The 115,688-nt window shown below is 45.9% G+C and overlaps 2 protein-coding genes across 13 annotated transcripts; one reads left to right on the forward strand and one right to left on the reverse strand.

Annotated features, from left to right (window-relative positions):
- The first annotated feature begins 37,937 nt into the window (after positions 1-37,937).
- RASGEF1A (RasGEF domain family member 1A) lies at positions 37,938-47,296 on the forward strand. The gene is made up of 12 exons (XM_057734698.1): positions 37,938-38,264; positions 40,587-40,709; positions 42,512-42,649; positions 43,011-43,232; positions 43,817-43,891; positions 44,144-44,236; positions 44,698-44,800; positions 44,887-44,966; positions 45,659-45,850; positions 46,308-46,431; positions 46,843-46,915; positions 47,235-47,296. The coding sequence occupies exons 1-12, from the start codon at positions 38,034-38,036 to the stop codon at positions 47,257-47,259; spliced, it is 1,479 nt and encodes a 492-aa protein (XP_057590681.1). The 5' UTR covers positions 37,938-38,033; the 3' UTR covers positions 47,260-47,296.
- CSGALNACT2 (chondroitin sulfate N-acetylgalactosaminyltransferase 2) lies at positions 44,336-106,551 on the reverse strand. Of its 12 annotated transcripts, none has more exons than XM_057734696.1 (14): positions 106,408-106,551; positions 105,380-105,442; positions 84,262-84,428; positions 83,493-83,679; positions 81,096-81,312; positions 79,539-79,640; positions 76,116-76,294; positions 74,408-74,502; positions 63,302-63,383; positions 49,250-58,484; positions 48,404-48,569; positions 47,229-47,375; positions 46,401-46,965; positions 44,336-45,333 (listed from the first exon to the last, which is right to left on the reverse strand). In XM_057734696.1, the coding sequence occupies exons 4-10, from the start codon at positions 83,671-83,673 to the stop codon at positions 58,192-58,194; spliced, it is 1,149 nt and encodes a 382-aa protein (XP_057590679.1). In that variant the 5' UTR covers positions 83,674-83,679; positions 84,262-84,428; positions 105,380-105,442; positions 106,408-106,551; the 3' UTR covers positions 44,336-45,333; positions 46,401-46,965; positions 47,229-47,375; positions 48,404-48,569; positions 49,250-58,191. The 12 variants fall into 12 exon arrangements, with proteins under 12 accessions (XP_057590679.1, XP_057590674.1, XP_057590669.1 ...); XM_057734691.1 differs by having other exon boundaries at positions 49,250-49,407; positions 54,453-58,484; positions 83,493-84,428; XM_057734686.1 differs by having other exon boundaries at positions 49,250-50,640; positions 54,453-58,484; positions 83,493-84,428.
- Positions 106,552-115,688: the final 9,137 nt, after the last annotated feature.

Here is a 115,688-nt window from a genome sequence, read left to right on the forward strand (position 1 = left end):
AAATAGAGAAGCTCAAGCGTAGGAGACCATATGTTCTGCTCCGATTGAAACCTTTTCCCAAAGGTGGGATTCGAACATACCTGCATAAGGCCCAGCACACCTCCACCTGCTCAGCCCCCAGCTCCCCTGCCGGGTCAGGGTCTCACCGGGCCTAGGTCACTGCCCAAGGTGTGCAAGAGGTGGGTCCCCCAGTGCCTGTGCCCAAGAGATCACAGGACAAGCCTCCGCTCTCCCCCGCAAAGAGGGAGGCTTGTGGTGTCCTGTGACATGTGTCTTGGTGGCTGTGGCCTGGGCTGTGCATGTGAGCGGGTCCTGGGGACTCCTGCGGGGCTGGTGGGACTGAGCCTTGTGGAGGAGCCGCTCAGGAGGGAAGACCGGGCCAGCCCAGTATCTGGTGTCAGGTGCCTGGGCTTGGTACCGGGCTGAGGCTTGGCTATGAGCATTTACGTCCTGTTGAAATCCAGGGCCTGGGTCAGGTGGTCACAGTGAGGGCAGAGGCGGGAATGCGGCTCCAGAGGCTGAGGAAGGGGAAGAGGCCCAGGCTGAGGGGTATGCACGGAACCAGGAGAAATAAAGGTGGCAGATGCAGTCTGCTTTTTCTAGAAATGTGGATGAAAGAAGAAATTGGAAGGCAGCTAACAGGAGTTGGGGGTCAGGGAGACTGTGTCTGTGGGTCTGGAGAAGTGCTGAGCTGAGAGGAAGTGGAGACAGAGAGAGACTGAAGGGGAGAAGGGGATGGGAGGGAGAAGAGAACATGATTGCCACGGGGCTCCAAGGACCGGCCCACCTGATGGCTGGGGCTCCATCCAAAGAGGAGGATGAAGTGGGAGAGCAGACTGGGGGCCCCCAGGAACTGGGGGGGAAGGGAGCGCTCCAGAAGCATGAGGGGCGTTGGGAAGGAGCTTGGGAACTGGTCAAGGATTAGGGGAACCCAGTGAGACAGAAGTCCCTCCCTTCATTTGCCGGTAGCTCCAAATCCCAGGCCCATCACCCCACCAAGCCAGACTGGTACTGATTCTCTGCCCCCTCACCCCCACTAACACACACACTCATCAGGGGACCTCAGGTGTGAGTTCTCTGCCAGTCTCCTCTGAGAACTGGAGCCAGACGACCTTGTGGGTGGGAGTGGCTGACCCAGGCCCACCACACCTTCTCCGAGCATCCCTAGGAGGTCACTGCTGGGTCAGCCCTCAAGGGCTTAAAGCTGGCACCCAGTTGCACTGGGACTGCTCAGGGCCTCGAGAGGGGTGACAAACCCTGCACCTTCTGTTTCACACCTTCTGTTGGGGAAAGCCTCCCAGGTAGCTTGTGTCTCCCTTCCTCCCTGCCCTCTCCCAACACAGCCACTCAGTTGAGCGTCTGAGGAAGTCCCAGGGGTGTCTCTCACTGCAGGTCCCCACACTGGTCTTTCTGTGCCTTGAATGCACCAAGATCCCTTCATTCTTGGGGGCCTTTGCACTTGCTGTGCCCTGTGCCTGGCACACCCTTCCTGATACCTTTATCAGGACACTCCCACCCAGCCTCGCAGCCTCGGTTCCAGGCTCACTTCCCAAGGGAGGCAGCCTCTGACCCACAGGCTCTATGCAATCCCCTTTCTCATCGCCAGCTGTATTTTGTTCATGTGTTTACTTGTTTACCATTCTCCCCTCCCACGGCCCTGAAAGTAAACCCTGAGGGCAGGGGCCATGTCTCTGAGAACTTGGCACATAGTAAATGTTCAGTGACTTTTAAAAAATGAATAAGTGGATAGTCTAGCTAGGAATGCAAAATGCCACCCAATGTTTGAGGAGCCCACCAATGAGGAGCTGGAGGAGGGATGCAGATCCAGGGCCCTGGTCCCCTCTTCCTCCATTCCCTCCCCTGAGGCAGACATCACTAATGCAATGCGGCACATTGGACTTATGGAGCCCAGACAGGAGCTCTGATCCTCAGGGAGCCCTCTAGGGAGCCACTAGCTCTCCTGGTTGAGACTTTGCCTTCCAATGCAGGAGGTGCAGGTTCAATCCCGGGTTGGAAGCTAAGATCCCACATGCCTGGTGGCCAAAAACCAAAACATAAAAAAACACACAAAACCCAGAAGCAATATTGTAACAAATTCATAAAGACTTTAAAAGTGGTCCACATCCAAAAAAAAAAAAGGTGGTGGGAGGAAGACTAGAGTATAGGGTGTACATCGTGAGTGGGCTGGCAGTTCAAGGGTGAGGCCCCCGAGCATGCTCTAAGAGTCAGGAAGGCTTCATGGAGGAGGTGACAGGGTGGGCCTGAAAGGCACTGGGACAGAGGGTGAAGGAGGACAGTTTGGAGGGTGGGTGATAACTTAAGTCTTGGGAGTAAGAATCAAGTGGACATGTTCCTGAGATAGTAAAAACCAGCCACGTGGAGAGGAGGGTGCCTGACAGGCTGGTTCCCACAGCTTGTCCCTGCCTGGTACCAGCAGAGCCTTCTGGTCTGCCAGCTGGAGGGAGAAGCTAGCAGGACGTAAGGAGAGAAGCGATGAGCACTGCTGAGAACACACTAGAACATGTCCTCAGTGCATGAGATGGCACGGGGCCCTGTCCTGTGTCTGGAGGGTGTTGCTCCCATGCAGCCGCGCTGCCTGATGCAGCCTTTCCTGACACCCAACCAGCAGGGTCCTTAGGCTCCTCTGACCCTCCATGCTGCCCATCTGCCCTGGGCACGCTTCCTCCCTTGGTCCCACCCTGGCTGGTGTGAACAGGTCTCCCTTCTCTAGGAGCTGGTGAGGGTGCTTGAGGGCAGGCACCCCCTGGTGGGCTACTGCTGGGCCAGCCCTGCCTCCCACCAGGCATCCTTGGGAGGAGCACTGCAGCCTCGCATCCTGGCTTTAGCAAAAGAACATGTATTGCGTTATGCCGATGACAGAGTCCTTCGCCTTCATTGGAGAAAACTTGGGAAGCATTTGGTGAGGATAAACGGAGAGAAGAGAGCAAAAGAGGACATTGGAGAGCTGGCAAGTGGTGGGCAGGCACCTCGATGAACCTTTCAGAGTGTATGTGCCAGTCTGTGTTGTACCCACATACGCACACGTGCACATGGAGGCAGTAGGCTTGTGCACACACGTGTGTGCTTGCAAGATACACATGCACACTCGTGTGCAGAGTAGACATGCACATACACGCACACAGGCACACACACATGTGCCATGCACCAGAGTACGTGTGTGCAGGAACTGTTATGCTTTCAACCAGGCTGCCAAGGAGGGGCTGTTCTCCCGTGAGGTGCCTTGAGGGAACCTGTCTCTGCCATCCGCTTCTCCCCTTTCCCACCAGTGACCCTGACATGCACGCTAACACCCTGTGTTACACTGAAAGTTATTTTTGCAGATTGCAGGTGAAAATTGATGACTCAGGCTTTCGGTTGCCACGAAGCGATTTGTTCTTGTTGATGGGCCTTTCCTGCTTCTCCATTTGCACGCCTCTCTGCCTCTCCAGCTCTGAGGTGGAGGCTCTGCCGGGTGGCACAGAGACATTCACGTCTTGTCCTGATCCCACTCACCGGCCTGTTCCCCAGGCAGTCCTCCACTTGGGTGGGAGCTTTGCATGGGGAAGGATCTCCCTCCATCTTTCCCTTTACACCTCCTGCCTTCGCCACCCTCACGGATCCTCTCATTAGGCTCTTTATGGGCGCCTGGTTTACATCGTGACCTACTTCATTCCAGGTAGTGAGTCCCGGTTTGGGGGCGGGGACTGAGGCTCACAGAAGCTGTGACCTGGCCCAGGACTTTCTGCTAATGACATCAGAGCCCAGGGGCAGTTCCCGCAGAGTCCCGTGTGCTTCCTACTTCACCACCGCCCAGAGACCAACCACTGTCCTGGAGGGAGTGGCCTGTGGGGCCCCAAGGTCACAGGGCTGCCCAGCCTGAGGTCACAGGCCTTCTGGAGGATCCAGCCTCGGGATCTTCGTCCTTCCAGCTTTGGGACTCTGCAGGACCGAGAAGTCTCACCTCGGCCCTGACCTCCGTGTGACCCCTGCAGGGTCAACTTCCCCGAGGCAGGGCCTCCAAATGGGGAGATCTTGTTCTCTTGGCAAGAGGAATGTTCTTTGACGATGACCTGCACTGGAATGGACCAGGACCTTCAATGTCAGGGTTGCCTACTGGCCAAACGTTGGAGTCAGAGGAGTGGGAACTTTTGGGGTGCAGTGGCAGGTGGGGCCTTGCCACTCCAGTCCAGGGGGAGTCTGCCCAGGTGAGCAACCAGCTGCCTCTGCAGCTCCCGCTGCTGGCACTGGCCAGGGAGGCAGGTCTGGGCTTCCTCGGGGGAAGTGGGGTCTCCTCTTCCCACCTTTCCCCAGGAGGACGTTCTCTTTCCTCCTCTGCTCTCAGGACATAAATGCTGGTGGCTGGTCCCACACACAGACACGAAAACAGCCTCACTCCCGAAGCTGGACCGGCTAGGGAGTGTCGCCCGAAGGGAGGCCTTACTTGTGGGACATTATTTCTTTGAGAGCAGGAACCTGAGTGTGGCCTCTCTGAGGCCTCTGGGTGGGGCCATGGAAAGGGCTAGAGTGTGGCCTCAGGCAGCCCTCCTGGTACTTGCTCGCCTCCCACCCCCCAGTCCTGCCCACCCTCTGTGGGCACCAGGGCACCGGCCCAGGGGCTCCTGCAGGCCGCCCTGGGCCGATCGCTCCGCCTCTGCCTGGTGATCTCCGTGCAGGGGGCTCGGGTCCGTGCTCTGCCCACTGCTGCCAGCTGGGCTTGGTGGACACACAGTGTGAAGGGACAGCAGGATTCAGGGGAGCAAGGCCAGGGAGGGACACGGCTAGGAACTGCCCCCTGTTCACTGGGAGGACAGGACCCTGATGTGCTCATGCCCAGGCCGCCCCCCCTCCCTCCCTCCCTCCACCAAGGGACCTCACCTGGCTGAGGGAGGACCTTCCTCCCACCTGTGTTTCCTCCTTCTCCGGAAGGCTGCTGGCACCTAGCAGGGAGGGACTGCTTTCCTGATGCACCCAATTCTCCTTCCAAGGGCTGCTTCTCTAAGGTTAACACCTCCTGGTGCCCTTTCCCCCTCCTCACCCTCACTCCATGCACCAGGACTTCTGCATCCTCCCAGCCCTGCTCATCAGGACCACCTAGGTCCTTCCCTACCCTCCAGGACCCTCTGGGTCTGGCCAGGCCCCTGGAGGACTGTCCCCACCTAGCCCACCCTGCCCCTTGGTACCCCTGCCACACCCACTGGTCCCTGTGCCTGGTGGGGGAGGTGTGAGAGCTGGGACAGGGGAAGGGAGCTGTGTTGCAGGTACCACCCAAGCCTGTGGCCAGCCCAAGTCCCGTTTCTATCTGCTTTTCCCCAGCCTGTTCATGGGAGAGTGATGGCAGGGCCCGGGTGCGGTGAGCGGTCACTGTCCCAAGAGGTCTGTGCTGTTAGTCATGGTTAGTTACACACCCAGTTACACACATGCGGCAAGTTACACACCCGGGGCAGGCAGGCAGCTCTCCCGTAATCTGTTATCACGTCAGGACGAAGGGGAGGGCCACGTCAAGGGCAAGCAGAGGCTATGGGGAGGGGCTCACGGAGGGTCCTGCCCTGCTGGGGGCTGTTTATTTAGACAGAGCAGTAACCTTGGTGGTACGCGGGAGGCATCAGAACCGTTAGCTGTCCCCCCATTTGCCCTCCCCCACACCTTGTGCCCCGCTGGTACCTAAAACCATAGTGAATTGTTTCCTTCCAACATTATTCTCCAAAAGGGAGTGTTAGTCCGACAGGGTTAGGGAAATGCAGAGACTTATTTGTGTTCCTCCGTGGACATCATCGTGCCCAACTGGTCCAGGTGCCCAGGGACAGGCTCAGCAGCCGAGGAGAATCGGCGCTCCCGCCCTTCCCCAGGGTGTCGGGCACGCGTGCCGCGAAGCTCATGGGTTTGTGTGGGTGTGCTCGCTGCAGGGTGACCCGTGTCCACCCAGAGTGCTGACTGGCCTTCAGGCCACACCGTGTTCAGGCCGGTTCCTGTTGAGCACTGTTAGGAGGGCGTGGAGGAAACAGGAGAGGGCCTCTCAGTAGATGGCTGTTGAGTGCAGGCGGCCGGGCTGTGTCCCAGGGCAGGCGTAGAGCCCCTGGACAGCTCAAGCCCTGGGAACTAGAAACTGAGACGTTTCTAGGGCTCACCAAGTGCTTGATTCACTTCACTCTGTGTTTTGCCAGCCACTCTGTGAGCTGGGTGTCATGAACCCTGCTTTATACCCAGGAAATGATAACTCAGAGAGGTGCACACCTCGTCCATCACACGCAGAGTTGGAGCCGAAGCTCTGCCTGCGTGGCTGCCCTGCACAACTGCCCTGGGTGATAAGTGGCTGGTGGGGGTGGGGGGGTGGCCCCAGCTGGGCAGTGTGGGGAGGGGAGGCCATGCAGGAGGCAGAGCCTGACTGTCACCTGCTCCCTCGCCCTTAGTGCTCACCCCTGCATGGTCCCAAAGACACCATCAGACGTTCATCTGTGCCTACTGGCAGCCTGCCCCACGCCCTGCTCTGGAACCCTAGCTTCCGAGGTTTTAGCCTCTGCAGGGTTTTTGTGACGATGCTGGTGTGGGCACCCCCTGTGTGGGTACTTGGGTTCCTGTTTCCTCTGCTCTGCAAAATTGGTCACCCCACATTAGGCCACCTTCCTTCTTCTAAAACTAAAATCTTGCAGGCTGTACCTTTTTAAAGGAAGGAGCAGGTGTTTTTTTTTTTACCAGAGGGGTCTTTGGTCTTGGGGGGGTGAATGAGGAGAGGGAGGCAGAGACCCCCAATGTCCCTAAAATGCTCCTTTCCCCAATTTGGCTTCTCTGAGTTGTGACTCACAGCAGACTTGGAAGGGCCTTGGGGCTCAGACAGCTTTGCCTGCTCTGCTTGGGAAGTTATTTCTTTTTTTAAAACATAAATTGTTTTGAAGGGTAATGTACATGCCGCAAAGTCCGTGAGTCATAAATGTTGCAGCTCAGTGATTTTTCATGGGGTGAATGGATGGGTGCCCAGCACCCAGCCTCAGCCCCAGCAGCCCCCTTGGATCCTGACTAGGTGTTCTTCCGTGCCTGGTTTCTTTTGCTCCACGTGATGGTGTCCGCATGATGGTGGTTGAGACTGCTCCTTGTGTGTGGTTGTCTCCACTTGTTCTCACTGCTGTGGGGTGCTCCCTGAGTGACTATGCCTGCTCGCTGTGGAGGGCAGCTGGGTGGTTCCCAGTGTAGAACCATTATGAACAGTGCTGCTGTAAACACTTGTGGGTGGGTCTTTGGGTGTGAGTATGTGAGCATTTCTGGTGGGTCTATACCCAGGGAGGAGTTTCTGGGCCGGTATATGCTTGGCTTTCATAGGCGCTATCAGTCCATCTTCTCACGTGGCTTTAGCAGTTCAGCTTCCACGACCAGTGGCTGGGAGTTTCTGGTGTGCCACATCCTTGACAGCACTTGGAATTTTCTGCCTTTTCATTTTAGCCATCCTTGTGGGTGTAGAGCTGTATCATACTGTGGTGTTAATTTTCCTTCTGCTGATGACTAATGAAGTTGAATGCTTTTTCTTGTATTTATCACCTTTTGGGATATCCTTTTTGGTAAAGTACCTCTTCAAGTCTTTTGCCTATTTTTAAAAAGTTGGGTCTTCTTTTTTGATTTGTGTGAGTTCTTTACATATTTTGGGTATGAGGCCTGTACTGGATATATGCACCTATATCTACATCTGTACATGTATACACAGACATACATACACACACGTATCCATTCAACAGATAGATGTCAAGTGCCCCCATATGCGAATATGTCACAGTCACTGGGGCACAGCAGTGAACAAAGCAGACAAAGGCCCTGCATTCATGGAGCTCAAATTCTCCCTAGAGGAGGCTGACAAACAAGGAAGTAGAAAGAATCCGTCAGACTGAAGTAGCTATGAGAAGGAAAGTTCAGTGGGAGAGGAAGTGTAGGAGTGGAGGTTAACACTGTAACTATGTCACCGAGAAGGTGACGTGTCACTAAAGACCCAAGGAGGAGAGCCACGCAGATATGCAGGGCCTGCAGGGGCAGGGGTGAGTGGAAGGTGGGAGGTTTCAAATGGGGTCAGGCCAGTGGGGCCTGCAGGGCCACTAGGACCCTGGGTTTCATTACACTGAGGGTTCTGGGCAGAGGAGGGGCGGGACCTGACTCAGGTTTTAACAGGGTCAGTCCAGCTGCTGTGTTGAGGCAGGACGGGTGGAAGCAAGGACACTAATTAGGAGCTTGCAGCAGTGAGTCCAGCCTCCTGTCCCAGTTTCCTGTACGTCCCAGGTGTCTGTACTTGTGAGGATGTCCAGGGTCACTGTCATTCCGGTATCAGGCTTCCTTACTCGTTGCTCAGGGCGTCCTCTCATGCTCACAGGATGGATGCAGTGTTCCTGGCCTCATGGCCGGTGCCACATCTTTCCAGAAGCCCCCAGCACATGTCTGCTGGCCACACCACACCTGGTTCCTTCTCCACTTTCTAAAGCCAGCTCTGGCAAGGTCATTGCATTCCTGGGTCGTTCCCCACAAGCCCTCCCTGCAGGACCTTGCTCTCCATGCCCAGCACCACGCACAGCTTCAAGGCAGGGGAGCGCCCTGGCAGGGGTCAACCCTGGCATGCCCATCTCCCTGCCTCCTTGGGCACCAGGAAGGATGTGGATTTGGTCCAGGTACACACATGAATGCTGAGGTCACACCTGTGAGCAAAGGAGGGAGAGTGCCACCTGCATCTTTGAGGACATTCCCATTGCAAAGACTACAGGCAGAGGGTGCTCCTTCCTCCCCAGGAAGCAGCTACCTTATCGAGGTTCTTAGCAATGCTGATGAAATCTGTGATTGAGCAGGTATAGAAAAGTGAAGTGGGGCTGCACATCGGCTCAGCCACTTCTCTAGGCCATCACATCTAGGGAGGCAGAGGAGAAGGCTTGCTCTGGGTGCGGGTGGTGGCAGGGCTATTGACTACCCACATGGACTTCCTGAGAAAATCCTCTGGCTGCCTGAGGGCCCCGCTGTCCTGCAGGGCTGTGGGGTAGGGCTAAGGACTGCAGGGGTAGGTGCCTGGCAGGCTCCCTCAGAGCAAAACCCCTCACCCCTCTTGGTGTTGTGGCGCTGTCTGAAGGGGTAGGGTGGCGGGCCAGGCAGGCTCAGGACCACGGGCTCAGGCTGGTCCTGGTGCCGTAAGTCCCTGCAGAGGCCACTGTGAGCGTTGCATCCTCTGGCTGGCCTGAAATGAGATGCAGAAGCAGCAGGAGGAGGACAGTGTGAAAGCTGGGGGGTTTGATACGCCAGCGGTCTGCAGCCCTGGCCATTTCTGCTGCTGCTGTGCCCCTCTTCCCAACGGCCCACCCACAGGCGCTATAACAGTGCAGGTGCTGGGGCCGTGAGATCTGGGTTCCAGTCTTAGTAGAGAAAGTGGGGGTGGGGGCAAACCTCCAAGAGAAGGACAGCAGTTTCCAAACTCCTGCATCCTCTTGGATGAGACTGGTGAATGGACTCAGCGCAGCCCCTCATTCCTCAAGAGAGAAATAGCTGTCCACCAGCACTCAGCCTGAGGGCCAGTCTCGGTACAGGTAGAGAATAGGCAAAAGAGAAGGGGTGGCTGGGTGGAGAGATGGCTGTCTCATAAGGCTGGTGGGGGTGGGGGTGCTGTCCGAAGGGGGCGTCCTCGGACCTGCCTGCACACTCATGAGCTCGCCCAGATGCTGCCCCGCTCCCTCTCCCAACTCAGCCTTTGGGCCCTCCGGGTCTAGGTCTCCCAGAGAGGGCTCTCTTCCCTCAGTCCACCTTTCCCATTCAAATTCTCAGAGCCCGGGCTGGGGGCAACGCAGGAACGCGGTGGAGGGGAGGGTTCGCCACCTGACAGGCTTCTTTCTGAGCGCCCTGGCTCCCGGGGGCGGAATGACGCCTCGCTGTGCCGTGTGCCAGGCCCGCCCCACGCCGTGTCTTAGATTAGTCCTCCCACAAAAGCAGCTGCTGTGGCCCCTGTGTTCACTCAAGGAAACGGAAGGACAGAGAGTTCCGTGGGACGCTCGAGGCCAGCGCTGAGCGGAGTGAGAGCCCCGTGAGGGGAGGCATTCAAGCCAGACGCTGGCCAAGCACCTGCCGTAGCTCTAGTGGACCTCTACGATGAGGTGAGGTTGAGGAGGGGAAGAGAGGCTCGAGGGAGGAGGATACGGGGGTGCCGGGGCGGGGGGGGTCTCCGGGAGCCGGATCTCACTAACACGACCGCTCCCACCCCGCGCTAAGCACCGACCGGCACGCGCCCCTTCGCCTAGTGGCAGAGCCCGCCCGGAGCACCCAGCACCCGACACCCTGCCGTGGCCTCTGTACGGACGCCACGGCCCCCCTGCACTCCGGGCGCCCCCGATGCAAGCGCCAGGCCTGCGCTCCCGGCGCCCCAACCCCTGCGCCTTCCCCGGCCACCTCCCAGCAGCGCCCCGCCCCCCGGCCTTCCCCCGCCCCCTGCGCCACGCCCCACTCGCCCCCCTCGCCCCCCATCCCGGGTGCCCGCGGCCCCGCCCCTGGCCCTGCCCCACGGTTCCTCGGCCCCCTCCCTCGGCCGCGGCCAGACCCCCGGCGCGCCCCGGCCCCGCCCCGGGCGCCTGCTGCCCCTCGGCCCCGCCTCTGGCCCGGGCCCGCCCCGCGGGAGGAGGCGGCCGTGGGGAAGTCCGCGGGCGGGGCCGGGGGGTTGGAGCTGCCGGGCGAGTGCGGAGAGGAGCGGCTGCACGCGGGACGCCCGGGGCGCCGGGGCACGGCGCTGGGAGCAGGCAGCCAGGATGTTTCTGGAGCCCCAGGTAGGGCTGCGGCGCGTGGCAGGTGCGGGCGGCGGGTCGCGGAGGCGGTGACGTGGACGCGCTCGCAGGGTAACCTCTTGGTCGCAGTCAGACCGCGGGAGCCAGGGGTTCCTGCGCCGCCGAGCTGAGAAACGGTGCTGACCTCCGGACAAGGAGCGCAGCCATCCAGGGAACGTCTCTGGCCAGGCCGGAGGGAGCCTGCCCTTGGGAACCGTTCCCTCTGGGGGTCCCCACTGGGGCACCTGCTGTCAGATGGGCTTTGCCCAGGGCTCACTCAGAACGGATGGGCAGCCCAGGCTGCCACTGCCTTTCCTGGTACAGCCTGCGGACGCCAGTGATAGTCTATGGCTGAGCGACACCCGCACACCTGGTAGGGACCCCTGTGGGGCGAAGAGGGCCGGGGAGGCAGGAGACAGCAGCCCCAGCAGCAGGGCCGGCAGGAAGGTGGCTGCCTTGAGACTGGCACAGTCAGGCTTGGAAGAGCCAAGACGATAGTGGATCCTTTTCTGGACTTGAGGGTCGCAGAACCACCTGTTTGCCCTGGAGGACGTGCGGGGAGAGGAGGTCTGTGATGAGGTGGGCACGTGGGCGGTGTATATGTGTGTATATGTGATGTGGGGGCGAGAGTGAGAGTATGTGAAAATGTGGGCATGTTTATATATGGGGGGTGTGTGTGTGAGAGGGAAAGGCACATGGGGGGGCAGGGCTGTGCCTGTGTGGCCCACAGACACCTGTATATTTAAGGAGAGTGAGCCCCAGGCTCGAGCTTTGAGGGGGTGTGGGGCCCAGGGTGAGGGGCAGCTTCCTTTATACAGGAAGGGAGGCTGAGAACCCATCCTGGATTAATCCCGAGCGTGAGGCAGTGTTGCACTTCCACGGCTGTTTATTAAAACCCTTTCTTTGAGAGGATCAGGCAGTGTGATTCAGGTGCTGCTGCTCTAAGCCCTCTCAGCCTGGAGCTGATGAGTGTAGACCAGGGACCTCAGGCTCAGCGCAGATGGGGCACAGCTGGGCTGACCAGGCCTGGCTGTGCCCAAAACACAGGGTTCATTTGTTCCTTCGTTCTTTCACGTATTCAGCGCACATTTATTGAGCACCTGCTGTGTGCAGGCACCATAGATTCAGCAGGAAACCAAATACACCACAGTCCCTGTCCTCACGGCTCACTTTCCAGCAAGAAAGACAGGAAAGAAAAAAAAACCACAATCAATACATGAAATATGGACCGTTACATAGTGATAAGTGCTAAAGAGAAAAAGTAAAGCAGGAAAGAGGAATATGACATATCAAGGGTGCACCAGGCAGGACAGTTTAGGTTATCAGCAGTAACCAAACAACCCCCAAAGCCAGGGGCATATATCAACACGGTGTAAGTTTCATTTATCAGTGAGTCCATCATGGGTTGGCGGGGCTTTGCTTCAAGCCTTCGTCGCTCAAGGACCTGGGCTGAGTCCCGTGGCAGAGGGGGAGAGAAGCTGTTGCGCTAACATTTTTAATGCCCCAGTTCAGAGTGCCACACATCACTTCTACTCACTGCTCTTGAGCCATGTGAGGCACATGGCCCCACTCAGTCTCATTAGGACCAGTCATGACAGTTCTGCTCAGCCTGGCGAGCAGGGGTCCAACATGTTTGGTGCCCAGCACCTTGACCATCAGTGTGGGGCTGCTGCTGGTGCCTCGGGTCGGGCAGTCAGGGGAGGCCTCGGCCTGAGGAGCTGCTGGGGCAGAGAGCGGGAGATAAGTAGCAATGGGAGCGGAGAGGCGCAGCAGGGAAAGGCCAGGCAAGGCTTCAAAGAGGAAGCTGCCTGTGTGTTCCGGGAGCAGACTGGAGGCCGGGGTCAGGAGCAGAGCTGGTGAGGGTAAGCGGATAGTCTCGGCAGCACAGTGGCTCAGGGGCTCAGACCAGGGAGGTGGCAGTGGAAGAGGAGAGAAGGGCCCGTGTGGACACACTCTGAAGGTAAAGCAAGAGGCCTTGTTCATGGTGGCGATGTGGTGTAGAGATGGAGAGGAGACAGCCGACTCCAGGAAGGAGAGGCGGGAAATGATGCAGGTGAAGCACGTGGGGGCGGGGAGGGGTGGGACAGGTGGACACCCCCCCAGGGCGATGTCATCTGGCACTGGGTGGGCAGTATGGAGTTTGGGGAGGGTCTGGCCTGGGGTGCTAATTTGGAGCCCCAGTTTGCTCCATCCTGCAGGCCCTTGCCGCCTCCTGGCCACGCCGCCTACACCTGTAGGACAGCCTGCCCCAGGCACCACGCCCTCGTCTTGCTGGGCCTGCCTACTGCTGGGATGGGAGGAGCTTCGTGTGAGCTCCACCAGGGGAGGCAAGGTGAGGTGAGGGAGCCACAGCGTCTTGTGTCGACCTGGCTGCCGTCCAAGGTGCAGGAGCACTGGGGACAGTACAACCTGCAGGTCACATGCACACCAAGCACAGGGACCACAGTGGTGCAGCATCTTCGCGCGCGAGGCCATCTAGGAGCACCTCTTTGATGGGGAGAGTCACACATCGGTTTTGGGATGGCTAGGGTCTGACTCGAGAGATGGAGCTGAGGTACTTGTGGAAGCTGCCTGCACCCTCCATCCCTCTGGGCTCCTTGGGCCTCACCCCCTGGAGAGCTGCTGATGAGTGACCAGAAGAGGGCTGGTCTCTCAGGACTGTGGTGGCAGCCAGGACACCTGTTTTATCTCCCTGTTATTCCTTCTCCTAACCCACTGGAAACTCCTTGGTCATCCTTGGAAGTCCACCTCAAAATCACCTCCTCCACGATGCCCTCCTTGACTTCTCCCTATAGAGTTAGTCCCTCCACTCTTGTGCACCCTCAACACCCAGCACAGACCTCTAATCCCGAGTCGCCCACACTGCACTGTGGTGTTACTTCTGCCTCTACTGGCAGACACTGAGCTCCATGGGTTCTTCCATTTCCAAGTGTGTGGCACAGGTCAGCAGGACCTCAGGGATGTTTGTTGACTGAATAAGTGAGGGAAGGAAGAAACAGACACGAGGGCTGGTGTGGCCCATGGAAACTGCCTAGTTCTGCTTCCTTGTTCTACACATGGGGAAGCTGAGGCCTACAGGTGCTGCAACTTGCCTGAGTTCAGCCAGGGTGTCAGGGGTCACAGCTGGCCCCCTGAACAGCACGTCCACTGTGCCAGGTTCTGGGCAGGCTGGAGCCCTGTGGGTTCCATAACAAGGGGAGCCCAGAGGCAGACAGATTGGAGGGCCCTGGGTGATTGGTCAGGTGGGAGCATGTGGACAATGGCCCCGGGGTCTCCGGAGGAGAGCAGCCAGGGGCCTCCACTGTGGTTCTTCGCTTCTCTCTCTCCCCCTGGAGCCCTGCAGCCCCCAAGGGCTCTGGCTCTGTGGCCTCATGGTCGCCGGCCAGCGGTGTGGGGTTTCTCTGGCAAACCCACTGCCCTGTGTCTCAGCCTCCAGTGGAATAACCCCACCCTCACTGTCCCGCTCACACCCGCCCGCCTGGCTGGTGCCAAGCCCACGGCATTTCCCAAAGGTCAGTGTGGCTACTGCACGAGCAGAGCCGCCCCCTGCCCGTGGCGAGTGTGAGTCAGAGGACCTGGGAGCCAGCTCTCGGGTCTCCTTTAACCCTCACGAGGTCGCTGTTCCAGTGACACAGAGGAAGCTGAGGCTCTGAGGTGCAAGGCAGCACCACCAGCAGAGCAGGAGGAGCCGACACGTTCATTCTGGGGCTGGCCGACCCCAGAGCCTGGCCCCCCTGCGCACACTAGGGCCCTGTGCAACATCCTTAGAGGAGGGACCACAGGTTCCTAGAGGTGCCCAGCCCAGAGGGCAGAATGGTGCGGCATCAGGGGGCTGTGGACCAGGTGGCTGACCTGGATGATAGGGCAGGCCCACTGGGAATGACACATCCCCAGCCAGTGGCTGGGAGACCTGCAGAGCTGGGAGGCCCCAGGGCACGCGCGCGCGCGCGCGCGCGCCCACACACACACACACACACACACACACACACACACACACACACACACACACACACACACACACACACACACACGCAGGCACTGGCTCACAATACCCTCCTCCCTTCTGTCACTGGAGTGAAAGCACACACTCCACATGGACTGAGTCAGGGTGTCTTTGGGGAGGGGAATACTTGTCGCCAGGGGAGGTTGATAGGTAAGATATTTATGTTTAAAAAAATGTATGTTAGGTAATTAATTGGTAATTAAACTCTCTTATTGGTTTACATAGATTTTCAGTTGGGCTTTCTGGAAAACCCCAGAATGAGTTTAATTCATTTCTAATGTATCTTCTTAAAATGTTCTTATTGTGTTTTCTAAAAAGTACAAAGCAACTTTAAATAATAGCAGTTGTCCTTGGCTTGATCTTCATTTAATGAGAAGGACTCTAATGTTTTACTGTTAAGTCCGAAATTGGCCCTAAATTTCAAATAGATATTCTTCACCATGAAGTACACTTCATTCCTGCATTAATTGCCAAGAGTGTACACCAGGAATGGACATTCATTCGAGGCTTTCCTATATCTAACAAAATCATCAAATTCCTTTCCTACTTGGACCTATTAATGTGTTGACTTATTAGCTTTTGTGAGCTAAATCATCCTGTTTCTGGAATAAATCCCACTGGGTCAGGCTCGATTGTGCTTTGAAATGCTGCTGGGTTCATTCTGCTGATATGTTGCTTGGGGTATTTTTCATCTATATTCATAGGTAAGAATTTATATGTACTTTTCTATTAGGGGAGATATTTGTCACATTTATAAATCATGGTTATGTTAGCTTCATAAAATGAATAGGAAAGATTTTCAATATGAATTGTGTAGTTGAAATAGTTTAGATTTCATATAAAATTATCTCGTTCTCCAAGGCTTGAAATAATTCATTTTGGAAACTGGCTCAGCCAGGACTTGCTTTTATTTTTCCCTGAGGTTTAGTTGGCTGTCAACTTACTTAATTTGTACTAAGATTATTGGTCTTTTTGGGTTCGAAACATTTTTAGTCTATTTTGGTTATTTATATTTTCTAGGTAGTATCCCAGTTCAAAATGCTTTCAGACCTTTTAGTACAGATTTACATCATTTGTTCTTTTAAAGTTTCTTCTCCACATCTGTGGTTAGATTCCCTTTTTCATTCCTCTGTTTTTGCGTTTCTCCCTCTCTTCATTCCTTTCCTTCCTCCCAGCCTGCATCCATTCCTCCCTCTTTCCCTCTCTGCCAGCTTTCTTCCTTTCTTCCATCCTTTTGTTGATTCAAATTGCCAGAGGTTTATCTTTTTAATTTGTGTTTTCAAAAGAAAGTCAACGCTTGAATGTAATCAACAAGTTCTACTGTCTTTCCTTAAATCCACTGATGTTATTAGTAATTGCTTCCTCCAGTTTCTTTGCAGTATGTCTGTTTTGTTTAGAAGCTCTTTTTAGTTTTTTGAATCAAGTGCTTAGTTTGTTTTCATTTTCTCTTGTTTATTTAAAATATATTGAAGTCTATGAATTTTTCTCTGAGTACAGCTTTGGCCATATCGAATTTCATGAGGAGATTTCTCATAGGGTTATTTTTCCAATGTGTCTGTAATTGGAATTCTGATTGCTACTTGAACAAAACATGATTTAGGGACGTTTTTAATCAAGTGGGTGAATTTTTTTTGGTTCATCATTTATTAATATCCAGCTGTGTTTATTAATATCTAGACATATCATTCTATCACCTGTACATTTCTGTTTGGGGACTCTGTCGGGGTTTCATTGGTGATATAATGTGCGAACAATGTGGATGAGTACTCTCGGATAGAAGAATATGCCTTGCTGTTTTTAGGGCATGGTATTTCATGCATTTTTCTCTTTATGCTTCTGTCCCCACGTCTTGAGAGAATGCCCTGCAGTATTTTCATTCTTTTCTACCACTCGTCTCTTTGGGTCTGAATCACGTGTCAGGAATTGTAGAAAGTTCTCCTCATCTCTGGTCCATGAAGAGACGCTCCCTACACTGTGCTTGGGCACCAGGCCCATTTCCTGGGCACAGCAGGCCAGGAGTGTTCTCGGCAGTTTGCCTTTCACTTTCAACCCTTGGCAGAAAGAACCAGCCTGCAGGCAAGAGCCGAGGGCTGTTCCTGGCTCTGCCTTGCCAGACCATGTGGCCTCAGGCTGTCCTTAGCCTCCTGGGCTGCACCTCATCTGGACAATGGTCAGTAATGCCTTGGAGGGCACTGTGGGGATGTGTAGGGTGGCCAAGTAAGTGAAAACCCCCTGTGAATGTCACTCATTGGCAGGGAGGCTGCTGGGTTGTTTCGTGGAGGGCGTGGATCTGGCTGCCCAGCAAGGGGCCCCTTGGGAGCACATGCCCAGCTAGCCCTTGGACCCTGCCGCGACCCCACAATGCTGTGCTCAGTGGCCCTACCTTGCACACTGCAAGCAGGTGGCTCCTTCTGGGCCAGGCCCTGTCCATCTCGTGGGGACCCTGGCTGGCTCCACCTGCCTTTGCCTCACACCTCCTGAGCCTGCACTGGTGGTCCTGGGTTTCCTATCAGATTGTGGTGGTCACACATACCAGAGTTCAAATCCCTGCTTCTCCACTTTGGAGCTGTAAGGCCTAGAACTGATGACTTAACCCCTGGGGTTTAAGTTCCTTGTCTGGAAAATGGGATGCCCGCTGCCATGCCAGCAGCGTGTGCAGGGTGGCATGCGGGGAAGTGCACTGTCCTGGGGTAGGATGCAGGCAGCTGTGCTGCTGGTACTCCTGGGGGCCGGGTTCCAGACACCTGGTTGTCAGCCCCCAGGGCCAGGGGATACAGGGCATGTGGCAGGAAAGCTGCTTGTGTGCAGGGAGTGTGCACAGAGAGCGGGAGATGTTTCTGTTGCAGGATCGAGACACGTGTTCTGGTCCTGTTTCTGAGAGGCTGTGACCACTGGACAGGCTGTGGCTGTCCAGGCCCAGCAGGGAGCTAGGCGCCTGCTGCCCTCCACCTGGGGGTTGGCATACAGAAACCTCCAGCTCCTGCAGTGCAGCGGGATCCCAGGGGTGCCACTCTGGGTGTCTGCCAGGAGGATGACAATTCAAGCGAAGGAAATTGATTTTTATTTGTTTTTAAACACAAAGGAAAATCGTTGCTCAGCCTAATTAGATGTCATTTAAAAATAAAAGAACTGTACGTTCTTTTCCCCATACCCTGGCACCCTCAGGCAGCCTGGGGGGTGGAGTAGAGGCTGTTATTCACTCCTGGAAAAGCCTGAGTGTGGCTTGTACCCCTGCTCCCCTCCATTCCTAGAGGCCTAGCCTCCCTGCCTCCCAAGGACCCTCAGCTCTGACCCAGTCCCCTGTTGTCCTGCTCGCTCACAGCCCCCCTGCTGCTCCTTGGGGGTCCTGCCTGGCTCATGTGGCTGGTGCGGGGGAGCCTGGGTCAGATGCTGCCTCTTGGAACCTGGGGTCCTGATGGCTGGGACCTCTGGTGGCTGCCCCAGATGAGCAACAGTTTTAAGTGGATGCCCCATACAGAAAGGGGATCCCAGAGGCGCGATTGCAGTTGAGGTGGGGGTCTGCACCCTGCCACTCAGCCCACCCTCCTCTGTGATACCTTGCGGGAAACCCCAGAAATGACAGGCGTGCCTTCAAAGTTTATCTCAGTTTCCATACCCTCCTGTCTGAGGCTGTGCCCAGCTCAGCCTCCAGGAGTCTGAGAGTTACCCACCCACATGCAGGAGCGCACGGTGACCCCTGTGGAATCTGAGGCCAGAGGACGGGGAGGGAGGAAGGGGAGGTGCAGCAGCGCCCGGAGGGGCCCTGGCACCCTCCCCCTGCCCTGAGGGCCCTGAGTGGGAGGCCAGCGTGCCAGCAGCCCGCCCTGCGGGGAAAGGTCAGGGATTCTCTGAAATCCTACCTGCTCCTCCTTGGGCCTTTCAAGGCTCAATAATGGGATGGTTATTGGTGGACAATGACATTTTGTCCGTTGAGCAGCCACCAGAAGAAGCTGACTGGGCAGAAAGGGAGAAAAGGAGGAGAAAACCCGGACTTGGCAGAATCTGTATTTAGGAGTGTGAAGAGGAGATGGCCAGATTCCTTTAGTCAATTCAAATAGGATTTGATAATAGGAAGGAATTCAGAAGGGAAAAAAAAATGAATCATGCATCTGTAACAAAGCTTTAATTGTCAGCATCTCTCGGAGGCAGGGCCTTTGCGGAGAAGGCACCGAGGTGCTGCGTGGCTCTGGTTCCCATGGCAGCCACCTCCTGGCTGGAGTCTGGCCTGCAGCCCTCCACCAGGCTCCGGGACTGCCCTGGCCGGCCCAGAGGGTACACGGAGGTAAATGTGGCTCTTCCTCCCTGCATTTGCGAATACCATTTCTTGAAGCTTGGCTCGTATGAAAAAGTCACCCTTTGCCCTCCTGCCCCCAAGGCCCATCAGGCTGGGAGGATGGGCGCTGCAAGGTGCTCCTGTGGATTTCCCTGCTGGAAAGGCTACGGGGTACAGGAGTGAGCACTGAAGAGGTTGTGTCACCCCTACTGCTCCCCACCTGGGACAGAGAAGCCACCTCTAAGGCAGAGCCAGTTCTTTTATTTATTTAATTCCTTTATTTGGATGTGCTGCGAGGCTTGCAGGATCTTAGTTCCCTGACCAGGGATCGAACCTGTGCCCTTGGCAGTGAAAGCGCAGAGTCCTAACCACTGGACTGCCAGGGAAGTCCCCAGAGCCAATTCTGAGCCCCACAAGCCAGGATCCCACCTGGCATGGATCAGGAGAGGGGCAGCACCAGCCCCCATAACTGTGTCTAGGAAGGTGGTAAGGTCACCTGGAGGACAGGTGTCCCAAGTGCCTGTCAATGTCCTGCAGTTCTGACTGCACCAAAACCAGCAGGTACTAAAGATGTCCTGAGCATGGTGGCCTCAGGCCATGCTTACTACCATCTGTGAAGCTGCTGCTGGAGGTGCTGTTTTACAGGGGAGGGCGCTGGCTCCCAGCTCATGGTGTGGCCGGGCCTCACTGCCAGCCAGCTGGACTCCCAGCCCATGTGTGCCGCCAGATCCTGAGTATCTTCAGCATGCGGTCCCTGCAGATATGAATAGGGCTTCTGGAGCTTAAGAGAGACACATTTCAGCTCAAAGTTAGGAAGATCTGAAAGCTGGGGTTTGGGGAGGGGAAGAACAGCCCCCAGGAGGGAGCTTTCTGCGTTAGGAGTGTCAGAGTTCAGGCTGGCAGCGGCTCTCCTGACCCTCTTCTCTTCCTCTTCCAGAGCACGGATCTCCTTCTAACTCATATCACATCCATATCTGTGTGGTCACCGAGCATGCCAGCCACAGGGGGCTCAGTGGGGACAGAGACCCTGTTTTCTTCATTGGTAGATCTCCAATGTGTAGATGAGTCCTTGGTAACATTTGTGAGTGAATGAATGAAGGAATGGTCTGTTGGTGAAGGAGCAGGGCTTTGTGGAATATCCCGCCTGCTACCCCACCCTAGTGCAAGTGATATCAGAGAACAGGTAGCCCTGGAAGGGTGGTTGGATCCATTTTGCAGATGGGGCAGAAGGCCCAGCCTCAGCTGCCCCAAGGTCCCCAGCAGGGCTGGGCTCGCGTGTTGTGGGCCCTGGTCCAAGCAGCCAGCATGGGTCTCTCCCTGGTTGTGGCCTCTGAGTGCTGGTGGCGCTCCTGCCCTGCTCCCACCAAGGCTGGATTTGTCTGGAACTGGGATGACACCAGAGACGGCCCCATGAGGGCACTCTGAAATCTCTGCCAAAGGCTGCCCTCTTGGTTAAGTGACCTGCCAGGGTGGGGGCCAGGGCTGGCACCCAGCTCCCCGCAGGAGCACTTTCTCTCGCTCTCTCCTCCAGCCAACAGAGGGAGACTGGCAAGATGTGTAATTTTCAGTTGCTAATTGTGATGCCCTGCAGCTTGCTGAGCTAAAAATAGTCTCCATTTTGTTGAGTAGGTTAAAAAATAGAAGCCCATGTGCTGCCTCCGAGAGAAGCACCCCTCGCAAAGCCTGGCAGGAGCAGGGAGCTGACTGGTGCCCCTCCTCCACCTCACAGCAGATCCCTGGGGGCTCATGCAAGATGGGCCTGCAGGGCCGTTTTTGTCCCAGTTTTCCAGGAAGCTGGGATGCTTAACTTGGTATCCATGGATAAGCTTCTGGGAGCCTGTCGATCTCTGGAGTCATATGCAGAATGCCGCGGGAATGTGCACCCAACCATGTGCCCAGGGTGAGGGCTCAGCCTTCATCTGATGCTCAGGGGGTCATGCCCTGGCCGGGCACAATGGCAAGGAGAAATGACAGTCCCCAGAAGGAGCAGGCTAGTGGGGCAGGCAGGCCTAGGCAGACCTCACCGCCACCGGCCTGGGCACCCTTCTGCAAGCCCCGTGCACTTGGCATGGTACCTGAGAGACGGGCATCTCCACGCCACCCCCTGTGGGCTGGGGAGTTGCAATGAGACGAGATCTGTAACACCCAGCACGTGGCTGGGCTCCCAACTCCTGATGATAAACATCGAAAGTACAAAAGCTTAGTGAAAGAAAGCTTTGCCCTGCTTCTCCGCTTCTTAGAAATTTCCAGAATTGCAGACTCCTGGATTGGAAAGGGTCCTAAATTATGACTGTGCCCTGGGAACTCGCCCCAGACAGTTCCTCCTCTGTAGAGTTGAATGGAGGCCTGACATCGTTCCCGTCAAGCTGTGCAGGAGTCCGTCACCTCCCTGGGCTGTTGTCCCCACGCTCAGCCGGGGCAGAGCTGGCTGTGTCTGAGGCCACCCCGGGGTGGGGGCACTGCCTCCTCTTTCCCAGGATGTGCCCTGAGGGCAGAGTTGGTGTTGGGAGCAGGTAGCTGGGCATCAGAGGCCAGGACCCTGGAAAGCCCACGGGTGGGGTCCCTTGCAAGTGGCTCTTGAAGGATGAGGTCACTGCCCCACCTGCCACCCCAAGTCCCTTCCTGCCCTCCCCTCCCACCCCGTCTTCCTGCCCAGAGCTGGGGCAATGAGCCAGAGGCCCCCAGGCCCTGCTCCTTTGAGAGCAGGGACCCTCGGTCTCAAGGGCCGGGAGGCAAGAGGTGAGACAGGACCAGACCCCAGGCATGGGGACACCTCCATGAAGGTGTGCAGAGCTGCCCCAGACAGTTGTGAGCACGGACAACCCTGCACACGGATGCTGCAGTAATTGGGTATTTGTCTAGAGTCAGTGTCACTGACATTCCTTACCCAAGTATGTTTGAGTAGATCGTTTGTGACAGCTTCATCTGTGGGAGTCTTTTACGAGACCATTGGGCAGTGTCAGGCCTCCCCCAGGCCTTGTTGGGCCTCTCAGTACCGGAAGCAGGAAAAGCACTTGGGAAAGGCCTGTACGCAGGCCTGGACAAGTGTGCGAGTGGAGGACCTGAAGATGTGTGAGGGGTAGCCGTGTGCGCGTTGTGGGTGCACACGCTGGGCTCTGGCCGTCGTCATGAGGCCAGCAAGACCTGGCTCAGCAGCGTCTGGGCCTCTGTCACAGCTGTGGCTCCCAGGGGTCCTGTGTGATGGGAGTGGGGTCTGAAGGCCATCTTGGGCACAGCTGGGGTTTGTGAGTGGAAGGACTGTGCCCCAGGTCACAGAAGCCATCCTCACGCGCACGTGCGTGGCTGCTCCTCCCGGCGGGTGTCGGGCTTTTGCATGCGTGTGGCCAGGAGCAGATACCCTCCTCCGGATTTTGCTCCCTGATGGCGGGGTGCAGACTCCCCTCTGCTAGGGCCGCATTAGAAAGCACTGTAGCACTGAGCGGCACCCGATCTCTAGCTAAAGTCTCTTGAAGAGGGACTTCCGTGGCAGTCCAGTGGTTAAGACTCCTCGCTTCCGCTGCAGGGGGCACGGGTTTGATCCCTGTTTGGGGAACTAGGATCCCACAAGCTGTGTGGTGTGGCCAAAAAAAAAAAAAAAAAAAAAAAAAAAAGTCCCTTGAAGAGGCTGCAAAAGGGAATTTCATTCATAATCTCCGGCAGAAAGTTCCTAAAAACCCTCGTTTCCCACCTTTGCCAGCATTTCTCCCAGCAGTGGGGCTGCCTGAGATCTCTTATTCCCCCACTGTGCATCCCTCTCCCCCTGGGCCCTCAGTCCAGCAGTCCCTATGTCCCTGATGCTTTGGTGCAGTGTGTTCCTTAGAAGGTGTGCACATGCGTGTGTGTGTGTGTCTGTGTGCACTGCATGCAGGGAAGCTGCACATAAGAAGCTAAAGTTTTTGGCTAAGTCCCTAAAAGGGGCCTCCGACCTAAGTTGTGTGGACGAAGAGCTCCGGGCTGTACTCCCTAGGAAGCATCCCATGTTCATGCAGTCCTTGTCTGGGCTGAGTGGAACCCAGAGGATGGTGTTTATTTACTTACTTATTTATTTATGTATTTATTTTTAAGCTCTTTATTGGAATATAATTGCTTTACACTCTTGTGCCAGTTTTTGAGCTACACCAAAGTCAATCAGCTATATTTATATACATATCCCCATATCCCCTCCCTCCCACGATTCCCTTCCACCCTCCCTATCCTGCCCCTCTAAATCATCACCCATCATTGAGTTTAGAGAGTAGCATTGACATATATACACTACCAAATGTAAAATAGATAGCTAGTGGGAAGTTGCTGCGTAACATAGGGAGATAAACGTGTTTCCTTTTTGAACTACGACACGCCCAGTGTCTAAGCGCTTGTTCTGGGCTGAAGCCACACTCCTTGTGTTCTCCCCTCCTGTACCCCCACACCCACGCCGGGAAGTTCAGGGACCACTGTCTTGTCTGACAAACTCGGCGGGGCTCACACAGATGGCATAACTTGCCCCAAGCCAATGGCTGGAGGGAGGCCTGGGCCCGGGTCTAGGTATGTCGGCTCCTAAGCCCTGGTCCTGAGGGCGCTTGGGAGCCTTCAGCGGTGCCTCATCTACACGTGGGCGGGGCTGTGGGAACGAGAAGAATGGCTGCCCTCCTCTAAGCCCAGCCTTCCTGGAGATGGAGCCTGAGGCAAAATGAATGTGCCAACACTTGACTGAGGAGCCTGTGGGGAAGCAGGAGGGAGGGAAGGAGAGCAAATAGATATTGGGGACATGAAGCTTTTGTGAGTCATTGATCTGAGTGTGTCCTGGGGTGTTACCTGGTCCCACCTGACAGCTGTGTTGTGCACATGTGCAAGGGCTGGGGTGGAGCTACAAGGTCTCACACCTGAGCAGAAGCCACAGCCCAGGGCAGGAGGCCAGTGGCCTGCTGATGGCTGTGAGGCCCTGGGTCAGAGGCCATAGGTCAGAAGTGGTGGCAGCCCGTGCTGGGCCACTAGGGTACCATCGAGGCAAGGTACAGATGCAGGTGGCACATAACAGCACTGGCACCGCTCCCAGGGACGTGTTTTCTCATCAAACCCTCATCACAACCCTGTGAAGGAGGAGGGGCAAGGACCTCTATGCAAATTTACAGCTGAGGAAACAGAGGCTCAGAGCAGCTCAGAGGCTTTCCCACCACCCTCGAGACAGTGTCTCCTGACTCCAACCCGGGCACTCTTACCGGGTCCCAGACCCAGGCCTGAAACCACAGGAAAGGACTCAGCAGGTGTGCATGCAAGGGTCACGGGTGAGGGAACAGACAGGGAGCATTGAAGGAATGGAGTTTCAGGAGGCTGGGGGCTGGGCTGGACCGTGGTGTAGGGATAGCCGCGGCCGCGCCACGCTCGGGGCAGCAGCAGGAGATACGCTGGATGCAGCACCCTGGCCAGACCTGGGGGGCTGAGACGGCCTTTGTCAGGCAGAATGGAGGGGGGAGCCCCGGGAGGGGCGGAAAGAGGGAGAGGGCAACAGTGCAGCCACGAGAAGCCCTTATACCTCCTTGCTTTGCCCACCTGTCCCCCTGACCTACGGTCAGCTCACTGGACATTGCTGGTGGCGGCTCGTCCAGGCAGGTAGCAAAGGGTCTCTTGGGCTCAGCCTTGGCCCAGCCAGTCTTCCCTGCCTGCTCCCAGCCCACCCCCGACCCCTGCTATGCCGCCCTGCCTGTGCGGGGCGCAGCGGCTGTGGCCTTCTCACCTGGCACTCACGCACTCTTTGAGACTTGGGAAGGGAGACTCTGGGCCCACATGCGGGAAGGACCCTCTTCCTCCACGGTGCCCCCAGAGAGCCAAGTAATCCCGGGTATGAGATGGGCAAGTGCTGACACTGAACTGCACCTGGGCTGCCCCCACGCCCACCTGGGCCTGTGCAGGAGGTGGGAAACTCGCAGGGCCTGGCTTCTAGGAGCCAGTGAATCACTTTCACCTGCCTGGCTGGGAGCCGATGGCATCTATAATGAGAAGGTGCTGGCCTTCCTGTCGGAACAGAGGAGGAGCTGTAAGGAGTCGGAGGAGGCAGGCTGAGTGCAAGCCCATCCCCCACTCTCCCTGAAAGGTCTGCTGCCTTGTCCAGGCCAGTACCAGCTGACGTGGGACAGAGGTGCGGGTCTCTGGCAGCTCCATCCTCGGGCCCACCCCAGCCCCATCCTCCCCCTCCCTCGGATTGACCTCTGGAGGCTTCCAGAGTTCTTCACCGATGTCTGAGTCTGCAGCCTTGAAGCAGGTCTGGCTGCAGCTAGGAGCAGCTGAGGCAGGAGAGAGGCTCTCTGTGCTTCCTTGCTCCCATTTTCACCTGGAAAGCCTTGAAAAATGCCAGTGCCCAGGCTGTACCCCCAGCCAGTTGGAATTGTTGCAGTGGGAGCTGGGCAAAGTGGTTTTTTAAATTCCTAGGTCAGCCAGAGGCACTGACCTAAGTGAAACTGCTCTCCTCACCTAGAGGCTAAAACCCTCAAAGGGACAAGCACGTCCAGGGAAAGTGCGGGTGTGACCCAGCAGGCCTGGGCTGGGACTCGAGGTCCTGCATTTCAGCGATCGACCAGGTGATGGCGCTGCTGGTCGGGCCACCCTAGGAGCAGCGAAGATTTATAAAAGAAGGATTTAAAACTCCAGAGAACCGTGAGTTCTGACTCAGGGGAGGGTGCACTGCATTTGCTCCCTGGGGACCTTGGGGGCTGTGTGTCTAGAATGGCCTGTGTGGGGCTCTGAGCAGGCGTGTCTGTGGGGGGCTCTGGGCAGGCGTGTCTGTGGGGGTCGGCCTCTCAGGCGGGAGGCGGTACCGTGTCTCGTGTGCAGTGCCTCACCCAAGTGAGCGCATTCAGTCCTCCCAGCAAACCTCTGAAGTCATGCTCCCTCTGCCCATTTACAGATGAGGCAATTAAGGCTCCAAGGGGTTGAGGATCCTGATAAAGCCCCAAGTGGCCGAGTCAGGGTCAAACTCAGACCTGCCTGACTGCCTTTGCTTCCATCCTGGCCCTGCTGCCGTCTCCCCGATCTTGAACTTTCTCCTGTGTCTTCTTCCAGCATCTGCAAGCCTTCATCACTGTCACCTGCGGGAGGTTTATCCTATGACTGTCAGTGGCAGCTCTGAAGCCCTCATTGCTTCCCCTTCTTCTGATTACCTACTGTGTGACCTGGGGCAGTTAGTTGGCCTCTCTGTGCCTTGTCCTCCTCTGTGGCATGCAGGGAGCAACAGTTTCTCTCGTGGCGTTATTGTGAGGATTAATGAGATGATTCAGTTCTAGCGTTAATGTTGCTGGTGGCACATATGAAGTACTCAGGGTCTTAGCTACTGTATTTCATTTGTAAAAAATTTTTTATTGGAGGCTGGTTGATTTACAATGTTGTGCTGGCTTCTGTACAGCAAAGTGTATCCACTCTTTTTTAGATTGTTTTCCCATATAGGTCATTACACAGTATCAAGTAGAGTTCCCTGTGCTATACGGGAGGTCCTTATTAGTTATCTGTTTTTTATATAGTAGTGTGTATATGTCGATCCCAATCTCCCAATTTATCCCTCCCCCGCATTCTCCCTTAGTAACCACAAATTTGTTTTCTATATCTGTGATTCGATTTCTGTTTTGTAAATAGGTTCATTTGTACCATGTTTTAGATTCCACATATAACCGATATGTGATATTTGTCTCTGTCTGACTTCACTCAGTATGACAATCTCCAGGTCCATCCATGTTGCTGCAGATGGCATTATTTTGTTCTTTTTTATGGCTGAGTAATATTCCATTGTATGTATGTACCACATCTTCTTTATCCACTCCTTTCTTGTTGGACATTTAGGTTACTTCCATGTCCTGGCTATGGTAAATAGTGCTGCAACGAACATTGGGGTACATGTATCTTTTTGAATTATGGTTTTCTCCAGATATATGCCCAGGAGTGGGATTGCTAGATCATATCATAGTTTTATATTTAGTTTTTTAAGGAACCTCCATACTGTTCTCCATAATGGTTGCACCAATTTACATTTCACCAACAGTGTAGGAGGGTTCCCTTTTCTCCACACCCTCTCCAGCATTTATTGTTTGTAGATTTTTTTTTAAATTTTATTTATTTATTATTTTTGGGAGGGTACACCAAGTTCAATCATCTGTTTTTATACACATATCCCCGTATTCCCTCCCTCCCTTGACTCCCCCCTGACCCTCCCTTGAGTCCCCCCCACCCTCCCGGTCCCAGTCCTCTAAGGCATCTTCCATCCTCGAGTTGAACTCCCTTTGTTATACAACAACTTCCCACTGGCTATCTATTTTACAGTTGGTAGTATATATATGTCTGTGCTACTCTCCTCACTTTGTCTCAGCTTCCCCTTCACCCCCCGCCCCCTCCCAAACCTCGAGTTCTCCAGTCTATTCTCTGCATCTGCGTCCTTGTTCTTGTCACTGAGTTCATCAGTACCATTTTTAGATTCCGTATATGTGAGTTAGCATACAATATTTGTCCTTCTCTTTCTGACTTACTTCACTCTGTATGACAGACTGTAGGTCTATCCACCTCATTACATATAGCTCCATCTCATCCCTTTTTATAGCTGAGTAATATTCCATTGTATATATATGCCACATCTTCTTTATCCATTCATTTGTTGATGGGCATTTAGGTTGCTTCCATGTCCTGGCTATTGTAAATAGTGCTGCAATAAACATTATGGTACATGTTTCTTTTGAGATTATGGTTTTCTTTGGGTATATGCCCAGTAGTGGGATTACTGGATCATATGGTAGTTCTGTTTGTAGTTTTTTAAGGAACCTCCAAATTGTTTTCCATAGTGGCTGTACCAACTTACATTCCCACCAACAATGCAGGAGGGTTCCCTTTTCTCCACACCCTCTCCAACATTTGTTGTTTCCAGATTTTGTGATGATGGCCATTCTGATTGGTGTGAGGTGATACCTCATTGTGGCTTTGACTTGCATTTCTCTAATGATTAGTGATGTTGAGCATCTTTTCATGTGTTTATTGGCCATCTGTATGTCTTCTTTGGAGAAATGTCTATTTAGGTCTTCCACCCATTTGTGGATTGGGTTATTTGCTTTTTTTGTTTGTAGATTTTTTGATGATGGCCATTCTGACTGGTGTGAGGTGATACCTCATTGTAGTTTTGATTTGCATTTCTCTAATAATTAGTGATGTTGAGCATCTCTTCATGTTCTTTTTGGCCATTTGTATGTCTTATTTGGAGAAATGTCTATTTAGATATTCTGCCCATTTTTGATTGGGTTGTTTCCTTTTTTGATATTGAGTTGCATAAGCTGTTTATATATTTTGGAGATTAATCCCTTGTTGGTTGCTTTCTTTGCAAATATTTTCTCCCGTTCTTTGGGTTGTTTTTTCATGTTGTTTATGGTTTCCTTTGCTGTATAAAAGCTTTTAAGTTTAATTAGGTCCCATTGTTTTTTATTTTTGCTTTTTGTTACTCTAGGAGATGGATCCAAAAAGCTCTTGCTGTGATTTATGTCAGAGAGTGCCTTGCCTACTTTTTCCTCTAAGAGTTTTATAGTGTCCGGTCTTACATTTAGGTCTTTAATCCAGTTTGAGTTTATTTTTGTGTTTTGTTTTGTGTTAAGAATGTTCTAATTTCATTCGTTTACATGTAGCTGTCCAGTTCTCCCAGCACCACTTATTGAAGAGACTGTCTTTTCTCCATTGTATATTCTTGCCTCCTTTGTCATAGATTAGTTCACCATAGGTGTGTGGGTTTATCTCTAGACTTTTAGCCTGTTCCATTGATCTGTATTTCTGTTTTTGTGCCAGTACCATATTGTTTTAATTAATGTAGCTTTGTAGTATAGTCTGAAGCCAGGGTCCCTAATTCTTCCAGTTCCATTTTTTCTTTCTCAGGATTACTTTGGCTGTTTGGCATCTTTTGTGTTTCCATACAAATTATAAATTTTTCTTTTTCTAACTCAGTTGCATTGAATCTGTAGATTGCTTTGGGTAGTATAGTCATTAGGGCAATATTGATTCTTCCAATCCAAGAACGTGATATATCTCTCCATCTGTTTCTGTCATCTTTGATTTCTTTCATCAGCATCTTATAGTTTTCTCAGTACAGGTCTTATTCCTAGGTATTTTATTCTTTTTTGATGCAGTGGTTAATGGGATTGTTTCCTTAATTTCTCTTTCTGATCTTTCATTGTTAGTGAATAGAAATGCAAGAGATTTCTGTATATTAACTGTATCCTCAACTTTACCAAATTAATTGACGAGCTCTAGTAGTTTTCTGGTAGCATCTTTAGGGTTTTCTATGTATAGTATCATGTCATCTTCAAACAGTGAGTTTTAATTCTTCTTTTCCAATTTGGATTCCTTTTATTTTTCTTTCTGATTGCTGTGGCTAGAACTTCCAAAAGTATGTTGAATAAAAGTGGTGAGAGTGGACATCCTTGTCTTGTTCCTGATTTTAGAGGAGATGCTTTCAGTTTTTCACCATTGAGAATGATGTTTGCTGTGGGTTTGTCGTATATGGCCTTTATTATGTTGAGGTAGGTTGCCTCTATGCCCTTGATACTTTCTGGAGAGTTTTTATCATAAACAGGTGTTGAATTTTGTCAAAAGCTTTTTCTGCATCTATTGAGATGATCATATGGTTTTTATTCTTCAGTTTGTTAATGTGGTGCATCACATTGATCGATTTGCACATATTGAAGAATGCTTGCCTCCCTGGGATAAATCTCACTTGATCATGGTGTATGATCCTTTTAGTGTTTTGTTGGATTCAGTTTGCTAGTATTTTGTTGAGGATTTTTGCATCTATGTTCATCAGTGATATTGGCCTATAATTTTCTCTTTTTTTTGTGGTATCTTTGTCTGCTTCTGGCATGAGGGTGATGGTGACCTTGTAGAATGAGTTTGGGAGTATTCCTTCCTCTGCAATTTTTTGGAAAAGTTTCAGAAAGATAGGTGTAAACTCTTCTCTTAATGTTTGATACAATTCACCTGTGACACCATCTGGTCCTGGACTTTTGTTTGTTGGAAGTTTTAAAAGCACTGTTTCAATTTCAGTACTTGTGATTGGCCTATTCATATTTTCTATTTTTTTTTCCTGGTTCAGTCTTGGATGATTGTACCTTTTTAAGAATTTGTCTCTTTTTTTCTAGGTTGTCCATTTTATTGGCATATAGTTGTCTGTTGTAGTGTTTTGTGGTCCTTTATATTTATGTGTCTGTTGTAACTTCTCCTTTTTCATTTCTAATTTTACTGATTTGAGCCCTCTCCCTTTTTTTCTTGATGAGTCTGGCTAAAGGTTTACCATTTTAAAAAAAATGTTTTCACAGAACCAGTTTTTAGTTTCATTGATCTTTTCTATTGTTTTCTGTCTCTATTTCATTTATTTCTGCTCTGATCTTTATGATTTCTCTCCTAATAACTTTGGGTTTTGTTTGTTCTTCTTTCTCTAGTTGCTTTAGGTGTAAGGTTAGGTTGTTTTTTTGAGATTTTTCTTGTTTCCTGAGGTAAGATTGTATTGCTATAAACTTCCCTGCATAGGTTTTGGATCATCATGTTTTTGTTGTCATTTGTCTCTAGGTATTTTTGATTTCCTCTTTAATTTCTTCAGTGATCCACTGTTTGTTTATTAACATATTGTTTAGCCTCCATGTGTTTGTATTTTTTACAGTTTTTCCCTGTAATTGATTTCTAATCTCGTAACGTGGTCAGAAAATATGCTTGATACGATTTCAGTTTTCTTAAATTTACCAAGGCTTGATTTGTGGCCAAGTATATGATCTATCCTGGAGAATGTTCCATGCACATTTGAGAAAAAAGTGTATTTGCTGCTTTCAGATGGAATGCCCTATAAATATAAATTAAGTCCATCAGGTCTAATGTATCATTTAAGACTTATGTTTCCTTATTGATTTTCTGTCCAGATGACTTTTCCATTGGTGTAAGTGGGGTTTTAAAGTCCCCCACAAGTATTATGTTACTGTTAATTTCTCCTTTTATGGCTGTTAGTATGTGCCTTATATATTGAGGTGCTCCTGAACTTGGTGCATATATATTTACAATGTTTATATCTCCTTCTTGGATTGATCCCATGATCATTTGTGTAGTATCCTTCCTTGTCTCCTGTAACAGTCTTTATTTTAAAGTCTATTTTGTCTGATATGAGTATTGCTACTCCAGATTTCTTTTGATTTCCGTTTGTGTGGAATATCTTTTCCCATCCCCTCACTCTCATTCTGTATGTGTCCCTAGGTCTGAAGTGGGTCTCTTGTAGACAGCATATATAATAGTCTTGCTTTTGCATCCATTCAGCCAATCTATGTCTTTTGGTTGGAGCATTTAATCCATTTACATTTAAGGTGATTATTGATATGTATGATCCTATTGCCTTTTTCTTAATTGTTTTGGATTTGTTTTTATAGGTTTTTTTTTTCTTTCCTTTTGTTCTTTTCTCTTGTGATTTAATGACTATCTTTAGTGTTGTGTTTGGGTTGCTTTTTCTTTTTTGTGTGTTTATCTATTGTAGTTTTTTGGTTTGCATTTCCCACCTAGAGAAATTCCTATAGCATTTGTTGTAAAGTTGTTTGGTGATGCTGAATTCTCTTAGATTTTCCTTGTCTGTAAAACTTTTGACTTTTCCATTGAATCTGAATGAGAGCCCTGCTGGGTAGAGTATGCTTGGTTGTAGGTTTTTCCCTTTCATCACTTTAAATATATCATGACACTCCCTTCTGGCCTGAAGAATTTATGCTGAAAAGTCAGCTGATAACCTTATGGGGATCCCCTTGTATGTCATTTGTTGCTTTTCCTTTGTTGTTTTTAACATTTTTTGTTTGTATTTAATTTTTGTCAGTTTGATTAGTATGTATTTTGGCATGTTCCTCCTTGGTTTTATCCTGTATGGGACTCTCTGTGCTTCCTGGACTTGGGTGACTGTTTCCTTTCCCATTTAAGGGAAGATTTTGGCTATAATATCTTCAAATATTTTCTGAGGCCTTTTCTCTTTCTCTTCTTCTGGGATCCATCTAATGCAGATGTTGGTGCATTTAATGTTGTCCTAGAGGTCTCTGAGACTGTCCTCATTTCTTTTCATTCTTTATTCTGTTCCATGGCAGTGATTTCCACCACTGTCTTCCAGCTCACTTATCCATTATTCTAACTCAGTTATTCTTCTGTTGATTCCTTCTTATGTGTTTTTCATTTCATTTCTTGTGTTATCTCTTTTTGTTGTTGTTCTTTAAATCTTCTCTTTGGTAAACATTTCTTGTACCTTCTCAGCCTGTGCCTCCATTCTTTTTCTGAAGATTTTATGTCATTTTTACTATCATTACTCTGAATTCTTTTTCAGGTAGATTTCCTATCTCCTCTTCATTTACTTGTTCTTATGGGTTTTCTGAAGGACTATTTTTTGTTTGTTTGTTTGGCACACGGGCTTAGTTGCTCCGTGGCATGTGGGATCCTCCTGGAGCAGGGATCGAACCTGTGTCCCCTGCATTGGCAGGCAGATTCTTAACCACTGTGCCACCTAGGAAGCCCTCTTATGGGTTTTCTGTCTTGTTCCTTCATTTGCATCATATTTCTCTGTCATCTCATTTTGTCTGACTTCCTGTGTTCGTGGTCTCCTTTCTGCAGGCTGCAGGATTGTAGTTCTTCTTGCTTCTGGTGTCTGTTCCCTGGTGGGTAAGGTTGGTCCAGGGACTTATACAGGCTTCCTGAGACTGGTGCCTGCCCTCTGGCGGGTGAAGCTGGGTCTTGTCCCTCTGGTGGGCAGAGCTGTGTCAAGGGGTGTGTTTTGAGGTGGCTGTAAGCTCAGTATGACTTTAGGCAGCCTGTGTGCTGTTGGGTGGAGCTGTGCTCCTATCTTGCTGGGTGTTTGGCCTGAGGCATTTCAGCACTGGAGCTGTTGGGTGGAGTCAGGTCTTGGTGCTGAGATGGGGCACTCCAGGAGTGCTCATGTGATTAATATTCCCTGGGGCCTCCACCACTAGTGTCCTTGCCCCCACAGTGAGCTATAGATGACCTCTGCCTCCCCAGGAGACCCTCCAAGACCCCTAGGTAGGTCTAGTCCAGGTTCCTATGGAGGTACTGCTTTGTGATAAGTCCCAGTGCATGTGAGACATAGTGTGCCCCCTCTAAGAGTGGACTCTCTGTATCCCCCAGCCCTGTGGAGCTCCTGCACTCAAGCCCTGCTGGCCTTCAGGGCTAAATGTTCTGGGGGTTCTTCCCAATGTGAGACCCTCAGACTGTCTCGGAGGGCTGTTTTTATGTAGGACCATCCCTATGTAGCCTGCGTGGGTTTAACATTTTTGGTACAAGGGCTGTTTTTAGTATGAATGTCTGCCACCTTTTTCCTCAGTGTATGCTGGCCATTATCCCTTTGATAGGAGGTGTGACTGATGTTATGGTGACCAGATCCTGCACTGGATATTGAGCAAGGCCTCACCTTTGCTCTGTGGATATCACTGCCCTGTCAGGGGTGGGGTCTGCTCTCCAGCTGTTGGTGTAGAGGCCCCAAGATCTGTTTCTTAGCCGTGTTTCTGATCTTTGGTGTGAGGTAGGTGGGATTGGAGCACTCCCACTGGGAGAGAAGTCACTGAGTATCCCTGGATCTGTTCACCTATGAGTGTGCTCTGTTGTGTCCCTGTCACCTGTTGTGTTGGCTCACAAATCACCCTGTCGTTGGTACTGCTGTCAGCCCCACTTTAACTGCAGGTGTGCCGGCAGTTGGCCCTGGTGTCTCTCAAGCGTTGTTTTCACCAGGCCACCAGCGTAGATTCACTGAAGTCAGATCCCAGGAGCGCAGTAATCATGCCTCTGGACCCAGTGTGGGCACTATGGAGGCTGCTCAGACTCTGGCCTGGCCCACCCCCTGCATGTACAGGCCCACAGAGTCCACAGCTGCTAAAGCTAGACCCATCTCAGCTGTGGGCACACTCGTGGTCTGTTCAGATGTTCTGCAGGTGCTGAGTTTACAAAGCCGGACATGGGGGTGTGAAGCTATGGCTTACGCAGCCACGAAGAGAGATTTCAGCTCTTCTTCCTTAGTTGTATGGACCCTGGGGCTCAGCTGTGATTTCAGCCCCATCTCTGCGTGTGGGCCACCCACCGGCGTCTGCCCCCGAGGCTGCCCTGGAGTACGCGCACCTGCCCGGGCAGGAGGGGGTGGAGGCAGCGACCAGTCAGGGCGCAGGCACGCTCCAGTGGGAGCCCCTTCTAACAGCTGCTGTGTTTCTGACTGTGATTGCTCTTGCTGTATGTCCCCCCGCCAAGACAGGAGCCCAGGTTTCTTAGATGCTCTGCTCTGAGTGGCCCTTCCCCTGAGAAGGGGTCCAGTTGGGGGCGATGGACACATAGGTGTGTGGCCAGAAGCCTCAGTTCCTGCTCTTTCTGGGACAGGCGAGGAAGACCCCAGGTGCAAGAGCAGACGGGACCACAGAGCAGGGTGAGGCGACCAGCAGAGATACCAAGCAGAGGTCTCAACAGGGGTAGTCCTGCCACCATCCCTATTTGACAGCTGAGGAAATCAAGACTGGTTAGATTTGCCTAGGAACAAGGAGCTGGCCTGTTGTACAGCTGGGATTTGAACCCAAGGTGCTCTAAATTCCTGTCCAGGAAGACCCATTCATGGCCTGGCAGGGGTGGGTTCTGCTAGGGACTGGGTGGGTAAGAAAAGGGCTCTGGAGGGGTCCCCAGGATCCACAGGGTTCAGTGTACAGAGGACGGGGGAGAGACATGTGGTCAGGGAGACCTGGCCCCAGGCAGGGTCCCAAGGGTAGGGGGAGAGGCTGGGGTGTCCAGCACAGGGGAGGGGAGAGGCTGGGGTGGTTCTGCACAGAGGCTGTGAGCTCTGCCTTTCCCCAAGGGGGTTCTGGGCCTCTGTGTCGAAGCCCACCCTCACAGGTGAGCTGCTGGGTGGTGGTAATGCTTCTGTCCGCAGGCCCAGCCCTGGGGCTGCAGCTTCTTTATTATGCCTTTATAAAAAGAGCTGATTTCGAAACTCAGCTTGTTTGTACTAAAAACAAAGTTATTTAAAAGATGACAAAATAGCTATGCCATTTAGAAAAGTTACCAAATAGTTGACACATGTGTAGAACGGAAAGTGAGTCTCTTCCTTCCTCTGCTGCCTTACAGTAAACTCTGTAATGAGTGTGGCCATGGGTGGCCAGGTGTTTTCTGTGCATTTATGTACGTGTCACGTACATGTCTGTTGATGTCACCTAAAAGTGACAGATGCGGGATCTTGTGCGGCTGGGGAGTCCAGGGGTGGGGTCCTTGGCCCCAAGCTGAAGGGACGGGCCTCACCTGGCTGCTCCTTCCAATGGCCTCCTGGGCGGTGCACAAGCAGGGTGCTGGTGGGATACAGTCTCCGGAGGACCAAGGCCCCCACACGGGTGGGGAACCTCGGGGGAGGAACAGCGTGGAGAGGCACGTGCAGCGCGATGGCTGTGCAGGGTGCGTGGACCGGGGCCCCACCCCCGGGGCAGGTGACGCCCCCCTGAGCAGGTGACGCCCCCCTGAGCGTCTGCCCCGCACCTGTCGAGGGAGGCAGGGAGAGCTGAGGCTCCCCAGGGAGCTGTGGGCCGGTGCCCAGTGTAGAGCCCGGCCCCCTGGCCTCCTGCTAGTCTCGCCCGTCCCCCCATGGGTGGCAGAGCTTGGGGGCCGAGTCCCCAGGCTGGCTTCCTGCTGGCTCCCGGCCTCGGTAGCCCTGGGGCAGGTGTCCCTGCAGGCGGCCTTGCCTTCTGGGGGATCTGACAGGGGCTGTGTGAGTTAGTGGGGTGTCGGGGAGCTCCCCTCTAGCACCTCCTGACCAGAGCAGCCTGCTGCCTCCGCAGTAGGAGAGGCCAGTGGCTCCAAAAACGCCACCTCTGATGACCAAGAAGCTTGGGGTCAGGATATCCAACTGACCAAGGTTACCACTCTCAGATCACCTTTTGAACCCAGAACTGTGTGATCTTGGGGAGGTCGCCCCACAGCACACGGCCCTCAGCTGAAATGCTGGGGGTTAGGTCCCTGTGGAACTGGTGACGGCACAGCAGAACAGCGGCCAGTGCCGAGGCACCTGGGGAACCCACCTTCCTTATTTCCTCCCACCAAAGTTACTGAGCACGGCCATGGGGCGGGTTCCAGCTAGCCAAGAAGACGTGAAGACAGGTGGTCAGACACTTCCAGCCTTGTGGGTCGGCAGTCTAGGGATTAACCCAGGGAGGCTTCCTAGGGGTGGTGACACCAGGCTGGACTTGGAAATCCTAGGATTTCCTCGGTTGAGATCCTCCTTGCTGAGTTTGTTTCGCTATCTGAAAAATGAAAGGTTTGCTCAAGTCAGTGGTTCTTTGACTTGAGCAGCAAAGAGGTCCCACCCAACGTTTCTGACAGAGTGGGGCCTGAGAACGTGCATTCCAACACGGGTTGAGGGGAGTGTTCTGTGAGTCCAAACCCCTAACCTGGAGCGAGGGCAGCAAGGAGCCTGGGGGCCACAGACGTTACAGGCCTGGCCTCGTCCCCAGGGACTTCCCTTGAGCGCTTGCTCTCCTTGCAAAGGGTTTTTGGAGAATTCTAAGGCAACCTCCAGGCGTTTGGTGGAGAAGCCGGCCGTTGTTTGGGCCAGGGGGCCCTTTTGCCCTGGTGTGAGGCTCAGTTGATGTGCTGTGGGGTGGGAGTTGGCTCTGCTTGTGAAGCCCTGGGAGGGGCCCCTCATGGCAGTAAAATAATTATGGCTGCTGCTGGCTCTGCACAGTGGGGAAACTGAGGCCAGAAGGGCTCAGAGGCCAGCCCTGGTCGGGGTAAGAGAGCAGATCGGGGCCGGCTGGAAGCGTCACCAACAGCGAGGTCAGCACTGCGGGCTCCTTCAGCTCCCTGAGGCGTGGAGAGGGAGACCAGCGTGGCCGCCTGGGGAGCCAGTGGCCGGAGAGGCGGGAAGGGCCAGCTCCTCCACCTGGACTTCAGCCGCCCCGCCCTCCGAGGCTGGGGAGCGCCCCATGGGCACTAGCTTCCGCGGCCTCGGGCTGACAAGTGTGTATCTCGCTGATGCTGCGCAGCCTCTCCAGACGCGGCCAGCTGCTCCGGGCAGTGAGGGCACTGAGGCCCAGAGGGCTGCACGCTCTCCCCGGCCTCCTGAGAGGCTGCGGCGGGGCCCGGCTGCAGTGTGAGGTGGGGACCCGCAGCCCCCGTCACGCTGAGCCCACTGCCGGCATCGGCGTCTCATAGGCATTTCAAGTCCCCGTGTCCAAATGCAAGTTCCGGGTCTTTCCCCAAACCCCATCCTCAAGGCCCTTCCCCGAGCTGGTCAGTGGCTCAGGCCAGAGACCGTTCTCCACAGCGTCCGGAGCTGACCCTTCTTCCCTCTTCTCCTGCCATCACCTGACCTGAGCAGGGTCCCCCAGGGTTTTGTTACGGCATAACCCACCGATTGGTTTTCACGTCCCTCTCTTGCTGGGTCTCCACACGGTGGCCATGGTGACCTTCACCCTGAGTCAGGCTCCTGTGCCTGGAGCCCCCGTACCTCCTGTCTCACATGCTGCACCCTGGGCCCCCAGCTGTGTATGGTCCGGCCTGTTGCTCCCCAGACCACTCTCCTGCTGATCCCCTCCCCATACAGTGGCCTCAGGACCTTGGCACCTGCTCTCCTTCTTGCCTAGAACATACCTCTTTTATCGCAGGAAGCTGCACAGCTAACACCATCAGTCTGTCTCAGGACCACCTCCCCACAGCTGCCTTGATCACCCCCCACACACTCAGTGTTCTCCTCCTGCTGCTGTTTTTCTTCATAGTTTCTCCTTCCTCACTGGGATGGAACCCCAGGAGGCAGGGCCTTCTGTGTCCAGGTCCCTGGCATGAGGCCTGGCATGCACAGAGCAGGTGCTGAAGAAACATTTATCGGACACGTTGATCAGCGACTTCAGAGCCACTGAGCCCGCCCGCCCACGCGGATGTCTAACGACCCCCCTCCCAGCCCTGCCAGGGCTCAGGCTCTGCACCCGCACGCAGGCTGCAGGCAGCCTGGGAGGAGGGCCTGGCGGAGGTGCCTTTGATGCCACCCGGCCTCATGCTTTTCTCCCAGGAAACTATGCCCCAGACGTCCGTGGTCTTCTCCAGCATCCTCGGGCCCGGCTGTAGTGGACAGGTGCAGCCCAGCATGGGGGAGCGAGGAGGTGGGGCCGGCGGCTCCGGGGACCTCATCTTCCAAGACGGACGTCTCACCTCCGGGTCCCTGGAGGCCTTGATGGAGCACCTGGTCCCCACAGTGGACTATTACCCCGACGTGAGTGCCTGGCAACTGGCGCGGACGACCTGGGCTCCCAGGGAGGCTGCTGCTGGGATGGGGCGGGAGGACCCCAGCGGTCAGAGCTGGACGGAGGAGCAGCACAGTAGGGGGCCCCTGCCCTACCTCCTGTGCTTTCCTGCTCCCTCCCTCCCCCGGCCCCCAGCCTAGGAGAGGGGAACCGGACTTCCCTGCTGTCCCCAGGCAGGTGGGAGATAGCCCTGGGGGAGGAAGAGAGGCCTAAGGGGGCAAGGCCGGGGCCTAAGGGGGCAAGGCCAGTGCCTCGGGGGCCTGGTGAGGGTCCACCCAGCACTGGGCCATCTCTGAGCTGGGACGTTTGCTTTGTGCATGCACCACCATGGTTCAGAATAAAGAGGGTCAGCCCCTCCACGCCCACCGGGCGCAGACCCCGGGGCGCTGCCTGCGTGGGCAGGACGGGCCTTTGCCGACAACCCGGATCCTCCCTCTTCACCTCAAGGTGACGTAGGCACGTTCTTGGAAGAGCGAGAAAGAATTCCCTTGTTCCATGTGGCTTCCCTTCCGCCTCCAGTAGGCGAGGTCGCGTCGTGGCAGTGGGTTTGGTACCTGCTCCCTCTCCAGAGCCAGGCCGCCCCTCCGGGTGCCCCCTCCCTGCTGAGGGCAGAGCCCTGCGCACTGGCCGCTGGTCCACAGATGGGGCTACGAGGAGGGTGGGGAGGACCTGCCCCCTCTGCCCTCCAGCTTCCGGGGTTCCTGGCCCACCCCGACGTGTCGGGCCTCCTCCCTTCCTCCTAGGGCTCTGTCCCCTCCACTGTCTGTCCTTCCATCCCCCCTGCAAATCCTTTCAGGGCCTGGCTGGGGCTGGTGGTGGTGGTGCAGACGTGGCAGCTGAGGCCCAGGTGGCAGAGCCAGAAAGAGGGGACCCCCAAAGACGCCGGGAGGAGGGCTGGGACCTCCAGCCCCAGTGCCGGTCTGTGCTGTGTGGCGAGGGGAGGGGCCGCCCCCCTCAGGCGTGTCCCAGGGGAGCCTCCTCAGCCACCTCATCCAGCGTCATCCCCAGGACACTGTGCCCTGGGGTCCCAGCCTGCTCCCCAGGAGAGAGCAGACGGGCGGTGGGGGTGGCACGGGGGTCCGGTAGGCATCAGCCCCTCTCTCACTGCCCCTGCCCTGCAGACGTGGGCGGCTGGGGACACACGGCTCCGTTGGTCTCCGTGCCTCTTCGCGGAGACGCCCAGCTCCTGCCTTGGGCCCACCTCTGCCCTTGGCTAAGGGCTCCGAGGTGTGACACCTGGGTGCCTTGCTTCACACTCTGAGCCTTCTGCTTAGAAGGGGGTCCCTGACTATTTGGGACCCCGGAGCACCCATGCTGCTCAGCCTGGGGACCCCCTGCTGCTCCAGGGAGAGCCTCCTGGTGGCCTCTGAGGGCTGCCTGGGGGTAGTGAGGGCCTGAGGGCTGAGTCCTGATCCAGGAGGCTGCACTCCCAGCACACACGGCCCAGCTTGCTTTAGGCTGCAGCAAGGAAGACCTGCTCCTTTGGACCTGGAGCAGGGGCAGAGGGTCCCAGGCCTCCAGCCTGCAGCGGCCACATGGGGGTAGATCACTGTCTGAGCAGAGTCCCCGGGAGGCCCAAGCAGCCTCCCCACCCTCAAGTCCGCCCTGTCTGCAGGCAGGGGCCTGGCAGATCCCACGTCAGACAAAAGCTTCCAGCGACCCTGGGCTTTGCTCCCTGCCGCCCTTCAGACCAGACCATGAGCACCTCTCAGCCCGCACCACACCCCAGCGATGAGGACATGTGGACATGTGTCTGGGGGGCCCTGGTGTGGCAGGTGGGGATGAGGCCCACAGCTGGTTAGTGCCTGCACAGGGGCTTGCAGCTGTTCCTGATGTGGGATCCTGGGGCCAAGGGGACCCTGGCTTACGGCCCCCTGCCTCACCCCCAGGCCATGCCCCACTGGCCGGTGAGGATCTGGCCCAGAGCCAGCTTGGTGCCCGGCCCGGGCCCACAGAGGCCTGGAGAGTCCCGCCAACATCGACGTCCGGGTTTAGCTCCCCGTGTGGGGTAGGGAAGCATCCCAGCAGGGTAGGACCGCTGGGAGCCAAGCTTGTCAGGGGATGCCTCCGAGAGCTGAGGTGAAGCGGGGTTTGATGGGCGCCTTGCACAGGGGGCAGGATTGGGGAGCGTGAGAGAGGAGGAAGGGCGTTTGAGGTGAGGTAAACCATGCAGAAGGTGATGCTGGGCCTGGGAGGCTGCTGGACCAGGAGGAAGAGCAGGCTGTGGCCACACACGGGGGCCACGCCGGGCCCGACTCACTCTTCGCCCTCTCTCTGTGTCTTTTCTTCAGAGGACGTACATCTTCACGTTTCTCCTGAGCTCCCGGGTCTTCATCCCCCCTCATGACCTGCTGGCCCGTGTGGGGCAGATCTGCCTGGAGCAGAGGCAGCAGCTGGAGGCCGGGTCTGAGAAGGTGAAGGCGAGGCCCTGGGCCGCCGCCTGTCTTCGTGCCCCTGGCTGTCCCTCTTGCTCACGCTTGGGAGGGAAACCTGCTCAGAATGGGGCCTGGCTGAGCCCGGCCTGGGGCCCTCCCTGCTGGGGGCAGGTCTGCTTGTCGGGCCTCCTGGAGTCCCTGGGGCGGGGCTCCTGGGGGTCTGCAGGGGCGCACACCTCCCATGGTGCTGGAGGCAACTGCCCATGGTGGGAAGGGCCACAGCCAACAGCCCTGCTTGCTCTCCTGCTCAGTGCCAGGGCCCCCGGAGGGGAGGGTCCGGCCACAGCTGGTGGAGAAGCAGCCAGTGGGGTCACGGCCCCTTCTGAGGGGGCGGTGGGGGGGGGGGGCAGCACCCTCAGGCTGGAGTTTTCAGCGACTCAAATAGGGCTGTTTGTCACTGTCACGTATCCTGATTGAGTCAGGCTTTGGGCAGTCAGGATGGTTGAGAAACCACAGCTCATCCCTGAGGCCCTGGGGGCAGGGGCCGGGGTGAGGCTTTTAGAGGCCCAGGGTCTGGTGCAGAAGAAGGGGTGGCGGGCATGCTGTCCGGGAGCTGGCAGGGCCTGTTCCTGATGACCTTCCCCTCCCCCGGGCTGGGCCTCCTGCCCCTGGAGGTTTGCAGCAAAGGCCTGTGAACATCCGTGCCTTCTTCAGAGTCTCCTCTCCAGAGGGGCCCGTCCCAAGGCAGCCTGGGGATCAGGAAAGCCTGCTGAAGGCGTGGGTGGAGAAAAGCCAGAACAGGGTGGATGGGAGACGGAATTCTAGGCTGAGGGTCAGCGAGGGGACCGTAGAAGCCGGAGAGGAGCCTGGGGTGAGCCCGCCAGCCTTCATCCATGGTGACAGGCAGGGCGGGGCCTCTGAGGAGGGGATGCAGGGCTCTAGTTCCTGCTGAGTGTGGAGTGCAGCGAACTCCAGTGGGGAGTGTCAGCAAGGGGTCCTGGGATGCTGTGTGCACTGGACTCTGGCCTGGAGTGGCTGCAAGAGGCTCCACGAGGCCTGGGGAGCGACCACGGGGGGCCCGGCTGGAATCAGCTGGGCAGAGGCAGCGGGGCAGGTGTGGGTGGAGGCGGGCAGGTAGGTGCAGGGGTAGGGAGTTAGGTCATGAGGGAGCTGGGCCCTGAGGACAGTCGAGGCCGGAAGGGTCCAGGTTGGCCAAGTGGGCACAGGGAGCTGGTCAGGGCCAGGCAGGAGCCAAGCGGGGCACAGGGAGGGTTTGGCACGTGTGAGCCATTGCAGGGCTGGGCACGAAGGACTGTCCGGGAGGCCGCGGCCGAGCATCCCGCACGCCTCCTTGGGCTGTATGTGCACGTGGACCTGGGCCAGAGGGAACTGGGGAGGGGGCGCCTGGTGTGTCTGTCTTCCCAGCATTTGCCAACTCGCTTTTCACTGAGAGAAGGCGGCTAAGGTCTCTTGCTTAATGCTAATGATTTTGCCTGGTTTTCACCACGTTCTTTTCTGGGGGCAACTTCTAATTACAGCAAGTGAAACTAGTTTTCTGTGCCATGGTAGTGATAGGATAGCTTTTTTGAAAATGAATTTAAGTGAAAAAGAGAGCCGGCTTCAGGGGAATGGGAAGCAAAGCAGGAAGGCCAAAACCGCAGGTGAACAGGGTAGCAGGTCCCTACCCAGCAGCTCTCACCCCAGTGTCGGGGCGGAGGACACAGGTCCTGCAGGGGATGGGTGGGAGGGGGTCGCAGAACTGGGGGTGCTCGCACCACTTGTCACCTTGTCACCCACTCTGAAGGGTCAGACCTTGCTTTATCCCCTCCCACCCCACCCAGGCCAGGCTGAAGTCCTTCTCAGCAAAGATCGTGCAGCTGCTGAAGGAGTGGACGGAGGCTTTCCCCTACGACTTCCAGGATGAGAAGGCCATGGCCGAACTGAAAGCCATCACCCACCGGGTCACCCAGTGTGACGAGGTAAGGTCCTCCTTGGACCCTGGCGGAGTTCCTTGTCTGGGGGAGGGGTGGGTCTTCAGGGACAGCTCTGTACGTGGTCCCCTTGGTTGCCACTCTCCCAAGAGGCCTGCTGGGTGGCTCCATTTGCCCCTCACCCCCGTGAGGGCAGCTCAGCAGGCCAGCAACAGGCCAGACTCACCCTGGGCATCCTCTGCATGTGGGAGACCCTGTGGCCCGAGTGGGAGTGACCCCAGGCCCCACCTTCTCCTGCCCTGCGGGCCTAGCGAGAGGCACGTCCCTGGAGAGGAGCTGGGTCCCTCCGGCACGGTGGGGTCTTGCTGCCGGCCCACGTCAGCACCTTCTACACCCCCGCCCCGCCCAGGAGAATGGCACGGTGAAGAAGGCCATCGCCCAAATGACGCAGAGCCTGCTGCTGTCCCTGGCTGCCCGGAGCCAGCTTCAGGAGCTGCGCGATAAGCTCCGCTCGCCGGCCATGGACAAGGGGCCCGTCCTCAAGGCCAAGCCGCCAGCTGCTCAGAAGGACATCCTGGGCGTGTGCTGTGACCCCCTGGTGCTGGCCCAGCAGCTGACACACATCGAGCTGGTCAGTGCTGCAGGGCACCCTTGCCGGGACGGGGCGGGGGCGCCTTCCTGCCATGGCGCTGCAGGGCCTCCCCTGCCCTCACTGGGCTGTCCCGTGAAGCCCGCTTGGCAGCTCCCACCACTGCCTCTGGCGGGCGTGTCCACCTGAGCGGCGCGTTTCTCAGCGCCTTAGGTCCCCAGGATCACGGCAGCCCCGTGTTAATGGGAGGGGCTGGGGTGACGGGGACTGCAGTGGCCTCAGGATGGGGGGGGCGGCCTGTGAAGAGGTGAAGGGCTTCCAGAGGGAGAGCTCTCCCCGCCCCCATCACCTCTTCCTGCCTGAGCCCTGGGCTGGGCAGATACCTTGCCTGTAGCAGCCACTGCCGAGGCGTCCACCTCCCTCCCGTCTGGTCCTGTGCCCCCCTCCCAGACCCCTGGGGTACAGCTGGGGGCCTGGCCACTGCCTGGGGGCTCCGATCGCGGCGGGGCCGTGGCTGTGGTGCACGCCTGCGGGGAGGTCTTGACACGCCCTACACCCCGAGTGCGGGGCCTGCCTGAGGAGGGCAGGCTCGTCACCCCTCCCGTGCTGTCTCCCCACCCACCCAGGAGAGGGTCAGCAGCATCCACCCCGAGGACCTGATGCAGATCGTCAGCCACATGGACTCCCGGGACAAGCACAGGGTGAGGGCTGCAGTGTGCGCCGGGGCGGCCTGGGCCTCACACCTGACGGAAGTGGGCCTGGCCGCCTAGCGCCTGCTCCGGGGGGTGCCCCAGTGTTCCCGGAGGCCTGGGGAGCCAGCCTGGCCTCTAAGCCCAGCCCTAGAGGGCTAGGTGGGGGATCGTGTCCAGCAGTCCCCGGCCCACCACTGCTTTCACGGTTCTGGGGGTGGGGCGGGGTCCTTGGGCTCCCCGTGACCTGCCGTGTCCCTGCAGTGCCGAGGGGACCTGACCAAGACCTACAGCCTGGAGGCCTACGACAACTGGTTCAACTGCCTCAGCATGCTGGTGGCCACGGAGGTGTGCCGGGTGAGTGGACACGGCGGGGGTGGCACTGTCTCCTCCTGACCCCGCAGGCCCGCCTGAGGCTCTGACTGGTGTACCCCTCAGATGACGAAACTCTGCAGGTGGAGACAAGATGCTTTTATTGCCAGGGCCTTGGAAGTGCCAACCCCTCCACGGCCCCACGTCCAACAGTGATGCCTTAAATTACAATGGAGACCCATCCGTGGCGGCACCGGGTGCCCAGCGTGGCCTGCCCGCGCCTCTGGGGCTCCCCTGGTCCTCGCAGGCGGCCCTCCTGCCCAGCCTCGAAAATGCCACAGCTGCACTTCCTGTCTCCGCAGCCTGCGAGCCTCCCCTCACCCTGACTCTAACAGCTGTGAGGGCCCAGGGCAGCTCCCGTCCAGGCTGCCCTCCCTCTCGGGGGCTGGTGCGGGAAGGGATGACCCCCGGGGGGGCCCGCACGGAGCAGCCTGGCTGCCCTGCAGGTGGTGAAGAAGAAGCACCGGACCCGCATGCTGGAGTTCTTCATCGACGTGGCCCGAGAGTGCTTCAACATCGGGAACTTCAACTCCATGATGGCCATCATCTGTGAGTGCGCGGGCCCCAGGGGCTCCCCCTTCAGGGCTGTGTGGCCCACCTTGCCCCGCCCTGATCCCACCTGTCACCCCCTGCAGCTGGCATGAACCTCAGTCCTGTGGCGAGGCTGAAGAAAACGTGGTCCAAAGTCAAGACGGCCAAGTTCGACGTCTTAGAGGTGGGCACCGTGCCTCGTCCTGCGTCAGCCCGAGCCTCCCGTCACGCCCTGGGCCCTTGTTGAGGGCCTGCTGCCCCAAGCGCCGTCTGGTGCTGGGTGTGTCTGCTGACCTGGCTGCGGGACTACAGTGAGGACCTGTAGCCTAAAGCAAAGGGCTGGGGACGATTAGTAAGGAGTTGGTCAGCAAAAGCAGGCCGACAGCTCCAGGTTAGGCAGTGCGCAGCCTTTTCCTGGCTCAGCTTCCCATGGTCCCAGGCTGTCTGGGTGGCTCAGGGACTGACAGCCTTGATCCGATGTATTTGATCACAGAATGCAGTTTCTGCAAGCGTGTGTCTTGTGGAGCTGGTCCAGTTTGGGAGGTGTCAGCCTAAACAGAAGGGCAAAGGAAGGTTTTGAAAGGAAGGAGGTGAGACCCAGACTCAGCAGGACCGGGAGGAGGATGTGTGAGCTGCGAGATCTCTCTACAGCTTTCCTGATGACGTTTGGACCCAAACTTAGAAGGCCCTGGCCTAGTGCTCACCCAGGTGCCTCTGGGCTTCCCTCCCCTGTGCTCACTCCTGGAAAGGAGGCCTTTTCTGGGACAGGACAGTACAGGGCCACCCAGGGCTGTTTCCTGCAAAGGGGGGTGTCCTGAGCAGGTCTGAGGGGGCGTGGGGGAGCCCTGCCCACCGCATCCTCCCTTCTGTCCACAGCACCACATGGACCCATCCAGCAACTTCTGCAACTACCGCACAGCCCTGCAGGGGGCCACGCAGAGGTCCCAGATGGCCAACAGCAGCCGCGAGAAGATCGTCATCCCTGTGTTCAACCTCTTTGTTAAGGACATCTACTTCCTGCACAAAATCCACACCAACCACCTGCCCAATGGACACATTAACTTCAAGGTCTGCGCGGCCCCTCTGTGGTCTGAGGGGAGAGGGTGGCCCCCCAGTTCTGGGTGACCTGGTTACAGGGCTGGGGGCCACAGGCCACAAAGAGTGAGATCATGGCGTGTTCTGGTTGGTGGTGCTGTGGTGGGTGTGGCTGGGACGCTTGCCTCCGCCTGGAGTCACACATGGGGGCCCTCTCGGGTCTCTGCACAGGGGAAGCACAGACCCAGCTGCTACCTCATGGCTTTGCAGGGGGGCAGAACCGAGTGGCCTTGGGGATACCTGCTGGCTCTGCTGCCGCACAAAGCGCTCCCATGGCTACAAAGTCAGCTCTGTAGGGCTACTGTATCATCTCTCGGGGACCAAGGAAGTGAGCAGCAGATCGAAGCCAGAGCTTATGTCCCCTGCCCGAACCAAGGTTTTCAAGCTTAGGGTAACAAATGAACATCCAGTTGCTTCTCCACCCCTTCAGAAATTTTGGGAGATCTCCAGACAGATCCATGAGTTCATGACATGGACACAGGTAGAGTGTCCCTTTGAGAAGGACAAGAAAATTCAGAGTTACCTGCTGACGGCTCCCATCTACAGCGAGGAAGGTAAGGGCCACTGCCACACGCTGCAAAGGTTACCCTGACCCACGCAGGGTGCCCTCGCGGGGTTGTTATTCCCATGCTGGGCTGGGGATGCTCCGCTCGCAGGGCTGAGTGCATGAGGGCGGGCCGTGGGCGGACGGCAGGTGAAGGAGAAGCAGGAGAAGCGATCAGGCTCCTGAGGCCACTTGAGGGAGTTAGGCCAGCGCTGCAGAACCAGGAAATGTCTCAGGGTCCCCACCCATGCAGCAGAGACCTGGGGACCAGCCCTGGCCAGAAGTCACTGCCTCCTTGGTCTGCGATTTCCTTCCCAGGTCTTGCTCCACCCTAGAAGGGAGGGTTTGAGGAGGGGTAACTGTGATGGGAGGATACTGACTGCGTGTGGACATGGCTTCTGAGGGGCTTCTTGTCTTTCAGCTCTCTTCATCGCCTCCTTTGAAAGTGAAGGTCCCGAGAACCACATGGAAAAGGACAGCTGGAAGACCCTCAGGTAGGAGAACTCCAGGAACAGTCTGGTGAGCCCCCAAGACCAGCCCGAGCCTACAAGGAAGGGAAAGGACACGGCCAGGGGAAGCATGATGGGTCTGCCCTTGTGAGAGGCAACCGAGGACACCTCTACAGAGACCGGGTATAGGGAGGTGTCCCCGGTGCAGGCTGAGGACTTGGGGTTTGAATGTCCCTGACCCCTCCTTCAGTGGCCAGTTCTCCGCAGCCAGGCCCTCCCCTAGTAGAGCAGGCCTGCCCTCTGCTTGCCCAGGGGACGGGCTTGCGGCCGCCTGACCGTTTCCTCATTCCCTGCTCACCTTTAGGACCACTCTCCTTAACAGAGCCTGAAGGCACGGGTGCAGCCTGCAGACGCTGGATGAAGCACACATGTACTGAGTGTTAATCTTGATTGATGTGGGTTGAGATGAGGAGGCCTCACTGGTTGGGGTCCATTTTGTACATAACTTTTATGAAAACAAAGAAAGTAATTATTTCATGCATCAACCTTTGGCACTTAAAGTTTTTTTGTTTACTTTAAATAACAGGGCAGGGCCCTGCTCTGGGGAGGGGTGGGGAAAGAGTATCATGGGAGATGGCACCCATGATAACATCCTATTCTAATGAAATGTAGATTTTTATTTTCTACTTTTGATTATTAACATCTTACAAAAAAAAATATTTAAAAAAACCCAACCAAAACCAACGGGAGCCCTGCCTCCTTTCCAGCCAGTGTCTCTGATGTCGGGGTTAGTGCCTTAGAGGGTACTGGAAGGCTGGCCTCCCGCTCCGTTCTCGCCCGCAGCAGGGCCACCAAGGCGCCTGCCCTCAAAGCCCAGGCCTGCGAGGTTCCGGCAAGAAGGGCTCGGGTGGTCAGGAGGTCTCGTCTGCGTACTTCTAGAAGTGAACCTTGAACACGGGCTTTCCAAAGTTTACATTTTCATTTTCCTTTATCAGGGATTGATGGGGTGGGGGGGACACCTGGCAGCACATTTTTTGTTGGATGATATCTAGCAAATTGTTCTTCAACTACATTTTAGGAAAAGAGAAAATCGAAAATAACCTGAGGAGGGGAGTCATGGAATTGTCAGTTTTCCAGACTGTAACTTTGTATTCGCTTCATTACAGCTGAGTGTGTCAAAGTACAATTAAGGATGGGGACATTTAAAGCCATCTTGAAAGTCAAGTACAACGTCAAAATCAGTTTCCTCCTTCCCTCTGGGTGGTAGGGGGTGGGGGTGCTCCCCTAATGGAATGTGAAACACAGAAAGTTGGCCAGGGTCTGCTGGAGCCCACTCACATAAGACTGCCCAACATTTGGAGGTATTTTCCCCACCCCAACTCAAGGAGTACACTCTACTTTCTGTCTGACTTCCTGGCCATGGGACAGTGACAGCTCTGCTCCTTCAAAGGCCAGAAGTGGGCAGTTCACGCTGACTCCATCTCCCTCACGGCGGGGCTTTCATTCCGTCCAAGCAGATTTGGAACTACTCACCCTGTTTCTCTGTGTGGCTGGCTTCCGCCGGAGCCTCCAGCTGGGAGGCCTGGGTGAGGACAGGTCAGCTAGTTGCTAATTCCCAAAACTCCTAGGAGAGCCTGGAGATGTGAAGGGAGGCCTCGGGGGGAGGTGGCTCTGTGATCCACTGCTGTCGCCCTCAGCCCTGGGTGGAGCGAGGATATTTACACTGTATTGTCACAGTGTTTTTGCACTTTTCAGATGTTCTAGATAGTACATATTGTATATTGATAGTACATATTGCTTTGTTTATGTATTTGAGATAAAGAAAGGTTTAAACCTTGAGAATATATATTTGGAATACACTGTTAGAACCTTTTCTGTCCATGTGTTAAGGAGCTTTCACATCGTGCGCTTCACTGGGTCATCAGTTCTGTACCGACCTGATCCAGTGTCTACATGTGCTATTTTATTTTCCCAATTTGATACATACCCTATCTATGACGTTTTGGTATTCTGAGATGAACTCTGAGTGTAAAGCTGTACCATAATGCAGGATGTCAGCTGTTGGTGTGACTGAAAGTACTCATCAATAAAAGAACATGTCGCTCCCCTCGTGTGCCTGTTCTCGGTGTGCGGCTGGGGAGGTTGGGCGGCTCTGATGCTGGCAGGAGGCATGGGGACGCCCGGGCCAGGGGGCCTTTCAGAGACAGAACAATGAACTCTCAACTTCACATTCTGACAAAGGGCTTTTCAAATAAACAATGTAAAACAAGACCAAGTTGTACAAGAGGCACGTTCTAGTCTGCTTTCCTCAAAGAAAGATCCAGAAAGATGTCACTAGCAGCTTGAATTACATGGTCATGTAAGTTCAAGGAGGCCTACCTTAAATGACTGTCAAGGTTCCTTTACTGCAGAACTACTGAGAACCTTTGGTGTCCACGGGCGCCGGGGGTCTCGGGGGCTGGGACGTTGGGGAGTGCCTGCTGACGTCCTTCTGCAGCTGGTTCTCCTTCTGTCTCAATGGGTCACCCTCAGGAGCACTAAAGGAAAGGGATTTGTTGAGGGGCACACGAGCGCGAGCTTGTGGCACTGAAGGAGAAGAACTGAGAACTGCTCTCGTCTGCCTGTCCTGTGGCCACCCTGTCACCAGTGCCCAGGCTGGATGAGGTCTGCTCGGGGCGGCTCACCAGGCCCGACTCCGCTCCTTCAGAGCCAACGCAGCCCGTGAGAGCAGCGCCGCCCAGCAGGACGCTCTCCCTGAGGAGAGGCGCCCTGTGCTGCACCATCCGACGCAGTGGCTGCTAGTCACGCAGCGGGACCGAGCACTGAAATGTGGCCAGTGCGACTGAGGAACAGAACTTCTAGCCTTATTTACGTTTAAATATCGGCCACCGTATTGGACAGAAGGCTAGGCCCGCGGGGCCTCCTCACCTGCTGCCCCTTCAAGTGCTTTGTGGAGTAGACAGCACACAGTAGGTGCTCAGGTGTTTATGGAGTGAAAGAGGACCCCTGTGAGGGTGTCGAAGTGAATTTGGGGTAAGTGACACCACTTTTAACGTCTTTGCATTCTATGGCATCCTTACTTTCTTGGTAGTTATTTTTGGAAGTTTCTACCTACCTCAGCTGAAGAAGGGGCGGCACATCCCTTGGTCTGTGCCTGGGGCGCGGAGCCAAGCTGGGGGCCACGGGGCGCTGGCTTGGCCAGCCACGGCACTGCCCCTCACCCACGCGGCGCCCCTCCAGCCGCTGCTTCTCGAGGTGTGGGTCCCGCCTCGGAGCAGCAGCAACGTGGGAACTTGTCTGAGATGTTCTCACGGCCCCAGCGCAGCCCTGCTCAACGGGAAACATATTGGGGGGGGAGCCCAGGCAAGCCTGAGAAGCTCTCCTGGCAGGTCAGGCTCTGTGGGACTTGGCTCCCGCCCACCCTCACAGGCCACCTCCCCCAGGGGCACGTGGCTGCTTGGACACAAGACTCACATGCCGTGCACGCGCACCTCCTGCAGGACCCTTGCCACCCCATTCTCACACACGTCCTCTGGGTCTCCTTACAACTTCCTGGCGAGCGGCGCTGTGCTGCTCGGGCCCTGCCCCACCTTCCACGTCACACTGCTGGCATCTGCCTCCGCCGCACGCACCTGAGTCTCAGCGCTTTCTGCGCAGAAGCCTCTCAGCGTGTAGCTGTGTGGCCAGTGACCAGCGTGGTATGTGGTTCCTAACTCCATGTGATGACCAGGGGCTACCTTTCACTTTACATACACGTTTCAGGGACAAACCTGTTAATAGCATGTGACAGGAAGATAAGCTAAGATGCTCTACTAATGCCATAAAGACTTCTGTGACAAAAGTAAGATTTTTATACACCTACCACACCTACACATTTGTAAAATGTATGTCACGTTCCTCAGGGAGGCAAGACAGGATAAGTGAAAGAGCAAGGAATCAAGAGCTCTTTGGATTTGAGCCCTAGTTTCCAGTTCCCAGCTGGGTACCCTCGGACACCTCCGTTTTTCCATCATTAAAATGGAATTAACAATACTCTTGATCTCATGGGTTGCTGTAATGTTATTTGGCAGAAAGTGCAACACCTGCTTCATCTGAAGCGGTGTTAGCTGTGTACCAGCAGTGGCACCCCTGACACCCCACAGACAGAGGAATCTTCTGGGAAAAGTGAAGCAAAGGATTATAAGCACCCCTCTCAACAGAACAACTCAAAACCTGGTCAATACAAATATATTTTAACATCACCAAAGAATTACTTAAGTATCAAATATAACCAATATACAAACATATGAGAAAAAATTCACACAAAGTTAGGATTCAAAACTACTTTCTAAATGAAAAACTTCCTACCCACCTATAGGTTGGAAACCTTAGATCATGCCAACATAATTTCTATCTTTATTCTCAAAAAGGCAGTCGTGATACTGGGAGGAAGGTGAGGGGCTGCTGCCCAAACCCTCCACATGTGTCTATCTCAACACACCCAGGACTCTCAGGTAGGGATCTTCAGCAGCAATGTTAAGGGAACGGTGTTGTCAGGAATGTAAGAAAGTTTAAGTTAAGCGCCTGCCTGTTTCTGGCGGCGTGGAAGACTAAGTGCCTGCCTACTGAAATTGACGAATAAACTTATGCAGGACTTGTAACATCTAGGTCAAAGCAGAAACCCAGAGCTTCACTTTTCAATCCACAAGGGGGACAGAGAAGAAGTCCAGAGCCTGCTCAAGAAGAAAGGTCAAACAGGAGACCCCGGACCATAAAGTTGACATCCCAAAGAGCCACCCCTCAGTGAACTTAAAATAAAACGCCCCTTCTCCAATCCCACCAAGGGGATTAAGGAAGACTGCCCGTTCTGAATCTCAGCACTGAATGGAGATGGGGAAAATTCACCCTTAATAATTTAAAACCACAAGTCAGCGAGTTTCACAAAGTTTTGCAGCACAAATCACACTGGTCAAAAAAACTTTAAGCTGAGAATTTTAACACGGCCCTGAACTGGTACTGTCCCTAAGTTACTCAGTAGAAGCAAACATTCTGACCTATATTCCAGTTTAAAAAGTCTCTCCCCAGCTGTATCTAATATTCTGTTAAACCCACCTGCTGGATTTCTAAATGCTCTATTTGGTTCTTTCCCAAATCCATCTAGACAAAATTCTATAGAAATTACCAGAATGTAACACAGAGAGACAAAGATTAGATAAATATGAAACAGGTTTAACGTGTTACCAGTTATAGAAGGAAAGAGAGAGAAAATGAAGCAGAGACAATGAAAATGTGATAGCTGAGAATCTTTCAGAATTGGTAAAGGATAGCAATCCAAGAAGCCCAAAGATTCTCAAGCAGGATCAGGGGAAAAAAAAAAAAAATCTGCACACAGACATATCATAGTGATACAGAACAGAGATAAAGAAGAGATTTTAAAGACAGCCAGAGAAAAAGATGGTTGATTACCTTCAAAGGCATGTCAACTGTTAAGCTGATAGCTTACTTCACAACAGAAATAACTGAAGGCAGAAGACAGTGGGATAGTAAGATCAATGTGTGTGGAATTAAAGAAGCCTCAGCTAGAGTCAGAGTTGGGACAGGCCTGGAGGGGGAATTTCATACCCAGTTGTGCAACATCAATTACCCCAAACAGGAAGAGAGGGAGCAAACATCTCCATCACAGGAAGGTGTTACCTGCTTTACCACCAACTAGGAAGAAGAAAACCTCTCTCCCCTAGGACAACCCAGCCAATCAGAGACTACAGAAGCCCACCAATGAGAAGCTGCCATACTCTGAACTCCCAGTTTCCTCCAATGGACCCTTTGGTTAATATAGTCCATCCCAGGTCCCCCTTTCACCCTAGAGAAGCAAGTTTCCTTTCCTTGTTTTCTGATTTGCCTATGGTCCACCGCAGTTCACATAACTTGAATTGCAAGATATTCCCTAATAAACCTGCTGGCTATTCCCAAATAAACTCACTTTTGCTGGTAAAATAACTGATTATATTATTAAAGTCGACAGTGCTAGAAGATTTCTCAATCTAGAATTTTAAACCCTTCAAAAATATTTCTTAAATGAGATAAAGATATTTATAAACTAAAATGGAGTTTGCTATCAAGACCTTCACTAAAAGAAATTCTAAAGGGTGAATCTTGACTCCTACTGCATACTATATAAAAATTATTTCCATATGAATCATAGATCTAAATATGAAAGGCAATATACAATGAAGCATTTAAAAGAAAACACAAACATTTCTTCTTTACTTTGGATTAGGCAAAGGTTTTTAAAATTGGACACCAAAATCACTAGCCATAAAAGAAAGAAAAGTGATAAACTGTTCTTTATTAAAACTAAGAACTTTTTCTTATTAACAGATAATATTAAGAGAATGAAAAACAGTCCCCTGCCTGGGAGGAGATATTTGCAATATATAAATCTGACAAAAGACTCATATCCAGAATATAGAAGTAACTCCTACAAATCATTAAAAAAAAAAAAAAAAAGCCAATTAACGAAAAAGGGCAAAAAAATGGAACAGGTATTTCACAAATAAGATATCCAAATGACCAACAGCATATGAAAAGATACCCAACATCATTTCCCTGATGATAAACTAAAATCAAAATGAGATAATTGTACACACCCAAATTAAAAAGTCTAAATTAAAAACTGAAAATGTTGTGTTGGGGAGATGTGAAGCAACTGGATCTTTCATGTGGGGCTGGTAGGGGGTCAGTTATTTGAAAGGACTGAGAAAAATCTGCCAACACCTGGCAAGGTTATTCAAGAAAAAAGGTACAAATAAACAATATCAGGAGTGAAAAAGAGGCTATCACTGTAGATTCTGTACATATTACACAGATAGCAAGAAGAAATGGCAAACAATTTTGTACATTTCATCTAAAATTTCAAATTTGTCAGTATAAATGCCTAGAAAAGTGCACCTTACCTAAAATAACTCAAATCAAAACTGATTCTAGAAGAAATAGAAAATCTGAACAGTTCTATACATTGAGCCAGTGATCAGAGATCTTCCTATATAAAAAAGTTCAGGCCCAGGTGGCTTTCAGGAAGTTTTGTCAAATATTAAAGGAAAAAATAATGACACTCTTACAAAACTTTTCTAGAAACAGAGTACAAAGGAACACCTTAAGTTTTTTATAAGATAGCAAAACCTTAATAGAAAAGCCCAAGGATGAGAAAGGAAGTATATATAGGCAATCTTACTCATGAACACAGATGAAAAACACCTGAAAAAAAATACATATACACACCCACACACACAGAAATATATAGATATGTAAATAAATATGTGTGTATGCATGCAAACTGAATCCAGCAATGTATAAGGAGAATATACTACATCATGACAGACTGGCATTTACCCCAGGAATGCAAGGGTACTTCAGAAAATTATTCATCAATTTAACATATTAAAGATGGAAAAAATCATATAAGCATCTCAATAGATATAGTAAAAATATTTGATAAATGCTCTTAAGCATGATAAAAACTTGCCAAGTAGTTATAATAGAAGGTAACTTTATTAACTCAATAAAGGGTATTTATAAAAACACCTACAGCAAATACCATACTTACTGATGAAACACTGAGAATGTCTCCCTTGAAATTAGAAATATGAGCAGGACGTCCACTATTATCACTTCCAGTCAACACTGCACAACAAATCCTAACAAGCGCGGTAAGATAAGAAAAATAAGTTAAAGATACAAAAATTGAAAAGAAACAAAACTTCTACTCATAGCTATGATTGTATAACAGAAAAAATGCAAAAGAAACTAGAAATACATTATTAGAACTAATTTGCAAGGTTTGGCAAGGTTACTGAACACAAAAAAACACACAAAAATCAGTTTGATTTCTAAATATGAGCAACAGACAATAAAAATACAATAAAAGATAGTTACAATGGCATAAAATGCAAACTATTTAGGAAAAAATAATTAAAAAAATAATACATGTAAATTCACTATGTGAAAAAGTATAAAACTTAATTGAAAGATAATTAAGACCAAAATAATGTCATGTCCAAGGATCAGAGGGCTCTGTATAAGAGATGTATATTTTCCCCAAAGTGATCTTATATAGATTCAATGAGATTCTAATAAAAGTCACAAAAGTTCTCGTGAAATTTAACAAGCTTATTCTAAAAGTACAAAGGCTACAAATGGCCATGATGATCTTTAAGAACAGGGTGAGTAGACTATCTCTTAGAGATATCAACTTCTATAAAGTTACAGTAATATTAGATTGTGATATGATGACGTGCTGAAACAGCCTAAACTGTTGAACAGATGAGAGCCCAGGATTAGACCTGTGCGTGTATGACATCTGATGGATGAGAGTGGTTTTGCAGATCAGTGGGTAAAATATGGACTTCATAGTAAGACAGTGCTGGGAAAAAGTGAAATGCAATCCTTACCTCACATCATACACAAAACCTGTTCCACTTTTATGGCTGGAAAAAGCAAAGCTATGTATGAGGTATTCAGAAGATAATACAGAACAATAGCTTTAAGATACCTTTCGCTATTATGAGCTCATAAATAATAAAAAAGAATACATAAAGGAAAAAGATTAAACACATTAAATTTAACTTTTATTCATCAAAAAGTATCATCAAGAATGGGAAAAGACAAGCCACATCCTGGGAGAAGATATTTGTAAACATTTAACCAACAAGAATTGGTACCCAGAATACGTGAAGAATTCCTATGAACTTATAATAATGGGCAAAAAGACTGGAAATGAAAATTATAATTATAATTACAATTCATACCTAAAGCCCACTAAAGCCCACTAGGTTAGCAAGAATTAATAAGCCTGACAAAATTAAGTATTGCCAAGGATGCAAAGTAAATCTCTTACAGTGCTGGAGGTGGTCTACTTTGGAAAGTAAGTTGAATGTGCACACAACCGGTGACTTCGCATCATTACTCCTAGAGAAATTCTCACACACTCATAAGAGACACACACTGCAGTATTCATGACAGCATTGCTTGTGATAGCAAAAGAAAACCAAAAAAAAAGAAAAAAAACTATAAACATCCAAATATCTATAAAGAGTAGAATAAATACTGTAGTATGTTCATTCAGTGGAATACTAGTCAGTAATGAAAATGGATTAATTTTGAGATTAACATGAGTGAACCTCAAAAACATAATACTGAAAGTTAGAGAATATATAATGAAATAACATGCATAAAAATTCAAAACAGGCAAAACAGTCTATTGGGTAGAGATACATACGTAGTTGGGAAAACTGTGAAGAAAAATGAGTGAAAAAATTATCACAAAAATCAGGATAGTGACTATTATGGAGAGAGTGAGGTTATGTGATCGAGAAAGGGCACACAGAGGCCTTTCACTGGTAATGTTCTATATCCTAATCTGAATAGCTGGTGCACTGGTGCTGGCTTTACTATTCTTTAAAGTACACATTTACATGTCATACACTTTTCTGTATTTGTGATATTCTACAACAGAAAAACTAACTTATCACATTTTCATTTAGCTTTTGGTAATAAAATACTTTATTGGTACCGTTTACTGTCAAAAGCATAGTAATGTTTCCATTGTTTAACTTCCATCTTTAAATTAAAAGCTTGTTTTAGAAAAAAAGGAGAAAAAAAAATCATTTGATTCTGTCAAAAAACAAGCTGCAACTAATAATTAGGTTCTCTCACTTTAAATACCTTAATTCACTGGTCTTCACGATAAATAACTGTATATAAAAGGAGACAACAGCCTGAATAATTTTGCAGATAACATTTTACACATCTTAAAAAACCAGGCCTAAATGCAATTCCAACTTAAAACTTGTAAGAACATTAAGAGTTATTGTAAAACTGAATTCACGTAGCACCAAGAAATTTGGGATTTATAATATTTCAGATGATATGATTTTACTGAGCAAAAAGAGTAATGATTTGTCTTCTATGAATTTTCAGGAGTTTATATACAAATAGAAAGAATTCAATACGGGTCCCTTTTAAAAGCCAAAAGTTCAAAAATCTATGCATGCCTTTCACCATATCTCCCATTTGTGGATCTAGCAACTGACCCTATGGTCAAAGATCCATGTGTGATAAAATAACAGTACAGTTGTATCTGAATATTATTTCTTATTTGTCTTGTCGCATTAATATAGTTTACACCTCAATTAAAACATCATTCTATCTGCAAGTTATATATTTCTCTAAAATATTCTGTAATTCGGATTTCCATTTAGACAACCTTCCCCTCCTCCCCTTCTCTCAAATCAGTATGATCTTATGGTATGCCTCATTAAATTGTGTGGTTTTGCTCCCTTCAGTGAAACTCCCCCTCAACTCAAAGTATTATAATACTGCAAATACAGAAGTAGCATAATTAACATATTAGGAAAAAAGAATAATACATACATATGGATCTAGGCTAAATGAGACAACACAAAGTAAAACACAACACCACGCTTTGCTCATGTACTCTGAACCAGAAGAAGGCCTTGACAGAGCCCTGGCTCATATAAACTGATGTTCCCAGACACCCCTAGTACCCTGTACTCCAGCATAATTAACTGTTCTGTTAAAGACGTTTCCATGTTTATTTCTGTTTGTTCAAAACAGTCCATAGCAACTTTGACTCCTAACCCTGAACAGGATGATATATTAGTAACACATTATATTTTTAATCAAGTCATAGATTTTCACCTTAGTATTTCTACTATTACCCATTTGTTTAAAAACAGACATTGAGGGGGCTAGGCAACACAAAGTTGAGGGATTTTTATCTCTGCCTTCTCTTGATTAGTTGAGGATTTTAGATGTATCATTTAATTATCCTCTGCATCAGTGAAAAAGGATGCTTCAAGCAATTGACCAGACCTTCATTTAAAACCAAGCATGTTGACTCAGTGGTCGGCAGGGGAACAGCCCTGGTCGACACACCCCATCTATAACACGCCACCCTCTCTTCAGGAACAGGATGCTCCTGACCCTCCTTCAGCACAACACATTCCACTCCTCAGCCCAGATGCAACCAGGCTACGCAGCGGAACATGAGGCCAGGCAGACAGTAACTCAAAAACTACTCTTAGAACAAACAGCGGATTTTGATTTGTCAATGATTCCATAGTGAAGTATATTCACAAAACAGAGACTCTGCATTGCAACATTTGCTTTTTCTTCTCGCACCAAGTTAAATTGCTAAAGTAATGTCAGCAAGAACACAAGAGATAAGCATGTCTTCTCTGAAAGAGGCACTGCATTTGGAGTTGGAATTAAGGCTAAATAAACAGTGCTGATTTGTGGTTCAGACTAATGTGTCAATGATAACATTAACCAACAGCTTCGCTATTTGTCCTGTATGCCTGTTTGTGAAGATGCGTCTCTATCTCCTCCCTGAAGACCAGCATTCCCAGGTGTGAGTGCGAGGCCTCATTCATGGCTTTGGACTGGATGCACATGCGGTACTGCTCGGGGGTCAGCTCATCAGCACAGCGTTTCTCGTGCCAGAGGTGGAAAAGACCAGGAACCGGAGTCCGAATCACAATCAGGTCACCATGTAAGTATTTTCGATAAAGATGAACATCTTCTCCACCCCAACCTTTTACTTCCATATCAAATCCACCTGCCGGATCAAAACTCACACTATTAAATAGTGCTCTGGCAGCCAGAGCACAGACAAACCTGATAAAGATTTAAACATTCTGCTTCAAATAAGATGGCATGGTACAATCCAAAGACACCGAAGTAGAGGACTGACATCCTGGTTTAGAAATCCAGTTACCAGCTGATATCTAGAAGCTCAAGGTCTGTTGCTGAGAGTATCAAAATAAGAGTAAATATTTGAGAATACCTTGTAAACTTCAGAGTTCTACAGAAAACCTCTAGAAGGTCCAATAAAGCAGGAGGGAATATAAATCACCCACAATATCACCACCATTACTGTTTTATTATGTTTTCTTCCTATCCTTCGAGATCCAAGTTTTTCTGGGTCACAGAAAACTTTCCAGAGGGGAAAACAGAAGAAATGGCCAAGCTGGACACATACAATTGAGAATGGGCATACAGATGATTTAAAGCCACAGAAGGAAGCGAAATTATTAGAGTTTCCAAGGAAAACAGGGCCCAGGTCTAAGAAATGCCAATATCTAGAGGGTAAACAGGCGGAGAAAGACAAGCCAGCAAGAGAGACCGAGAGGTGGCCCAGAGGAAGGAGAAAATTCTGAAGGATGTGCTATCACAGTTGTCTACTGAGAAAAGCATCTTGAGGAAGAAATGGTCAAGTGTGTGCTGCTCAATTAAGAACCTAAAAGAATCAGGCAGACCTGGCAACGTAAGCGTCACTTACAGCCTCACCTAGAGCATACTATTTTCAGACTGGTTTAAGCTGAACTAACTTTAAAGAGGCATGGAGAATACAAACTGAGTTTTTTTGAAGAGTGAGAAAAGATTCTTAAAAACGGAGAAAAAATTAATTCTTTAATTAAAAGCTAGGTTTCCAAATGATGTCTTTTGTCAAATAATTCTTTGTCACTTAATTTCACACTCACAGGATGACAGTAATCCTAAGATCTCTGAAAAGTATTACTTTAAATAGTCACAGTTTTAGAAAATGCTATGTCTGATATATCTTGGCTTTTCTTCCTTACAGATATGAATAAGCTCCTCAAAGATTAGATATGGTGTAGATAGTGAAAATAGAGGATTTCTGGTTTCTGGTCCAGCATGTACAGACCTTAGAAGTCAGCACTCCATCCTTACAACAAGTAAAAGGTTTGAATAAACTGAAAACTCAACAACTCTTCTCAGGGCCCTCAGGGAAATAAAGTCACAGGGCAAACTGCTGCTCCCCAAATTGAAGAGACAGATAGGTAAGACACAATCACAACTATTAGAGAAGAAACGAACTAGCAGAAATCTCCAGGGGTACCAGTACTGGGGTAGGAAAATCTGAACTGTAATTGATGAATTGCTAGAGGCTCAGTGGAAAAGTCTAAGGGTTGAAAACTCTAGAGGGGCCTGTACACTTTTGTAAGTTTTGCCTCTAGGTCTACCAGGTTCTCACAGTGAAGACTGGAGAAAAATCCCCTAGTGCTTTCAGAAGGAGGGAGAAAGTAACCATTCTGAAATATGCCAGAGCGTTTTGTTCTTCCTAACAAGGCCTGCCCTCAGGAAAAACTATTCTACCAGAGTCTACCCTATCTGCGGGAAGGGATATACCCAACTCCAGCCCACTCTAGCCATTCTGTCCCACCTAAGACTGGGGGGCAATGTCTGAGAAACGATTGTGAAGTTTGTGGTCCAGACTCACAGGCTCACTAAAGAAAGGGCTGAGACCTTATCAGAGGACTACAGAACATTTCCTCTTCTCCCACACCTTACCATCACTAAAGGCCTATTCACTGCAGTTTCCTTTACCTGGTACATCATGTTCAGCTATGAAGAAAAAAATCAGACAAACTAAAAAGAGCAAACATCAGAACCAGACTCGGATGTGGCAGGGATGCTGCAGCTCCAGGACCACCAGTTTAAAAGGACTGTAATTAACAGTCTAAGGGCTCTAATGGAAAAAGTAGACAGCATGTAAGAACAGATGGGCAATGTAAGCAGAGAGTAGAGATTCTAAGAAAGAATCACAAAGAAATGCTAAAGATAAAAAGCAATGTAACAGGGACTTCCTAGGTGGCGCAGTGGGTGAGCATCTGCCTGTCAATGCAGGGGACATGTGTTCGAGCCCTGCCCCAGGAAGATACCACATGCTGCGAAGCAACTAAGCCCGTGCGCCACAACTATTGAGTCCATGTGCCGCAACTACTGAAGCCCACACGCCTAGAGCCCGTGCCCTGCAACAAGAAAGGCCATCGCAGTGAGAAGCCCACACGCCACAACGAAGAGTAGCCCCCGCTCACCGCAACTAGAGAAAGCCCATGTGCAGCAACGAAGACCCAACACAGCCAATAAAATAAATAAATTAATTAATTAAAAAAAAAAAAAAAGCAATGTAACAGAAATGAAGAATGCCTTTGAGAGGCTCACTAGTAGACTGGAGTAGGCTGAGGAAAGACACTCTGAACTTCAGGACATGTGAACAGAAACTTCTAAGACTGAAAAGCAAAGAGAAAGAAGAACGGGGGGTGTGCGAGAAAAGAAAAAACAGAATATCCAAGAACTATGGGACAACTACAAAAGGTGTAACATAGGTATAATGGGAAAACCAGAAGGAGAGGAAAGAGAAAAAGGAACAGAAGTTCCAAATGAAAGAGGCTAAACTGCAAATGAGTGCTGCTGAGAGGGCAGGGGCTCCCTTTGTCCCCCACCGCACATTCACAGGGTAGAGGCTCTCCAAGAGGGAGTGGGGCCCTTCTGCTCCCACCTAATATCCTGCTCATAAAGCAGGGGTGTCCCTCTGAGAGAAGTGTGCTACTGTCTCCACTCCCAGGTCTAGAGAGGCTCACAGCTTTTTCTCAGGGGAAGAGGCAGTCCATAAGAACAAATGCTCCAGAACTCTTCCCAAAGGAACTGACTTTCTTTGAAAGAGAATGTGTAGAAATTCAGGCCTAAGGGAGCTCTTGAAAATAGTGGAGATTTGGCGGTAAACAATTAAGAGGAGGCTGGTAGCCCCACTAGAGCAAGCTAAAATGTAGGCCAGCCAGTTTACCAGAGAGAGGCAGGGAAAGAGGCAGCTAAGAAGAGCTCTCCTGGGGTCCAAACCTCAAAAACTACTCTGCAAAAGGGTTCAATTTCATTGGTTCAGACTAAGGAGCAATTTGTGTCCCAGCGCACTGTCAAATCAGCGAGCAGATTAGTGCAGCCTCACAGCCTAAAAGGTGGGAGTGACACCAACAGAGGCGTGGAAAGAGACAGTCAAAGAGAGCTCCGCTAAACCCAGTGTCGTCCCAGGATGACTGCACATGCCCTGATGAGAAGCTTCATACTGCTGGGAGGTAGAGGGTGGGGAGACAGAATTCACTAAAAAGTAAAGCCGAGTCAATTAATAAATAAGCAAAGACAAAACAAAATACAGGCCCTAGAGGCAGAGGGAATCAATATCTAGAATCAACACATATATTACCTAAAATGTCCAGTTTTCAAAAAAGAAAGAGGGATTGAAGGAAATAGAGAAGTGTAACCCATTCACCAAAAGAAAAGCAGTCAAAAGAAACTGCCTGTGAGAATGCCCAGATGTCAGTTTTACCAAAGATTTCAAAACAAGCATTATAAATATGTTCAAAGAATTAAAAGAAATCATGTTTAAAGAAGTAACAGAAAGTAACATGATAATGTTTCATTGAGCAGAGAATATTAATAAAAAGACAGAAATTACATATTTAAAAAAAGGAAATTATGGAGTTAAAAAGCACAACTCAAATGAAAAATTCACTAAGCAACTCAACAGTAGATCCGAACTAACAAAAGAAGAATCAGTGAACTTGAAGATAGATCAAGATTATGCAAGACGTAGAAAAAAGGAAAAGAATGAAGGAAAAAGAACAGTCTCAGAGAAATGTGGGACACCATTACCTGCACCAACAAACATCTAATAGAAATATGAGGAAAAAACAATGAGAAAGGAGCAGTGAGAAACAACAGAGGTCAGAAGTGGTGATGTATCCTTACTATTTTATTAAGCAAGAAATCAGGGGAAAAGGCAATAGTTTCATTTAATATTCTTTTTATTACTATTTGCTGATTTTCCATCATTTGTTATAGAGATAAAAAAGGTGGAGGAATTTCCAAAACAAATGGCTGATTATAAAAATGAAGGTAAGACAGACCTAAAAATACATAAAATATATTCTATTAAAAAATATATAATATATTCTAATATGCTGTGGAAAGGTAGCCCCTAAATGAATTAGGAGACACAGAATAAATGAGTCAGGTTTTAGTCTGTTTCCTTACACTATGCTCTGATGCTTTATTTTTTGCTGGGTAAGACTGATGGTGGGGTGGGGCAGGTAGCTTAGATCAGACTCTTCACGGTCAGCTTTGGGTTAGGGGAGTGGATGATTCCAAGTCCCCCACTCCAACTACAACCAGAGCTAGAAAGAGTAGGCTTTTTCTCATTTGCTTAAATACTGGAATTTTGCATTATGTTCAAAAGAAAAAGTAATTTCCTCTCTAATAAAAAACATGGAATAGATAATCCAACATTATTTCTAGCTGTAACAATCCGTGAGTACATCACCAAATACAGATCTTTTATAAGAGTACTCAAAACAACTGCAAACATGGGTATTTTAGCTTTATGACCTCATTTTTCTATTCAAAGACACTAATTATAAATTCACTTTGCCCTTTGTATTTCGAGACTCTTCAACTAATCTCAGACATTCATAATTTAATAGGAAAACATTCAAATCTGAGACCTTTTAGAAAAATGCCATAAGGTATTATAATAAATACCTACAAGTCTCATCCTTAAATGTAGGGTATACTTACCAATGGTCAGGAAATCTGATCGATACTGACAAGTCATTCCAAAGCCAAAATCTCGCCAAAAGCCAGAATCCTTTTTGTGAACCTTAAGTTTAAAAAACGAAATTCAATTCAGTCCTTCAAAAACTAGAACTAGTTTCAATCAACAATGAAACAAATTAAAATATTTTCCAAATAATACTTTTTCCTGTCATTCATGTGACTGATAATGGATCACGTGCCTTTACACTATTAAATCCTTATAAAACCAACAAAAATACAGTGATCCCCATGAGCACAGGATTCTTACCACTTTCAGTTTAACTTGTTGGTTTCTTTCCAAAGTTCAGGCCAACATGCTAAAACTAAGGATTGTTGGGAACTTTGGGAAACAAAGCCCCCTCATTCTTCTGAGAGAGCTACTAGAAAAGACACTTGCTCTCTTTGGATGGTGTAGGGCAGGAGTAAGCAAACTGCAGCCTCCAGGCCACATCTGGCAGGCCACCTGGCTTTGTAAATAATTTTACTGGACCACAGCCACACTCATTTGTTTACAAACTATCTACGGTATTTTCATGGTACAATGGCAGAGGTGAATAGTTGCAACGGGGAGTGTATGGCCAGCAAAATCTAAAATATTTTCTATGTGGCTCTTTACAGAATAAGTTTGCCAACCCCTGGTGTAGGCTATAGATGTGAAGTTTAGAACTGCTGCAGTCCTTTCCCACCACAAGAGAAACCAGCTTTAAAATGGAGTGGTCACCACTGAAGTCCAAGCAGAGAAAGACAAAGAAAATCAGGGCTTTGATGATACTGAGCCCACAGAAGCAAAAGTTAAAGCTTGATAAACCTCCTTTTTAAATTCATAAATTCAAACACTCATGTGTTTAATCTGCTGGACTTGGTTTTGGGAGCTGGGACCCAGCAGTGAAGCAAGGAGAAAAAGTCCCTGCAACCACAGAGCCCTCGTTTTGATGGGAAAATAGCAAATAAATAAATATGGGTCTCAAGTGGTGATAGCTGCTAGGAAAAAAGATGCCGTAGGCCAAAGATAACGCAAGATAGAAAGCCTATTTTTGATATAAGGGCCACAAAAGGCCTCTCTGAGGAGGTAACATTTGAGCAAGGACCCTAGTGAAATTAGGGAGTGAGCTATGCAAATATCTGGAGATCATTCCAGAATCATGTACAATGGTTCTGACGTAGAAGCACACTTGGAGTGTTTGACAAACAGTAAAGAAACAACGGTGGCAAGACCTCAGAAAACAAGGGCAAGAAGAATGAGGCCCCAGGTCAAGAAACAGCTATTACATCTTTCAAACATAAGTGGTATTACAGTATTTTTGTAGGCTTATGGCAATGATCTAGAAGAGGCAAAATGTTAAGACAGGAGAGAGTGAAGAATGGCTGAAGGGGCGTCCTTGTTCAGGAGTGAGGGATGAGCTCTACTTAGTTCACTACAAAAGGACGAGCTGGCCTTATGAGGAGACGTGACAGTTCCTCCACTGGGAGTGGAGAGAGGCTGAGGATGCGATACAGTGCCAGTGAGGCCGATGGGTCTCGTGACAGGAGAATAAGGAAGCGAACATCTGACTGCTTCTCTTTTCAAAGTGAAATACCAAGCAGGATACGTGGAAAGGGAGGAGTGGTGAGGGTTGCTGGGAGGCGTGAAAAGGACTGTGGAGCTGGCTTGAAGGACAAGGAGTGCGTGGACTAGAGTTAGGCACAGGACTTAGGGGCAGTCTGGGACCCCTGAGGCCTGTGGTCGTGTATTTAAAGCTCTGCCATGCAGTGCGACTGTGTGTTTCTCACTCTCCATGTTCTGCTGCTCTGAGGCCTGGCTGACAGTGTTGCCCTCAACCAGGATGGGGTTCTAAGAGAAAACACTGGAAGGAGTGAGGGATGAAGGAGGTGAGTGTATAGCAGAAAAGAGGCTGTGGATGTGAATGACCATACAGTCTGAGTCGGGTAAGGAGGGAAGTGAGGATATGGATGTGAGGAGGGTGAGAGAAAGGAGAGAGAGAGGCACCTCACCCAAACTGCAGCATTCCGAGACAGCTTCCTCCAAGAAATGAAGTTAGAGCTGGGATCTGATAAGCAGGAGTTAGCCAAGTGAAAGAAGACGTGCTGGGAGAAAGTTCCAGGCAAAAGAACAATTTGTACAAAGGCCTGAGATGGGAGAGAGCATTGTGGGTGAAAGATGGTGGGACTCAACACTGACGTCAGAAGTAGAGGTGCCCAAGAATGTAGACCAGGGCTCAGGAAACTATTATAAAAATCTAGAGAGTAAATGCTTTAGGCTCTGTAGAACACAGAATCTCTGTCTCAACTACTCAACTCTGCCACTGTAGCGTGAAAGCAGTCATTAACAATAAATAATCAAATGAATGTGATGTGTTCCAAAAAACTTTAAGGCCACTGAAAGTTGAATTTCAGGTAATTTTCATGTGCCATGAAATATTATCCTTTTAAAAATATTTTTCAATCATTCTTGGCTCATGGGCCATACAAAACTAGGCAGCAGGCTGCAGACTGCTGACCCCTGGCCTAGAGGGATCAGCAGAGCCAGGTCAGAAAGTACTACATGTGCCTGGTCACACGGTTTGGACTTTATCCTAATCGCAACGGGGATTCTCTGAAGAGCAGGAGCAGAAGCAGTGAGCGATCAGATGATGTTTTTGGAAGATCGTTCTGGCTGATAAAAGAGAAGAGGTAAGACAGAAGAGGTAAGAAGGCAAGAATGGAGGCAGGGAAGCTGGTTAAGAGGCAACAGTTATAATCTGGGAATGGGAAGCTGGCGGTATAGGCTATCATGGTATGTACAGAAAGAAAAAAAATTGATGGGAGTAAAAAGATTTAGGACACGGAACTGATAGAAGTCAGCAAGTGACTGAATGCGCATGAGCAAGGGATGAGAGGTAAGGATCAATCAAGGATGACAGCAGACTGTTGTCCTGACAATGCGTATGTGACAGTACAGTACCTCCCCCCCAAGAGTGGGAGTGGAGGGGTGGGGGGAGGGCCAGCCCAGAGAGGGATGATGTGGAGCCAGGTTCTGGACATAATGAATCTGAGTGATCTGGAGGGCAATCATGTGGAAATGCTTGCAGGTAGCAGGAATATAGGAATATACAGGTCTGTAGAGGAGGCAACTTTCGAGAAGAGTGGGACAGTCTGAAAAAGCTGCTGTGCAGAATGGGAGAACCAACTGGAACACAGAATGAACCAGGCAGCACTGAGGACTTGGCTAAAGTAGGAGCTAATAACTGAAATACAAATTTTCCTTTTCCATTTGGGAGAGTAGGGGTGGGGAAGGCTTCTTCCCCTTTTAGTACAACATAAAACTTCCTGAGAGCAGGACTTTTTGTTAATTTTGATCACTGCTATATCCCTAGCACCGAGAACAATGCAAGGCACAGGACAGGCTTTCAATAAATACTTGTTAAATGAATAAATAAATTTATAGAGGCATAACTTTTGTGGTAAAATCAAGATAAGGCTCTAATATTCTTGTCTCCTTAGTCAAAATATAATAACTTCATTTATAACTTTAGTTTCTTTAAAATTCTCCAAATATTATCAGACTTGGGGAAAAGAGTCATCAGCTTTGATTTTCAAAGCAGCACATTTTCACTGAGGAGAGTAGAAGACAACTCACATTGTCCATAATCCCTGATTTTATTGCATTTTACTCTTTCTTCTAAGCATGTGGGGGATGCAGCTATCCACACATAATCTACACCTCCAGCCCTCAGCCCCTCATAGACGCCAGGTTCATGAATCCCCCCCGGCAACTTGGCACCTTCTCTTGGACGTCTAATAACCAACACACACCTGCCATGCTCAAACTAAGTCCTGATCTCTCCTCTTGCCACTCCTGTCTTTCCCTCACTCCCCACATCTAATCCACCAGCAAGCTCTATCAGTTCTGTCTCTAAATCATACCCAAACCTTTCTCCACAGTCACCACCCTCACCCAAGCCACAGCACCTTCCCTGATCTACTGCAAAAGCCTAAGCAGCTACTTGCAGCTAGAGCCACACACAATCCAGTTTCCATAGAATCAAAACCCCCAAGGCTGTCTATCACACTTTGCATAAAATTCAAAGCCCTTACAGCGGTATAACAAGCTCTACAGGACCTGGCCCACCTCTGTGACCCAGTCACCTTAAGAAATCCACTAGTGTCCTTCTGCCTGGAACTGCCTTCCGCAGTCACTGTGTAGCAGGTTCCTTCCTGTCATTCGGATGGCCCTTCAACAGCCCCATCTCAGAGAGGCCTTTCTGATCGAACACAACACAGAAACCACCTAATCACTCTTCACAACTCAGCCTGTTTTAATGATCTGCATGGTATTTGTCAATTGGTTTTATTTTCGTCTCTTCCTATCAGACTAAAGATTCCTGTGAGCAACAGCCACCTCTGCATGGGTCTGTGTGCTGGGGCTCCAGTGGTGAATACCGGCTGGCACAGAATGGATGCCCACTAGTTGATGAATTAATATAACAGAGTGGAGACTATGCAGCCACACTGCCTGGGTTCCTGGCCCCATCCTGGCCAGCTGTGCATTGGGGGAGGGGCACTCAGCCATGCACAGCTGTCTCCTCATCTGTAAAACGGGTATTGATAGCACCTACCTCAGAGGTTGTTACAGGAATGAGTTAACATGTGTTTAAAAAGAAAACAAACAGAACAGTGCCTTGCACAAAGGGTACATAAAAATACCAGTTATTATAGCATTAAGATGTCTAAAATACATATACACCATTCCCCATTTTTTAACTTTACACCTACCTCTACATTTACGCTGCTGTATTTATTTCCATTTCATGAATTTTCCTCTCGACACATAACATTCACCACAGTATATACTATAATTCAGTTTACCATTTTATTATTAGAGTTTTGCTTGCTTTAATATTGTCAGTGTTATGCATATCGCTACTCTATGCCTCTGATTACTTCCTCAGGAGAAACTCCTGGAGGTGGAAATGGCTGGATCAGAGGGGTGAACCTGTTTGAAAACTCCTGACCCAGAAAGCTCACCTGCACGCCCACACCGCTGGCAGGGACGGCAGATCCCCTGCCCTGCCAGCATCATTCCCGTGGCTGTTTTTAAAAACAGAGATTTAACAGCAGAAAAAAAAGTATTGCATTGCTGTTTTAACCCATTCTTAGTGAGAAAGACTATTTAAATATGTTTACTGTGAATTATTATCGAATGCCTTTTACCTATTTTTTTCCTATTTGGTGTACTTCCTATTTATTTCTAATATATCTTCAAACTTTATGGAGAGCAAACTTCCTACAGTTTTTAAGTGAGGAGAATGAAGCTTAGAAAGGTTAAATAACTTGCAATGGTTACAAAGTGGTGAAACTAGAATCTGAAGTGGAAGTATTTAAACTTACTTTTCTATGCAACATCTAGACTGAACCTGTTTTCAAATCATTCTTCAGCCACATCCTCCCAAACCAGACAAGAATATTAGCTCTTCACCCTCATAGGTTAAGGTACATTTTGCACTTCTTTTGGCTTGTTTTTCAAGTAAAATTTTCTATAAACTTTTTATTTTGAAATAATTTCAGGTTTACAGAAAAGTTGCAACATAGTAAAGAGTTCCAATATACTTCTCATGTAGCTTTAGCTTCCCCTAAATGTTATTATCTTACACTGTTGTGGTACATTTGTCAGAACTAAGAAACTAACACTGGCATATTACTATTAAGTAACTCCAGAGTTTATTTGGATTCTACCAGTTTTTCCTTTAACGTCCTTTTTTCTGCTTTAGGATCCAGTCCAGGGGACCACACTGCACTTGGTGTTATGTCTCAGTCTTCTGAGAAACTGTGACAGCTTCTCAGTCTTGTTTTTGATGATTTTGACAGTTTTGAGGAGTAATGGTCAGGTATTTGGTAGGATGTCCCTCAATTTGGCTTTGTCTGAAGGTTTTCTCATGATTAGGCTGGGGTTATAGATTTTTGGAAGAAAGATCACAGGGGAGAAGTGCCCTTCTTGTTACATTGTATGAGGGGGTACATGACAACACTGGTGATGTTAACTTCATTTCTTGGTTTTAAGACGGCGTCTGCCAGGTTTCTCCGCTGAAAAGTTAGTTTTTCTTTTTTCATACTTGTTTCAAGAAGTGAGTCACCTAGCTCCACCTTCTGGAAAAGGGAGTAACTACAAAAGTTATTTAGAATTCTGTAGGGAAGATCTGTCTCTTTCCCGCATCTAATCTAATCAATGCATCAATCTATTTGTTCATTATTATTATTACCTATTTATTAACTCACAAATTTATTTATATCAGAATGGACTCATGGATATTTATTGTATGCTGGGGTTATAATCCAGTACTAGGTTATTTTGTTGCTCAAATTGTAGCTTTGCCACTGGGAGCTCTTTCAGGCTCCTGTGTCCCTCTGACATACCCTCATCCTTTTGTTGTTTGAATATTTCCTTACTTTCTGGAGCTACAAGATGCTCCAGGTTCCTCTATTTCCTGTCCCAGCACTAAGATCTGGGAGCTGGGTACGCTTATTACTCTAAAGATGTCACTGCTTCTGGGCCCTCTTGGGATACAGTTAGGTAATACATGTATGTATACCATGTATATACCCTTTGACTTTTTAATCCTAAATTGCAATTAACTTTTTTATTATGTGTTTCATCAAAAACTATTTAAAGAAACTAAAGAAAAGTTTGACTGGGTTCTTATTGTTGTTGTTGACCACTGTTTTATTCTCAGGTCTTCCTCTTTCAATGTCTTCATTTCTCATCCTGCTGAATTAGAAAAGGTCTGTGAGAAATAAACTCTGAGTTCTTCAATGTTCAAAAATATCTATTTTGCCCTCAAATAGGTCAAATACAGATTCTAGAATAGAAGTTATTTTTCTTCAGAACACTCAAGCTTTATTGTTTCCTAGCACCAATATTATTACAAAGGCTGCAAGTGCCAACCTGATTATTATTCCTTTGTAGACAAGCTAGGTTTGTCTATTTTTGGCGTCTCTGGAAACTATTAGGATTGTCCCTTAAGTTCTGTTCTCAAATGCCAGAAGACTTGTCTTCCCTTGATTCTTTGAAGTTTTCTTCAATTTCTTCCCTGCTCTGTTCTCTCTTTTCTCTCCCTTCTGGAACGCCTATTAAACAATCTGGGGGCTTCGGAATTGATTTCCCGTGTCTCAATTTTTCTCTCACATTATCTCTTGGTCTTTATGTGCCCAGTTGGCCTGTCTTCTAGTTTACAAGTCTATTTCAACTGTGACCATCTGCTATTCAGCCCATTTAGTGAGTTTTATATTTTCACAATTTCCAAGTTCTGATTCTATTTTTAGCAACAAATATTGTTTTACAAAATTAATGTTTTCTCTAATTTCCTTAAAGATATGTTTAATTTAAAGTTGCTAGTTATCTCTATTCATATTATCATGTGTTTTCTCTTTATTAAAATTTGGTGCCGCTTTCATTGTGTTACTTTCCCTCAAATATTTGGCTAGTTGTGGTTAGCTGCTACTCATTTTTGTTTCAAAAATCATTGTTCGAAAACCCATGGCTGTTAGCTATGATTACAGGGGTCTATCTCCAGTAATAGTGCAGGAGGGGCTAAATGTGGTCTTGGGCAGAACGTGCCAACAACAGTTCACCTTTGGAGTCTAGGGCTCCCTCTCCACCCTACAACTCAGTATTCCTAGGATCCTACCCTGACTCTCTAGCTCCCGCGACCACACACACGGCCTCAGCCTGTGGGTCAAAGCCTGTGATGCCTGCTGCTCAGCTCACCCCCCAGAGAAGCACGCATACCCCACCACTCCCTGTCCTCTATGAGCTCAGGGAATGCAAAGCGGCCCCTTTCGGTGTTCTCCTGAACACATTCCAGGCTTTTCTCTCCTCCATTAATCAATCCTATGACAACTATTGTCATTGTACAGAAATTTCTCAAAATTTAGATCTCCTAATGGCATTTCTCTCATTCTCTGATACTAATATGCCTTTTTATTTTTAATAATTCATTTCCACAAAGGATTTAAGGTAAGATAAGGCAGATGTGGATGCTCAGTTTGACATTTTGACCCCATTTGTATCTATACTCCTAAGTAATACTGGCCTACAGATAGTGTGTATGTTTGTGTATACATGCTTTGCCAGCGTTGGTATGAAGATGATACTGGCCTCATACAATATATTAAGTAGATCATATGCACTAATATCACCAGTGAAACATATCTATGCATCTGTGGGTTAACTGATAACTGCTCTAGTATTTTAAATTGCTCTTAGTCTCTCAGAGCTTCCATTTCTTTTATTTATAAAATACTAACATGAACTTTTATAAAATACTGACATGAATTTAGTTCATGTCAATATTTTATAAATTCTCAAATCTTTCCTTTTATTTAGAATTTTTTAAACTTACTATATGAAATTGATTTCCTTTAATGCTTTCTTATTCTAATTTCCTATGTTGTGTTTTCTTTTTTACCCTGAATCTGCCCACTTTATGATTAAATTTTTTCTGCACATAAAAAATAAGCTCCTTTTCAATAAATGGTGCTGGAAAAACTGAACAATTACCTGTAAAAGAATGGAATTAGAACACCACCTAACACCATACACAAAAATGAACTCAAAATGGATTAAAGACCTAAATGTAAGACTGGACATTATAATACACTTAGAGGAAAACAGGAAAAACACTCTCTGACATAAGTCACAGCAAGATCTTTTATGACCCACCTCCTAGAGTAATGAAAATAAAAACAAAAATAAGCAAATGGGACCTAATTAAATTTAAAAGCTTTTGCATAGCAAAGGAAACCATAAACAGGATGAAAAGACAACCAACAGAATGGGAGAAAATATATGTAGACGAAGCAACGGACAAAGGATTAATCTCCAAAATATACAAACAGCTCATACAGCTCAATATAAAAAAACACAAACACGGACCTCCCTGGTGGTCCAGTGGTAAAGTCTGTTCTGCAATGCAGGGGATAAAAGGTTCGATCCCTGGTTGGGGAACTAAGACCCCACATGCCTCAGAGCAAACAGGCCCACATGCCACAACTACTGAGCCCACGTGCCTCAACCAGAGAGTCCGCCTGCCACAAACTACATAGCCCATGTGCCACAACTAGAGAAAATTCGCACGTCACAACTAGAGAGAAGCCCATGCATCACAACTAGAGAAGCCTACATGATGCAGTGAAGAGCCTGTGTGCCACAACAAAGATCCTGCATGCAGCAATTAAGACCTGACGCAGCCAAAACAGCAAAAAAGCAAAAAACAAACAAACAATAACAGCAACAAAAAACAAAACCAAAAAACCCCAATCAAAAAATGGGCAGAAGACCTAAATAAGCATTTCACCAAAGACATACAGATGGCCAAGAGGCACATGAAAAGATGCTCAATACCACTAATTATGAGAGAAATGCAAATCAAAACTACAATAAGGTATCACCACACATCCATCAAAATGGCCATCACAAAAAAATCTACAAGCAATAAACGCTAGAGAGCTTGAAGAGAAAAGGGAACCCTCTTGCACTTTTGGTGGGAATGTAAACTGATACAGCTACTGTGGAGAAGGATATGGAGATTCCTTAAAAAAGCTAAAATAGAACTACCACATGACCCAGCAACCCTCCTACTGGGCATATACCCTGAGAAAACCATAATTCAAAAAGACCCATGTACCCCACTGTTCACTGCAGCACTATTTACAATATCTAGGACATGGAAACAAACTAAATATCTATCAACAGATGAATGGATAAAGAAGATGTGGTACATACATATAAAATGGAATATTACTCAGCCATAAAAAGAAACTGGGTCATTTGTAGAGATGTGGATGGACCCAGAGTCTGTCATACAGAGTGAAGTCAGAAAGAGAGAAATAAATATATATTAATGCATATATGTGGAATCCAGAAAAATGCTACAGATGAACCTATTTGCAGGGCAGGAATAGAAATGCAGACGTAGACAACACACATGTGGACACGGGGGGAAGGGGAGGATGGGATGAACTGGGAGATTAGGATTGACATAAATACACTACCATGTGTAAAACAGACAGCTAGTGGGAACCTACTGTATAAACACAGGGAGCTTAGCTCAGCGCTCTGTGATGAACTAGATGGGTGGGATGGGTGGGGGAGGGAGGTCCAAGAGGGAGGGGATATATGTGTACATATAGCTGATTCACTTCACTGTACAGCAGAAACTAACACAACATTGTAAAGCAACTATACTCCAATAAAAAAATTAAATAAATAAAAAAAAATAAGCTCCTTTGTCAACCTATTATTTTTGGTTCATTAATTTGTCTTTCTTTCTTTCCTGGAGTTATTTTTCATTTTTTAAGCATGCTAAATTATCTTCTTAGTTCATTTGTTTCCTTTTTGTTCTTAATGTTAACAATAAAAGATTAGGCTAAATGCAATATAGTATCCTGGACTGGATCCTGGAATAAAGAGGACTGTAGTAGAAAAACTGGTGAAATCCTAATAAAATCTATAGTGTAGTCAACAGTAACTTACCAATGTTAATCTTAACTTGGACAAATGAACCAAGGTTATATAAGATGTTAACATTAGGGGAAACTGGGTGAAGTACAGGAATTCTCTATACTATCTTTCCAACTGCTCTGTAAATCTAAATTATTCCACAGAAATTTACTTTTTTTTCATAATTTGTATAACTCTGTCAATAGCTGTAAGTTCTGATATATGGCATTTCCATTCCAAGACTTTCTAAATAATTTCCCACAGTATATTATTCTTCTTATTTAATAGTTTTAACTTCTAGTTAGTAAGGTTATTAAAATTAAATTTTATTTTTAGTATTACTAAAAATAAGTTGGTAGAAATGACCACACAATTTTCACAATCTAGGATATGAATTTTTCTCTGTAGCCTAAACTTTTCTCCCCCGCCTGAACCCAGGGTGACACTTAATTCTGAAACAAATGTGAAAGCATTTTATGGAGGGTACACTATGAAAATGTGGTTATAGTAACTATAGTTTTTAACTGAAACTTTGTTTTCTACTTTTGAAACAGACATAAAGGAACCTGACAAGGATCTTTGAGGCTTTTCATAACTGACAGTAAGAGTCTCACCAGCTGCTGCTCCACAGGCGGGGGCACATCCAGATTGGCATAAACGATGGCAGGGTTGTAAAGGCTGAACACCACTGGGTAAAACACCTTCTTACCTACAAATTAAAATATGTTTATATCACAAAAAGAAGAAATAAAGCACTGATCTTTCTTGCAATATCTACTAAGACTTTGTTAAAGTCTTTGTTACATATGATTTTATTTTATTAATACTGTATTTTATCAATGCTCAGGTTACTGAGACCTCACATTGATGAACATGATTTTCTAACATGTCAGTAAGTCAGGCTATGAAACTATAACCAAGGAAAAGAAGAGAGAAAAAAAGACTAACGGGTGCTTTATTCCCTTTTGACGTGTTTATTCCCTTTGACTCTGGGAAGATAGATGAAAGTATTCTCTCAGCTGTTCATAAGGTGAACCATTTATTAATCATTATTTATTCCACTGAATTAGTAGTAACAGATGTAGGTTAACCTCTGACAATCACCAAGGAACTGAGAAACTTCTATCAAACCCACCCTTCAAAATGCATCACAGAAACAGTGAATCCAAAGGACACTGTATAATGGATAGAGAATATTAAAATATATAACTACAGACATATCTGAACAAGATTCAGAAAACTTGGGAAGACTGACAAAAATACCTGATGTCTAACAGCCCCCTCAAAAGGCCTTGTTATTAGCATTCAAATTGTTAGCACTGAAGGGACCTTTAAGGCTAACTAACTAGCCAGCCTCCCCTCAATGGAGAACCCCTTGCTGAGACTGGCCTCAATCAGACATGATAACATGAAGTGCTCAGAAACTGTCAAGGACCCATAATGTGGCAGCCTTTTTATTACAAGATCCCTAGCAGATGTTCATCTCATCTTCACTGAAATCCACTTAGGGAAGGAGAGCTCAATTTCCTAGAGGCAAATCTATTTCTTTTACATTAAAGAAATAAGGTAAAATATATATAAAATATTTTAGATAAATATTTGTTTTACACTGAGCAAATACGTCTCCTTCAACTACCACATTCTGGACTTCATGCTGTCCGGTGCAAAAAAAAGTAACCCTAATCCTCATTTACCCACTTGGCTCTCAGGGAGGTCCAGACAACCATCCCTAATCAACCTGATGGATAAGAAGATAATCATCTGCATGATACGAGCACTTCTACATAAAAACCTTACTATGAGATTTTTTAATATAGAAAACTTCCTTTCCACATTTAAAATGTTTGATATATAAAAATGTCACTTGATCTTAACATTTTCAAAAACTATGTACGACATAAAACAAAGTATAGTAATCATCCCAAAATGCAGTCTGAAGACCAAGCAGCACCTGTATCTGGACCTCTGTGTAAGTGCATGCCGGCATGAGTACTGGCGCCACCTGCCTGAGGTAGAGTGCTTCTGACTCTCACACAGCACACTGACTGCTTGGCTCTTTTTCTGTTGGGTGCTACTTCCTCCTTGTCAATTTCAAGACATTTTATTCCTTTGCATTTGTTTATCTAGATTCAAATGTATACACTGGAATCTGGCCATAAAAGAACAAGGGGTATGAACTTCAGCGGGGCAAATTTTCACTTTTCTACTTAATATTCCAGCTAAATCATGCCAAAAAAACTTTAAAAAACATAACCAACTTGATTCAAAATATGGGATTGTTCTAAATTCTACACTCAACCCACCTACCAACATTTAACGTACCTGGCTCAGCATTTAACCGGCAGCTCTTAAGGAATTCGGCTGAGAAATATATATCGACATCACAGAAAAACATCAAGACCTCTCCCTTGTCCCAAGCGCGAGCACCCACATTCAGTCCTCGTCCACGATTAAATTCTTCATTCAATGAGACCAAGGTGTAATTGTGAAAATCAGATTCACTACGAGGAAAGCACATACAACAAATGATAAGTCCCGCTTAAAGGTGATTCTCCTCTTTCAACACAAGTTACAAAATGCATTTTACACTTCAGGTGTTTATTACGTTGGGTCTACATTCATATAGGGAAAGGCAATCATCAGTTTCATGTATCTGATCATCATCAGCGACAGATACTCAAGTAAATGTCCACATTTGAGGCAACATGCTAGTGGTGTGAAGTTACTAAGTGTTGAGAGGCCACTACCCGTCAAGATCTTAAAAACCTACTGGGGAGGTAAGAAATATACACATGGAAAAACAGCCATAATGTTTGATAATAAATAATGTAATCCACATGAATCATATATACAAAGAGTGCTCTTCTCTCAAGTTCTTCAGATCTTTGCTCAAATGTCCCTTTATCAAAGGGATCCCCTCGTGCTACATGTGAAATAGCCCTAACCTCCCTCCTCTTTAATCTATCCCCTTGCCTAGCTTTGTTTCCCTCAGTACCACCAGACATGTTTGTTCAAGTCTCTCCCACTAGAATGCAAGCTCCATGAGAACAGGGAGTTTCTTTTATTACTATGGACACAGGGCCCCTCATAGGGTAGGAGTTCAATAAATATTTTCAAAATGAATGAATGAACAGCAGTTCTGAGAAAAAAAGACTGCTTTTGTTTCAAGTAGTTAGAGAAGATGTTAGAAGCAGAATTTAAGTTATGCCTCGGTTAAAATCCTGCATTCAGTGGCAAGTGTAAAGATCTTCCCAATTAATTATTCTCAAAGGCAAGCAGGTAAGAAAGTAGAAAGCTTTTTAAAAGACAGGAGTCAGATGAATCAGACTGGAACACAGGGATCCTACAATGGGAACAATGAGAGACCAGAAAAGGGTCAGACTAACGAGGACCTTCCATGAGAAGTTAAAGAACTTGGTCAGTGTTCTCAAGTCAAGGAGGAGTCAGGGTTTTTCTACCAGGGCAGTGATTTTCACAGCCAAGTCCCTGCACGCACAGCATCAGATTTCCCTGGGAATGTGTTAGAAATACATATTCCCAGGCCCCACCCCAGACCTCTGAATCAGATACTATGGGAAGAGCTGAGTATCTGAGTCTCTCTTGGGACAAGTCACCCCAGGTGACTGATGTTAAAGTTGGAGAACTGAGGCACTAGGGGATAGCTGGATCATAAAAGGAACATTTTAAAAAGATTACCCTTACAATAGCACAGAATGGGAATTGGAGAGATGGAAGCCAAGGCTCAAACAGTACACAGAGTGGAATCCAAGTGCTCTGAGTGCCCATGCCCCCCCTTTATAGGTTGTAAATCTCTCCCTTCTTTTGGGGAAACTGCTGATCACCACCTCACACTCCCAGCACCAAGTGGAGGAACAAACCATAGAAAACCACAACCACAGTAATTTCCTAGGGGCAGGGGCCAGGCTCAAGCTGGGCTAATCAAAACATCCCCACCCCACCTGCCATAGTGACTGGCTCAAGAGTGGGCAAAAGTCCTTCTCTGGGATTTTCTCAAGTGAATCTGGGAGAAAGCTCTTTCCTCTCTGATGGCAAAGCTGAGACGATATGAGCCCAGAGCCGCAACAGCCATATAACCTCACATGTGGAAGAAGCCAATCTGTAATAGGAGAATGAAGTCAACATGCAGAGAAAAGCAGACAAGAAGACAAGAGAATTCTGAAGATATTCAAGTCTCTGGTCCGCGTCCCTAAGACACTAAAGCTGTTTTGGTTTTCTTCATTAAATTTGGTTATAATAATCCCTTTAATTTGGGGAGTTATCCAAGATTCTTCAGTAATGCTCCCATTTTCCTCAAGCAAATTCAAGATAAGCTTCCGTCATTTGCCAAAGAGGAGTCTTGATTAACGCAGGGACAACTTCAGTAATACCAACGTGAGTCACTGGTACTTAGTAGGTGACCTGAAAATGGTAAGAAGGGAAGAGATAAAGGGAAGAAATGGAGGGAGGGGGAGCCTGGGTTACAGTGGTGGCAGCAGCAAGGAAAGGACAGAGCAGAGGTCCTGTGCAGCAAGCAGAAATTGACTAACTAGAGGTAAAAAATGAGTGAAAGACACTAGCACTCAGATATGAGAATCCTGGTCTGAACTGAAAGAGGGCCATCAGGAGGAGGAGCCAGCGAAGGGTGAGGAGAAAATGTTTGTTTTTCACACTCCAGTGCTGTGAGAGTCCCTTTGGGGTAGGGACTGCAACTCCCTCCTCTGTGCCCAGTCCTATCCCAACCATCCCAGTTAGACTCCCCAGCAGTGTACCTGGAACATAGTCGGTGGGACTCAATGAATGTTAGTTGAACGACTCGAGAAGAATGGCCGGCCAAAGCTGGACTCTTAGGGAATGGCCACAACTAGCAGAAAGGTAAAGAAGCAAGTAAAGGATACAGAGTTGATGCGGTCAGAAAAGACAATTAACCTAGTATCTTACATTATAACAAATCTACATTTACAAAATATTTACATTTTACAAACATCAGAGGAAAGTTTCAAGAAGGAAGTATTGGTTAGGAATCAAATGTAAGAAAGCAATCAAAGAGGATGACAGAGAAAAGGCTGAATTTGGCAGTTAGGTCATAACTCTGGGCCCATAACTTAGAGATGAAAAGGCTGAGAAGCTACAGATTTAATAATGGAATATTAAGGAATTACTAATTCAGATTCAAACCTCTGAGCACCTACTATGTGCCAGGTACTATATGAGTTGCTTGGTTAGAGAACTACTGTAGTGTGAGGTTTAGCTGTGAAAGGACAGAAACCTAACAGTAGTTACTGGGTACTGGAGAGTCAGGTGGGGGTCTCTTAAGTATAGGGGAGACCTAAGCATCATTTGCAGGGTAAGAAGGAACTTAGGAAAATGGAAGGAAAGAAAGGTGGCAAGTAAGAGAGATAAGCTCAGGAGATGATATCCAAGCGAAGGGATTACATTTAGAAAAAGGGAAAGAGTTTAAAAGAAAGAAATGAAGAATAAATGGAGGCAAATATATAAAGGTGAGTTGGCTGCAGAGTGAGAGCACTCTAATCATGCCAAGCTGTCTAAGAGGTTAAGGGAAGACAAGTCGTTTAGAGTTGCATGAGTGAACTTAGGGGTGAAATGAGGAACTTAACTCTCACCACTCACATGCTCGGCCAACTTTTAACAGCAGCTATTCAAAGTTATTAATTCATTAAGTATGTGAAATTCTCATTCTTCTATTATTATATATAAAGGACTTCAATGTGGACATAGCTCACCAACCTTGTGACAGATTCTAGGATAGACTTGACTTTAGATAATCCTTCTTTACCAAAATACACCACTGTGAGATGAATTCTCTTGTCCTGATGAATACATACATCCCTAACAGAATCGAAAAATAAAGTTCATTCAGGAAAATATATAAGGCACTAATCATTCAGAAAGCAATCACATGAAGCTTTAACAAGAAAACGAATGAGCATTATTCATTTAGAATGAAATCACACAAAACTTTAAGTAAACATAAACCTGGCAATATGCTGAATTATTAAAGGCACCACAGCAAACACATAACAACATGTATGTCTAAATGAAAGCAACACTTGGAAAGCCAATGTAAGAGCCCAAGAAGTTGCCATATTTCAAAACATTTCTGGAACTTTGCTTTGGTATTGTCCTCAGAAGCAAATTATAAGCTACTCAAGGAAATAAGTTCAATCAGTTCAAAACCAAACAAATAAAGTTTTGGGTCAAGAGTTATTTTGTCTTTAGATTGACTAATTAGAGAAATTATACTTATCACAAAGGAATAAATATTTGTCGTGATTGAGATTAGAAACTGTGAAGAATAATGTAGCATCTGAAGGTAATCCCAAGAAAGGCAATTTAAAAATGCTTTAGGAAATCAGATCTCAAGTGAGCAATTTCAAAAAGGTAAAACTCATTCGGAAGCAAGACTTCTAGATATTCTGCAACAGAACTGTGTTACCTAACTTTTATATCCAACAACTTCAATGAGAACAAAGATTGGCATTACGAAGAATTAAGACTATCACATTAAAGTATGAAAAACATGACAATTGTTCAATTAAAAGGAAAAGGTAAAACTTTCCTCAGATTGTTACCCTAATATGTAGTTAATTTTTTAACACTTCAGCATTTAAAAATATCCAAATTTAATGATAAAAAAAGGAAAAAATTCTTTTAAAAACTGGTATTGTTTCTGCTTCCCAAGATGGAATAATATTCTCTCATTTTTACTTGAATATTTGTATTTCTAAAATTTCTTTCAATTTTGAAATTCAAATTGTTCTCAGGGAAATTTTCTGGGGAGACAGTAACTTTTTATACCTTAATTGGAGAGGCAGTTACATTAGTGTATACATTTGTCAAAAGTCATGAAACCTCTATCGTTGGAATATGTAGATTTTACTGTATGTAAGTTATGCCTCAGTAAAGTTATTTATTTATTTATTATTTTTTGGGGGTACACCAAGTTCAATGATCTGTTTTTATACACATATCCCCGTAAGTAAAGTTATTTTTAAAAATTCAACTTGTCCTAAAATGAATTCAAACACAATTATAAAGGTAATCACATTTAGTTTCTAATAGTTGTCACCGTCAATTTACTTCACAGTTCAAAATGTCAAAATCACAATATACTATACAAGCCTTAAGAAAAAGAGGGAATATCAAAACATAAAGTTCCCTAAAACTTATAAAAATGTTCTGTAATTCTAAGTCATCATACTCAGCGAAGGTAAATTAAAGAAAATGGCATGAAATGTGCTTCTTTTTTTTTTTTTTTAAGGAGCACTCAGCTCTGGGAGTTACCTGAAGTTCTGCATAAACTGCGCAAATGCTTCAGTTCTTTCAGCAAGTGGCACAATGATATTAATAATTGATCTAGTAATGTCAATCATCTCGCTCTTCACTTTCATGAGAGGTCCAAAGGGGCGGAAGAGAGTCACATGTCTATATTCCATAAGGTCTGCTTTTTTAAAAAAGAGTTCATACTGTGTGCCCTTATCTCTCTCAGTGCGATAATAACCTAAAGGAAAGAGTTAGGAACAAAGATGTCTCCATGTCAAAGTTTACAAATTCAATATGACTACTGATTTTACTCAAAGATCAAAGTGTGAAACCAGACTTGTAGGGTTTTTATATATTTGTTAAAATCTTATCCCCACAGTACAGAGGTTAAAAAAATGTTCAACACTCTGCTGTATTAACCCATAAAATATGCTCCCAATGACAGATTCCTTTTTACATGACTCTTTTTTAATAGCATAGTCTATCAACACAGAAAACAAATGACGAAAATAAAGCAATTACTTCTAGCAATATTAAATTCTAGACCTGAGAGTCAAAACTTCTATTGCTTTGTTCAGCTTAACAAAAATGTACTGAGTGCATTTGTGTCAGGCACTGATGGTATAAAGAGAGCTATACGGTCCCAGTTTTGAGGAAGGGTCAGTCTAGTGAGGGAGACAGAAAAATAAATAATAATATAGTGATATATACATGCAAACACACAGACTCTGGATAGAATGAGGTCAGACAAATAAAAATTAGTATAAATTTAAACATGGTAATTTGAGGTGCCTTTGGGGAAAAAAGTCTGGAAGTCTATTGGGCAATCTGATTTTTAAGTGTGACACTCAGGAGAGAGGTTAGACCTACAGATGTGTGAGTCAGCCAATATCTGGAAATAAAACAGTGAACAAGATAGACGGGCCCCATTCCTTCTGAGGCTTACAGTCTAACAGGAACTACAAATCAAGAAATGGGAAATGTCATACACTGTGACAAGTGCTATGAGGGGGACACAGGGTAGAGGTTTCAAGAACACGCAGGAAGCACTGCTATCTTAAACCTGCAGTTTGGAGATGACCCCCCAGAAGAAGTGACACCTATGCTAAAGTCTGGAAGAGGAACAGGAGTTACTAAACCACTGTCAGTGATTTCTTTTTTTTTTTTTTTTTTTGATGAGGGAAGTTGCACAATGGAGGGAAAGCAAGGCCAAAATATGTTCCATGCAGAGAAAAATCCTGTAAGTGACAGCATCCAAGTAGAGTTACAAGAAAAGCAGAAGCTGCAGAATATCAAACTGGCATAGGTTCCTTTTTTTAAGGCAGACATGAAGACATTTTACATATCTTAGTTATCTTATTTCCTCTGCAGCTTTCAATTCTGCCATAAGCTACAAACATATGGAGTGAAGACAAAAAGCTGAACTTGCGGAAAAACTACAAGAGTTTTGAAAGAAACAACCCATCAAAAATTGCAGCCATGCAAAGAGGTGGCTATAGGGAGAAGAGAGCTGAAATGACTCAGAAAAGCACAAGGCCCTCTCTGATGGCCTCCAAAGGCTCAAGGTATTGTATTATATTGTATTGTATTGTATCGTATCATATCATATCACAGCAAATGAAAAAAAAAAACCTGTATGTAGTATACTGTTTATAGAATCAAGTAAAGAGAATTTCTAAGAAATATTTGTATCCAAAGTGGTTTTAAGCCTACAATTAAATATCTAGCAGGGGGTATTAAGATGGAGAGGGGTTGGGATCTACAATTATTCCTGTTTATATCAATCAACAAATATCTTAAATTTATACAAGTGTTCCTCAACTTCTGAGTCATGTCCCGTCCTGACATATAAAAATCCTATATGCCCTTTCTGCAGTCTATATTAGGAAAACAGGTTTATTTCTTTACTTTTCCAAATGCCAAATGTGCTTTTCAAAACTATGTATGCCTCCTTGATGTTCTGACATGTGTTTCTCCTCCACTCAAAATACAGAATAATCACTAATCTAAATTAGGTTCTTTTTCTCTCCTTTAGCAAATGGTTTTCAAATCTTGAGCCTTAGTTCATAGATTTTAAAAAAATAAAAAAGGAACATTCAGACCAGTTAAGAGATGAATGCAAATACAATCTCTTTGCAAACAGATGCAAATATACACACAACCCTAAGAGTCTTCTACTTAGGGAGTATTCTACTATATACGCTTAAATTTATTTTATTTCCTGGTCCTTACTTTCTATTTTATTATGATCACATTATAATGTTTTCTAAAAAGCCACTTCAAATTCGTGGTGGAATTTAGTAGGTAAAAATTTAAATGTTTTAGTACTGTGGATAATGACTGACGTATTATCAGCGTACAATAATAGAATTTCATCATACTAACTTAACTATGGACCACATTACCTTTTCACATTACCTTCTATGAAGTCATTTTCATTAAATATCAGTTTCTCTCCAAGTGGACCATCCTCATCTTCCTGTTCATCATCTTCATCAGGATTATTAATGACCTCCAAGCCAGCTTCAATAACTTCTACCAATTCATCTCGCTTATCTTTTCTAACTGGTTTTTCCTCAGGATGGCGAGTGAGACCCATTTCCAACTGGAATACTTTCATTAGGGTAAAACTTTCAAAGGGAATGACTCCATACTCACTAGAGAGCTTGGCTCCTATGCTAACTTCAGCTTTGTCAATTTGTGAATGAAGAAACTCTAAAAGATCACTAGGTGCTTGCTCTTTGTTGCCTTGATAGCCTATGCCATTAGCCCCTATATTCTTTCTCTCTTGCAATGATCTCATCTTCTCACTCATTTCTTGTAATTCTTGTTTTAACTGGGCAATTTGGCGTTTCAGACTGGTTGCTCTGGTTTGATAATGTTCTTCTTGCTCCTGTAGGAGGGCTTGATAATACTCTTTACCATAATTTTCCCCAATGATACCGGGAAGAGATGCATTTCCATCAGTCTGGGGGGCACATTCCAGAAGGTATAAAAATAATATCAAACTGCAGAGTAAAGCGAGACCCAACAGTAGCCAATGGGTCCGGGTCTGAAGAATCAATCCTCTTCTAGGCATTCTTACCAATGTGGACCTGCCTAATGAGATGAGCTCTTTGCTTGCTCATACCTTTTGCCAAAGGTTATAAAAAAGTAAAAACAAAATCAGTATTTCCATAAAAGGTACCAAAATGAATTCGGCTGTAGCTTTAAAAAACTTCTTCCTTCAGCGATGAAGACTACCTCCAGAAATGAGAAATAATGCATATTTCCTATACTGCTACCATCATATCCAGAATAAAGAAATATGATATACACAATTAGATAAAATCCATGACATGGGTGGTAATTTTTCTGAAAGAAACAGATCAGAATCAATCAGAATTTTGTTTCCTTAAATTTCCTTAAAGTATATCAAATTGTTGATGGCTTCAGTAAACTTAGCTATATTACTACATCGGCAGAGCACCATGAGAGGCACTAACACAATATAGAATATTAAGTAAATGTTGGCAGAAAGTATTAAGAAAAAAATGCCTCATGAAACACTAAAATATCACATGTAATACTTTCAACCAGAGTGTCTACACATCCATAACCTGAATGAATCAAAGAAACAGTAAGCTTATGTTTGCCTGGTTTGTGCTACATAGATTCTACTGGTCCCTATTTGAAAATTACATCACGGATAACACTTTATTAACATATTTCAATTAATTCGCCATTTCCCACCTATAGCATATCACCATTTGGGAGCTGAGTTTCTATAAATTGTTTTTGCTACATTGATAATGACTTTCTAGGGAGATATTTTCTTCCAGTTTATTCAATTCAAGCATTCTACTTCATTAATTTCTATAGCTCAATTCAGTCAATCTAAGAGCCTTAAAATTAAGTGGGGGAAAAAGCAATTGCAAAAGGTCACAGACATCTAGAAAACACATTAAGAAACATTTTTCTATCCGAAGTCCTCCAGTAGATTATTTGAGCATTAGATCACATCATTCTTTCCACTGTACTACACAGCAACAGATTTCCTACAAGTCTGGAAAGGTTTGGAGTCTATATAAAGAAAAACATGAACGTGTTTATGTGCAGGGAAAAAAATCCAAGAACCATTTATAAATTTACAAAATTACTTGCTATTATTCATACCACAACCAGTTGTGTAAGCTCTTCCATGCTTCTTTCTAAACTGAGGATCCTTAATTCTTGAAATAGAGAAGGTTAAACCTAGGAGACAGGAAGCAGGGAAGGCCTCCACTACAGAGAGGCTTCTATTCTAATGAAGTGTTTATCAAGAAGAATATGTGATACTATAGCCGGCTTTTAACAGAGTAGATTTCTACCAGTGCAGCAGAACCTATGGAAGAATTTCACTAGGGAACACCAGTCCTCGTCAGTTTCTTAGTGATTAGGAAAGCCTGGATGCCTTCTGTGAAAAATGCTGCCATGTGTGGTTTTTGTGGCACATATCTGTACAAAATGCAGGATAGATTCAAACTTCTTCTTGGCTAGTGGATCACAAACAATGGACTTAACTACCCTTAGCCATTTATTACTTTAGTTAACAGAAAGATAACCATGTGTCCTTAACAATTTAATTCACAAGTTTTACTATGATGGTATCTGTTTTACTGATTGTAAATCTTATTTATTTTAAGTGATACAGAAAAAATATGGAAAAAATTCGTATTAAGAAAACTAAATAAAAGGGGGAAAGTGGGGGGGGTCAGGTGGGATGAACTGGGAGACTGGGATTGCCATATGCACATTACTAATAAGAAAAAAATATCAAATTGTACACTTTAAATATACGAAGTTTATTGCATGCCAATTATATCTCAATAAAAGTTCTTAAAAAAGAAAAAAAAGAAAACTAAGTAAAAAATAAGGATGCAAAGCTAATATTAGTTCCAGGATTTTAACGTCTCAAAACTGTAATTCTCAGCATAAGAAACCACTTAAATTTCATTGCTTAAAAGCTAAAACTCAGATATCTTTTAACTATTTCTGACTTATTACTAGCCCATTTATCAGGGAAAAGACTAAAACTAAAAATGTGGAGACAATCTTGAACAAATTATTAATAGTTATATATATTTAAATATATATAACAACCTTCTCTTACTATGGTATCTCAATTTTTTTCTTTATATAATGTATTTTAAACTGTAAGATATTACCCATTAATGGGTCAATACCAATGAAAAAGCACAGGAAATAATGGTGTATATCACATATAACAGTAAATTTCATGCTGCAAATACACACACACACACATATATGCATATGCATGAGATATTCACATAAAATGTACTTATTTATAAGTGGGTTGTGATCCAAAAATCTTGAAAAAACTGGTTTATAAAGTATTTTTATACATTTCCCACGCTATCCTTTCAGAATAGTGTTGCTATTATCTTCATTTTGTACAGGAAAAACAGGTTCAGAAATGAATAGCTTTAAGTAAGGTCATATAATTATTCAGTGGTAGCATTAAAGCCAGAGTCTTCTTTCTCCCTCCTTTAAGCAAAATACAGGTCTGAGATATCTCCCAGTTGACTATCTTACGGTTGAATATTATCCACTGAAATGAAAGAAAAGTTGCTGTAATTACTTTAGAATATAAATGTTAGTTGCATAACTCTGTGGTTGTTAAAAAGATTCCAATTAATGTATTATTTGCCTAGTTCCTGTAGGGAACTCTTTAGCAACATCCTAAAAAACTAGACTATGACAGCTCTAAATATGTCATGAATAGTATTAGAGAACACACCCATTTTCTGCTGTTACACCTTGACTGCCATCATTCTATGTAGTGTGTCTGTATGATAAACAAAGTTCATTCATAACCCAGTTAGTCCCAAGCAACCTTCCAAGTATCAACAGCAGATACTAAAGTGTTCTGAAGAGAGAATGGGATACTGTGGAAATAGGAAATTGAACTGTGAAAGATATGTAAAACAAAATCAAAGAGCTCAGAGTAGAAAGAGACCTTAGAAGCCATCAATTCTTACTCTTTAAAACGGACTAAAGAGATTTCCTCTTGTAGCTAAGATGAAGTAACATGGACCAGATTTACTCACACTTGAAAAATACTAAAAAAAAAAAAAATCAATTAAAAATAAACAAACCCAATATATGAAACAATGATTTTCAAGATACTGAGCATTAGGTAATAAAGTACACTGATCCCTGGAGGAATAAGAAACAAGTGATCGCACAGCTTACTGCCTTAGTTTCCAGGCCATAGCATAGGGAATCCCCTCCTAAGCAGAGCCTAGGCTAACTCCCTGAGTTGATGACATGGAGCTGACTGTCTGAGGAGATCAAGGCAGCTAGGTTCAAACGATACAGTACCAGAGGAGAGAGCTGCAGGAGGAGAGAACTCCAGAGATCTGAAAACGACATCCTTTGAGTATGCAGCAGAGCACTGATCAGGGCAGGCATATGAAGAAACTAACTGGAAAGAAGGGGGAAGCACACAAAAAATTAGAAGACACAGAACTCAGCATTCAAACAGAGCCAAGAATAGTGAATGTTCCCACCAAACAGACTGGAAAAACTCAAAATTCGTGGGGCACTGGGTAGAGTACTCAAAAACGTCTTGCCTCAGTAGTGGGAAATAATTAGCTCTAGACTAAACATGGGCCTGATCCTGCCAACAAATCTTAAAAGCAAGACCTGAAAGGATCAAGCTGTTTCCATGCAACTGCACGACAAACCTCACAAATATTTATAGAAATATAAAAATATCCAGCATCCAGTAAAATAAAATTCAAAATATTTGACATCCAAACAAAAATGACCAGGCATATGAAAACAAACAAACAAACAAAAAAACAAAAAACCCTCAACCCATAATAAAGAAAATAATGATTGAAACTGACCTAGAAATGACACAAATACTGCAATTCACAGAAAAGGACATAAAAACAGTTACTATGACTGTATTTAAAAAGATGTTCATGTTCAAAAAAACAGGGAGAGACAGAGATGACATTAAAAAAAAAATTCAAATTGAACTAAGAGATGAAAACAAAATGTCAAAGATGAAAAATATACTGAATGGGATTAACAACAGATTAGATACTTCAGAATGAAATATTAATGAATTGAAGATATAGCAATAGAAGTTATTCAAAATGTAGAAGGAAAAAAGAACAAAAAACATGAACAGAGCACCTGGTAAGCTGTGTGACAACTTTAAACAGCCTAATATATATGTAATTAGGGTCTCCAAAGAAGGGGGAGGAGACTAGGGGAAATACTTGAAGAAATAAGGCTGAAAAATTTCCAAATTTGATGAAAACTATCAACACATAGATCTAAGAAGCTCGACGAACACCAAACACGAGAGCCACAAAGAAAACTAAAGCGAAGCTCAAGATGATCACATTGCTCAAATCTTACGATAAATAGAAAATCTTAAAAGTTGCCAAAGGGGGACTTCCCTGGTGGCGCAGTGGTTAAGACTCTGTGCTCCCAATGAAGGGGGCTGGGGTTTGATCCCTGGTCAGGGAACTAGATCCCACATTCATGCCATAACTAAGAATTTGCATGCCACAACTAAAGAGCCCGAGTGCCACAACTAAGGAGCCACTGAGCTGCAGCTAAGGAGCCCATGAGCCACAACTAAGATTCAGTACAACAGCAGCAACAACAAAAAAGTGGCCAAAGGAAAAACACACATCATACATACACAAGAAACAAAAGAGAATGGAGCAATGTTTTTACACAACTGAAAAGAAAAATAAGAAAAATAAGAATTCTATACTCAGAAAAAGTATCTTTCAAGAACAAAGGCAGAAAACCTTTTTTTTTAGCCATTAAAAAGCTAAAGGAATTCAACACCATCAGACCTGCACTATAAGTTAAGCAGAAGAAAAATGTTAACAGGTGGAAATATGGATCTACACAAAGCAATGAAGAAACCGGAAATGTTAACTACGTGGATAATTACAAGATTTCTTTTCTTTCTTTTTTTGGCTGCACTGCGAAGCTTGCAGGATATTAGTTCCTCAACCAGGGATTGAACCTGGGCCATGGCAGTTAAAGCATCAAGTCCTAACCACTGAAGCACCAGGGAATTCCCAAGATTTATGCTATTATTTAAATTGCTTAAAATATAACTGAATGAAATGGACAAATTCCTAGAAAGACACAAACTACCATAACTGACTCAAGGAGAAGTAGTAAATATGAATAGACCTATGAGACTGAATTAGTAATCAAAAAACTACCCACAAAAAAAAGTCCAGAACCAGATGGCTTTACCTGTGAATTCAACCAAGTATTAATAAGGATTAATACCAATTCTTCACAAACTCTTCCAAAAAATAGAGGGTATACTTCTCAACTCATTCCTATAAGGCCAGTATTACTCTGATACTAAAACTAAATAAAAGTATCAAAAGAAAATTACAGACCAATATTCCTTAGAACACAGACACAAAAATCCTCAACAAAACAACAGTACCTTAAAACTATCAACACATAACACCACGACCAAGTGAGATTTATCCTAAAAATGCAAGGTGGATTTACCACATGAAAATTAATTAATGCAATACACCACATCAATAGAACAAAGGACAAAACCCATATGATTGTACCAATAAACAAAGAAAAAGCATTTCACAAAATCCAGCACCACTTCCTGATAAAACCACTCAACAAACTAGGAATAGATGGGAATTTCCTCAATCTGATAAAGGACATACACAAAAACCCACAGCTAACTTCTTATTTAATGGTGGAAGACTGCATGCTTCCCGCCTAAATTCACAAATAAGACAAGGGTGTCTACCCTCATCACTTCTATTAAACACTGAATTGGAGGATGTTCTAGTCAGGGCAATTAGGCAAGAAAACAAAATAAAAGACATTTGCATTGAAAAAAAAAAGAAGTAAGACTATCTCTAGTCTTACTATCTCATCTTGCAGATGATATCTTGTATATAAAAAATGTAAGAAATTCACTAAAAATTTATTATAAGTAATACATGGCTCAATTAGGTTGCAGGATACAAGATCAATACGCAAAAATTAACTTCATTTCTATATACCCGCAATGAAAAATCTGAAAACAAAATCAACAATTCAAGTTACACCAAAAAGAACAAAATGCTTAGGAATAATTTTAACAAAAGAAGTACAAGGATCAGATCTAGATGGCGAAGGAGTAGGACATGGAGATCACCTTCTGCCACAAATACATAAAAAATACATCTACATGTGGAACAATTCACACTGAACATCTAATGAACACTCGCAGAACACCTCAGACTTCCAAAAGGGGAAGAAAAACTCCACATAACTGTGTAGGACATAAGAAAAAAGAAGGAAAAAAGAGAAAGAAAGAAAGGAATTGGGATGGGACCTCTGCTCCTGGGAGGGAGCTGTGCAAGAGGAAAAGTTTCCATACACTGGTAAGTCCCCTCACTGAAGGGGAGATGAGCCAGGACAGAAAAGGGAGCTTCAAAGCCTTGGAGGAGAGTGCAGCAACCTGTTTGTGGAGGGCAAAGCAGAGAGACCCGCACAGATGGTCGGTGCTGCCACCTGGCACTCCCTAGCCTGAGATGCTTGTCCTTTGGGGCAGGCGGGGGCTGGGTGCTGAGGCTCGGGCTTCAGAGGTCAGACCTGGGGAGAGGACTGGGGTTGGCTGCATGGAGACAACCTGAAGGGGCTAGGGTGTGGTGTGCTGCAACTAAAGGAGTATGGAAAAGCCTGGGCCCGCCAGAGAGGCAAGGTGCCATTCTTAGGGGGCCATGCAAAGAGGGGGCGGGATTGCCATAGGAGCTTCTTTCTCTGTGTGTGCTCTCAGGTGCCTAGGCGAATTCTGGGGGCAGGCATGAGCTGCCACGGCTGTCTCGGACTCTAGAGGTGGGCACAGACCACTGCCACTGCTAAGGGTCCAGCAAGCAGGCACCAGTCGCTGCCCCCGCCTCCCTGGGAGCATGCGTGGGCCATGCACCTGCATACCCCCTATCGAGGGGATAACGGCCAGTACACGCTGAGGAAAGATATGGCAAGCATCCAAACCAAAAACATCCCTCACACCAAAAAATATTAAACCTACACAAGCTACAGAGGGATGCTCCCACATATAAATAGCCCTCCGAGACTAGAGTAGATAATTGTTTCTCCTAAACTCACAGATTAGGAGACATATAAGCAAAATGAAGAAGCAGAGGAACCACTTCCACTTAAAAGACCCACAGAATTCCCCTGAAGGAACAAACAATGAAACAGACCTCTTTAGTCTAACAGACATCAAGTTCAAAAAGGAAGTAATGAAAATACTGAAAGAATTAAGAAAGAGTATCAACAGAAACGCTCATTACTGTGAAAAAAAAACTAGAAACTATAAGGAGGAGCCAAGAAAAATTAGAAAATTCATTTGCTGAGATGAAAGCTGAGCTAAAGGCAATGAATAGCAGAATGAATAATACAGAAGAAAGAATAAATGATCTGGAAGAGAGAATAATGGAAATTACCCAATCAAAACAGCAGACAGAAAGCCAAACTGAAAAAAAAAAAATGAAAGCAATATAAGAGACCTGTGGAATAATATACACTATGCCAATCTACATAATAGGGATTCCAGAAGGAGGAGAAAAAGAAAAGGGGATTGACTGAAAATGCATTTCAAGAAATTATGGCTGAAAACTTCCCAAAACTAAAGAAAAAAACAGATATCCAGATACAGGAAGCACAGAGGGTCCCAAACAAGATGAACTCAAACAGACCTACACCAAGACATATTACAATAAAAAGAGTGGGGCTTCCCTGGTGGTCCAGTGGTTAAGAACCCGCCTTCCAATGCAGGGGACACAAGTTTGATCCCTGGTTGGGGAACCAAGATCCCACATGACACGGGGCAACTAAGCCTGCACACCACAACTACAGTGCCCACACAGCCCATGTGCCACAACTAGAGAGAAGCCCACATGCCACAATGAAAGATCCCACTTGCTGCAACTAAGACCTAATGCAGCCAAAAATAAAATAAAACATAAATAAAAATAAATTTAAAAAAATTAAAAAAAAGGCAGTAGACATTAAAAAAAAATGGCCAAAGTTAAAGGGAAGATTCTAAAGGCAGCAAGAGAAAAACAAAGCATTAATTACAAGGGAACTGCCATAGGCTATCAATTGATTATTTCTCTACAGAAACGCTGCAGGCCAGAAGAGTGGCAAAATATATTCAAAGTCTTGAAAGGGAAAAATCTGCAACCTAGACTACTCTACCCAGCAAGATTATCATTTAGAATAGAAGGAGAAATAAAGAATTTCTCAGAGAAACAAAAACTAAAACAATACAGCAATACTAAACCTATCCTAAAAGAAATACTGAAAAGTCTTCTCTAGATAGAAAAAGCAGGAAGATATAGGAAGGAGGAAATCACAATTGGAAACTAAATTACTTAAATTAGCCAGTATACAAAGAAAAACAAAAAAACAAAAACAAAAAAACCTATTTGTGAAAATGATAATAAAACAAGAAATAGCAAAAGGATAAACATGAAGATGTTAAAAAGTACATAAAAATCATAAAATGAAAAAAAAAATCATAAAATGTGGGGAAGGAGAGTAAGAAAATGTAGATTCTTTTTTTAAGAATGTGTTTGAGCCTATATGACTATCAGTCTAAAGCAATCAGATATAGGAAGGGGTTAACATACTTGAAAAACAGGGCAACTGCAAATCAAAAACATACAATAGATTCACAAAAACCAAAAAGAAGATAATATAAGCATAAAAGGAAATCATCAAACCACAAAAAGAAAAAAAGAAAAAGAAAGAAGAAACAGAATCAACTGGAAAACAAGGTTTAAAATGGCAATAAATACACATGAATCAATAATTACCTTAGATGTCAATGGACTGAATGTAGCAATCAAAAGACAGAGTGGCAGACTGGGTAAAAAAATAAGACCCTACAATATGCTGCCTACAAGAGACCCACCTCAGGGCAGAAGACAAACATAGACTGAAAGTGAGGAGATAGAAAAAGATATTTCAGGCAAACAGAAGTGACACAATGCAGGCATCATATCAGACAAAACAGAGTTCAAAACAAAGACCATAAAGAAAGATAAAGGACACTATATAATGATAAAAGGATTAATACAAGAAGAGGATATTATACTCATCAACATATACATATCTAATATAAGAGCACCCAAATACATCAACTTTCTAAATAGAAAATCAGTAAGGCAACAGAGATCTTAAATGATACAATAGAATACTTACACGTAATTGATATTTTCAGGACCTTACATCCAAAAAAACCCAGAACAAATTCTTTTCAAGCACACATGGAACATTCTCTAGGATTGATCACATACTAGGGCACAAAACTAACTTCAACAAATTTAAGAGTATAAAAATTATTTCAAGCATTTTTTCTGACCACAACAGCAAGAAACTAGAAATCAACCACAGGAAAAGAAATGGGAAAAAAACGATTACATGGAGACTAAACAACATGCTACTTAAAAACCAATGGGTCAAGAAGGAAATAAAAAAGGTAATTAAAAAATACCTTGAGACAAGTGACAATAAAAACACAGCTATACAAAATCTATGGGATGCAGGAAAAGCAGTTCTTAGAGGGAAGTTCATAGTGATACAGGACTTCCTCAAAAAACAAGAAATAGCTCAAGTAAAGAAACTAACTGATCACCTAAAAGAATTAGAAAAAGAAGAACAAACAAAACCTAAGTCAGCAGAAGGAAGGAAATAATAAAGATCAGAGAGGATATAAATAAAATAGAGATTTTAAAAAATAGAGAAAAAAAATCACTAAAACCAAGAGCTGGTTCTTTGAAAGGGTAAACAAAATTGACAAGCCCCTGGCCAGGCTCACCAAGAAAAAAAGAGAGAAAACCCAAATAAACAAAATAAGAAATGAAAAAGGAGAAATCTCAACCGATATTGCAGACATATAAAAAAAAAAACCATAAGAAAATACTATGAACAATTATATGCCAATAAATCTGACAGTACAGAAGAAATGAACAAATTCCCAGAAACATACAGCTTACCAAAACTGAATCAAGAAGAAATAGATAATGTGAACAGACTGTTCATTAGAAATGAAATAGAATCTGTAAAAAACAAAAACAAAAAAAACCCCAAAACTCCCTACAAACAAAAGTTCAAGACCAGATGGCTTCATAGTGAAGGCAAATTCTACCAAACAATGCAAAGAATACCAATCCTTCCTAAACTCTTCCAAAAGACTGAAATGGAGGAAACACTCCCAAAGACATTCTACGAAGCCACCATCACCCTGATACCAAAACCAAAGATACTACCAAAAAAGAAAATTACAGGCCAGTATCTTTGATGAATACAGATGCAAAAATTCTCAACAAAATATTAGCAAACCAAATCCAACAGCACAGAAAAAATATCATACACCACCACCACATAGGGAGATTCATCCCAAGTTCATAAGGATGATTCAACATACGCAAAACAATCAATGTAATACACCACATTAACAAAAGAAAAGTAAAAAACCACATGATCACCTCAATAGTTGTAGAAAAAAAATTTGACAAAATTCAACATCCATTCATGATAAAAACTCGTACCAATATGGGTACAGAGGGAACATATCTCAACATAATGAAAACCACTTATGACAAACCCACAGCCAATATAATGCTCAATGATGAAAAGCTGAAAGCCTTCTCAGTGAAATCTGGACAAGATAAGGATGCCCACACTCTTCTCTAGACATTTCTTTTTTTTTTTTCACTACACCCTGTTGCTTGCAGGGTCTCAGTTCCCTGACCAGGTATTGAACCCCAGGCCACAGCAGTGAAAGCCCAGGATCCTAACCATTAGGCCACCAGGGAACTCAAGGAGGCCCACTCTCACCACTTCTATTCAACATAGTATTGGAAGTTCTAGCCACAGCTACCAGACAAGAAAAATAAGATATCCAAATCAGTAAAACTGTCATTATATGCGGATATGCAAATGACATGATACTACATGTAGAAAACCCTAAGGACTCCACACAAAACTACTATATCTAATACAGTAAGCCCCTACATGTGAAAGAGTTCTATTCTGAGAGTGTGTTCATAAGTCCAATTTGTTCGTAAGTTAAACAAAGTTAGCCTAGGTATCCAACTTATACAATCAGCTATATATAGCTATACAGTACTGTACTGTAATAGGTTTATAAGACTTTTCACATAAATAATACATAAAAAACAAACAAAAAATAAGGAAAACATTTTTAATATTACAGTACGGTACTTTGAAAAGTACAGTAGTACAGTACAACAGCTGGCATACAGGGGCTGGCATCGAGTGAACAGGCAAGAAGAGTTACTGATTGGAAGAGGAAGAGGAGGTGGAAGAAATGGTAGAGCCAAAGGACTGTCAGCAAGAGGAGATGGAGGGCAAGTTGCAATTTCACTCACACCTGACTTGACGGCACAGGTTCTGGTTCCTTGCTGAATTCAATTCTATCTACCCTTTTGAGAAAATGATCCAGTGATATCTGGGTAGTAGCTCTTTTTTCTCGTCACAGATGACACAGCACTGGATTGCATTCTGAATGGCTGCTGCAATCTTCATGTACCATTCTATGTTTGGGTCCTGTGCCTCAAAAACAGTGCCTCCTCAAATGAAGAAAATCGCCTTGCCACTTCCTGTGTTGTGAACCTCTTCAGTTCTTCAGTTACTTCTTCCTCTCATGACTCCACTGTCTCAATTATTTTCACTGTTGTTTCCATCGTTATCGCTTGGTGCTTCTTAGCAGTACCAGCTACATCACTGCTGCTTTTATGCTTGCTTCCGGACGTCTGAGGCTTGAAATAAAGATACTATACTACTGTACTCTATACAGAACTGTATAGTAAAGTACACAAAAGCACAACAACTTATAGAGGACACAAGTGACAATGTATGCCAGACACATGAACTAATGATTGGACATGTGAATGCATATTCACATCTTTGCAAGTTTGTATGTAGGGGACTTACTGTAAATGAATTTGGCAAAGAAGCAGGATACAAGATTGACATTCAGAAATCAGTTGCATTTCTTTACACTAACAATGAAATATCAGAAAGGAAACGTAAAAAAATAAGACCTTTCAAAACCACATCAAAAGTAAAATACCTAGGAATAAACCTGACCAAGGAGATTAAAGACTTATATGCTGAAAACTATAAAACATTAATAAAGAAAACTAAAGATTATTCAAAGAAATGGAAAGATATCCCATGCTCCAAAAATTTACACTGAACCATAAAAGACCCAGAATTGCCAAGGCAATCCTGAAATAAAAAAACAAAGCAGGAGGCGTAACTCTCCAGAATTCAGACAATACTACAAGGCTACAGTAATCAAAACAGTGTGGTACGGGTACAAAAACACAATATACAGATCAAGGGAACAGAATAGAGTCTTGAAATAAACCCACATACCTATGGTCAATTAATCTTCAACAAAGGAGGGAAGAACATAAAATGCAAAAAAGTCTCTTCAGCAAGTGGTTCTGGGAAAGTTGGACAGCCACATGTAAATCAATGAAGTTAGAACACACCCTCATACCATGCACAAAAGTAAACTCAAAATGGCTTAAAGACATAAACATAAGACATGACACCACAAAACTCCTAAAAGACAGCACAAGCCAAACATTCTCTGACATAAATTGTACTAATGTTTCCTTAGGTCAGTCTCCCAGGGCAATAGAAATCAAAACAAAAATAAACAAACGGGACCTAATTAAAGTTACAAGCTTTTGCACAGCAAAGGAAACCATAAAAAATGAAAAGACAACCTACGGAATGGGAGAAAATATTTGCAAATGATGAGACGGACAAGAGCTTAAATCTCCAAAATATACAAACAGCTCATACAACTCAACAACAAGAAAAACCAAACAACCCAATCAAAAAATGGGCAGAAGACCTTAATAGACATTTCTCCAAAGAAGACATACACATGACCAGTAGGCACATGAAAAGATGCTCAACATCACTAATTCTTAGAGAAATTCAAATCAAAACTACAATGAGGTACCACCTCACATCAGTCAGAATGGCCATCATTTAAAGGTCTACAAATAACAAATGCTGGAGAGGGTGTGGAGAAAAGGGAACCCTCCTACACTGTTGGTGGGAATGTAAGTTGGTGCAGCCACTAGGGAAAACAGTATGAAGGTTCTTCAGAAAACTAAAACAGAATTACCATGTGATCCAGCAATCCCACTCCTGGGCATATACCCAGATAAAACTATAGTTCAAAGATACATGCACCTCTATGTTCACAGCAATACTATTTACAACAGTCAAGACGTGGAAGCAATCTAAATGTCAATCGACAGATGAATAAAGAAGATGTGGTATATATATACAATGGAATACTACTCAGCCATAAAAAAGAATGAAATAATGCCACTTGCAGCAACATGGATGCAACTAGAGATTATCATACTAAGTCAGAAAAAGAAAGACAGATACCGTATGATATCACTTATATGTGGGATCTAAAAAATGAACCTATCTACAAAGCAGAAACAGACTGCCAGACATAGAGAACAGACCTGTGGTTGCCATGGGGGTGGGGAAGGAGAGGGATGGACTGGGAGTTTGTGGTTAGTAGATGCAAACTATTGGATTTAGAATGGATAAACAACAAGGTCCTACTGTATAGCACAGGGAACTATATCCAATCTCCTGGGATAAACCATAATGGAAAAGAATATTAAAAAAGAATGTATATGTGTGTATAATTCAGTCACTTTGCTGTACAGAAGAAATTAGCACCACATTGTAAATCAACTATACTTCATTTTTTTAAAAAAAGGGCAAGACCTGTACTCTGAAAACTACAAAGCACTATTAAAAGAAATTAAATATTTAAAATAAATAGAAAGATACCCATGCTCACTGACTGGAAGACTTAATATTAATGTGGAAATACTCTCTAAATTTATTTGCAGATTCAACACAATCTCCTTCATATTCCCAGCTTTACAGAAATTGACAAGCTTATCCAAAAACTCAAATGGAAATTCAAGGAACCCAGAATACCCAAAACAGTACTAAGAAAGAAGAACAAAACTGGAGGACTCAATTTTCCCATTTCAAAACTTACTTCAAAGCTACAATAATCAAGATAGCATGGAACTAGCATAAGGCTAGACATATGGATCAATGGGATAGAATTTATGGTCCAGAAATAAACCTTCACATTAAGTCAACAGATTTTCAACAGGGTGGCAAGGTAACTCAATGGGAAAAGAACAGTCTTTTCAATAAATGGTGCTAGGATACCTGGATACTCACATGCAAAAGAATGAAACTGAATCTCTACCTCACCCTATAGTCAAAAGCTAACTCAAAATGGGTCAAAGATCCAAATGTAAGAGTTAATACTATAAAGCTATATACTTATAAGCAAAGCATAAGTGTAAATCTTTGTGACCTTGGATTAGGCAATGGTTTCTTAGATATGACACCAAAATACCAAAGACCAAATATATAAATTAGACTTCATTAAAATTAAAAACTTTTGTGCTGCAAAGGGTATCATCAAGAAAGTGAAAAGGGCAGCAGAAAATATTTGTAAATCATATATCCGATAGGGATTTGCATCTAGAATATATAAAGAACTCTTAAAACTCAATATTAAAAAGATAAATAACCCAATGAGCAAAAGGTATGAACAGACATTTTTCTAAAGATTAAGCCTATAAGCATCTGAAAAGATGCTCAAAATCATAAACCAATAGGGAAATGCAAATGAAAACTACAACGAGATAACGCTTCATATGCAGTAGGATATAATTCAAAACGAATCATGGCAGGAGGGGTATGATGGGGAAGGGAATTAAGAGGTATGAACTACTAAAGTAAATAAGATACAAGGATGTAATGTACAGCACACGGAACATAACCAATATTTTATAACTTTAAATGCAGTATAACCTATAAAATACTGAATCACTGTCACACATCTGAAACTAATACAATATTTTAAGTCAACTATACTTCAATTAAAAAAAAATCACAAAATAAATCATAAACCTAAATGAAAACCCTAAAACTATAAAACTAGAAGCATAAGAGAAAATCTTTGTGACCTTGAATTAGGCAAAGATTTCTTTGATATGACACTAACAGCATAATTGATAAATTGGACTTCATCAAAATTTGTGCTCTCTGAAAAACACTATTAAGGGAATGGAAAAACAAGTCACAGACCAGGAGAAAATATGGGAAAAGCATATATATGATAAAAGATTTGTATTCAGAATATATTTTTAAAGTATTAAAATGCAATAATAACAAAACAAACAATCAAAAATTGGCAAAAGATTTGAAGAAACACTTCAAATAACCACATGAAAAAAATGCTCAACATTGTTAGCCATTAGGGAATGCAAATTCAAACCACAATGAGATACCACAATGGCTAATCTTAGATGGGCTAAAATTAAAAAGACTGACGTCTTGGTGACAATGTGAAGGAACTAGAATGTTCATATACTGCTGGCGGTAATGTAAGATGGCTTCACAGTTTCTTAACAAGTTAAATATAAGCCTATCATTGATAGAGCCATTCCATTCCTAGATATTTAACCAAGAGAAATGAAAGCATATGTCTATACAAAGACTTGTACACAGCTGTGCATAACAGCTTTACACAAAACAGCCAAAAACTAGAAACAACTCAAATGTCCATTAACAAGTGAATGGATAAACAAACTAATACAGCCATACAATGGAACACTGCTCAGCAATAAAAAGGAATAAACTACTGACAAGCTTCAATATGGGTGAATTTCAATAACAGAAGCCCAGTAAGGAAAGAGTAGAATGAAAGAGTATGAGTCCATTTATATAAATTCTAGAAAATGTAAGGTAATTTGTAGTGACAGAAAGCAGAGGAGTCAGTGGTTGCCTGGGATGGGGTGAGGGTAGGGAAGATGGTACCAGGAAGGAATTATAAAAGGGCACAAAGAAACTTTTGGGAGTGATGGATACGTCCATCATTTTCATTGTAGTGATGATTTCAGGTATGTTCAAATTATCAAATTTTATACTTTAAATATATGTAGTTTATTATGTCAATTATACCTCAATGAAGCTGTTTAAAAAATAAAACCCAATCAGATTTAGTTCTAGCAGTAATGCCAAAGAGGCATTTGTAAGTAAACTCCATTTTGTTCATTAAGACAAGTATGAAGATTTGTTGACTACAAATGTGGATTTAAAAAAACAAAACTAGGAATTCCAAGGCAGCCCAGTGGTTGGGACTCTGCACTTCCACTGCAGGGGGCAAAGGTTCAATCCATGGTTGGGGAACTAAGATCCCGCATGCTGAATGTTTTGGCCAAAAAAATAAACAAATACATAAAAATAAATAAAATAAAAAACAAAACGAAGCATACACCTGGCCCTGGCCCCCACAAAAGTAGAACTCAGATTACTCTGAAAGTCTCCCTACATCTTTTCTATTCGCCTTGTGATTTTGAGACAACAAAAGAGTATTAAAGATAGTTCATTCTACAGCACTGATCCTTATATAACATGACCTTTAACCAGTTTCTGCTCGAACACTTGATTCTATAATTTTATGGAATTACTAATAAACATTTCATACATCACTTCCAGGATGCTTATACTGCAGTATGCCAAACTAACTTCTGCAATACGAGTAGCCTACTGCCTTCTGCAAAATACAAGCAATCCATCTGAATCTGAATCTATTTTTAAAGTTCTAGTCTGTACAATCTTCCTAAACTTTCTGTACAGAATAATTTGTTATTAAGTTTTCAAAAACTAAATGTATGATTTTGAGTTCATTTTTTTAAACAACAAAAACAAAGTCACAAAAATTATTAGGAAAACAAAACCTCTGTCAGTAGACTAAACTAAAACATTATGAAGTACAAACATATGTGAGGGAGGGAATTAGACCTTTTTATTTCTTGAGCAACTGATGAGTACTACAATGATACATGGATTCTTCAACATGTCACTGAATAAATGCTTTGTAAATATTTAGAAATACTGATCACCAAAAGGCAGCATGTATTCAACAAATATTTGAATACCTGTGTGTCCTGCATCGCAATGAATGGAATGTTTCTTCCCACCACCCCAGACAAATTCATATGTTGAATTCCTAACACCCCTCCCCCCAATATGGCAGTATTAGGAAGCAGGGCTTTGGGTAGGCAATCAGTTCATGTGGGTGGAACCCTCTTGAATGGGATTAGTGCCCTTATGAGAGAGACCCCAGAGAACTAAGTAGCCCTCTTTCTCCTTGTGAAGATACAATGAAAAGTTGGCAGTCTACAACCTGAAAGAGGGTCCTTACCAGACCCCTAATATGTTGGCACCCTGATCTCAGACTTGAGAAATATATTTGTTGTTTATAAGCCACTCAGTCTATGGTAGTTTGTTATAACTGCCCAAACTGACTAAGACAGGCACTGTGTTGGGGCCAAGAACAAGTAACATCAGATGGATCATTCTGACAAGTGCTTCCAGGGAAAACTAAACTTATGGCACATAGATTTCAGCAAGACATATGGCACTAATACGCATATCATTATAGATAAAGCAGAAAATTGTGCCAAAGGCAGCCTGTGGCACAGTAAAAACAGAGTCAAGTGTCATAGCTACTTAATAGCTATGTAATCTTGAGCATATTACTTAACCTTTCTCGACTTTGGTCTGTAAAAAGAAATAGTTCGCCTGGATGGCCAAGGTTCTTTCCAAGATATTACAGTTCCTTTGATGAAAGATAAACTAAAAATACACACACACATTCTTATTTTCTGGAGGACAAATTTGATTTAAATGCACATGCCCTCTAATCCAACAATTTGCAATTCCACTTTTAAGATTCCACTGCAGAAATATTCATACGAGCATATAAAGTCACATGCATAAAATGTTTACATGTATATGTAAACATATTACATGTGCATTACATTATAATACATATATATTACATAATGTAATATATTACATTATATGTAACAGCTAAACAAAAATAAAAGTAACTTGGGGTTAAAGGTTTAGTAAACTGCAGACATTTATACAACAGAATGTCTATCTTAAAGGAACAAGGTAGATCTAGATATGCTGACATAGATAATATCTGTACAATGGTGTTAACAAATTACAAATATTTCCTTCAGTTTCTGTCTGAAAAATAGTCTTGGGAGCCAGATGGCCTAAGTTCACATATCTATTTCACCACTTTCTAACTCATCAATACAGATAAATTCCTTAATCTCTATAAGCTTCAGTTTTCTCATCTGTTAAGTGGGTATAGTTATAGAACCTGCCCTGGAGTGTTACTGTAACAACTAAGTAAAACATAACAAGCATTAAGTGGTCAATAAGTGCTAGGTATTATTTCCCGTCACACAAAGTTTTGTTGTTAATGGTTAAACCTATCAATCTTCTCCTGTACAACTTCTTGACTTTGGCTTCCCTACAGAAATAATCCTAATATAAAATTTATTTCCTCAAATAGTCAATTATTATTTATTAAACAATCTGTTTTCTTGACACTAATTTGAAATGCCACTTTAATTATAAGCAAAATTCCTACATATATATACATGGAAGTCTATTTCTGGCCTCTGAATCAGGGGTTAGCAAACATTTAAGATAAAGGGTCAAGTAAATATCGCAACCAGTCAACTCTGCCTTGTAGCACAAAAGCAGCCACAGAAAATGCATAAATGAATGGCAGAGGTGTGTTCCAATGGACACTGAAATTTGAACTTCATATTATTTTCATGTTACAAACTACTCTTCTTTTTTTTTCCCCAAGCACTTAAAAACATAAATGCCACTCCTAGGTCACAGATCATACTAAAATAGTTCGTCAGCCAGATCTGGCAACCCATGCTCTAAACCCTTACAATTTTTACATTCCTAAGAATTTTTTATATTTATGAAATTCCACAAATAAATACATGTGATAAAAAGGTTAAACACAATATCAGGGCATACAGTGACACCTCTCCCCTTTTATCCCAGAAACCCAGTTCCCCTCTCCAGTTTTTGTGTATCCTTCTAAATCTATTGCCACTATTAACATCTCAGCGTAAACAGCCTTATATGTATATACATGACTTTCTGTATGTTAATTCATTTTTAGGATAAATCCCTGAAAATGCTGGGACAAATTTCCTTAAAGCATTCATTCCAATATGTAACTGGTCAATATCCATAGCTTCTCCCTTACTCAGGATAAACCTTCCAACATGCCTTTACCTATTACCCACCTTTCCAACCAAATTTTAAATCATGCTAAATATTTCTTCCAGATTACAGACTTTAAAACTATATACATAGTTTTAGTTATGAATTCTTCCTTTGCATTGCATTAAATTTCTTAGCTATAGTTATCAATGCCTTGGAGTAAAGAAATAAGTTTTACTGTTCTCTTTGATCACTGCTTCTTGCATTTCATATCTATTTTTCTTGGATTAATTTTTCATTTGATATAGTACATTCTGAGGTATTCCCAGTGGATCTGGGTGAAAATGACTTTATTTTGCCCCCATTTTGAATGACATTTCGGTTAGGGATAAGATTCTGAATTCAAAATATGTCCAGTGGGGGAAATAATACGTCCAATGGCCACTTTTAAAACACTGCTCCACCGTCATCTAACATTTCCATATTCCAGATTAGAAGTCTAATCCGATTGCCCAAGACTCTGCCTGGACACTTCTATCTTCATGCTCTGTTATCTCTGTAGTTATTTCTCCTCTTCTAATTTCTATTCCCTCCTAGAACTCCTATTAGATGCACATTGGCTCTCCTGGATCTATTTTCCACGTCATGGCTATTTTCTCCTACTTTCTATGTTTTAATATTCAAGAACTGATTGCATATTTTCAGGGCGGCCTGTATATCTTCAGTTGGCATGATACCCTCCCAAATCTGAGCACATTAATATTTATCTTAAAGTTTTCTTCTTTTTCTTACATGGACTCCTTTGCTTCAGGTCCAGTCCTTGAATCTGTTCAGTCTGGGGTATGTTTTACATGCTACTGATTTCCCACAAATGTTTAGTGATTTTTATTATCTTTTCCCATTATAAATCTATCAGTATAGGTGGAAATCATTGTACTCTTGTAGTAAATTCACATTTGTAACTAATCTTATGATTCAACTTTACATTTATACCTAGGACTTTGTGTATTATGACAACAACAATGTAAGTTTTTTGACTTTCCACCTTATAATTCTTCAATCCATTTTTAGTCATAACCTTTTGGTGTTTCATTTTCCCTAACAACCACTAACTTGATTGAGTAACACAGTTCTTACCTAAGTATTATACAACAAGCTTCAGGGACAGAACATCACCAGCTCTAACAGACTTGTCTAACAGACAGTTAAATAATGACAGTCTGGTAGAAGACTGTCATAGATGTGCAATCCAAGGAGTAAATAATAATAATATGATAATGAATCACTTAAGTCTTGAAATCACAATGTTATGCTTTTTACCAATCTTCACTGTTACAGAAGTTAAAATAACAAATTATATTTCTTAAAAAGGAAGACTCCATGATGGTTAAAATATAATTTTCCACCTACTTTATGATCTAGCCATTCCACAGCTGACAGTAATGCACAGATATTCATGAAGACATTTATAAGAATGTTCATAACATTCCTCAAAATATGTAATATATAAAAACTGGGAACATAAATATCCACCAACAGACGAGTCACCATATAAGCATGCAATGGATTACTACACAGCATATAGCAAAGAACGAACTACTGACACATGAAACATTATGGGTGAATCTCATAAACAATATGCTGAGTATATGATTCCATTAACATCAAGCCCCAAATAGACAAAACTAATAGATGACGACAGAAATCAGAATACTGATGGGGGGCAGGGGGCACTGGTATAACTGACTTGGAATTAGTAAGGGGAAACTCCTGGAATGATGGAAATGTTCTATAGGTATAATAGGATCTAGCTGGTGGTTGCACAAGTTAATAAATACATAAAAATTCCCTGAACTGCATAAATAAAGATTTATGTAATTGATGACTTCATATATATTTTATAGCTAGGGAATTCCCTGGTGGTGCAGTGGTTAAGAATCTGCCTGGCAATGCAGGGGACACGGGTTCAATCCCTGTCTGAGAAGATCCCATATGCCTCGGAGCAACTAAGCCCATGTGCCACAACTACTGAGCCTGCACGCTGCAACAAGAGAAGCCACCGAAATGAGAAGCCCACGCACCTGCAACCAAGAGTAGCCTCCGTTCACTGCAACTAGAGAAAGTCCACGGGCAGCAACGAAGACCTAACGCAGCCAAAAATAAATAAATAAATATCTCAATCAAAAAGTTAAGAAAGAAAAAAATATAATTTCCAAACTGATGGAACTAAAACTTTATGTCAAAATTCCCTGAGGGATGAATATTGGAAATCCAACATCCTTTTTACATTCTTTAAGTCATAAGACAATTTTAAACAAACAGTCAGAATAATAACACAAAATGAATGTTAACATTCTCAGTCATAAAATAGTTGGATTCCTACTTTCACGTTAGAAGTACTATTTTAATACAACACTAACTCCACCAAAAATGAAGGCCCAGCTCCTTCAATGATAGTTAAATGTCCAGACATCGCATATAAATCTCAAAAGTAGGCTGAAGGATAAAAGCTTAAGATTTATAACCAAGTTTCCATTCTGCCAATAATAGCATCATAAATAAAAGCTTCACTATGGCGTTTACAAATTATTCCTTGGCAAACTGCTCAGGAATAGTGTAATTTTCAAGATGAAGTCTGAAAATGCAAGATGCTTCCCGTCCCGTGGTCTCCTTGGCCCCACTAATTCCTACACAAAAGTGAATCATTTAAAGGCGCCTGGCGTCTGGCAGAAACAGAGAGGCTGCAGCCAGAGAACACTAATTTAACGCAATAAAGAGGTAACAGCTGACTACAAAGTTTATCCACTGCGGGGAGCAGAGATGGTGGTGAGTTGGTTAAAAAAAAAAAAGTGATAAAAATAAAACACACGCAAGCCCACGGTCTCCGGCAGCATCGTTCTTAACAGACAACTCAAACGGCTCCGAAAACCCGCGGCTTTTCCTTGACACCGGAGCAGACTCCGGAGGGCTTGTCCGCGCGGGGACCCCACGGGGACATGTGCCGCCCCCCGGAGAGCTCGTCCGTGAGGTGACCCAACCGGGACGGGGACCCACAGTCCGAGGCCCGCGCCCCAGCGAGCCCTGAGAGCCGCGAGGCCCGGATACTCACCGCGTCCTCCCGTCTGCGCACGGCGGCCGCCGTTCGGCCGCCAGCTCCCTAGCCGCGGGCACACCGGGGCGGCGCCCGGCTCGCTGGGGCAGTCGCAATCTCACCGCCCACCCTCCGGGCGCGCCGCCGCGCCGACAACCTCCACTTCCGGCGCGCGTGAGGAAATGAGGCGGCCGCCGCGGCGCGCGCCCGCCCCGCCCGGCCCGGCCCGGCCCGGCCCCGCCCGCTCCCCGCCCGGCCCCGCCCACTCCCCTACCGCGCCCCGGGCTGGGCATAGAAAGCTCAGTAAGCGGCTTCCAGCCCTGATTCATCCAGTATCTGTTACAAGTGTGGGGGTGTGTGCGCGCGAGTGCGCGCGTTAGCTCAAAAAACGGTTTGTGGGGGCTAGGAGAGTGCGGGAGGCAGGAAACCGCTCTTGCCCAAGCATGCGTCTGCAGGGATGGGAATGCCAGCTCGGGCCGGACGAACGGCTTTGCAGGAGGGAGGGACTCAGCGGAGGGTGGCAGCGGTTTCCTACCCGGGAGTCTCTACCCTGGGAGCTGGAGGGGGGCGATGAGTGCCTGCGTGGGCACTGAGCGGAGGACTGACAGGTCGCCAGAGGTGTCCGAGCATCGTCAGGAGGGCTGGGCTTGCCCGTGAGGCCCCAGCGAGGAAGCCCTGGGCTGCCAGTCACCGCGTTTCTTTGGATCTGAATTTCCTTCTATGTGAAAGGAGGGGGTTGAGGTAGACTTTCTGGAAAATGGCTTCGAGGTCTGACATTGTATGACCTTAGGGGGTGGCCCTGACCTCCCCTCCACTAAGCTGCTTCTTCCAGCGACATCCCCAAGGCACTCTGTCTGGCCCGGAGCTGAGCAGGTGGGGGTATACCGGGCAGCACCAGCCCCTGCCTGTGTTTGGGCAGGACCTGGGCTCTGCCTCCCTTCTGGACTCCTCTTTCCTTAGTGAGTTACCTTGGCAGGTGTTGTGGGCTTAGCCTCACTAAGCCTCAGTTTCCTCAGCTGTGTTATGGGGACAATAACAGTAGCATGTGCTTTCTGAGATTGTTGTGAGGATTAAAGGCAATTTTGTATCTGAAATGTTTGGCACTGTGCCTGGCAGGTAGGCAGAGCTCACTGTCATCATTAAGTGCATTAGTTACAGCAGAAGTTTGGGGTGACTGTGGGAGTATACCCTGTAGGAGTACATCCTGTAGGAGTGGCAGCGTTCCAGGGGGAATCTGTTCCTAATCACAGCTGTCTTCATTGGGTGATGGTTGTTGGAATGTCTTTAACCCGGGTGTTCTCCTTGGCTATGTCCTGTGGGAAATCCCATGGATAGGAGAGTCTGGACAGCCTATTTCTAAGCCAGGCTTGCTGAATGTCCAGTCTCTACCCAACTTCAAGGTCTCACTCCTCTCTCATGTCATTTCTGAGCCAATGAAAACATTTATAGTTCTAATAACCCTTCTCCCTCAATCTGGCCCAAGAGTAAAGAATTCACCTAGTCATAGACTCCATGGGTCTGTAAGCTACTGAAAATAAGGACCATGTCTTTTTCATCTCCCAGTACTTTGCACACAGTAAGTGTTCAATAAATATGAATTGAATTGCTTAAAATAAGAACATTCAATGATCTCTCTTTTGTCCAGAATCTCTACCACCTAACCAGCTCCTCGAGCTGATGGCATGCCTGATTACATTTTCTGCCTGCCATAATTAAGCTTTTGGTCTGGTCGGCTGGTTATACTCTAGCGTGAGTCTCCTGACATCCCAGTGAAGTAGGCTATGGTCCTTAATTTACAGTGGAGAAAACCGAAACTCAGGACACTGCAGAAGCTCTCCCAGGACAGGACCTGGCATGAAATCATAGCATTGGGGCATTTCTTTAAAACTATTCTTTGAATCTTCCATTAGAATTGTTTTTAAAATAATCGAGGTTCTGCCATCAATGGATTTACAGTGTAAGCTTATTAACTGCCAAATCAAATACTAAATGTATGTAATTTGAATTTGGAGAGAAGATAATGCATAATTCAAATTCTATGGCAGATAATGGGTAATATACTGGGGCTTATAAAATAAGTAGTTCCCTTGGGAAAAATACTAAAGCACAATTGTGGTATGATTAGTATCAGAAGAATGTAGCATTTAAAACGAAGACCTATAATTTCCCCTCCAATCTCTAATCTGAGGCTTTTTTTTTTTTTAACTATAAAGCTTTACCTTTCCCCTAGCCAAAAGTAAGTGATGGGTCTGACTCCCTTGCTACCTCAAGCTCTGAATAAATAGCCTTTTGCTGTTTCATTTGGGCAATCTTCATTTGTTTCCAGTTTTCCTGGTAGCCCCACCAAGAGGTGGTCTGCATCATAGTCTGCTTGTTGCTTCAGACTACAGCCTTCAATCAGGTGTGGTATCCACAGTGGCCTCCTTGTGCCTTGCAGTTCTTGGTTTCGGGTCTTACCTCTGCTCTCTTCGTGTTGAGTTCCTCGGCTATTTATTCTCAGTTTGGTACTCAGCTTTTGTTATTGATTCCCATTTATCTGGCATCTCTGATAGAATCAGTTCATTCTTTTGCATCCTTTTTCTGTCTTTTGTGTTCCTGTTCTGTGTTGTACTGTCTGAAAGTGTTGTTTGTCATAAGAAGGAGAATCATGGTGTAGAACACAGGCATAGGCCCTACAAACCTGTGGCTCCAGCCAGCCTCACTCACCTGTGAGTTTGGGTTCCCACCAGATTGCCATCTACTAGGACAAACTTTATTGCAGCTGCCAGTAGAACTGGATGAGGTTCTTCCACCTCGATTTTGTGTCCTGAGAGACATGAGGTGTACAATCACTACATCCCTACTCACTGTTGCCAGCTCTCACGGTGTTGCCTAAGTCTAAAACCTCTCCTCCTCCAGGAAAACTCCTGCTTCTTATATGTGGTCTCTTTGCCATCTCAGTTCTTGGGTCTCTCTCTCTAAATGGCATAACTTCACTAAGGATGCTTCCTTCAGGCCTTCAGTGGCTACTCCCAACGTTCCATATGAACAAGTTTGTTCATTTGAGAGATGCATTAGAAATGAAAGGCAACAAGATTTCTCAGGCCCCGTGGTAGCAATTTTTCGATTGGTACTCACAGGTCACCAGACAGAATTCTGATTCAAAAATCGTTTCTCTAAAAGATTCTTTGGCCAAAGCTAATGAGAATTTTGATGAATTTAAGCAACAACGAACTAGACTCATTTTTCTAGAAAAACCTTCCTCTGCTTGTCCCCGCCATTTGCCTTCCTGCATACAGCACTCCCTCCTGTCCCCATCCTTCTGATTTCTCTGCTACCAACCTCCAACCACTCCTCTTCTTTTCCTTGTCCAGACCCCTTCCTTCTCCCCAACAACTCTCCTAAGACCCTCAAATTCCATTTGCCTCTGAAGGTCCACTCCTCTCATGAACCATCTATGTAGCTAGCAACTGTGTAATTTAAACTTTGGGTTCAAGCTGAATTAACAGCTATAATTAAGGATTTTCTCAAACCCAGACAAGACCAGCAACTATTCATGAAATAATTTAGAATATTTGGGGGTGTATGTGATCCAAGGTTACCTGACCTCTATCAATTTGTACACATGTCGGCTTAGAACCTCAGGTACTAAATTCTGAATGGAAAAGTCGAGTGGACTCACCTGAAAGGATTCTACAGGATCCTTCTTTCCACAGTAAACCTGAGAATCCACAGAAAGACTCAAAATGTAGGGTGAAGTCTCCTAAAAGCCGTATCTAATACATTTCCAGTAAAAACAGATTGAGCCACAATTCGGTCGTGCAAACAGAAAAGATGAATCTATAGAAGATCTTTGGGGTCAACTAGAAAATACATTGTAACAACATTTGGAAGTTTAAAAAGTTGCCCTTTTGTCATTCATTTTGTGGATGTAGTTAAACCTGAAATTGGAGACCTAGTTCAAAAACAGAAATTAAAATGGGAAACCCTTGACCTGAACAACAATACCTGGCAGATATTTTGAAAAGACTTTAGAACAAAAACAAGACAGGGCTCCCAAATAAACTTGTGGCCCCGCAGATCAGTTAGGTGGCTTAGTCCCCAACCAACCACCTGTTGACAAGGACTCTTGCAGATATCATAAACAGAAAAGACACTGGGAAAAAAAGACTGTCCCACCCTATGAGAGAAAAACCAAGACAATGAAAAATCTCTCAATTCAGGTTAATGACGGTGCTCCCAGGAAGGTAAAGCACGCAATACCTGCCATCCCCTTAAACACTCAGGTGAATTAACTATAAACATAGAAAGTGTGTTGGTTTCCCAGGGCTGCTGTAACAAATTACCACAAACTGGGTGGAATAAAACTACAGAAATTTATTCTCTCACAGTTCTGGAAGCTAGAAGTCCAAAATCAAGGTGTCAGCAGGGCCATGCTTCCTCCAAAGGTTCCAGGGGAGGAGCCTTCCTTGTTGCTTCTGCCTGCTCATGGTTGCCAGCAATCCTTGGCTTGTAGATGCAGCACTCCAATCTCTGCCTCCATCTTCACGTGGTATTCTCTCCATGTCTTCTTTGTGTCCAAAATACCCTCCAGTCACTGAGTCAGGGCCCACTCGAATCCAGTATGACCTCCTCTTAATTTGCATCTACAAAGACCCTATTTTCAAATAAGGTCGAATTTACAGGTTCTGGAGGTGAGGACGTATCTTGTGAGGAACACACTGCCACTATAGATGGCAACCTCAACAATTTCAGGTAGCTACAGGTGCTACTCTTTCTACATTCAACCTTGCCACCTTTGCTCAAATTTTACCTGAGAGTAAACAAACATACATCATAGGTAGTGAGCGTTTCAAATAATCCGCAGATGTTCTCTATCTCCCGGCCCTTAACTGTAAACCTTGAGCCCTCGATTGCAAACATTCCTTGCTGCTCTGTGATACCACCTCTGCACATTTAATAGGGAGACACTTTGCAATATTAAACATACACCAGAGTATCTGGGACTATTTGTGAGATTCCATAGGACTTCTCTACTCACAGCGAGTTGATTCTGCTCTGGATATGCTTTTGCCTTCTCCATTATATTTGGTGCATACCTGAGATGAGTATGGAAACTGAACCTGACACTCTATGGGCTCAAAGTTCCACTTGATACGGAAACATAATTGGAGCAGAACCTACTAAAGTTCATATAGATCCTACCAAGCCATTACTTAAACTTCCCCAATATCCCGTGAAGCCATAAGTACAGTAAGGGATCAAACCGAGAGTTGAAAGCCTTAGATCCAAAGGTCTGCGCACACCCTGCCCTTGTAAGACGTCCAGCCCGGCAGTGAAGAAGCCCATGGACAGGTTTAAGACCACAGGGCCATCAACAAAATTGTTATTCCTCAATTCCCAACTCAAATACCATCCTGCAAGACACTTCCTGTAGTGAATCTTTGCTCAGCGTGTTCAGGGTGCTTCTAGAACAAGACAATCAATAGCTTTCTTTGGCTGAGTATGGTAAAATATACATAGCATAAAATCTACAATTTTGTCCATTTTAAAGTGTACAGTCCAGTGCATTAAGTATATTCACATCGTTATGCAACCGTCACCACTATCTCTAGAACTTTTTCATCACCCCAAACTGAAATTCTGTACCAATTAAACACTAACTTCCCACTTTCCCTTCCCCTAGCCCCTGGTAACCACCATTTGACTTTCTGTCTCTATGAATTTGACTGCTCTAAGTACTTCATATAAGTGGAATAATCCAGTGTTTGTCTCTTTGTGTCTGTCTTATTTCACTTAGCATAATGTTTTCAAGCTTCATCCATGTTGTAGCACAGGTCAGAATTTCATTCCTTTTTAAGGCTGAATAATGACAGTCAATACCTTTTTGCCTTCACTGGGGAGGAAATGTGTTATAGCAGTGAAACTTTAGGGCATCAATCCTTGGGTTCACATTTTACAACTAGGAAGCAATCTGGAATTCCACACAATTGGAAGGCTACTCCAATAGGAGACCTCAAACTGAGGATTCTCAGAGACCCTCTATAAGCAGCTGATCTTCAGAAGCAGACAGCTGACTCGAGACCTTTAGAACAAGCAGATGATCTAGGACAGTGAACAACTTCTGCTCAAGATGTCAGATCAAGACCCCGTCTAATTCTTGTTTTTGTTTTTTTTTAAATTTGCTTGCTTATTTTTCTGCTCATTTTCTATAGATCCCTGGTTGTCATTCACCAATAGTGCATCTTTTCTTTTCTTGTCTTTCTTGTTTATTATTATGTGGTTAGGTCACCACATACTAATTCTAAATGCCATTGTTAGATTATCCCAAGCAGTAGCCACTACCCTAGATCTTAAACTGACTGCTGAATCTACCATCCATCCCCAGACCCCCATGATGAAAACTACAAGGAAATTATCTCATCAAAGGAGACAATGAGGAATTACAGCTGACGGCAGCTCCATTTGCAGCAACATGGAAAACAACCTTAAACAAGTTAACCTGTGACCTTCCTAGTGTCCTGCTTTTCCAGAAAAAGAACCAATCATTACAATCAATTGACCAGATCTTCGGTAATTCTAAATTTGAATTCAGCAACTTTCATAGGGTGATGAGTCAGATATTTGCCACCTGTAAGAGACCAACAGAGATCTAAACATGTAACACAACTCACATAGGCCCTGGTTCCAGCCTTCTGTCCTGAATAACTTCTTCCCTAGATCTCCACGTGTCCCTACCAGATATTACATCTTTTGTGGTCAGGATGCCTGGTCCTGTCCACTTCAGACTAACACCTCATGCACGTTAGGAATAATATTCCAAGTCTTGTCTGTACACAGAGACCCTAAATCTATAAATTACCAAGGCTGAAAATTCTGAGTTCCAAAACAAAGCCATCCTTGATTATTTAGCACTCTACCTGGGGGAGTTGCTGACTCATTGTTTATGTGAACAATTAGAGCAGTGTTCCCATCTGTAGGAATCATGCATATAGAATTGTAAGAAACTGGTCACTAACTCTGGCAGAAGTCATCAGCAGTACCACCTCTTCCCTAGATGGAACAGATCAGTCCCATCTTGTTGGCACAAGATGGACAGTTGCGTTGCCCTAGATTTTTAGCTGCTTAGTCACGATCTGTGCCATTCGTACTATCATACTTGGATCATTGAAGCAGGGAAGCTGGACAGACTATACGATGCCTTAAGGCAAACTACTTGGCTCTCTAAATTTGATTCTCATGCTTTATATGGGATTTGTTCTTGGCTTGGGTTGGGGCTCTTGTTTCAAAACATCATACAGGGATTATTAACTGTTCTTGTTTTTGTCCTAGTGGTCATCATGCTGGTCCACTGCATTCTATCCGGGTCTCAAGTGCTTCTGCAAAACGACTTTCTCGTCAGGTGATCACCGTGATGATATAACAACAAAAAGGTCAAGAATACCTCACTGTACAGTTAACCATGGAGATGACTGAACAATCTGTCTCTAAGTGTTGAAGATCTGGATTTCTAAACTTACCTGAATTCCTCAACCTTCAAGCAAAAAAATGATCAAAAGGGGGGAAATGAGAGACTGAACATGCAAACAGACAATGGCCATCCCACATATAATTGAAGAACTCTGACCCACAACCTCTGCAGTAACCAGCCCAGAATGGTAAGAATTTGGTCATTAACTGCCAGATTCCCTATTTTTTTGGCTCCAATTTCCAACATGAAAGCAACTAGAGAAAGCCAAATACATCTCCAAGTAAGTCACATAAGATGCTATTTCTAGTTAGCCTGCCTTCAGCCTCCCCATGCCAGCAGCCTCCAATCACAGCATACCTGAAGCCTCCCCGACTATTTTTTTTTCTGTAAAGCTTTCCCACTCCTCTGCCTGCCTTTGAGTCTCTGCCAAAGGAAGTGATGGTGGCCTCTTCCCTTGCTATATAGCAAATTCAAAATATATAACCCCTGCTCATTCTCCTTTGGGTGGTCTTATTTATTTCAACAAAGCTAAAGATTTTAGATAATTTACCTCTCTTAAAAAATACAACTTTCTGGGAATTCCCTGACAGTCCAGTGGTTAGGACTCCATGCTTCCATTGCAGGGGGCATGGCTTTGATCCCTGGTCAGGAAATTAAGATCCCACAAGATGCAGAGGCACAGCCAAAACAAAAGAAAGCAGTTTTCTGCCACAAGACTTCTTTTAACTTTTTCAATGACTACCCTGTGAGGCACCTGAATCCTTCCCTCTTCTGTATCCTTCCTGTCCTTAAAAGTTACTTCCTATAATCTTACCTTTCTTTCTATACGTTTATGAAGTCCCTCCACCCCTTTATCCTGGAGTTCTGAGCAATCCAAGAGCTTTGGCCTCTCAAGCCCTGTGGCCGCAGAGCCTCAAGGAAGATTTTCAAGCTCTTTCAAACTCCCAGAAAAAACGTACAAAATACGGAGCAAGTCACATGCTCTTGTTGAGAGGAGCCTCCAAGGACAGAGGCTGTGCCAGGCATGCGTGGGCTCCCTGCAGTCCTCAGGCAGCAAGAGGCAGCCTTATGTTAGTCCTTCTTCTGGGCTAGACCCCTCCTAACCCACAGGAATGACTTTCCTCCGTGGGGAAATGACAAGTGCAGAAAAGGACTGGACCACGGGGGAGGAAAAAATGCAGCCAAAAAGAGCAGCATTGACAAAACTGACATCAATAAATAGGGACACAAAAAACGAACCTTGCATTTTTATTCAAGAAACCGAGTCTGCATGGTAAATACAGTCTGTGTGTGAAATATCAAAATGGTTCAAAAAAGTCAAAATGATTTTTTCCCTTAGTTTTAGAATGTACTTTCCTTACCTGGCCTGCCCACACCTATTTTGAACTTGAGTTGCTCAGTGTCATCTGAAAGGATGCAGGATTATGGTCTCTCCTGATGTGGTACAGAAGTCCTGAAGTCACAGTGATTGGCGTGGTCTCTGGTTATGGCTCCCTTCATGCTGCGTGACCCAGTTCCCTGTGACATTGATGTCCCTGAAGCTGCCACAGCGAGATGGCCTCCCTGTCCCAGCTCCCCTAGGAGATCTCCGTTGGCCAGGTGCTGTGATTTAGCACATCCCAGAAACATCTGCAAAAATATCTTGTTACTTGACACAGCAATGAAAACCTGAGTTGCACAGATTAACCAGGACTTCTTTCAAGTGTTCACATACGTGCCTCTTTAATTCTGGGAGTGAAGCTTATCTTCCCAGCTGTCACACAGCCACCCATCCAGCCTCAGCTGCAGGCACTGCAACGTGCCCCACATTGAAAAACTCTCTACATGCACATTCTGGTTTCTCATGAGC

Source organism: Hippopotamus amphibius, chromosome 5 (assembly GCF_030028045.1).
Source record: "Hippopotamus amphibius kiboko isolate mHipAmp2 chromosome 5, mHipAmp2.hap2, whole genome shotgun sequence".
Classification (NCBI taxonomy): Eukaryota; Metazoa; Chordata; class Mammalia; order Artiodactyla; family Hippopotamidae; genus Hippopotamus; species Hippopotamus amphibius.

Bases quoted from the DNA above. Each gene is read 5' to 3' on its own strand.
- RASGEF1A (XM_057734698.1), top strand. From the start codon at position 38,034: ATGCCACCCGGCCTCATGCTTTTCTCCCAGGAAACTATGCCCCAGACG. The intron at 42,650-43,010 runs GTAAGGTCCTCC...CGCCCCGCCCAG, and splicing joins GGGTCACCCAGTGTGACGAG to GAGAATGGCACGGTGAAGAA. The intron at 44,801-44,886 runs GTGAGTGCGCGG...CACCCCCTGCAG, and splicing joins CTCCATGATGGCCATCATCT to CTGGCATGAACCTCAGTCCT.
- CSGALNACT2 (XM_057734691.1), bottom strand. From the start codon at position 84,153: ATGCCTAGAAGAGGATTGATTCTTCAGACCCGGACCCATTGGCTACTG. The intron at 81,313-83,492 runs GTAATGTGAAAA...TCTTTCCTTTAG, and splicing joins TGAAAATGACTTCATAGAAG to GTTATTATCGCACTGAGAGA. The intron at 76,295-79,538 runs GTTGGTGAGCTA...CTTTCCTCGTAG, and splicing joins ATCCTAGAATCTGTCACAAG to TGAATCTGATTTTCACAATT.